We start from the raw sequence: 122479 nt of genomic DNA, 5'->3' as shown, positions 1-122479 counted from the left end.
TTTTTACAATAAATGTGTTAATTATGGCATCACTTCATCAGTTGCAAGAAATTTCACACACACACACACACACACACACACACACACTTGTATATTACGGAATTATTAGCTGTAGCAAGAATACAGTGATAATTGCATTAAAGCCAAATAGTGAATCCAGTTCTGGCCCAATCAAATAAAATTGTGCTAATTCATAAACTACTTCAATAATTGCAAACTGAAGATCCCTTCTCAAATTGATTTATATCAAAATAACAAAATCACCATTACATATGGGAAGACTTGCCAATTTTAGTGTGGTTATTTCTGATCTCAGATTTTGTCCTTCTACAATCTACACTAGGGGTCTCCAACCTTAGCAACTTTAAGACTTCTGGACTTCAACTCCCAGAATTCCTCAGCCAGCAAATCTGGCTGAGGAGCTCTAGGAGTTGAAGTCCAGAAGTCTTAAAGTTGCTAAGGTTGGAGACCCCTGATCTACACTGTATGCAGCATGCAGAAGATAAGCTAATAAATGAGCCCCTAATGTCTATGGAGATTCTCAAATCATCCAGGTCACAGTTGTCCAAAAGGTGCTTTTCCAAAAGGCAATTGGACTTCCTTGGCTTTTTTTGAAAACGTTTTACCTCTCATCCCAAAAGCTCCTTCAGTTCTTCAGTCCAGTTGTCTTTTGGAAAAGCACATTTGGGACAGCCCATAAAAGTATGTCATAATTCAAGTTCTGTATGACACATTTTTTTGTTTGTTTGAAATGGTAATGAGCAACATGTATAGGCATGCTGCAGCCCACTGTAAAGTATGGTGTAAAATAAATGCATATATTTCTGCACTATGTATTCAGACAAAGTTGATAAAGCCATAAGAATGACTGTTTAAATGCTCTTTCACAGTTCATTCTGCTCATGGCATCTTCAACTTAATTGTTTCATGGTCTAATAATTTAACCTTGTGAATTCACAAATCATGATTTGGGCAAGCTAGCCAATAAAATTGTATAACAGGTTAAATCCCGCTTTTATACAAAATAACCAGTGGTGGGATTCAGCCAGTTCGCACCACTTCGGGAGAACTGGTTGTTAACTTTCTGAGTAGTTTGGTGAACGGATTGTTGGAAGAAATCATTACAGCAGAAAACCGGTTGTTAAATTATTTGAATCCCACCACTGAAAATAACACCAAAAGTCAATCACAGGATTGCAATTTGGGTAGTTGATAACCAGCTTGCATTTACAAAGATTGAAGCCTTCTGTAGTCACATGATCGTGATTTGTGTCTTCCCAGCTGGCTTCTGACAAGTAAAGTCAATTCGAGAAGCTGGCTTTGCTTAATAACTATGTTATTTGGTTAACAATCATATAATTTACTTAATGGCTAAACCACTTAGTGACCAAAATTCCAGTTCTGTTTGTGGCTGTGAGTCAAGGACTACCTATAGATCACAGAAACTGTTGGAAGGAATGGAATGAAATGAATAATTGCAGAAAGAGAAAGTGCAAGTTCTGAATGAAAAAATACTCAAAAAATTATCAATCTTCCCTTGAAATGAACGGCATACAGATCTAGGAAAAAGATAATATGGGAACATACTTGAACATAGTAATAGTAATTATATCCACAGAAATATGAAAATTGGAAATATGAAAAAATATGCTTGGTGGATTGATGAGGATCTACATGAGGAGAAATACATTTAAAAGAATGTTCTAAATTTAGAAAAAGATATTGCATCATAGCAAAAAATAATTGCAAAAATATAGTTAAAAGATAATGCAGAGAAATTTTGATGGAAATTTCAAATGAACAAATAAATATATTAATTGAAAACAGCTTAACTAGGTTCCCAAAGCAGAGTGAATGGAATTAAAGATAAAAATCTGATTTAAAATGAAACAAGTGGATAAAACCTGAATTTATTCTTTCTGATAAATTCAGAACGTTATATAAGAATACAAGTAATCCTACCTTTACAGGTAGTTCTCTCTGCAGGTCCCAACAAGTTATTCACACAACATTCAAGGTGCCTTCACAAGTTCTTCCCGTGCTGTGATATATGCTCTCCTTTGCAAGCAATACCCCTCTGGATTCCGCCCAAGACAAATGAGACAAGCTTTACGAAAAGACTTAATCAACAAAAGTCAAGGACTCGAAACAAGGATAAAATAACATCAGGGTATTTCAGTCTTCTGAGACAATCTATTGTAGATTTCAATAATATGGGAACTTTTAACAGCACCAGGGAATGAAAGTTGAACTCATCTACAGTAGGTCAAAAGGTTTTCATGCTATCTCAAAGGTTTCAACAGACAAGAAGGGTTTTTCACATATTGCAATTATTAAATAGGAACATGATTGTACATGATCTACATTATGTATCATATCTCCACCACTCTTTCCCTTTCCTCTTCATCCCAGTTTAAATCCTACATCAGTCCAACTGTTCTATGATGCATATGATGAATCTTAAATCTAACCTATCAAGACCAAGGGAGTTATGCTTGACAGAAGAGCACAGTGAATGAATAGAGAGTATAGATATTAAAAAAAAGAATAAGCAGATTAAATTTGTGTACCCTGTGGAATATTTACTGAAGATAGAAAAATTAATGGAGAGCTATTAAGGCATGTGCCATGCTGGTAGAAAGGTTTGGGTAGTGTGCTGTTTTATTTTATTTATTTATTTTTGTCACAACAATATACATAAGCATCACACAAAATGGTTATATAGTATATAAACATATATATGAGGAAATATGAGGAAGTATAAGCATATATGTATAAGAATAAAAAATGTTTGTTGTCAGAAATGAATGCTTATCGAACCTAGAATGGCTGTGTATAAGAATGCTATATGGAAGTGATAATTTAGGAAAATCATAAAAGTAACTTGAAGGTATGCTAAGCAAGTTTAGTGTAGAGGTTAAAGTCTCAGATTAGAACTCAGGAGACTGGTATTCTAAACCCACCATAGGCATGAAACTAGCTATGTGACCTTGGGCCAGGCATTCTTTCTTAATCCTAGGAAGCAAACAATGGCAAACCACTTCCAATATCTTGCCAAGAAAGCTGCACTGACATGTCCAGAGTGGGAGTCAAGATTATTCAAAGGAACAAGCGACCCCCTCCACCCAAATAAGTTGAATGGGATAGGAATAGAGCACCTGAAAAGCATGTGTGGTTAAAAGAATAAAAAGCAGGATCGGGAATGAATAGGTACTGAATGAGTGTGAATTGAATACAAAGAGATTGATTGGCAAGAAAGTGAGGCTTTGAAGTATCTTGGTCACACAGAGAGAATGTATGTGAATTGCCAAGCAAATCTATAAAGCAAGGGCGAATAGGTTGAGAGGAAGAAGAAACTGAGAAAGATGTTAAAATGGAAGAAGAGTGTGTGAAAAAAAACATGATTGTATAGGCAAATTTTTTTGGGTATACCATAGAATTAGACAATTGGCAAAAATTGTGGGAAAGAAATTACAAATTAACAATGTCAACAGCATACAAAGAAAGCCTGTACAAAATGTTCTATAAATGGCACTTGCCACCAGCAAGAATGGCAAAAATGTTCCAAAATATGTCACCAGAGTGCTGGAAATGTAAATAGGTACCAGGATCCTATTACTATATGTGATGGACCTGTCCAATGACAAAAAAATATTGGTCGAAGATAAAAAGATGGTTAAAAGAGATGACAGCACAACAAATAGATCCAAAACCAGAACTGTTCTTACCAGGTATACTACCAAGGAAATACAACAAAAAAATTACATACTTAATGTTACATGTAATAAAAGCAGAGAGAATCACATATGCACAGTGCTCCTGGGGGCTGTAGAAGGCAAAAACAGGATGCGTTTGGGAGGCCAAAAACGGGCCCGTTTTTCACAAAAATGGAACACGAAGAGGGTTTGGGAGGCCTGCAGAGAGCTTCGGGGGCTGGGGAGGGCAAAAATGGGACACAAGTGGGATCTGGGAAGCCAAAAACAATCCCATTTTTTTGCAAAAACAGGAGGCGCAGGGGGTTTGGGAGGCCTGCAAAGTGCTCCTGGGGGCCGGGGAGGGCAAAAACCGGATGTGTAGAGGCCAAAAACTAAAATTTTTTGTTTGTTTTCCTCTTCGAAATCTTGGTGCGTCTTATAGTCCAAAAAATACGGTAGTTAATGCAATAATTTTTCAAATTGCTACTTATGACTGCGAAACTTGGATTCTGAAAAAAGCAGATAGGAGAAGGGTAGACGCCTTCGAACTGTGATGCTGGAGTTGAGTATTACACATCCCATGGATTTCAAAAATAACAACGAAAGAAGTCCTAAGACTGAACCTCACTTGAAGCCAAGATCAGCGAACAGAGGCTACCATGCTTTGGTCATGTCATGAGAGCTGACTCACTCGAAAAGTCAATCATGCCGGGAGTGATCAGGGGAAAAAGGAGAAGGGATCACCCTAGCACCCACTGCCTGGACAACAGACCTGATGACTATAGCAGGTCTGAAGGAGGCAGTACAAGACAGAGGGGCATGGAGAGTGCTGAGCCAAGGGTCAGTCATGACTGAATGGCTGACGATAACAACGGATTCCTTTCTCCTAGGATTGTAGAAAACATGGTCTGTGCAAAACTTCGCGAAAAATGCTCCACTTCAATGGGGCTTTAATAAAACTCCTCTTACATGCAGCATCACAAAGTGAAGTGCGCCTGTTGTTAAAAATTATTATTCACCATACCACGTATTCTCTTCTAAATGATAAGCAAAATAAATCCTCCCTAGAGGGACAGTTCTCTTCATATTTTGAATTATCATTGCTGACATTGGTTCAGGGAAATGCAACACGTTCCAAGTCAGAGTTTTGTCTATGCCCTCAATTTGACATATGTATCCCATCCTGTAAATCAACTTTGGGATAAGCAAAATGCAAAACATAGGAAAGCAAAATAAGTAGAAAGTCAAAGAAAGTAAAGACCAGAAATGAACAAAAAATGAAATCTAACTTAATCTGCTTTATACCAATATCATTCACTGTGCCTCCCTGAGTTCTAGAGCTCAGATAAAACAAAATAGCAATTTGGTACAACTGTATTTTTGATAAAAGAAGATAGCATGAAAAGCCTATGGTCAACAGTTATTTGGAAATCCTGGCTTTCATCCAGTTCTCAAGGTATCTCCAGATAAATTAAGGTATTCTTTTCTATAGCGTGGGAAGATAACACTTAAATCTCAAGATAACCCTGATAGAAAAACAATCATGAAATATGACTGAGTAGTATTTGGCTTGATTATGTAATTCATCACTCATTGCAATTCATGGCACACCCAGGGAAGCTGTAAGTGGTAGGGCTTACCCAAGTAACTTTTGATTCCCAGCTATTTTCATGTTATGTTCTTGGTTTTAGTTTTTATTTTATGATGCCAGGATCATGAATAGAATAAATGACATAAACCAATAAAATCAATGCAATAAAATGTCTCTTAAAGATGTTTAACTTGAAATTTTATTCACTTTGATCCTGTTATGAAATATTACATATATTTCATAAGTATTATGTAAATACAGTGTTGGAAGAAATATCCATCTGGGTTCAGTTCCAAGTGGGGACAAAGACACTGGAAACATGGAGGCTGCTTGGAAAGATGGTTTAATGGTGGTCAGGATCACATGGCTTGAGACCCTGAACAGAAAAAGGGCTGAGATCCTGTGTGCTCCCTGGCTTTATGCTTTTTCTGAGCTTTGAACTTTCTGGGGCACAGGAAGAGTATCCTGATTGGTTGTCAAACTCCCAGGTGGTCTAGGGGTCTTAGTTAACATTGTAGGTTGTCCCTCAAGCTTGCCTGAGCCTTGCCATGTGGTGAGTTTCTGTTCTATTATGTTGCAAATGATGGAGGGATTGAGTGAGCGTGGTTGAGACTTTAATGGCCCATTGACAAAGGTGGGGGGGAGTCAGGAAGCTGCTTTGTCTTTAAAACATGTTGCTCCATTTCTCATCCAGGGAAATATATTCTGCCTTTTAAGTATTTTCTAAAATATTTCATTCTTCTAGGAGGGGGGTGGGTGCTAAATTCCTACAATCCCTACTTTTTTTTTTTTTTCAAAATGTTTTGAAACATGCTCTTGGCAAAAAATAAAATCAGGGAGGCTTGATGGGTGCTTTTCTGATGCAAAGGAAGCCATTGATAGAGACAACAGAAAAAAGATTCCTTCAGTGGCTCCCAAAAGCTTTCAACCATGAAGGTCTAGCAGCCAGGGGAAAAGTTCTGGTAAGAATTTTACAGTATCCAATTTTCTATGCCAATTATTTCAGCTGTTAGATATCACTTTTTCTGTGACCTTCCAGTCAGGTTTCAAGCAAGCACACATCCCAAAATTTTCACAGCCATGGTTTTCCTTTAAATTACAGGCTGCCCATTTCCAAGGGTTGGTTACTGAACCTGCCCTAGCTCTTACTTTAGTCTATCCAAGATTTTTTTTTTCCCCAGTCCAAATTGAGGTTAATCAGTGTGCAATCCAGGCTTTTTCCTTTCTTTTTTTTTTTAAATTACACACAATGAGCCCTGGGACTTCTACTCATGAGACCACCAGTGCAACATATCTTGCTTTACTGGGCAACTGGGCAGCATCATTTGTGAGTCATAGTCAGGGCTTGGGTTTTGGATATCACTTTTTCTGCTATCTCTTCAAGTGAGGAATTGCCTGAGGGGGATGCCCTCCCCTATGGAATTAGCAGGGAGATCTGACTCCTTGGGCTTTTAGTGCCACAGAGCAAAAATCAACCTAGGAGAAGCCTTGTGTGGAGGTAAGTGAAGGGAATAGTTTCAGTCTAATTCTGAATGGTGTGTCTCTCTGTGTGTGCCTGTGTATGCAGCTACCTTTACAATTCAGGCAATACAAACATTTTGGACATATTTCCCTCCCACCAGACAGAAATCTAAGGTGTTCAGAACTTGCTGTGGTAGCCACTCAAATACAATCCTTACATGAGTACTTTAGACTGATTACAATGTAAATGAGACAAGAAAGAAAACCTTACAATGAATTTTCCACCTCCCCCATAGTCTTTCCAGCTGTCTTCTGGGAATTGAAAAGAGTCTTTTAGTCTTTACTTGTACATCTCAGGGTCCTTTCTTTCATATCTTTTGGGTGGCATGCTTGTTGGTCAGTCAGGTTTGGAAAGGTCTGCTCCAATCTGGTTGCTGTAATGACTTTCAGTGGGGGCTGGATTCAAACTCAATTCCTGGCTTCAACAAATGGAAGGTCTCCTCTGGGGGCAGCATCTGGAACCATGTGCTCTGCTTCCACAGTTGCAGAGTCATCTTTTCAGGGCTGAAAGACATTAGAACAGAATCTCCTCCCCACTTTTGTGGGTAATCTTCTCAGGAAAGGCATTGTAACAGGATTTTAAAAAAAGGGGGGGGGTAGATATCTTGCAGGCAGAGTTTGAAAAGAAACAACACATCAGTATTACAGTTACTAAAAGATAATGCAGTTTCAACAAAATGGAGACACAACTGATGAGAAAGAAAAAAACTGCTTCAGGAAGAGGATGAACAGGTAAAATCATTTAAACACAGTAAATGCAAGACTGAATTTTTTTTTTCTCTTGTAAGTGAACTTAAAACGTTTCCTCATAAACTTATCTTGTAAGTGAACTTAAAATGTTTCCTTATAAACTTGAGTTGTTACTTTAAGATAGAGAGGAGAAAAAAAACAGAAATAGGATGAAAAGTCCTTTTTCCTGTGTTTTGTTGGCCGGACAAAGACAGGGCAAAGGCTGTTTCCCTTTTTTTTCCTCTCTCTTCCCCATTTTCATTGCTTCAACCTTTTGTTTTTCTTTTTCCCTAACAATTTAAAATTCTTGTCTCTAGAGATCAGATACATTTTACAGTTACAATTACCTCAAGGGCCCACAAAGACAGACATACACACATAAAAAACAAGGAGGACGAAGAGAGGAAAACAAAACTCTGAGATTTACACACACACACTGATCATTCCCGCCATAAATCTCAGTTAAATTAGGGAAGGCACAAATCTTAACAGACAGACCACGTGGTTCAATAGAAGACAGAGAAAGAGAAAAACAAACAAACAAAACAAACAAAAACCCAAACATTCCTATTTACATATTTCCCTTTTCTTTTAAGTACCTTTATTTAGCCAAATTTGTCTTCCTGGTGTTATCTCTTAGCAAAGCCCATTTTTTTTTACACAATTTCTTCAATTTCTTTTCTCGCATGCCAGTCAACACTGGCACCTGCCTGGCGTCCCAGGCCCCAAGCATGTCTCTCAGGGGATTTCCCTCTACCCTCGAGCTTACGCTTCCCATGATCCTCGGAATGTGAGGCTCACTTTGTCATAGCCGGGTACTCCCGCAGTTTCGGAAAAAAAGGTATCCGCGAAGGACTCCGACTCCCTTCTGTCGAAGTATGGGCCCCTTCCTTAAGGGAACTCTTATTTAAAGATCACCAATAAAAAAAATAGTGATCCCGGAGGATCTTGCTGCCCCTACAGCAGGTACGAGCACCTCCTCTCACTCTACATGCACCACTTTAGGCTTTGCTTTCTTTTTTAGATACACCAATAGTTCCTATATATTTCTTTTTTTTCCCCTTCACACTTCTTTTCCTTTCACTCAGCTTCCGTTCCTTGAAAACACAAAGTTCCATGTTTGGCTTCCCCCCCTTGCTTTCTCTAGCCTACCGGTCACGGCTTGGTGGAGCTAGCAGTAGGCAGAGGTGCGGCTAGAGGTTGCTCAAAGAGGTGGAATCAGACTGTTTCCTTAGGTGGAATCCCACACACACACTTCTTCCTTCCCTAACAGAAGGTCCTGTGCTCTGGCAAAATACCCATGCTCTCCAGACTTTTGATCTTTCTGCAGTTAGGAAATGCACAGAGGAAGCAAGATCCAGCTGTGATTGGGAGAAGGGCTCTCTTACTCACACACATGCAGGCATACACATATTTCTCATGCTTTTCCATGCTTTAAAATTAAAATTTAGAGGTACTCACCTTCTTTCCAAGCAGTCTTTGAGCTCAACACTCAAAACCCCTTTAAAACCTAGTTCCAAATGGCCAAGGTCCAGGAAAACTTACCCACAGACTCAATGGGTCTGCTGCTAGCAAGGGAGGCTTACCTGGGCCAGGTCCATTGGTTAGGTTAGCTTGGAGTCCCATCTGTGGGTGCCAATTGTTGGAAGAAATATCCATCTGGGTTCAGTTCCAAGTGGGGACAAAGACACTGGAAACATGGAGGCTGCTTGGAAAGATGGTTTAATGGTGGTCAGGATCACATGGCTTGAGTTCCTGAACAGAAAAGGGCTGAGATCCTGTGTGCTCCCTGGTTTTATGCTTTTTCTGAGCTTTGAACTTTCTGGGGCACAGGAAGAGTATCCTGATTGGTTGTCAAACTCCCAGGTGGTCTAGGGGTCTTAGTTAACATTGTAGGTTGTCCCTCAAGTTTGCCTGAGCCTTGCCATGTGGTGAGTTTCTGTTCTATTATGTTGCAAATGATGGAGGGATTGAGTGAGCTTGGTTGAGACTTTAATGGCCCATTGACAAAGGTGGGGGGGAGTCAGGAAGCTGCTTTGTCTTTAAAACATGTTTCTCCATTTCTCATCCAGGGAAATATATTCTGCCTTTTAAGTATTTTCTAAAATATTTCATTCTTCTAGGAGGGGGGTGGGTGCTAAATTCCTACAACAGTATTATAATTTTATTATGAAATAATAGGCCACTTTTGAAAGTTGTAATTTTTGGGGAATGAGAAAATGTAAGTATAATTTCAGTGAAAGAAACTGTATATAGTAAGTGTACTATATATATAGTATTTGTAAGAGAAAGAGAAAGAAGAAAAAAAATGGTGATAAGAATATGTAGGATTGTTTCTGAAGTATGGTAAGAAAAATATATCTGATTTCATGATAAATAAAGCAATTACACAAATGGATCCTTGTTACTTCTCTACCATGAAATTGGCATAGGAATAGCTAAGCAGTTATGTTAAAGTGCTACCTAGCAGTCTTTATATTGACAGAAATGTATGCTGGCATAACCCAACTACTGAGTCCTTCTCTATCCCAGCTACAAGCTAATGAATAATGTTGTCCTTTCTATTTTAATGCAAGCCAAGTTAAGCAAAACAATCCATGGATTATCCTGACTCCATTTCTCTCCCAGGAGGTGCACCTGCAATGAGCATCAGAACTAAGTCAAGAAGCCAGCCACAGCTTTGTGACTTACTCCTTGAAGACCTACTCCTTTTTACTTGAATTGCTTGTGCAATATATGGAAAAAGAAACAGGCTTCAGTTGTGGGCTTGTGGTCATTCTTAACCATTTTTAACCCTCCCTGCATATCTCCCTGGACACCAAAAGCCCTTTTTAGTATGAAGTGGCATGGGACTGGAAGACTGGGACAATCATAGATGACTTCAAGAGGTTTCAGCTCTGGGCTGGGGATGTGACAGAGCAATGCCATCTATAGTTACCTTGACATGTTCATGCCTAACTCAGGAGCAACTGAGGAGGCACCCAAAGAAATTTCTTTTGGCTTCATTGATGCCTTAAACAAGAACCAATAGAAAGCCAAGTGTGTAGTTTACTTCATTTATAGATTTAGACAAAGTGTTTTCTCAGCCGCAGTAACTTTAAGATACTGAGTTGAAGTCCACACATCATAAAGTTACCAAAGTTGAAAAACGTTAGACAACTAGAAAAATAGTTTATCACTAATATCACTGGATTTTGCTTCCTGAACACTTATGAGTGTAACTTATTGATTTTGGCTGCTTATCATAAAAATAATTTAACCTATCGCATATCATTTCAAAAAAAAAGCTTCTGTTCTTGCAATGCACACCCTTCAGTATCTGTTGGCTATGCTGTACATATGAAACATACAAAAACATGTAACTGTTGTTGAAGCACATCCAGTACACCAACTACAACTGGAATATCTGCGGAGCGGGCTCTGCTGCTTGGAATGTAGACAGATATACCAATTACTGTTGCAATAGGATCCACAGTGCAAGAAAGCTGCAGTATATTAAAAATAATTGACCACTCCGAATTTGGTTCCAGGAAAGATATCTGACACATGAGCCACTTGTTGACCCAACACAGGTATTTTTTGTCTCCACTTTACATCAAACTCAGACTGAAGGAATTTTTTGTGAAAATGATCAACAAGGAAGGTGAAGATTTTTGTTATTCGAGATAGATGTTTTCAAGAATAACTGATGCTGAGTTTAAGGAAATCATTTTTGTTGGTCCACAGGATCAGAAAAGTCATCATTGGCAACCAGTTTGAAGATCTGTCAGTGGGACTGGAGAAAATCACCTGAAAACATTCAAGCATTAATTGGGAATTTTCTTGGCAACTACGGAGAACCAAAGTACATTCAGCTAGATGACAAACTTCTTACAACATGCAAATCACGAAGTGCAATATGTCACTGAAGATTTATGTTCTGCATTCATACTTGGGACTTCTTTCTCAAAAATCTTAGGTGCAGTCAATGACATACTTTCACGAGGACATTGACACAATGGAAAAATGGTACCAGGGCAAATGGAATCCATCAATGCTGGCTATTTAATTATTGGATAATATATGTAAGTATAGGCATGAATTGAATACATAAAATGAATACAATTAAAGGGACAGAGTGAAGTGGACAGGGATAGTAGGCATGCTGGTGCTCTTATGCACGCCCCTTACAGACCTCTTAGGAATGGGGTAAGATCATTTAAACACACAGTAAATGCAAGACTGAATTTTTTTTTTCTTGTAAGTGAACTTAAAACGTTTCCTTATAAACTTATCTTGTAAGTGAACTTAAAATGTTTCCTTATAAACTTGAGTTGTTACTTTAAGATAGAGAGGAGAAAAAAAACAGAAATAGGATGAAAAGTCCTTTTTCCTGTGTTTTGTTGGCCGGACAAAGACAGGGCAAAGGCTGTTTCCCTTTTTTTTCCTCTCTCTTCCCCATTTTCATTGCTTCAACCTTTTGTTTTTCTTTTTCCCTAACAATTTAAAATTCTTGTCTCTAGAGATCAGATACATTTTACAGTTACAATTACCTCAAGGGCCCACAAAGACAGACATACACACATAAAAACAAGGAGGACAAAGAGGAAAACAAACGCTTGTTGCGTTAAATCCAGCTTACTCGCAGGAGAGCGGATCCAAGTTCGAAAGCTCGTTTTGCCACCCATCCTAGTTCCGCTTCCCCCTTCTCCACCCAACGGCGTCTCCTCGCGCCTCTTCCAGCCCGGGAAGTGGGTTTAAACACCAGTTATGGTGACACGGACGAAGGCCTACAAGACCCGAGATGCACTGCGCGCCGTACAGTTAGGCGCTGCTTCCCAGTTTTAGTTGTCGCTGCTTTGCTGGTGGCCGGACGATCTTCGCGGGAATAATGGAGGGCAGGGAGTGAAACCTGGAGGTGGGCTCGACTGGCTGATGATAGAAACGCCCAGGTATGCATCGGCTCTGCAAGCTCTTTCGGAGCCCTATATGCCTCTTGCACCCTAAATCGGGAGCTTTTCCTCTGTTCCTTCCTCTTTCTCTGGCTGTCACAAGCGGCAATTGTAGTAGTTGCTTGAAAGCTGCTCCGAAGCTGGGGTACTTCTTGCTTTCGCCCCCCTGGCTGATTTCCTCCCTCCCTCAATATGTTGAAATGGGAGATTGATACCTGTTAAGATAGAATACTTGGCAGCTTTTCTGTTTTAAAATCGATCAGGACTGAAGTCGAAGACGCTCTGAGCTCCGACTGCTATAGCTCTCTTTTTTAAAAAAAAATCTCTTGGGCAAAATACAGTGCTAGCATGCTAATATTGTCGTGCCTTGAGCGCAGATAGAAAAAAAAGAGGCTTAAAGTGAATTCAGTGTGGCCGGATAGCTCAGGCTGGTAATAGCCTGTTATTAAGAACACCGAAGCCTGCAATTATTGCAGGTTCGAGCCCGGCCCAAGGTTGACTCAGCCTTCCATCCTTTATAAGGTAGGTAAAATGAGGACCCAGATTGTTGGGGGCAATAAGTTGACTTTGTAAAATATACAAATAGAATGAGACTATTGCCCTATTCACTGTAAGCCGCCCTGAGTCCTTCTCTATCCCAGCTACAAGCTAATGAATAATGTTGTCCTTTCTATTTTAACGCAAGCCAAGTTAAGCAAAACAATCCATGGATTCTCCTGACTCCATTTCTCTCCCAGGAGGTGCACCTGCAATGAGCATCAGAACTAAATCAAGAAGCCAGCCACAGCTTTGTGACTTACTCCTTGAAGACCTACTCCTTTTTACTTGAATTGCTTGTGCAACATATGGAAAAAGAAACAGGCTTCAGTTGTGGGCTTGTGGTCATTCTTAACCATTTTTAACCCTCCCTGCATATCTCCCTGGACACCAAAAGCCCTTTTTAGTATGAATGGCATGGGACTGGAACACTGGGACAATCATAGATGACTTCAAGAGGTTTCAGCTCTGGGCTGGGGATGTGACAGAGCAATGCCATCTATAGTTACCTTGACATGTTCATGCCTAACTCAGGAGCAACTGAGGAGGCACCCAAAGAAATTTATTTTGGCTTCATTGATGCCTTAAACAAGAACCAATAGAAAGCCAAGTGTGTAGTTTACTTCATTTATAGATTTAGACAAAGTGTTTTCTCAGCCGCAGTAACTTTAAGATACTGAGTTGAAGTCCACACATCATAAAGTTACCAAAGTTGAAAAACGTTAGACAACTAGAAAAATAGTTTATCACTAATATCACTGGATTTTGCTTCCTGAACACTTATGAGTGTAACTTATTGATTTTGGCTGCTTATCATAAAAATAATTTAACCTATCACATACCATTTCAAAAAAAAAGCTTCTGTTCTTGCAATGCACACCCTTCAGTATCTGTTGGCTATGCTGTACATATGAAACATACAAAAACATGTAACTGTTGTTGAAGCACATCCAGTACACCAAGTACAACTGGAATATCTGCGGAGCGGGCTCTACTGCTTGGAATGTAGACAGATATACCAATTACTGTTGCAATAGGATCCACAGTGCAAGAAAGCTGCAGTATATTAAAAATAATTGACCACTCCGAATTTGGTTCCAGGAAAGATATCTGACACATGAACCACTTGTTGACCCAACACAGGTATTTTGTTGTTACAACTCTTAGTGCATTTTTGGCGATGTTGTTATAGTGGGTTCTGGCACTTAGATCATTTGATATGAGTACTCCAAGTTCCTTGACAGAGTCAGTTTAAAATGATCTATCATAATCATCATAAGTTTTTCAGGAAGCAACGCTTTTGAAAAAAAAATTGTTGTGCAGTGTATTTTTTCTAAGGCCAAAAACAAAAGCAAAAATCTAAATAATGTGTTAGATTCTCAGTTGGGTTAACTCAGGGATTGCGTTCATGAGAAAGGCAAAAACCAGCTTTTCGAGTTTAATTTTTCTATGCCGCAACAGTCCTTAAATCATTAACTATGCCAAAACCCTTCAGCACTTCTAATTCGCACTGCAAGTACCTTCCTTTTCTCGAGAGGGGAAAACAAACGCTTGTTGCGTTAAATCCAGCTTACTCGCAGGAGAGCGGATCCAAGTTCGAAAGCTCGTTTTGCCACCCATCCTAGTTCCGCTTCCCCCTTCTCCACCCAACGGCGTCTCCTCGCGCCTCTTCCAGCCCGGGAAGTGGGTTTAAACACCAGTTATGGTGACACGGACGAAGGCCTACAAGACCCGAGATGCACTGCGCGCCGTACAGTTAGGCGCTGCTTCCCAGTTTTAGTTGTCGCTGCTTTGCTGGTGGCCGGACGATCTTCGCGGGAATAATGGAGGGCAGGGAGTGAAACCTGGAGGTGGGCTCGACTGGCTGATGATAGAAACGCCCAGGTATGCATCGGCTCTGCAAGCTCTTTCGGAGCCCTATATGCCTCTTGCACCCTAAATCGGGAGCTTTTTCTCTGTTCCTTCCTCTTTCTCTCGCTGTCACAAGCGGCAATTGTAGTAGTTGCTTGAAAGCTGCTCCGAAGCTGGGGTACTTCTTGCTTTCGCCCCCCTGGCTGATTTCCTCCCTCCCTCAATATGTTGAAATGGGAGATTGATACCTGTTAAGATAGAATACTTGGCAGCTTTTCTGTTTTAAAATCGATCAGGACTGAAGTCGAAGACGCTCTGAGCTCCGACTGCTATAGCTCTCTTTTTTAAAAAAAAATCTCTTGGGCAAAATACAGTGCTAGCATGCTAATATTGTCGTGCCTTGAGCGCAGATAGAAAAAAAAGAGGCTTAAAGTGAATTCAGTGTGGCCGAATTGGTTTAATCTGATTTAGCGACTAAGCAACCTCTTCCAGCAAAAAGAGGACACACGCGGCTCCTTTCCGGGTAACTGTTTTGTTAATGTCTTTGGAAATGTTCAGTGACTCGAATGGGGTGGGAAATGAGCTTCTCTGTTCTGCAGTATCCCCAACCTCCTCCCCAAATTTCCTCAGAATGGATGTTAACGCTTCCTACGCAATGCAGAACAAAGGACTTGGATTTTTGCCTCAAGAATTCCAAAAAGTTATTTGAGCCAATAGTTTAACTGATGCACAAAATGCCATCATGATGCAGAAGATAAAGGTCCATTAGATTTGGATAGCAAAAAGCAAAAGAACCCCAGTAAAGTTCATTCTTGTTCTGTCTGTGCATACCTTTATTAAACAGAGGAGCAAACGTTGGTGAGTTTATAGAGTGCATTTTTAAATCTGTGGTGCTTTTAGTTCAACATTTAGAATTTATCTTCCCCATCCCTGATTGACCAAGACTTCTAGCCTGTTTTGACTTGAAGGGAGATCTGTGCTAGAAGGCTAGAAGTCTTGGTCAATCAGGGATGGGGAAGATAAATTCTAAATGTTGAACTAAAAGCATCATCCAGAATGGTTGATGCTGGAAGTAAGTTGTTCAGCAACATTTACTAAAGTGAAGCTGTATAGTTCTATTCTTGAATTGTAATTAGGGGACTTCATTTTGCAATCTGTTTTTAAAGCTTTGCTTCAGAGGGGCCACTTCAGGATCAATGGCAAAATTGTCTTGGCTGGCTAAAATATCCTCCCCCTCCCCACCCCAGTGATTTTGGAATGTTGCCTCTTCTGATATTTGATTTCTGGCATTGATGAGATATCTAACACATGAGGATAAAAATGTTGAGAACTCATGAAATTAGGTGACATTGTTAAATGCTGTGAAAATCTGCATTATGACACATTTGTTTCTGCCGGATACTTTGAAAAGGAATAACAGTTACTTCCTGTATTTTGTATTCTGTATTTTGAATGTATTATTGCTATATAGTTCTTTGTTGTGTCTGTAGAACTTGAGCCCAAGTCTATTTTTTCACAGATTGGCAGTCATAGATTTGAATTCTTGTATTTTGCTGGCATTGTCATCACACCATAATACCAAACGATTGGAAGAAAGGAAGAATTGCTTTTTTACCTGAGGGCAAATTTAAGAAAAGCTAATACTGAATCTATAAACACAATGGTGCTCAAAGAATGTCGCTCCCACTGAATACGGGACAAAGCAATTGCTATAAAAGCAGTGGTAATTTTATAGTAAGCATTTGATCGTTTTGTAATTTACTTTCTTAATGTTCCATTTATTTTGTTATGATTTGTGCTGCAAGGCTAATTTCCTGTAAGACATGTAGGAGATTACATAAATAACCTATATAGCAAGCATACCACAGTAACCTATGTATGAAAATGGAGTATGCTACACAGCAGCTAAGCTAGCTTCCTAGCACGTGTGCATGTTGTAGAATGTGTTTGATCACTTTCTGATTTCCTATTCAATATTCACTATGTCAAATTGTATTTTAGCAATATCATAATCCTTCAATGGTATATATTAATATCACTATGTAGTAAATTTCAATCTTGTTGCTATATAATGAAGAGATCACGATAATAAAATGTATCCAGGTAGCAATGCCAAGCTCCATAAAATATGTAATTTTTTCACGAAATAAAGAGTAATGTTAAAGTTAAATTGTAAGTCTTTGTTAGAAAGAGACAAGATAGTGACTAACAGATTTGTTCATTAGTTGTATAGGAAACTGTCAAATCATAATGTTTTAATGTGAGAATCATTCAGCTATTTTTAGTGTTGTGCACTGTATTTGCCATAAACAAGCACATCCTGTTATAGGTTTGCGCAGTATGTAAACCCAACCCAAAGCTGAGAACATTTGTCACCCAAACTGATGCACATGTCTACATTACAACATTTGTGTGCTTCCTAAGAAAATTGGAATAAATGTCTCACTATCAATCAATGGGAGAAAGCCTTCCAAACATAGAAATGGTCATTATAGCAAATTTAGGATAGAGTTCAGAAATTTCTGACCCAAAACAACTAGGAAGCAAAATGCCAATTAAAAAAAAACAAGTCTAGTAGTAGGAAACACATGATGGCCAAAACTGCAGAACTATCACAAATTATACAAAAATGAAGATCTGCACATACTCAAAATGAAGTTGCTATTTCCTGTTTAAAACTCATACAGTTTAACCTTTACCACTACCATTTTGTGTGGCTCTGACAGTGAACTCAAAAATGCTAACCCCAGAAGTCAGAAAAAATGCTGAGCACAGTGAGCAGATGTAATATCTTGAACAACTTTCCATAATCTGTTGACTGCTATTGGCCATTTATCTAGGAATTATGGGAATCTATATCTACCATATCTAAGGGGCATCAAGTAAAAGGGAGGATGACTTTGATCTCCTTCACTTTGATAGTTGTACCATAGTTGGGCATTTCCTTTATCTGGACCCACTAAAATGTCACAACAGTGTGCAAGCTTTCGAGTTCTCTTCCATAATGAATAGTCCTGGAGAACTTGAAATCTTGCATATTTTCATTGGTGGTTAAAGTGTATTGCGCAGCTGTGGATTTCAAAAGCTTTTCTAATTGCTTTTCCTAACTAAAGAGACAGAAATATTCAAGCGATGAGAAGAGGTTTATTACAGAGGCTTCCTCTGCCCTTGTACACCAAATTTTAGGTTCCTGGCTGAATCAGTTCCTCCAACTGCCCCACCCCAACTTTATTAAAAGTCTCAAAACCATAGTTCTTCGTTACAATTCCTGTTCTTCTGGCACAGAGGGAAAAAAGGTCAAGCTTAAGTCCCAGCTTGCTCAAAAAATTGAAACAGTACTTCTCATTGTGTTAAGTGTTGATTGGAATTCACCTGTACCTTGTCTTGCATCCACAGCAATGGAGGATTCTGTAGTCCAGCTTCGCATCTTTGACCTCAATTGCTGGTGAGTTTATCTTTTTTAATTTGTTTGGGGCAGCTTTGATCAGAACAGCTTTTTTCATTGTGATTTATTTCTAAGATATTATCAAGAGTTCTGAATTGTACTCATTACTTTAAAAACTGTGGGTTTTGATTCCACCCTCCTCTTTGGGGTTTATAGTTATTTATCCCAACTCAGGCTATCAGGTGCCCTGTCTTTGTGCTTTGGGATTTTAGTGTGTGATATTGGTATTAATTATTCCTTGATGCTGTCAGTTTGCCTTTTCTTCCTCTCCTGCTCTTTGGACCACAACTTCTTAGTTGTAATTTTACAATAGTTACAATAGAGTTTTGGCTCTATCTGTGGGCAGCTTTGCCAAAATGATGGAGGTGTGGATTAAAATTTAGCTACAACAATGCATATCTGAAAAGGTCTTCAAACACAATTCTCCTGATATTGATTATTAGCTGTAGTTGTAATAGTTCAACTTTATTTTTTCATTAAACAGCTAAACTGCTTTAAATAATATAATTCTCATAAGTTTTTGCTAGTTTGATTTTTCTTTACGTTTTAAGTAGTGTACATTCTATCATCTGACATCATTTCTGTTCTAGGTGCAGAAGTCACTTGCTTGGAAAATGATTATTACATTTTCCAAATTGAGATGGGTTAACTGATCCATGTTGTATTAGTAACTCCAGCCTCTGAATCCCATTTTTATTACTTACAAAACAAAAATAATAATATTCAGACAGGCTTTTTTTTAAAGAGTTCCCACTGTTGGGGAAAGTTCAAATTCCTGTGCTGATCTAGGTCTAGCTTGCAAATATAGCTGAGTGGTAAAAATATAATTGCTCATCATGGGTTTGGGGCAGGATTCTGTTTTTGTTCCTGTCTCCTGTAATATTTGCAAGTACAAAAATATGCTTGTGTATTACAGAGAACAATTCTTATTCCAATCAATTATTTTCAATGTTAGTTCTCTGACTTCTAAAGTATTTTTTCATAAAACACTGCGTTTTAAGAAGTTATCAGTTTCTTAGCTCTACATTAAAAATTCAAAATCTCTTTTACCGTAGCAAGATTCTTGGGCTTCCTGCTAATGCAAATATAGACCAGGTCTCATTCTTCAGATTGTTGTTCCATTTCACCCTATGGTTTGCTTTTTTCTAGATATTTTTTTTAAATCCTACCATTATTACTTTATAACTAACTCAAGAACAAGAACATGCATAATACGCCTTCTTCCTTCCATTTTCCCCACAATAACCCTGGGAGGTGAGTTGGCCTGAGAGAGAAGGACTAGCCCAAAGTCACCCAGTTAGCTTTCATGCCTAAAGTGGCACTAGAACTCAGCCTCCTGGTTTTAAGCCAGCACATTAACCATTACTCCAAGCTGGCTCAACATGCTGGCTTTCTAATATATAGGAGATTTTATTTGCTATTATGCATCTAAACGTATAGTATTTGGAGGCAAGGATAGAAGTGGGCTTTTAGAAAATGCATGAGCATCAGCACATCTTTAGCACATATAGCACATCTGTAGATTGTGGTGGTAAAAGTTAGCCCCCCCTCCCACCCACAATTTGAGCTGCATTCACTATCAAATCTATAAGATGCCCCTTCCTCCCACATACGTTAACTGCTTCAACTGCATTTACATCAACCTGAATTGACCCTGAATGGCGAAAAGGGGAAGAGCCAGTCAGGAACCTGTGGCCCAATAAACCAAACCATTTATAGTCACTGGCCATCTCTCAAAGATTGTATAGCTAGTGTTCTCTAATAGGAACAGATAGATAATACTAAGGTCACATGGATGAGTTTTATCAAAAACATTCTAACATCCTGCTGTAATTTTCATTATGTCTGTCTTTATTTCTTTATCTTGCCTGTGCAGTGTTGTAGGCCAAGGGTACAACATTTTGGTTCTCCTTTGATCATTACTGCTTAGCAAAGTGTAAAGGATTTTCTGGGAGCCCAGTATATATTGTATGCTAAAATTGTACTGCTTTGTCAAAGTGATTTGCTTGCTTTAGGTGAGCCAAGGTTTTGGCCATATCAAGATTAATCCTTTTTGAACTTGAGTTTAGGGAGACTGTATATTTAACAGAACTGCTCCCATTTTTAGGTATGTCTCTGTGTTTCATAATTCTGAGAAGACACACTGAATCTGCGAGAAGACACATAGATCATCCAGATCATGGTTGTCCCAAAGGTGCTTTCTTTCAAAAGACAACTGGACTTTCTTATTTTGCTAGAAGACATTTCACTTCTCATCCTTCAGTTCTGACTGAATGGTGGACAATGGAAGGATTTGTATTCTTGCAGTCACACAGGTTTTAATGATCTATTTCTAGGAGCTGTCCTTTATTTTCTGAAAGGACCCAAATTTTCTGTTTTGTTGGTGGAACTTAGTCCTGAAGTAAGGTTCACTGGGCTTTTTTTATTCAATGCTTCTAGACATTTTAATGTGTCTTAAAAAGAATTGGTCTTAAGTGAATATGCATAAATTGGTGACACTGGTGGTATATAGACATATATTTATATATAAAGGGGTTACAATGGATAATGGCTATAATTATCTCCTTTACTATGGTCCAGGTAAAAATAACTCCGTCTGATGTTGAGGCGTTGGGAGTGAATTGAGATGGCTTCGGGCCATCTGCTAGTATCAGTTCAATTTATTTCATTGGGGAGATAAAAGTAGGTTATACCTTCATAGACACTCACAAAAATGTTCTGGTAACAAATGCCACAAATAAATAAAATTCTTTGGGGCTAAGATTGGCCCTTAATATGATGCTTTTTTCTTCACCATTTGTAAAAAATGAAGTATTTGGAATAAGCTATGTCATGGTAAAAATCGCTTAAAAACCAACAAACTGGAGAAGACTCACACATTAGTGATATTAGTACTAGGTTGGGGGTTATAGTGAGTCACTTGTCTATTGTATCCAGAAGTGCCAAGAACAAGAGCCAGAAGGTTACATTAATCTTATTTAGTAAGATGACTAAAAATAATTTTGAGTATGTACACATACTAGTAGAAGATAACCACAAGCATACAATCCTTGGTTGTCAATACATTACAGGCACATTTCTTTTTTTAAAAAAATATTTTTATTAAACATTTTTTTTAAAACAAAAAGAAATTTTAACACTTTTCTTTTCAACAGTTTCACGTCGGTAACCAATGCTTAAACATTTTTTCTCCCTAATCCTAATGTATCTTTTATACATATATTTCTAATATTAATTATTTGATTTACATGTATACATAGACATAAACGTGTATACAATTTCCTTTCAACAAGTTTGTTTCCTCCTATTTGTTCTTATATTTCTACTCCTATTTCAACCATTATTTAACCTTTCCTTGTCTTTTTTCTTTTTCTTCCAACCGTTTATACCATTTCTCCCATTCTAGGTAATATTCTGTTTCCTCTTTTTATTTATTTATTTATTTATTTTATTTTATTTTATTTATTTATTTTATTTTATTTATTTATTTATTTATTTATTTTATTTATTTGATTTTTATACCGCCCTTCTCCCGAAGGACTCAGGGCGGTGTTTCTTGTATCTCCTTCGTAAGCTTATCCATTTCCGCACATTTCAAAACTTCTAATTACATTATCTCCAGTTGATATATTATTATAGGCACATTTCTAAAAAATGCAGTATAATAGCTTTGATATGTTCAGTCACATATCAAGCCAACCTGCATTTTACAGCAGGAAGGTATAAGTATCTTTGGTAGCCCATGTCTCTTGAGTCCTGTGTCTCCACCGGCACACGTTCTGTGACCAGGTAGTCCCTGACAGACACAGAAGGATGTTACATGAGTTGAACAGAGGGAGACACATATGAAATTAAAGGAACATGCAGTAATACTAATGTTATATAAGTAAACATACAAATCGATTCAATGCAAATTCATATTCCAATCCACCACAATGGTGATCCTCACTGCTTTCCCTTTCCTTTTCATTTGTCTAGGGCTATTCGTTACCTGAGCAAATTGCGGCGAGAGCGTGTTGCATTGATTGGGGATGTCCTTAACCAGGAGAGATTTGACCTGGCACTCTTACAGGAGGTGAAGATTTCACATGCTAGAATGGATCTGGTTGGAACAAAAAGTGGAGTTTTAATCCTACTTCAACTGATGACATATTACATTTTCATACATGATGTTAAAGGCATGGTTTGTTTTGTTGAAGAAAGCATCATGACCTGTTTCATACAGGATCTAGTCACAAGCCCAAACGCAACAAATGATATTACGGCTTAGTGTTATGGGTAAATTCAGTCACTGGAAAACTGTGCCAATTTTTGTGACACAGATCAGCAGAGGCCTCCTTGCTATGCTCTGGAGAAATCTTAAAGGATTATGCACAGAAAAACATAACAAATGAAAGAGAGTTATTTTGGGACTGGCAATTAATTGAAGATAAGCTTAGGGACCTTGGTCCCCAGATCATCATGCCATTTTGTTACTTTTTTCACAGTCACTGTGATGATAGCATTTTGCTTTTCAGGTGTGGAGTGAAAAAGATTACCTCATGCTGCAAAAGAAACTGTGTATCCACTACCCTTCTTCCCACTATTTCAAAAGGTAAAAATGGAGTTCAGTTAACAAGTTTTCTTTTGTTTAACTCCGGAATGGCATAGATATCCATTTGATACTATTTAATAAGGCAGAAAAAGCCTTCCTAGTTCAGAATCAAGAGCCCTGGTGGTGCACTGATTAGAATGCAGTATTGCAGGCAAACTCTGCCCACTGCCAAGGGTTTGATCCTGACTGGCTCAAGGTTGACTCAGCCTTCCATCCTGGTTCCAGCCTTCCATCCAGATTGTTGGGGGCAATATGCTGACTTTGTAAACTGCTTAGAGAGTGCTGTAAAGCACTATGAAGCAGTCTATAACTCAAATTGTGTTTGTTTGCCTTCTACCATCTCTACAAAGCAGTTTATAATCATTGTTCTGTTTGGGGTGTATCACTAAAGTTTTTGCAAGATTTTAATTTTGAGAAGAATACACAACAGCTTCAATTTGTGTCCATGGCTGAAGAATAACACAAGCTTTTATTTTGTTGTTGTTGTTCTATCTTACAATTAGCTGGATTTTTCTGTCTGACTAGACAAAGTGTGATTAGACTTAAAAGTAGTTAAACACAAGAGTTTGCACATTGGGTCTTGAAGATTCTAGAGCCTCCATTGATCATAGCACTTAACGACACGGGTATGATTTTATGGCAATCATACACAACTCTAGTCTAAATCTTAAAATTAAAAAATCTTAACACAGTTTTTTTTAAACTGATCTAACTCTACTTCTCCTAAACAAGGGCAGGGAAAAGTAGATCTATTGCATTTATGCAGTTTCCCCCACTGGCCAGTTGTTCAGACTTATTTCAGATTTCCAGTAATTATGCTACAGATCAATGGTTTTCTGCTATTATTAGAAATCTGGAACAAGATTTCTGGAAAGGTGGAAGGTTGAAGATATATATATATATATATATATATTTGTTTTCTGAGGTTTTCACGGGTGTTTGTATGTAGGTCTTTGGTTGTTTAGGTTTTCTCCCGTGTAAAATTAGAAGTGTCTTGGCGACGTTTCGACGAAGTCTCATTCGTCATCTTCAGGCTTCAGCTTCGTGCTTCTGGGAGCAATGTGTGATTGCAGCTGTTTCTTCATTTTTAACTGCTAGTGGGGGTTTGAACTGATTGGGTGGGAGCTTGGCTGTGCTCTGATTGGCTGGGGGTTTTTTTGTGCTCTGATTGGCTGGGGGTGTGTCCTGTTTGGGTGGGGGCTTGGTTGTGCTCAGATTAGTCTGAGTTGCAGGGGGATTTGCAGGGGGATGCAGCTCACCAGCTCAAATCCCTCTGCAACTCAGACTAATCTGAGCACAACCAAGCCCCCACCTAAACAGGACACACCCCCAGCCAATCAGAGCACAAAAAAAACCCAGCCAATCAGAGCACAGCCAAGCTCCCACCCAATCAGTTCAAACCCCCACTAGCAGTTAAAAAGGAAGAAACAGCTGCAATCACACATTGCTCCCAGAAGCACGAAGCTGAAGCCTGAAGATGACGAATGAGACTTCGTCGAAACGTCGCCAAGACACTTCTAATTTTACACGGGAGAAAACCCGAACAACCAAAGACCTACATATATATATATATTGTTCATCTTTACTGAAAATATATAAATGTAAACTATTGAGTGTAATGGGTGAGGTACATGTCTACAAGCCAGGAAACTGAGTTCTAGTCCCACCTTAGTCATGAAGGCAGCTGGTTGACCTTGGGCCAGTCGCTATCTCTAAGCTGAAAGATGCCAGTTGGGAGAGGTGTGTTGGGTTGCCACAGACGTTTCTTGACATTTTTTGCAAAAATATATGTTCTTAACTATATCTAAACTTTGTTGGACTTACCTTCCTAACAATGATTGGACAACTTAATATGATAAACAACTTTGCTTATCAACTGAGTTTAGTTGAGGTGCCAAGCGTGGCAGCTTAATTGAAAGGCCTGAAATTTTATTTTAATGGGATGTGTCTCAATTGGGACCTGTTATGCTACTTGCTCTTGAAAAGGACACAAATGAACTTTGAGTTATTGCTGGTTACTAAGGATGTTTAGATAGCTTGCATGCACATGCAGCATACTCACATCACACTGGGAGACCGGTTGAGTTTCCTGTACTATTTTGAGCCCTATTCACTCTTGAGTAACTAAACCCCCAGATCTGCTATGGTATAAAACAAAAGGAATGATACATATATATATAATGTATAACTTATATGCAATTGATCATGGAGCCACTTAGTGTTTTTGTACAAATTTTGACACGTGGATCAGATAAATTGTCCTGCAATTGCAGATGCTGATCAGAAAATGTAGTTGTAATGTGACTTAATGTATATACAGTACAGGAAGTCCTTAATTAAGCCCATAATTTCTGTTGCTAAGCGAGGCACTTGTGAAGTGAGATTTGCCCCATTTTACATTTTTCTTGCTAGTCATTAATTGAACCACTGCAGTTGTTAAGTTAATAACACAGTTGTTAAGTAAATCTGGCTTCCAATAACTTTGTTTGTCAGAACGTCACAAATGGTGACCATTTGATCCCGGGATGCTGCAACTATCATGAGATCATAGAGATGCTGAAACAGTTGTAATTGTGAAAAACGGTCATAAATCCCTTGTTTCAGTGCCATTATAATTTTAAACGGTCACTAAACAAACTGTTGTAACTCAAACACACTTGTACATCTAATATATATGTAGCTGTTGAAACTGCAGTTCATGGCAAGCTTCAATTTCTGGTGGTTTTGTAAAATGTTATTTCATTCTCAGAAAGCCAGGAATAATTCCAAACGTTCTAAATGCTGTTTTTCTCTGGGAACCTTTACCTGTGTTTCTCACAGAGTTATATTCCAGAAAGCTCAGCTTTAGGTTTATATGGTGGGTAGGAATGGAGTCCTGTTCTCAGTCAGAGATATGAAAACTCATTTTTACTTTCAATCCTGAGACTCAACTATACCTGCCAAAATTTGGTGGCAAACTGACGAATAATGGTACAATTGTTTGCAAAAGGCAGATAAATTAAACGCATACAGCTTCCAGTAGTCTCAGTGCTCCTATTTAATTTTGAAAAAACCAAGAAACGAGAGAGAAAGAAGTGGGGATTCTTGCCTCACCTCTTCCAGTGACATTGTCACCCCCCAGAACTTTGGTAACTGACAAGAAGTCTGATCCCAAACATTGCCCACCATAGGGGAAATAATAATTTGGCGCCTATTCTTCTGCAGTGGAGTGATCGGCAGCGGTCTCTGCATCTTCTCCAAACATCAGATCCTGGACACCTTCTTGTACCAATATTCTGTGAATGGTTACCCATACATGGTGAGTAACATGCTTGGGAAAGAGTCCAAGGCACACCTATTTCTACTGGTGAACTCATTGTTTCAGTTTTGCCCCTGAGTTTTATATGTGCTGTATTCTTTCTCAGTTCCAGCATGGAGACTGGTTCGGTGGCAAATCTGTGGGTCTCATAGTGCTAAAGATCCAGGGCATTATTTTCAACGTCTATGTGACTCACGTGAGCATTTTTATTTGTTTTATTTTGTTGCACTTTAAAATGATGAAAGCTTTTCTCAAATCCCTCATTGAGTACTTAGAGAAAGCTATCAAAATAACTAAATTATTTGGAAAGGGGTGAAGAGTCTAGACTTTCCATCTTTTGCCTTCAGTTAGGCAGATGCCATCTTTATGAGTTCACACTCTCAGTAATACCTTGCTGTTGGGTTCCACATCTTTCTGCAGACGTGGTGGTTTTGCATCTTGACATCTGGGTGGACAAAATCAGGGCTTTTCTGTCTGCCTAGACAAAGTGTGGTGAGTCTTTAGTGCTGCAGATCAATGGTTTTGTACTGCCGTTAGAAAATTGGAGCAAGATTTCTGAAAAGGAGGAAGATTGAACGAATACATCTTGTTCACTGTGTTGGGTGTATATGAATGGAACCAGTTTGGTATAGTAGTTAAGGTACCAGGCTAAAAACCAGGAGGCTGAGTTCTAGTCCTGCCTTAGGCATGAAACCAGGTTTGGGCCAGCCACTGTCTCTCAGTCCTATAAAGAAGGTGGTAGCCAACCACTTCTGAAAAATCTTGCCAAGAAAACTTCTGGGACTAGTCTAGTGGTTACCAGGAATCAACACTGACTCAAAGGCTATCCTCCACCCCACCCCACCCCAAAAAAACCCACACAAGATATCAGGTATTTGTTTCTGGGGCGTATAAATATTCACTTTTACATTCTTTCTGATTCAGGAGACAAAGCAGTCATTAATACTAAGATTATCTACCTGTGATCTAAGCTTAATCAAGCAATTCTATGCTATACCTATCAAAAAGTCCATTTTATTGTGAGACTTTTGGGAAGAAGATCATGATGTAAATTAAATTCTTTCCACCTTTCTCTCATAACCATGAACCAATTTATATTATATTATATTATATTATATTGTATTGTATTGTATTGTATTGTATTGTATTGTATTGTACTGTACTGTACTGTACTATACTATACTATACTATACTATACTATACTAATATTATGTTATTATATCATATTATTAATTGTTATTTATTAATTAGCAGCTAAAATGAATGTGGGAATAATGGTTGTGTAATTTCATAGATAATGCACATGTATAATGTTTATATATTCATTCCCACCCACCCCCCAGCTCCATGCTGAATATTGCCGAGAGAAGGATACATACCTGCCCCATCGAGTGGTTCAAGCCTGGGAACTTGGCCAATTCATACAGTAAGAACTATAGATGTAAGATTCAAAAAATCTTCGTGCTGCATTGGAATCCAATGACAGGAGCTGTGCCACCTGTTGTGCCCCCCTGTGTCCCCTTAAAGTTAACTTCAGTTAGCTTTAAGTTAAAAGCTTTAGCTGAGGGGATGCTTAGTTTATTTCATGCCAGTCTCTCCAGTGGCAGAGAGATTGAAAAGGATGTTTATTCATTAGAGATACATTTCATATGACACCATTCATATCACTCCTCTCTTGTTTTGTGATGCTCTCCCACCCTTCCAGGCATACCTCCAAAGGAGCTGATGTGGTGCTGCTTGGCGGGGATCTGAATATGCACCCAGAAGATGTTGGCATTCGGCTATTGAAAGGATGGACAGGGCTGCAAGATTCCTTCATAGCCGCAGAGAAAATTAAAGTGAGCCTCTTTGCATGCATATTAAGTACATTAATATGTCCATGTCTGATATTGTCATCGAGACTCAGAAATAATTATGTTCACTCGTTCAAAAGCTTGATGTACAGTGACCTGTTTTATCCATTTCACTGTCTCCCTTTTTGTGCCTCCAAATTTAGATTTCTGCGATGGAAATCCAGTTCACCTCTTGCATTCTTGCAACTACTCTAAATGTTGTGTTAAGAGTCTCTGTTGTCTCTGATCTTCTTCTCAGGGCTGTGAAGATGGCTGTACCCTTGTGCCGGCCAACTGCTACATCAACAAGAAAGAACTGCAGTATTATCCCCAGGGGATTCGTATTGACTACATTCTTTATAAAGTACGTGCAAGTTAATATTCTAGAAAACAGAGACTGAGCAAAGTGTTGTAGAGAGAGCTTTGGAAGCAGGTGAGAATGAAAGTTCTCATTTGAAAAACACTTCCCACTGAACAAGGCAGCTGCTCCATGTTTTCATCTTTATCCTTTGGTTCAGCTACCTGTTGTTTACTGATGTGTTCATTTGACAGTTGCTCTCAGGAGAGTGGCTTTTCAGGCAAAGAAGGCCAAGGCAGTGTTAGTATGTGCAAAGCTAAGAGCAGAAGGGTTGTGTGGCACTTCAGCATCAAGGCCAGAATCAAAAGCACCTGACTGAAGTGCTTAAATTGAATGCGCGCACACAAACACACACACACACCCTTTTTTTTTTTTACCAGGGCATGTAATGGTTGTGTGTGTGTGTGTGTGTGTGTGTGTGTGTGTGTGTGTGTGTGTGGAGCAGCTCCCTGATCCCAGGGAAAAACTGACTTAGGAAGCTGCAGAGAAACGCTACCTGAGCACCCATGTCTGTTCTGAAGCATTGTGCAGCCTTAAAATGTAGGTCTGTGCATTGCTATCCTGAAGCATTGAAACAACCTGATTGAACCCAGAGCAACAATACTTGGCCCACAGCTGTTGTTCCTTCCTATTTCAATCCAATTTGCTTATGATGGAAAGATCACCTTTCACCTGCTAACCTGTTTTTCCAGCGGGAAGGGAAATACAATTACAGCTGCTTTCTTGGTCAGAAGAGAAGAGAAGAGAAGAGAACAGAACAGGACAGAATAGAATTTTTTATTGGCCAATGTGTGATTGGACACACAAGGAATTTGTCTTTGGTGCATACGCTCTCAGTGTACACAAAAGAAAAGATACCTTCATCAAGGTACAACACTTACAACACTTAATGATGAATCTGAACACTTCTAAGTAGCCTCTTGAAACACATTCAGGAGACTAAAGTGACATTTGTCAGAACAGAAAGACTGAAAATCCTTTTTAAGTTCTCCTTTCATTTGCTGTTCTCGGATTTAACTGATTTTTATCGTTAAAATGGAGGGTCATCTTAGATTTGTTCAGAAAATTCTCAGCTGTTTACTATCTAATCTTTTTGGGGCAAGATAGGATTACCTTAAATCAGAGCTGTCTTCCTTTCAGAGGCAAGAAGCTACGCATTGCCTAAATCTGAATATATCCTAGGGGATTTTAAATAGCAATTGTTGACATTTAAGATTAATTACAGTAGATAAAGGTGGTTCAGTGGCTAAGACGCTGAGCTTGTTGATCAGAAGGTCGGCAGTTCAGCGGTTCGAATCCCTAGTGCCGCGTAACAGGGTGAGCTCCTGTGACTTGTCCCAGCTTCTGCCAACCTGGCAGTTCGAAAGCTGGTAAAAAATGCAAGTAGAAAAATAGGGACCACCTTTGGTGGGAAGGTAACAGCGTTCTGTGCGCCTTTGGGGTTGAGTCATGCCGGCCACATGACCACGGACATGTCATCGGATAGCGCTGGCTCTTCGGCTTTGAAATGGAGATGAGCACCGCCCCTTAGAGTCGGGAACAATTGGCACATATGTGCAAGGGAAACCTTTACCTTTACCTTACAGTAGATAAAAAATTAGCCAAAGGAACAAACTACCAGGAGATGCTGTAGAATCACATACCTTGGTGATACTTACCTTTGTGGACAGATTATATGGCAACAAGTAGGGTGAAATTTCTCCTAGGGTAAATTTAGTTCCTTTTTGGACATTTCAAACTGCTTCTGTTTTTCTAAGAAAATAACATTCCATTTTTTTCTGCTCATAATCTAGCTATAACATTTTGGGGGCGTGTTTCTTTAGTCATGCTGTCTGCAGATAACAAAGAGTTTGCCATCTTGTCTGTCCTTTCTTACAGGGCTCATCTCAATATGATATTAGATGCAACATTCATGAAACTACTACAGGAACCGCTCCTGGCAAGGATTTCCCTTACTCTGACCATGAAGCTGTCAAAGTGACACTCTCTGCAGTCCGATCAAATAAAAGTGAAAACAATCTTCCGGTTGGTGAGTGTTCAGATTTCACTGGTTTCCCACAAGTGGAGCAAAAGCAGCAGGAACAGAGAATGTGTGGCCTGCCAGTTAATGCTGAACCACAATGAGCATCCTTCCTAGAGAGGGAGGCTATTACTGAGAGATTCTTGGAGCATTAAGCAACATCTGGAATCTCCAGATTCCTTATGCTTCTGTGAGAGGGTTCTTAGGATCAGTCAGACAAAAGACAGCATGCAACGACATTCTTGTGAACTAATTCACTTTTTTTTTTTATTCGCAGCATAACAAATACCCACATTTATCTTCAGCAGCTTCATCTTCTCTCCTTTTGGTTTCTGTCTTCAGGGGAATATAGTGAATTGCTTTATGGCCTAATTGCTCTAACATTCTGGGATTAACTAGCTCTCTGCCTGCCGTAGCAGTGCTTCTGCTAAAATTGACTATGCCTCCTTTAAAATGTAATTGTTACTAAATTCCCCAGAGAGTTAATCAAAGACTTTAATTAAAACTTTAGCTGGCGATCTCTTACGATCAACACAGACTTGATTTTTTCTTTGGTTTCTTTTTACTCTGGATGTCTCTGCTGAATATACCAGTGCTTGGTTACATAATTTCCTTTTTCGGTGATCATCATTAGCCCTGAGCCTGCCTGGGGCTGTTAAATCTTTGCTTGCTGACCGATTGTCTTCTTCTCTTGCTTGGAATCCAACCAGAGCACTATTAGTCTCTGCCAGCTTTTTCAGCTCATTCAACTCTGTGCAAGTTTGTGTATGAAAAGCTTCTTACCATATCCGCTGTTTAGTTTGAAGTGATCCCTCTCTTATACAGTTAGACAATCTAGGACAATCTAGGATCTCCAACTTTTCTGGCTCGGCAGACCGGTAGAAGCGGTGGTGGGGAGAGGGGATGGTTTGCATGTGTGCGCGTGCACCACTTTCACAAATGCAGTTTTGCACACACATGCCCACCACTTCGCCTGGTTCTGGTTGCAAATGAGCTGCATTCCAGCACTGGGCCATCAACCAGGGGTTGGGGACCCCCTGAATCTAAATTGTTCAAAATTTAGATTCAAAATTTAAATTATTCATCATTAATTTTCTGCCCAGGCACTTATATAAAGCTAATTTCCCATTCTGTTAATTTCAGAAAGAAAACTATCCACTGGAGTAGCCAAATAACTCTCTCCCTCTCTCAATAAAATAGCAATCAGTCCAGGATAGCTGGATCTCACTGTGTAGAATTAATAGCTTTGTGTGGTTGAAGCTCACTATTCTCTTTGCTTTTAGAGCCAGTTCTGGTAGATGTCTTGAACGAAGCCCGTCTGGAAGTGCAAGTGGGGTTACATTCGGCAAAACGGCAGCAGTACTTCTGTGGCCGCATGGCTGTCCTGTCTCTTCTCCTGCTGGTCATCCAAGGAGCCATGGCAATGAGTTCCATGTTTGGTGGAACTCTGCAGCAGCCCTTCCCCAAGTTCTCCTTCTCTTTGCTCAGTCTACTCTCTGTGTCAATCCTGCTTATCTCAGCTGTGCTGTATCTCTTCCACATCATTGAAGTGAAGGTGCTGCGGGGAACAGAGGAACAGATGCGGGTGGGGCTGCAGACGCTCCAGGAGAAATTCAATAGCAGGTGAAACATTGGATGGTTGGATAGATGTTATGGACCAAGAGGCTGGGCAGAGGTGGGAATAGCAAGTCCCTCTGTAATTCTCAGCAATAACAGTTCCCTGGTTTTTAAATAAGGAATGGTAATTAACCTTTGATACTGTAAAGTGGGTGGGTGGGTGTTAAAAGGCTGGATTTTTTTAGCAGTAATGTTTTTTTAGATCTTTTTGTGCTGATTTTGATGGGTGAATTTTGAAACTAACCTGGCTATTTAAAAAAAAAGTTTGTATCATAAAATACTGTTTTAATAGAATTAAACACATACTGGTCTGTTAAATTTGTACTGAAAAAGCAGGTAAGAACAGTTGCATAAAATAAAATATTACTAATTGTACACAGCTGCTTTTCCTACAATAATGTTTTCAGCTGTACTAGGTAAATGGCAACAATTATTGATGGAAATCTGTTTTTCGTATGTACCTTGCTGTGTAACACTTTAGCATACAATTATCTTGGACCACTGTAGCTCCCATTCAATGACAGGAAAACAGAAATTGAAGAACTGGGGTAGCAAAACTAAAGCTGAATTATCAACCGAATAAGTTTTACAAGTAGTCTTTGAATTACAGTCACAACTGGAACTGGAACTTCCATCCCTAAGCAATGTAGACATTAAGTGAGTCACTATGTGGCCAACCATTTTTACTTCTGCCATGATCATTAAGCAGACCACATGGTCTTAAACAAATCCTCAGATTTGCTTATTGGAAGCTGTCTGGGAAGGTCAGAAGTGGCAATCACATGAATATGTGCCGGTTGCCTAGTGCCTCCATTATGATCGTGTGGCCGTGGGGATGCTATGAAAGTCATAAGTATGAGGACCAATTGTAAACAACTTTTTTCAGGGTTGTTGTAATTTCCAACTATCATTAACCTAATGGTAAGTCAAGGACTACCTGTATATAAATTTGTTGTATAACAAATCAGTCTGTTTATGTTAATATTTGTTCACACTGTCCAGATTCTAGAGCAGATGGCTGTTCTCTAGCACTATTAACTGAGTTACTTTAATAAGAGATGTACGAGATTCTATCTCAACTTACACATGAAGCTTTCTTCTGCCTTTCTCAGTCTCTAAGTTCATGTATGAATGCCACTGCAATTGGGATATGAATCTTTTATAATTATAAAATTGCAACTAGTAATCCTTATGAATAGATCGGGGGCATGCTTCAGGGATTAGGTGCTATCTTTAAAATCTGGGATGAGTTTAAGGGATGCAATGGGTGGGTCTAGTTTTCTTTTTCTTTTGGGGTAGGAAGAAATTCTTTGACTCTATTTTTCATAGTGTCACCTTGCCTGAGGAATTTCAATAGTCAGGCTCCAGGAGGCATAAGTTGCTCCACCTGCCCTTGTGAGAAAGAAGAGCTGCTATATCCAAGAGAGATGTGTTTGGCTAGTTTTCTTCCTATTACAACCCTGAGGCATTGCATGACAGTTTTGGCTTTACCACGACTCTTCACAGGTAGTCACAGGTAGTCAGATGTTATTCTGTGTGATTCAAACATTTTACTGGAATTGAACACACAAGTCTTTACACTTTAGATCTGGGGTCACCAACTTTTCAGACCTCAGGGACCACTACATTCATAATTTTAAATCCCACGGACCACTAATATGATCTGCCTAATGACCGGCTGGGTGGGTATGACTAGGTGGTCATGTGACTAGGTGGGTGTGGCCAGCTTGATGTCACTCACGTTGAGGGGTGCCTCACCAGTCTCTACTCGCCCCTCCCCTCCTAGCCACTCCTCGCCTCCCCACCCGGGCTCCTTAGGGCCCCAACAGGAAGCAGTTGTTGGAGCTAAGCAGCCACCACAAGAAAGAATTGGCAAAACAGCTGGCTCAGTGTAAATTGAATCTGACTGAGAAGGAGGCTCAGCAGAAGTACCTCACTGAGGACTACGAGTATAGGATTTCCAAGCAGAGGGAAGACTTGCGGAAGTGCAAGGCCAGGTACTGGCCCCTGGAGGCTCAGCGGGCTGAGATGATCAGCCAGTTCCAGGCCATGATGCAGTCCCACTGGAACATGGCCCTCCAGCTCTTCGCCACCAGCAGCACTTCCCTCCAGCCTTCGCCCAAAGCCCTGCACCAGGAGGCCAAAGTGGCCAAGTCAGAATTTCTGCCCCCCTCCGACACACACAAAAAGACCCCGAAGGGGGAGACTCTGCAGTAACACAAACGTTCATTGCACGTATCTGGCCCAGAGGCCGTAGTCTGAAGACCCCTGATTTAGTGTAATATAAAAAATGCAAATAATTCTTCTGCGGACTACCAAAATTTTCTCATGGACCACCAGTGGTCCACCAGTTGGTGACCGCTGCTTTAGATGATTGTGTACAGTGCATTAGCTTTAGAAGCTGTCCAGTTCCTAGTACTTAATTGTTGTAGGAAGGGATATCTTCAGAATATCATATATAGTCCACCTTTCCCTAAATTCACAGAGAAAAGCAATATATGTTACCTTAGGTCATAACTTCTCTTCTTTCAAGAGTTCTGAGTCCAGTGTAACCAAAATATGAAACATTTGGGTTTTGGCCAAGGCAAATTTGGTGGAGTCTTATTCAATATGTAGAGTAAAGCTGATATACCTCTTCCCTCCCTCCTGTCTCCTCCTTATGGCACATGCACACAGCCCTTCCCTGATCTTTCTGTTTTTTCCTCCCTTTTGTCATTGCTGCCCTCCCTATTTTTGCCCTGATAACATATGCATATTTTGTACTGGGCACAGACCGGTCAGACCTGGATCTGGTGCACAGAACAATCAATGACTGAAACATTTGCAAACCCCTATGATACTTATGTTACAGTGGAGTTAATCAGAACCAACCAAGACAAGAGAGGGACTTGATCGATTGAGTCAAAAAGGGATTTCAGACACAAAGCTGTGATACCCAAACCTAGATTATACTACTGAAAATATAATAGAAATTAGTTTATAAATCATCCAGTGTCTGTAAAGAAGTAGGAACGCAGCTGTGCCTAGAACAGCATCTTTGGTACATGTATTTCTTTCATCTACTAAATTTCTCTTATTCAAAAATACTTGAAGTGTAATCTTACTTAAAGCCAAACAACATAATCCTGGCCACTTCCTGGAGGAAATTGGGCCAAGACCAAGAAAATTTTGAAAAGGTTTGATGGATATTTCCTCTATTGTGAAATTAGTTTGGATGACAAAAGACAGAAGAGCGGTTTTTTTTCACTCCATTATGTTTATTGGAGCAAGTCTGTGAAAAACCAGTTGGCTTATATCCATCTAGAAGTAGCAGCTTTCAGATTGTAAATTGACTTTAGTTACCAAATAACATCTGTTCACTAGAAGTTTTTCTTCAGGAGCAGTGTATTGTGATCTGCACCCACAATCATTGTTTATTTTGCAGGAAGAGCATACATTTTCCAACCGTACTGGTCCAGCTTCAAGATCTTGCCCTGTAGCTCCTGTTACGCTTGTAGGCACATGGAAAAAAATGTGCAAGAGATGTATATTTCTCCTTGCACATTTATTATAACAGAAGGCCTTTGATGAAAGCATTTTTAATTTTTATTATAGGGTATCTATTTCTTTCCTCTGAAATACTCTGTTGATTCTGTGTATCCTTTAAGAGATTTTAACTAATTGTCTTCCTCTAGAATACAACCCTGGACAGTTTGAAGGCTCCTCCAAACTTCATGAAGGGATAATGCTTTTTTGCTTTTAGAATACTTCTCTATTTAAACAATATAGCCCCTCCTAATTTACCACATCTAGATTACAAACATGGGTCACCAGTAGCAGCAGGTGAAATAAATCTTTTTTGTTGGATGAGGTCCTGTGTCAAAGTGGAGCATGCTAACTGCAAATATATACAACAATAGCTAAATAATATATACATCTTCTGAATATTATTTTTCCTCCAAATGCTGCAAATAGACTGCTTTCTTAAAACCTTCAGCAGTTGTATCTGCAAACAATGAAAAGCAGTTCTACATAGTTTCCTTATTATTCCTTAAAATACTTTTTTAAAACGTAGTTGCATCAGATGCAGCAAGTTGCATCAGTTGCAAAAGATCAGGCTTGTTCATCGGAGTCTAGAATGGAACAGCATGCCAAATATGAAGGGCATTCAGCGAATTTATCCACTAGATAAACCTGAACTCAAATATTCTAGGCATTTTCCATCATTGGAGCATGCTCAGAAAGCTCACTGAGTCGCTTCCTCTCTTGCATCTCGATGAGAGCACTGCGCTGATTCACTATTGCAACCAGTTGGGATAGGATCATCTTCTCTGACTCATAGTCCTCAGAAGTTTTCAAAGAATCTTTAAAATAAAAATCACATGCTCAGAACAAGGAACCATCATAATCAATTACATAATAAAGGAGAAAAAGAACTGGTGGAACTGCAAATATCTGGATTACACCTCCAAACCTCTTTGGTTATGTTGAGGCTGACGGTTTTTGGAAAGAGGCAACATCTGAAGAGCTGCAATTATCCTTTACTATTTTGTCAAAGTGAAAATATATCAACATGGAAACCCGGAAGTTAAAAGTTCATTATAATTTCGTAACCCGGATGAATGAATAAAATGAACGTAAACTTTCGTAGTTTGTCGGCCCCAATATGACATCATTCCATGCACGCAGAGTGAACATAACACAATGCTTTTTTTTCCCCCATTCAAAGAATGAATGCATGTTGTTTTTAGCTGTACAGAAGCTCTTGCTGAATGGGCTATTGACTATTCTCAACCAAATTCTTTTATTATTTAAAAAGAAAAATCTAAGACCAGAAGGTAAACATATACTACCTTTCCTTATTTACATTTCCTATCCTGAGAACACCAGACTGCAAATGACCATACTAAATATGCTGTCAAAGCCAAACTTTGACAAAACATGCATATTTGTCCACAGAAGGCAAATGGGAAACTCCTCTTGGCAAACAAACCTTTTCTTTCGACTGTGAGAGTATATTTGTTACCCAATGGACATGTCCATTGTTTAGAACTTTCACAACGTTGGGTCTTTCAGGGTTGTGTGAGTTATGACCACCAGATTCCTGGCTTTTCACAATCACAGCAGGGCTGCTACATTGGTAAATTTTTTGGTTATCTAAAACCATTCGAAAACAATTCTGAGTATAAATTAATTGAGCTGATTAAATAGCAGCTATTTTCAGGGCAAAAGGGATTATTGTTCATCTCATCATAAGCTTGGGCAGCTCTTTATTTATTTATTCATTTGTATCCTACCTTTATTATTTTACAAATAACTCTAGGTGGAGAACATATCCAACACACCTTCCTCTTCCTCTTTCCACACAACAACCTATTGTGTTCTTTCTTACCATCCAGATTATAGTAGCGCCGTAGCTCTTGATCCAGCTGGCACTGCTGCTCCTCCAGCTTCAGCTCTTGCACACTAAAAAACATGGTCATTGTTACTATCCACAATTAAGAAAAAGCTCCTGATAACATAAGAAATTCCCTTCCCTGGAGCTTTTGTACTGATTCTCTCATTGCAAAGTACTGTCCTCCGTGTGTGTTTGTGTGTGTGTGTGTGTGTGTGTATTCATACGTATACACATACATACATACACATTCATCTAAAAAACTCCATACTAAATGAGGAAGAGCATGCAGTAGATGACATCAGTATACCTGAGTCATATTTGCCTTGCTAACAGAAGTATCCTAGTAAGGTAGTAAGTATTTCCAAGTTATATTTCTAACTACTGGTCATGTTACCAGTAGAATATTTATTTTATATTCTTCTTGCAGATCTTCCACCCTAAGGGATCCTCTAGTGTAGATTGCCTGTCCACGAGTTTCCAGGGATTCACGCTCAGAATTTTCATTTTAATCTAAATCCCATTCTGTGATTGAGTCATGTTGCAATAGGTCATTATGTAATTGTTACATCTTGTCCAAAATATAGTTGATAAATCTGGGCTTAATATTCAGCCACTGTGGTTTGGAAGTTACCATTTATGAATTCGCATGGTATGCAAATCTCGTCACCATTACAAATGACAGAACTTACTTGAATTCATTCTTTGACTTACAGGTGGTAGCCTTTGAGTGCTATTGTAGTGCAGCTCTTCTTTTGTTTTTGATTTTGTTTTGAGTTAATAGAATGAAAAGCTGGTACCTATTTCCTTTTTTTTGATTCGGATTGTCATAATTCCTAATCATAGGTTGTGTTCTGGTATTTATTATTTATCACATTTGTGGATCAGCCAACTCCAAAACGATACTGGATGACTTCACAATGTTAGAAGAAACAGTATTATAAAATATTATAGGAGCTATTAATCCAAAACATTACGAAGGCTGTTTGAAACTAGGTAAAAGGTAACAAGAAATAATAAAAGACAATGAGTTGATGTCAATTATATTTTTGCTCTTTTGGGCAGAATGCTTTTATTCATACTCCCATGTCAAACAGATTACCTTCTTTGGGGTGTGAAATTACATTTCTAACACTTTTCTGGGACACAACTGGAGTGATAATACTGTTCATGCTATCTAGGAGTCATTCTGACCATATTTTATATAAACTGAGAAGCTAGTCGACTTGCTTGCTTGAAGGTTATGTTAGTGGGAGGAGAAATCACAAATGACTTGTGGTCTCCATTATAATTCCTATGGCATATGAAAATTGGATCAATTTTCTATGGTCAAAATGAGTTATAGATTTTAACTAATATAATTTGCAGAGTTCCTTACTCAATCATGAGGTCAGACTCTTCAGACATCAGGCTGTTCTTCTTTTGGATCAATGCGAGCAACTGGTTCATCCACTGTTTCTTCAGTTCAGACTCTGTTCCTAAAGAATTTGATGTGCGGGGGTGTCAGAAGTTAAATCTGACATGTTAGCTTCAAGAAGAACCATTGCACCACTTTGTTGGCACCGGTTCTTTATACGTGGCCATCTCCAAACGCCATTCCTGTTCAAGGAAGCTTCAGATTCTTACCTGCCTCTTCTCGCAGAGATTGTTCCACCTTTATGCCCTGTTTCTCAAGCTCCCGAAAAGTCACTTCAATCTCTTCTAACCGCCTCTGGATGGCCTTCAAAAATGTTGGTCAAAATAAACATTGATTAAAACAAAGGTTTTGAAATGCAAGAAGAGGAACCTGCAACCAGATTCTATAGGAGGGGAGGGAATTTCAGGAAAAGGACAGGTCAGTGATGACATCACATTTAAGTCTTTACTAGGATCCAGGTAGCTTCAAGGCTAAAGCATTAATGATGTCACAGAAGAATTTTTGCAAAATTAACACAAAAAGCATGGATAATACAGAAACTTCCCTATACATTTTCAAACACAGTATACTGGGAATACTGGTCTCTGGGAATATCACATTCAGAAGTTATGTCTTCCTTATTACAAGAGCTATGGTAGCGCAGTGGTTAGAATGCAGTATTGCAGGCTAATTCTGCTGACTGCCAGAAATTCAGTCCTCACCAGCTCAAGGTGGACTCAGGCTTCCATCCTTCCAAGGTGGGTAAAATGAGGACCCAGATTATTGGAGGCAATATGCTGACTCTGTAAACCACCCAGAGAGTGCTATGAAGTGGTATATAAATCTTAAGTGCTATTGCTATACTTGTAAGAGAGAAAGTTTTACATGCCAGTCATGCCCCTTCTTCCTTTCCCACCTCCCCATGCACAGTTCTAATGACACAAAGCAGCCAAACAAGGTTGCTGTCCAAGGTAATGAGTATCACGTTTGTGGAAGATGCTGCTACACATGTTTGCAGTATTGCACATAGTATTCTTGGTAGCTGCAGAGAGCAGGAAGTGGACCTGCAGATCACTTGGTGCCTCGACTTCTCTATTTTTTTTTATAATCTATTCCCTTATTTGAATAAATTCTGCATAAATTTCTTGACAAAGAAAATCACCTGAGCTTTGCAAAACCTCTTCATTTCAGCCTCTTTGGCTCGTCGCAACAGTGTCTTCTTCCAAGTTGGATACTGTCTGTCTTCAGTAAAGCTGAGGAAATGCTGCAAACCACAATATCCACAGGTAAAAACAAGAGAAGGTCATGCGGGAAGACTTAAAAGCTACTGTCTATCTGTAGTGATTGACTCAGACTAGTCATCGCAGCTTACGTGACTGCTAAAATCAATGACTCCTGCATCCCAAATATAAAATACTCTTTATGGGACATGCTCAAAATTTTTCCCAAAATCTAGATGCCTGGTGAACAAGCTGAAGTTGAGTTCCCAACCTCTGCAATACAACCTCCCTCCCACTGATGACCGAATAGATACAATGCCTGTTAGTCCCACAAATAAGACTTGAACAAGAAATAAATGTACTGATATGATGATACAACTTATCATGCTTTTATGATTTAAGCTTATTTTATTTCTTACCTCCTCACAAAATTTTTCCCATTTTGAAAGACCAAAAATTGAAAATAATGAATAAATATAGCGAACTTCACTAATACTCCAAAAACTACAGATATACTACACAGCAGGCCACAAATAGGAACAATGCCACTTGCTTTGCCTGCACAAGGATCAGCTTTTCAAACAGTTGCTCACAACCAAATTGTAAACCATGAGTTGAGACCTCCTGGTCTGGATCAAGGGGCAAAAGATGAAAGACCTATCAAAGTTTCAAGAATAACCAACGAAGTTCCATTCTACACCTTTTTAAGTTACACCTTTTAAAGAGTCTGTTAACTACACCTTCTTAACTTGTAAAGTGCATGGAGACATTCCCTGTTTTCACTGTAGATGCCTGATGAACTTTGTAAGAGTCTTACGAATCAATATTTTAGTACAGAAACATTTGCTTTTGTTTCAGAGACCTAAAAACTGATTCTAAATTACCTGTGGCCATTATCTAAGCCTTACTTCCCTGTTAGGGAAAATTAAAGATTGGTATCACCAGCTAATGGGATGTCAAACTCTGAGTAACTGCTCCTCACATTACTCCTATCCCCCGTGGATTCAAAGAAGTGTGTTGAGACTTGTGCCAGCCTGCATTTATGCACTTTGTGAGTCTTTTATTGAAAGGAGTTGCTGGGCGTTTCAAAGCCTTGATAACAGTTGTAAAGAGAAGACAGTAAAAGAACGCCAGGGTGACCACAACAAAACAGCAATCATATGTAAAAAGATACATGGTATAGAAATGGGTCTTCTAAGAACCTTGTGTGTAAGGAAGAAAAAGAGTAGGTGATGTATATAGGGAAAACAGCATTCTGGGATCACAGAATGATGCAGACATTTAGGAGAAAAAGTAGTGAAAGGATGTGTCCTCCCAATGCAGATGTTCCCCAGAATTCAGTACTGCTGGAGCTGAGAATTCTGCAAGCCAGAATCCAGTCACATGGAAAGTGAGAAAAGTTGTACATGATAAAGAGGAAAGAAAGGCAACCAAGAAGCTGATAGAAAAATCAGAAAAAGAAAATAATTAGAAAAAGAAGAAACTTAAAACCTTTGATGGCATACAGAAGAAAAAGCATGCATAGTATTTTTTTATAAAAGTGAAAAATAACACTAAGAAAACATGACAAATGCTTTTTACCTACTAATCTAGTGACAATATAATTCTCCTGGATTACTAATACATAAAAGTAACTCTGAGAAATATTTGAACTACGCATCCAAACATTGTTTTGTTAGAATTCAGGTGTCTTGACTCACCATGTTTGTCCCAGGATCTAAGTTCCCTTCTTCTTCTTCTTCCTCCTCCTCCTCCTCCTCACTGTCACTGACATCCTCCAGAAAATCTGCAAAGAAAAACAGCTATGATGACAAAAAATACTGTATTCACTTTGCATGTAACAGAGCCACAGGGGCTCTTTAGGCTAAACTTGTAAGCCTGAACCTAGGGCAGTACTATTTTCTCTGTCACAATTTGAAAGAAGGCTTGCTTTGATAAAATTAAATTAGGCAAATGCTTTGGCATTTCTGCACCATTCAAAATCAGAACCTAATTCTACAAAGGGAAAAACTCTTCAATAGTAAATTTTTGGGGGCAAACTTTAGATTCAAAGGATGAAATCCATCAAACTTTAATGAAGGATTAATGGTTCATTGTCTGAAGTGATCGTTTCTGCTTTCTAAAGTTGAAGTAGTGCAGGAGGTGGGGGAATTTTTAGTTACAGATAAAGAGATGAAATCTATCTTCAATATAGGCTGCATTCAACAAATCACATACAGAAATACAGTACATGCATAGACCTCTGTACTTCATCTAACAAAAATCAATATGCAGCCAAGTACAATAATGCATAGCCTGTGTTTATGAACAATGCAAAGATTATGTGAAGTGGGATATGAATGAGGCATATCCAGATAATGACAGAAAAAAACCAGAAAAATGTGGCTGGAGATGAGGGGAAGTCATTCTAGGGAAAGAGAAATTGGAACTATAGTCCCAGTCTTTCTTTCTAGTCCCATGTCACATCTAGAGCCAGGTAGCTCAATTGCTGAATATATCATATTTTGACTGCTGCTTTGGAATCCCAGGCCTATCCTCATTCATGGCTTCATTGAGAAAGAGAAGGTAGACCTAAGATGTGCCACCGAGACCCATCTGGGTGAGGGGGGGAAACACACCCCCTCCCCACTGAAATCCATCCATGAGGCTATGTTTGAGAGGTTGGGCTAAAAAGACTAGCTGCAGTTGTACCGTCTTCCCAGCCGCATGACTGCACCTCTTCCCATTTCCATTGTGTGACAGCTTGACTCCATTTGCTGTGGTGGTTGTGGATTTACCCAGATTGTGGTGCTGAGTGATTTTAATCTTGGAGGCAGTTTAGGAATACATGAGCACCCTGAATTTGTGCCAAGTCATTCCTGGCCTATAACCCTTAATGTATGAGTAACCCTGGTTAGTCATACATTAGATCTGGATTGTATCTCAAAACTGATGAAAGTCCATCTAGTTCTGGACAAGTCTCTTCCTGCTAATCATAGGGTTAACTACACCCATAGCCTTCACAGGGAGGAAAGGCCAATGAACATGGCTCATTCAGGCACCTGATGGATCTGGAAAATTTCTAATCAATGCTAGAGGATTTCACCAGCCTGGAATGCAGAGGCAATCACATCACTGGCTAGGATTGGTCCTGAACAGTTTCCTCTCAAGGGGCATTTTGGTTTTCTGAGGAGCTCCAAGAAATGAAGTGGGTAAAGAGATGCTGCAGGATGCAGGAAATGGGAAAATTGCCTAGTAAAAAATAAATACATCAAAGAGTGAAGAGAAGAGCATGGTAAGCTGCTTGAACTGATACAGGCAAACTGGAAACTGCCTCAAACATCAACGCCTATTATAGTTTTCAAAGAGAGCCAATGTCATGGAAAAGAGCTAGAGAACAACTTTCTTTGGTTAATGATGAGGGACCTTTTTGTTTGCAAGGAACACAGAGTTCATAATCTTTTTAAATGGTAGCAAAGAAAAAAAAAGTTCCATAGGATGAATGCCATGACAGAATTTGCCTTGCATTATGGAAAATTCCACACAAAATCGAGGCGGGGGGAAGTATGTAAATCACAGACATCTGATTTTTATTCATTCTCTTTTGTTGAGTCTTTACTCCTTCTCCCTTTCAACATCTGTTTGGAACATAATGAGATATAATAATTATAAAAAAATAAGCAAGGAAAATAACCTGATTCTCTGCTGAAGCTGGGTTCTTCCAGCCCCGTATTTGAAACATCAAGCGGGTTTGAAATTGGACTCAGTCTGGATAATTCAAGCTTTTCCAATTCTGACAAGCAAATCTTCTTCTTCTGGATGATTTCACATTGCATTTGCTCTAGTGTGGGGCTTGAACTTTCTCCAGAACTAGTAAGACCTGGTCCTAGTGAAAGGAGATTTAGACAAGGCTCTCCCTTAGAGTGACCACTCCGAATTGCTTGGTCCTGTGCCATGTTTTCAGGTGATCTTCTGCTTCCATCAATCTGAAAAGCTGAATCAGCCTTGGGAACAGAGTCACTCAGCTTCTCATCTCCCACAAGAGAGGACAATCGATGTGGACGCTGCCCTGAGGAGCTTATTGTCTCGGCACCTTCCTTTTCTGATGGGAATAGGCTGGGGCCTTCACTACCTTGTTTCTGAAGTGGTTCAGGCTGGCGTTCTGGCAACTGATCTACAAAGGGAGATATAATCTCATCCAGGCTTTGCCAATGTGGATTTTTTACCATCCTCTCTTCTTCAGTAGTCAGGTCTAAAATGTTTTTGTCTGGTGGACTGTCCAGATAGGATGAATCCTGCAGCAACAAAACACAACAAGTTTGTAAACGAGTTGCAAGTATATAAAAACATCTAAAGAGTCTATCAAATTGATTGTTCTCAAAGTAGTCAAGCAGGTTCTGAATAGAAAGCCTTTAAGATACCACTGCCCATTAATGCAACATGTATTCAGCAACTAAAGTAACTGTGGTGTTGTGATTTAGATGTTGACCTAGGCCTGAGGAGAGCCTGGTCATTCTTCTTGATCCAGAGTTAAAGCCATATGGAAAAATAGAAGGAGGGAGTGTTATTGATGCTGTTTGAGGCTCTTGAATTAAAAGGGAGGTATAACTCAAAGAAACAATATGGAGAGACAGACTCCTTCCCAAACTATTGCGAATAAATAAATAGAAATAAATAATATGATAAACAACATACATAATGATAAATAAAACTACTGAGAACATTAATTTCCAGGCATCTGTTAATCTCTTTTTGTTATAACCACTATGGTACAGCACTCAAAATGCTTTGTGTAGAATATGATCCATCTTACATGACCAGAATCAGCCACTGATCAGATTTATTGAAAATCTACAGGTGCTAGCAACAATGGCAGAAAGATATATCTAAGCTTGTATATAAAAGGAAGAGTATTATGAGGTAACTTTAGAAAGAGAGAGAAGGCAAAAAATAAATATATTTATAACTGCTACCAAGATCAGAAGCTGCTTCTTTACTAATCTTTTTCATTCCCAATTCAATTCTCCCTCCTCCCCACACTATTTATTATTTTTCTTTATTATCTTTATTTTCTTTTAGGCTATTTACTTTGTTAAAAAGTTCTTCAATACAATAAATAAAAATTATTTAAAAATATAAAAACTCTGCATTTGAAGCCAGTGTCCTATCATTCTGATTGTTCTTTCTTGCACCTTTTCCAGAGGAAGAGAAAGCAGTGTTATAATTGTTCCCTCTCAGCTCTGAATGAAAGTAGGAGCAGCGTCTTGCAAAACAGGATTCAACTCTGCATGCAAATAAAGAAGTATGATGGTTTGTTTTTACAGATGAGAGTCATATGCTACGTTTTGTTCTTGCGTTGATTCCAGCTTAGGAAGTGAAGCCACTGTTCACAGTTCTTATATAATGTTATGTTTGCTGTCCAAGTTTGTTTAATCACACCCACAAGAAAGTAGAACCAAGCATGGGCAAACAAGCAGCATCAGCCGCAAAATGCTTGTCACAATAAATTAACATTCAACTCTTACAATGGTGTTCAAACACAATCTGTTGGCAGGTGGGAGAGAGAGACACAATGTTCAGAAGTATAGTAGAGTTCTGTAAAAATGCCAGCTGATTTGCTTTTGATTTCTTCTTTACAGAATTCCTTTTTTTCACGTAGCCACACCCTCAAACCATCAGTTTTACTTTGCTACCCACACAACATAATCAATTTCCTGGTCAGTGACTCCCAACTGAGATTCTGTTCAGAATATGTGGGAAATTAGGTTTGTGTTGCCCAAGATGCAAATGACATACACCTGCTTATATTATATCATATTTTCCATTGCATGTCTGAATCTATTGTTCTAAAGCACTTTGTTTTGTCAACTCACATGTCTCGGCACTGTCAGCAATCTGGACAAAACATTGGTCATCCCTAACTCAACATCCACATAAAAGATCCTTCTCACATACTCCAATCCTTTCAAGATTGTTCCTGCTCTGCTCTAACACTCAGCCAGGTTCTGAAAAGGCAGCCATCCTACCTACCTCATATGCTTCTTTGAAGGAAGCTTTGCTGGGGGTAGTCATGTCTGATGAGGAATGCAACATGCAATAGAAGTTGCCTAGGAAAAAACAATCAGATTAGTATGTGATCACAATTCATTTGGCCCAACCAGAAATGCTATTGGGGTGCAGATTTAATCTTCAGGATTAAATAAAAGGAGGATGTGGCAACGGCAGAATCTGAAACAAGGGTGTGTATTTTCCAGCCTGAGGGCCACACTTGGCCTTTGAGTAGGGTAGCAAGGATAACATGCTAAAGAATGTATGGCACCAGAAAAGGATTAATTTTGATTTGATTACATATATCGTGCATGAAAAATAATCAACATTATCCCTTTTCAGTCAATTATTTAATACACACACACACACACACACACTGTCAACTATTGGGAGTCTCTGGGGATGTAATGGTATGTGGGAATGATCTTAGCAGATGAAAGAGATACTGCCTAGGGAGCAATCAGATAAGAAGGTACAGCCCATAGCTGCATAATGGGCAGAGAAATTAAAAAAGGAACCTCCCTTATTTCTCAGACTGTAAAAAAGATGGTAGGGGATTTGTACTATCAGACTTATAAGATTATGTTAATGTGGCCTTAGAATAAAATGCAATTGGCTTGCAAGATTGATGTCAACCTACCCAGGTTGACCAGACAGGAAATGCAACTAGTTAAGCTAATTCTACATTATTGTAAAACTAGATTAACATAATCTTGAAAATCTTATACATAGTATACATTTGCTGTAGTCTTTTTCACAGACTGAGAAGGAAGGGGAATTCCTTTTTGAATTGCGGACTTAACCTCTCTTAGCATTGTTCCCTAAGCAGCATCTCTTCTTTCTCCTAAGGTCATTCCCATTACAGGGTGCCACTTCTAAGGCTGCTGGGCATAGCACCCCGAACTTTTCTGCTCTGCTCAAACTCTGTCTGGAGACAAAACAAAACAGGAAACCATACAACCAGTCAGAATCCAGCCAACTCAAACCTTTTTTGCTTCACCTGTATGGCTGTGTCTGTCAGGCTTGCCCATTTTTGGCTCTAAGCTGTTCTCTCTACTTACCATCATCTTCATTGAAGACAAAATCTCCTAGTCGCAATGTTATTTTGCAGTAATGGCATCTGAAGCAGCCTCGATGGAAGAAGCGCCCTTCAGCACTGACCCGTTCCAGGATGTAGACGTGATCTCCACAGAAATAGCAGGCATCACTGCTCCTCATCGGAGAGACAGGCAATGTCTATCAGAAGTTTGATAGTTTCCTTTAGGGGCATGAATTCTGAGCAGTCTTAAACCTCAAGCAGACTCCCTTCTGAGACCAGATCAGTGCTGATCTGTGCTATCAGGTTTCATGGATCACCCAGGTCAGAAAACCAACAAAGAATGAGGGTGTGGCAATCAATTGGGTCTAAGAGATGGTAGAAGCCAGAGCAATGTGCAAAATGGGTAATTGCAATCAGTTGCAAAGTGAACAACTCAGGTGCTAATAATATGAAAAGTACAATAGTTGCTCTGTCTACTACCCAGAAATCCCAGTGCTGTTATCCAGAGAACAGAGGTCATAGCACAACTGTTCTCCAAGTGAACACTTAGTAAAGGATACCAATTATAAAAGATATCTGATAGAGGTGTATGAGAGAGAAATGACCTCTGGATTTTTTAATCTGACAGCTAACCATAAACTTGCTCATTTTGAATGTGATAAGGAAGAATGAAATCTGAAGGAAGTCTCACATTTAATTCTTAGCATTTATGGAAAGGACTGAAAAAATAACAATGTCTGAAAATCCTAAAAAGCTGCTATCAGTCACTATAGCAATTCCAGATTAGATGAATCTATGGTCAGATTTATGGGGTAGAGACATATTTCAGACAGCCTTATATGTTAAACTCCAGTAACTTAGCTCAAGATAAGGCAGCAAAATCCTTAGGGAGACAGATCCATTAGAGAGCCCCTGAAAAATCCATCAAGGTAATCCTTTCCTGGAAATATCTGAACCTGAACAATGCTGTTGAGCTTCCTGACAGCATGTAACTGTACTAGTGGGATGTAATAGCAACTCCATTCATTGTTTGGTTAATCCAGCTCCTTCCCTCATCACCTGGCTCAACAGCTGTTTCAGAGAGCCTCTTGCTAAACAGGGAAACAAGTGTCTTGACCTCTGGTGGAAAAACTAATAGTTTGGGCACCATCCAAACCTTCGGCAGCTGTTCTGTGCAATCACATAAGCACATCTCAGCCACAAGAATTTCCCACAAGCCAAAATTTTACTGTAAGAGTTTTGTGTAGGGAAACAAGTCTCAGTTGAGTTTTGAAAATGAATCTCTTACTGGCCTTGCCAAATTCATTTGGAGTTGAGTGACCAGCAAGCTGGAGGATGGAATTAGTCAAATGATATATGAATTCCAATTTTTACAGGTGGCGTTTAACCACTGGGATTCGAATTTGAATGCAGGGTTTAATTTATTAGTCACACAAAAGCTGTAGTTCATAAATTATGTGCACTGGGGCTTCCATCTTTGTGTTCCAAAGTCAGAAAACTTATACCATTCACTACAGTGATTTATACAACAAGGAATCATGTTTTCCATAAATTATCTACTAGATATACTTATTCCATCATTGGCTTATAACAGAAGCCATCTTCCTTCCTTCCTTCCTTCCTTCCTTCCTTCCTTCCTTCCTTCCTTCCTTCCTTCCTTCCTTCCCTCCCTCCCTCCCTCCCTCCCTCCCTCCCTCCCTCCTTCCTTCCTTCCTTCCTTCTCTATTCTAGATCTGATATATTACTTAAAACCAAACATCAGAAGGATTTTCAGGATATACTGTAACAAAATTTACATGAAATCACAATATTCTTCCCTGTAATAAATTCTACAGCTGATTATGAAGAATTGTTGAAAGGTGATTGCACAACTGACAGCATAATCCCTTTCACACAGAAATAACCACAAATGAAATAAACTTAGTTCAATATGTTGGATGTCAATTCCATGACCTCAGGTCATTCCAACTAGAAATAATGTGAATTGGCATGACAGGGCCATAGATTCTCCATCCCTATTCTAGCTGACTGGTTTTAGGGTAGAATCAGCATGGCGTAGTGGTTAAGGCTCTAAACTAGGACCAGAGAAACCAAAGTTCAGGCCCTCCCTCAACCATGAAGACTTACTCCATGGCTGACTAATTTGGGACCAATCCTTCTTTCTCAGCCCAATTCACCTCACAAAAGCATTGTGGTAGGGATAATAGGAGTCAGGAGCATTCTGTATACCTCCTTGAGTTGTACAAAACAAAGGTGTGATATAGCAATTACGGATCCTTGGGAAGGTGGCTAAAAATGCTAAATGCCAATATTTGGCTGACTGTGTGACCAAACATAATATAATTATTATATCACGAATTTCCTGTTGTGGGGAAAAAACACTTCTGTGGGGAAGAGAGACTCCTATGCACGAATGGCAGGATATAAATATACACATAAATGGTTTATATAATGATACTGAATATTTACTGTTCTACTAATCTTATCTCTTTTCGAGAGGAAGGATGACACTAAAAAATGAAACAAACACAATGATGGGAGAACTTACCCCAGCCTCTTGCTTTAACTTCTTGGATTCTGCATCCCAGGTAGACGTTTCCTACAATCAAAAATTGTATCTTTGAAATGTCAATAAATAGAGAAGGTTCAGGACTCTTCCAGAACATACTTAAACCCCCATGCTCCTTTTCGCTAATGAAATGGCAGGAATAGAAGAAACTCAGAAAGTTTGGTTACAGTCTCGCAATCTCTGATGAGAAATACTCACCAAGTTCCGTTTACGTGAGAGAGATAAAGTCTTCTGTAGCTTGCTAAGAAAGAGGATAGCACTTTTGGTGCCACATGGGACAAGAGGTTTCTCTGTTTTCTCCTTCCATTCTACAAGAGAGAATATGGTACTTTTTGGTACTGAATCAAGCTTGAGGGATATAGTTTCATTATTAAACCTATTAAAGTGGAGAGTACTCTGAACGAGAATGTCTCTATTTTTACTGTAGGGGCAACATGAAGATAACAGGCCTAGGAGCAGAAATTCAATGAATGAACCCTTGTAAACTTCCATTGTTCGTTTATCTGACCTTCCAATAATACTGATCCCTCAACTACTGTGGAATTCACAACCACACAGTATGGTAATGGCCACCAACTAGAACTTTAAAAGGTAGTAGACAAATTCATGGAGGATGAGGCCACCAAGGGCTACCAGTTAGGATAGTTGGGTGTTATTTCCTAGATCAGGATTTGCAGTTTTCAATGATAGCTGTTATAACAGCACATTATGGAGCAAAATGACATGTCAACATGTGATGCCCCCATAAAAATCTGATTGATTATTGAGGAAGGGGAAGGATGCTGGATTATATAGGCTTCTATTTTGATCTAGTCCTGTTCATTCCCATCTAATGCACATTACAAGCCGTTATCTAAGAGAAGGGCCAATTCTCTGCAAAGGTTTACCAAATTGTTTATGCTAAATATTCATTGGCTACACTCAGAACTGGATTCTTTGGGGCATTCTACCTGGAGCAGTCCTGAAGGCATCATAAAATTGGCTCAAATAAGTGATCAAGCCAAGCTGTTCATCATCAGACAGCAAAGCCATTTCAGTGCTGGAGAGGACTGGAGAAATGCCTAGCTCCTGCTCAGCCACATCTAAAGCCAGTTGGTTGTTCCCAATAGGGTCATTTGGGTCCAATGAATTGAAGTCCCTACAGTTGGAAGAAACAAATGACAATGACTAATCTCAGCCCAGCTGTAAAAGATTATGTGTTCATAATCAGGATGTTTTCTCCATCAATATTCCATTTCTGTGGACTCCGTTGAAGAGAGAAAAAGGAAGCATAATTCATTCCCGATTGCCTCCTATATTATAAACCTGAGTGAAAAAAAGTGCTTTGTTTTAAACAGATGTGCCTTTCAGTGAACTTTTGTTTTAACAACACAAGATACTGCTATAAATAAAGTCAACCGATAATTGTAACTAGCAAAAGACGTCTGCAAATTTTGTAAACCTGTAAAGGTTTCTTTAGAACTGCTTCTACAGTTATTGCCAGCTCCCAACAACTTGTGTGATGAGTGGGCCACACACCAGCAAGGAATCTTGGAAGCTGCTTTTCTTTTTCTTTCTCCTTAGATATGTAGGATAGGTTTCAGTAACTGAACACCAACCAGCCCTCCTTCCTGTAACAGAATTATGACCAGATGAAAAGGAAAAGTTGATGGCTACAGTCATTTGAGTACCAAATATGGTGAGAGAAATGCTGTAGTCATCCTATCAAGATCTGGCAGACAGGTTGAGAAGGGAGTGTTTGCTTTGAAGTCTCAGGCTCTGCAGTTATTAATCCCATCATCTCCCTGCAACAGAGGAACATTCGGAGGGGAAAAAAATATTTGTGATACAAATATATAATTGCCTATATTAAAGTTTATGTCCAAATTTTGTACTTAAGATCACATTTGTATCCATTTTGACTTTAATAAGCAGTATTTTATGAAATAAATTTTATTCTAGGGAAGAAGCTCGGACCTAGTAGCTTTTAGTTATCAAAGCAAAAGTTACTCACAGTCTAAATTTGTGCATATATGGCCTAGTTATCCCTCATGTATGATACATTTTGTGAGATCTAAATTGCAATCTTAAAAAAAAAATTACCCAAGGCATTTGGTTCTGTAAAATCTTTTAGGAGAAAACCTTTTACAAATTAAAAAGAAGTAAAGGATGGAAGCTTTTCAAAGGGAGATCCAACGTAGAACTAAGGAAAAAATTCCTGATGATGAAAACAATTAATCAGTGGAATAGCTTGCCTCCTGGAGTTGTGGGTGCTCCATTGCTGCAGGTTTTCAAAAATAGACTGGACAATCATTTGACCAGAACCTTGAGCAGGTGTCTTGAAGAACACCAAGACTCCTTTTAGTTCTATGATTCTATATTGTAAAAATAACTAAATCTGTATTGGAATAATAGCAATAGGAAATTGTAAACCTAGAAATCCAATATAAAAGAAAAACAAAAAGTTGGTACAGATCTGTATTGAATGTCTCAGAACTGAGAAAAATCAGTAGGGAATGGAGATTATTTAAGGCAACTAGTTCATTGGCTCATGTACAGAGCTTCTGAGCCTGATTCTTACGTACACATTCAGCAGTTGCTGACTGCAGAATAAAGTTGTATAAATGAATAAACTATCATAGACGAAACCCCACAAGAGGTCACATTCATAACTGCATATCACCTCATACATATATACAGTATCTACGGTAATGGCCAAATGCTTAAACAACTAGATTAATGCTTGGAGAACTAAAGTTTTGTTATCATAGAATTTACGAAGGATCCTTATAGATCATTTAGTCTAATGTCTATTTGAGGGGGGAGGAAATCCCTAAAAATGCTTTTGGGAGGTAATTAAAGAGAGATGGTAGCGAAAATGAACATACATGTGAAAACCTAAGTGTATAAAGTGATCTAACTCCAATGTTTGAATATATTTAAAAGAAAGCTTTATTCCAGCCCATTTTAGCCTTTCCCAATATTAGTGGATATTCTGTCCCTTCAGTTTTCCCACAAAGGAAACTCACAGAACATCTGGGCGAAAGTGATGTATGAGGGCACAAAGAGCCAATCCACTTTTCCAGGAGTGTGTGAAGTCTTCCACCTTGATGCCATGGTAACTGGCGGTGTTTGATTGACACCAGTTAAGAAGCTCCTCATAGGCTCTACTGGTATCTAGAGTAGGAGTATGGTATTGCAGAGAAAAAAGAGAATTAATATTTACTTATAAGAATGTCCAATTCCCATTATGTCTTCAGATACAAATTTTATTTATTCCTTCATTCATCCAATTTATAAAGGAAAAGCTTCTCAACATACCAACATTTTTCTTCTTTTGTCAATTGCTGTTGAAAAGCAAACCACTATGGTTACTAGCAGAAATCATACCATTTTATGTAACTGATACCCCTGAGTAGGTTACAGTGTGACTGTATTCGTATTGAAATGTATAGGACAGTGGTTCAACCAGTCAGATGAAGATCTGTGCAACTTCATTGCCTATAGGAAAGCCAACAAAAGTATATACAAAAATTCTCTACATTCACCTGATATTCCCCTAAAACAACATACACCCAAAACTATTCTACCTAGTTGCAAGTCCTAAGGAAGAAACTGCAAGCAGGATGATAAGGCAGATTAAAAAGTACTAGAGATAGCAGTGGCAAGAAAGCAAATATCAGTAGATTCAGATATTTGATGATGAAACACATCTATTTGGAAGTCTGAGCAGCCATCTAGCAGATTCGTTACTGTATCCTACATTACAGAATCTGCACTAAGTGGAAATTGGAAGGCTGGAACCAATGAATCTCAAGGTTATTTCCAATTCTACAGTTCAACCATTCATATGCAAGAATCTGCATGGCTGCAGATGCCATTTTGTTAAAGCAAGAAAAAAAGTGAGCATGAACGATGGGATCCTTGCAGCTGGAAGGTAGGAAGAAAGTTACCAAAACTTGCCTTTGCAGACTAACTCTGGGCTGGCACGACTTCTCTTGTTCTGCTCCATTTCTATATCTCCCTTAATGTATAGTTTATGAACCTGAAAACAAAGGTACCTATTATTTGCTATCATCAACATGACTTAGACCATGAACAGAACTCCAGCTAATCTTATACTTCCCAAAGCCACTCAACTCCTGAAACCTTTATCTTCCCTGTTCAGAAAATGCACCAAAACCCATTATCCAACTGACCAAACCTTAAATGTCAGAACAGCTAGCAAAAACATCTTGCAGGGAAGACTATTGCGGAGGTCCTGTCATCATAAATAACATCACTTTATAGTTTCTATTATGTTTCTGGCTGCAACCAGCGCCAAAGTGATCAAAACTGCTGTATTGTGTTAAGTTGCAAAGGGGAAGGTGGGCTTTACAAAGCCAACGATCAGGTAGACAAAGGAACTACACCTTCTCCTCCATCCCTGCTTGTGGCAAAAGTACCTGAGAGGTCTTGATTGCCTGAAGGTTGATGTTTGGGTATCGTGTGGTGGGATCAATGCTGTACTGATTAACATTCTTGTTCATGTTGTCAGGTGAAGTCTGTGACAGCTGCTGATATATACTTTCTCTGGGTGAGGATTGAGCAGAAAAATATTCCATTTGAGTTCATGAATGAAGAGGCATATTTTATACTTGGAAATCAGAATCAGCCTGGAGACAACTCAGGCATAACTATACAAGCAATATTCCTTGTCCTTTGCTTCTTTTCACAAGAGTCATTCCTAACTCATTTTGGATGCTCTTGCAGCCCTTATGAATATCAATACATTACCTATGTTTTGGGGAACATTCATTTGTTTTCCTCATGTAATCTTAAACTGCCCCCATGTAATTTTAAATGTCCCCCATTAACCTTGCCTGCCCTTCAGTCTATCCCACAGGCCCCTAGACCAGGGGTCTCCCACCTTGGTCCCTTTAAGACTTGTGGACTTCAACTCCCAGAGTTCCGCAGCCAGCTTTGCTGGCTGAGGGATTCTGGGAGTTGAACTCCACAAGTCTTAAAGGGACCAAGGTTGGAGACCCCTGCCCTAGGCAACACACTCATGATTTCCTTCATAGGGCTGCAAGCTTTCAAATGGTTGTGTCTGGAGAGAGAAACAAGAAGCTACTGTTTAACCATTTTGATTCTTTTCGTCCACTTTTCTACTGAAAATGTTCACTGTCTCCAAGCAGCTATTTTCCTTTCACAGGTTAAAAAAAAATAGAGCTTTTTCCTCAAGCCAGGCCAAAAAACAGTTGATTGGGGATTGTATTACACAAGTAAAAGTTGATAAGCAGGATTTTATTTTTTTAAAAAAAACCTCCTTCCTTTCTTCTGTGATTTTTCCTGCCTGTTAAAATCTACAGCAGTCAAAGATGCTCTTTTAAAAAAAAAAAAATTGGAAAATGGTTTAGCTGTGGATAATACAGCCACAAAAGGTAGTTAATATCCCCTATACAATTGCACAGAATAACTGTGACCTCTAATGAGACTACAAAAGAATTCCACAGTTAAACATCCTTTTATGGATGGCTGGGGAATTGTGGGAGTTGAAGTCCATGCATCTTAACATTGCCAAGGATGAGAAACACACTCTCTCTCCTTTTCTCTCTCTCTCCCGCTCTCCCTCCCTCCACCCCCCACCATCTCGAATCCTAACTCTGGAAATACTGTACCCCATTTCAATACGCTTACCTCTCAGCCAACACATCCAGTGGGGATACTTCTGAGGCCCATCTTTTTACCATCCAAGCAGCATCGAAAGCTGCCAAGAAACCTCTGCCCACACCAGTGCCCAAGGGCCAGAATGGCTGGAAAACAAAACAAAACAAACAAACAAACAAGAGTTCAAGTAGTCTGGCTCCTCAGCAACATGGGATACCTCACAATGACTCAAAGACATTGAAACCGGACAAATGCAGGAAAAATCAGATCTGGGTGTGAATCTTGATCCTGCAATTGGTGTACAACTGTCTCACTGTGCAGTGTATGAGTTTGGGAATTGCTTGCTTTCCATGGGACTCCTTCCCATTGAGCTTGTTAGCTGGCAAGTCGAGTTCTGGGGGTTAAACCAAGCTAGTAAAGGCAAACAAATGAAGATGCAAAATTGAAAATCATCTGCATTCTGTCCAGGAAAAGGAGACACTCTGGCCTCAAAAGTACAAAAGCAAAACTATATTTATATACAAACCACCAAATGATATGGCTCGTGTCAAGCACTAGTGAAGAAATGTCTGAGAAAAGTGCACAGCGGTGGGGAGGGAGGGGGGAGAAGTCCCTGCATTCTGCTTGATCTGGATTTTCATAATCCTTTCAAAAACAACCATTTTGCTTGCTAGAAGCTTTTTATAATAGTTCCCATTATAACACAGCTGACATTCAGCAGATTTTTTTCCAAGCAGCTTCGCTTTATTTACAAGTTTCCATATGATGACCTTTGAGTAGCTTTCAGTAACAATAGAAATGGGAGAACAACCGTTGATAAAAAGTAAAAACCCTTCCGAGGAAATCATTGCATTAAAAAGTATGCAAAATCTCCCCTATGTAAAACAATGGGGACAGCAAACTTGTAATGGAAAACTGGCTGTAGCCTTGGTTTCTCAATTAACCTAGAAAATTCTTAGCAGATGAGAATTCAGTAATGCAAACTTCCTCTGCCTGTATATTCTGAAGTAACACACATTGATTGTCTCTAACCAGCTGCTTTCCAGGTGTGTTGAATTTCAACTCCCAAACTAGGACTAAAATTGTAAACTAATACAAGGTTGGGAAAGACTGTCTCCAACTGAATGGAACTTTCAGTCAGATAGGTCTGAAATATACATTTCTCCCATTGTGGAGAGGCCCTTCCAGATGTTAATTTTGATCATACTAAAGCCACACTTACCTCCACCAAGCAGTCTCCCACCAACCCGATGAGCAGCTTAGCGCCATTGTAGTCACGCACCAAAGCTGCATTTTCTGCACGGTTCATGCAGGTGAAGTCAAACATGTCGACATCAGGACGGTGGCGATGGTTTAGGGCAAATTGCAAAGTGGGCAACTGGTAGTTGGTGGAGAAGTTGGCAGCCTCTTTGGCATAAGCGAGAAGGGCTTGCTGGTTCACATTTTCTGGAGAGAGTAAGCTCTCTATGTCAAGCTTATCCTAGAAAGCAGGAGGCATAACGTTTAGAACTCCCAAGATATCAAGTTTCATCATGAATTTAATACAATTAATACATTAAATATTTATTTTTGTGTCCCCGTCAAAATTTAGAAATTTTAAATTAATTTTAATCTCAACTGATTGTCAAAAGCATTTATTATTAAGGAAATTTATTAAAGTCAATCTAAGGAACCAACTTACACCAACAGTGAAGGTTTAATTACATTGCACTATGAGTGTAGCTATACCTGGACATAGCTAAAGATTTCTGGAATAGTTCATCTGCAGATGGGAATTACCATGGAACTAGCATGGAGAATCCTTTGTTATACATCTACATGTCAGTTTTATATCTCAAGGACTGTAAATCTTAATTATGTTGAATTTACATTTCAGATTTATGAAGACGTTTTTCTTCTGCATTAAGTGAAACGTAGCTAAAAGCTCAGTTCAAATGTGCTTTCAAAAGTCACCAAGTTAAGGCATGATTTATTATTGGATCCACCACTCCCAATGATTAAAAGTAAGTTTCAAAATGACAAAGATACTACAGGACTTTGGCAATTTTAAAATGAGTACTTATTAAAACACGGGTGAAACTCGGAAAATTAGAATATCGTGCAAAAGTTCATTTATTTCAGTAATGCAACTTAAAAGGTGAAACTAATATATGAGATAGACTCATTACATGCAAAGCGAGATAGTTCAAGCCTTGATTTGTCATAATTTTGATAATTATGTCTTACAGCTCATGAAAACCCCAAATTCACAATCTTAGAATATTACATGAAATCAATAAAACAAGGATTGTACATAGAATCAATCTATGTATCAATCTTTTCAGAAGTATCTGAAAAGTATAAGCATGCATATGTACTCAGTACTTGGTTTGGGCTTCTTTTGCATCAATTACTGCCTCAATGCAGCGTAGCATGAATGCTATCAGTCTATGGCACTGCTGAGGTGTTATGGAAGACCAGGATGCTTCAATAGCGGCCTTCAGCTCTTCTGCATTGTTCTATTGAAGCATCCTGGTCTTCCATTATACCTCAGCAGTGCCATAGGCTGATAGCATCCATGCCACGCCGCATTGAGGCAGAAATTGATGCAAAAGGGGCCCAAACCAAGTACCGAGTACATATGCATGCTTATACTTTTCAGAGGTCCGATATTGTTCTATGTACAATCCTTGTTTTATTGATTTCATGTAATATTCTAAATTTCCGAGATTGTGAATTTGGAGTTTTCATGAGCTGGAAGCCATAATCATCAAAATTATAACAAATCAAGGCTTGAACTATCTCGCTTTGCATGTAATGAGTCTATCTCATATATTAGTTTCACCTTTTAAGTTGCATTACTGAAATAAATGAACTTTTGCATGATATTCTAATTTTCTGAGTTTCACCTGTATTAATTCAATCACGGCATCTGCATCATCACTCAGAATGATGCAATGGGCCCCTGAAAAGGTTTCCAAGCCTTGTCATACATACATTTAAGATTACTCCTTTCTTTAGCAAGCTATGCTTCTTGGCTGTCATGACGAAGTAGTGAGTGTCATCCTTATAGTAGACAATGTTTTCCAAATCAATACCTGATATCGTTCAAACACAAGGAGAAAGTTATAGATAGACATGTTCAAAAGAAGACAGTCACATTCATAAAGAGAAGGCTACCACTGGGCAACAGCCACACAGGCTCTGAATTGCCTCTAGGATCAGAATTAGTCTACAGCTCAATATAATTGCTGGTAAATAATAGTGGGTGGCTATTGTCTTCATAACCTGATTGCAGAATTCCTTGTATTTTTGGCTATCTGTTGCAGGAAACAGGTTGCTTAACAAGATAAGAAAATCCCTGTGGGATCATATGTATTTATGTCTTTCTTTTCTAACTGGCATTAAAAACACAGGTAGTCCTTGACTTACAAGAGTTCATTTAGTGAATGTTTAAAGTTACAGCAGCACTGAAAAAAGTGACTTATGACCATTTTTCACACTTACGAATCCCCATGTTCATGTGATCAAAATTCAGCTGCTTGGCAACTGACTTGTATTTATGTCCGTTGCACTGTTCCGGGGTTATGTGATCACCTTTTGCAATCTTCTGAGAAGCAAAGTTAATGGGGAAGCCAGATTCACTTAATAACCATATTACTAACTTAACAATTGCAGTGATTCAGTTAACAACTGCAGCAAGAAAAGTCACAGAATGGGGTAAAACTCATTTAACAACTGTGTTGCTTAACAACAGAAATGTTGGGCTCAATTGTGGTCATAAGTCGAGGACTACCTATATTCCACTGTAATGTGATATAAAGCAACATAAATTATAGGATTAAAAAAAACCCAACCTGACTTATTTCCCCAAACAACATAGGTGCATATATTGTTGTACATTTTATTTTACATCATTGAAATTCATGGAAAAATGGAGGGATCCTAAATACTGTTCCAAAAGATACAAGAAACGGTTTGATCTATTTGCTGACTCACCTTCTCTGTTTCTGCTCGTCAAAAACAATGGAACACCACAGATTTCAATGCATGATGAAAAACCACGCAGGCTAAAAGTTAAATGTAACCTCTCACCTGTTTTGTTACAGAGATTTTGGAAGAACTTCTGGTTGTATATGCGAGCCACTCCACTTATCTCAGCCACCTCCAACTCAGTTCTGCTATGGTTATTTATAAAATTGGTGGTAATGCCAATAGCCAATTTGCCTCGTGTCTCCTTCCTCTTAAAGCCTGTGAGAAAACATGAAAGAGAGCCTTCCATCAACTGCGAAAGAGGAGTCAACCATACAGGAAATGGTCAGGGTAAGAATCAAAAAGAGCAACATAAACCATATAGAGCAAACCATGCTCGATATGTACCCAAAATATAATAAGTCCAAATTTGTTACCATATTTTCGACAGTGAAAGGACACTCAGAGGACAGTAAATGTTTTTGGTGTCCCTGCACCTCCAGAATAATCTCTCTTAATTCCTTTTGGTTTTAAAATGGTCCCTAAAAATATTACTCTGGTCACCATTTAATTAACTACACACAGCTCCGTTTTAGCAAACATTTCCTGGTTTTATTATAACAGGTAGTCCTTGACTTACTACCACAACTGGGATCAGACCCCGTGCTAAGCAATCTGGTTGTTAAGTGAGCCCTGCCTGATTTTTTGATATTTTGTGCTGTAAATCATTAAGCAAATCCAGTTTCCCCATTGACCATTTACTGAAAGCCCCCTGGGAAGATTGCCAATGATGACTAGGGGACCCAGGACACTGTAACCGTCGTAAATCCATGCTGGTTGGCAACTTCTTGAATTACTAACATGGGACCATGGGATGCTGCAACAGTCATAATTGTGAAGACTGATTGTAGGTCAGGTTTTTTTTAGCACCATCATGTTTTGACTGGTCATAAGTCGAGGACTACCTATAAACTAATGCAAGTATTTAATACAATACTAGTAACTGAGAATTTTGTTTAGGATTAACAAAGATCTGAGCTACATAAAGTTCAATGAGTAAGAGTTAGAGTTTCTTTGCTTCTTTGATGTTAAAGTAAAGGTAAAGTGCCAGTCGTTCCCATATGTGCCAGTCGTTCCCAACTCTAGGGGGCGGTACTCATCTCCGTTTCAAAGCCAAAGAGCCAGCGCTGTCCGAAGACATCTCCGTGGTCATGTGGCCGGCATGATTAAACGCCAAAGGCACGCCAAAGGTGGTCCCTATTTTTCTACTTGAATTTTTTACATGCTTTCGAACTGCTAAGTTGGCAGAAGCTGGGACAAGTAACGGGAACTCACCCAGTTACGCGGCACTAGAGTTTTGAGCTGCTGAACTGCCAACCTTTTGACTGACAAGCTGAACGTCTTAGCCACTGAGCCACAGCATCCCCACCTTTGATATCTTTAATGTTAGATAGTGGTTATTCAGGTATTTGCAATCTCAATTTATAAGCTTTATAGTTATTGCTTCCTTTTCTTACTGTATGCATTAACTGTCTTCGTGTCCCTTCAAAGTAGAGTCAAAAGATAGATAACAATAAAATACACTGATGTTAAAAACTGGACTCATCATAGGAGGATTATATAATTATGAGGAGGCCTTTGGAGAAGATGCAGCATCTTGGTATATAGGACTTATTTTTGCTTCTTATGGCTAGCATTCAACAAAATGAGTCTGAGAGAAGAGAACAATTTACTATTGAAAAAAATAAGTGTGGAAAATGAACAATTCCAGGCAAGGAATTATTATAAATTTGGGCCATTACTGGAAATGCTCAACGTAAATGAATTAAAAAGAAAACAAAATAAATAAATAAATAAATTCAAAGGGCAGAATTGAATTGGGACCCCCAGGTCTTTTTCTGCTGTCAGTTTTCTATGTTTCTATGGATGAAAACAAAACTAGCTCACATGTGCAGAAGCATCTACAAAGTATTTTCCTTTTTATTTCATTTTTAATTTACTTTCCAGCTGAAGGCAAAATGCCTTTTGGAATCTTTTGAAATGATATCTACTATTGAGAGTGATTGGAGCATAGATACTAGACAGGGGGGAAAAACAGCCAACCAAAGCTAGACAACCCCTTTTATCTTCATACTTAAAATTTCACAGAATCTGCTGGTGTAATTGAGCAAAATTAAGAAGAGATGCTAAAAAAACAAAAAGAAACTGAAATTTCTCTCTAAAGTCATATGCTGCTTAATGTTTTACTCCTTAGGCACTGTTAGTTTACAATACTCCACATAATTTATATTTAATTAAAAATTAAATTTAAATTAAATTAAATTTTAAAAAAAGCAATACTCTTAAATATACCCGGTTGCAGGAACTGGGTATGTCTAGTTTAATGAAAAGAAGGACTAGGGGAGACATGATAGCAGTGTTCCAATATCTCAGGGGCTGTCACAAAGAAGACAGAGTCAAACTATTCTCTAAAGCACCTGAACGCAGGACAAGAGGCAATGGGTGGAAACTAATCAAGGAGAGAAGCAACTTAGAACTAAGGAGAAATTTCCTGACAGTTAGAACAATTAATCAATGGAACAACTTGCCTCCAGAAGTTGTGAATGCTCAAACATTGGAAGTTTTTAAGAAGATGTCGGATAGCCCTTTGTCTGAAGTGGTGTAAGGTTTCCTGAATAAGCAGGGGGTTGGACTAGAAGACCTCCATGGTCCCTTCCAACTCTGTTATTCTATGCTATTCTAAATAGGCAATTTCAATTTACTGTCACCATTTCATAAACTTTTATATTCCAATGCTAAGTTTAATACAAATATTGGAGTTTCTTTTGTCATCTGAAAGGCTGGAAAAATGTTTCCCCAAACAATATTTATAATGACAAAAAATGAGATTTGGGGAAATCTCCATAATCACGGGCATCTGTGTCTTTTTTATACCCCGAATTCTCCTGACTAATCTCAGCTAAATTATATCATTCACCTTCAGTTTTTGGTACCAATAAGCATTCAGCTTTGAACCTATTTTTTACAAGCTAGAGTTGCAGGTTCTGATTCAGCTGGAGCCCTAGTTTTTTCAAATAATGAAATAATAATATCTCTAAGAAGTCTCTAAATCTGGAGCTGTTTCAATAATGTTCCCCCAATTCTGTCCATCTATTGACTTGTGAATGTTCACACAACACTTATGAAAAGAGGATGCAAAGAGTGATAGGCCATATGTGACTGCTTACCTTACCTTCTGGCACAAACCTTCCACCACCAGCAGAAATGAGAACATCAAACTCATACTGGTTCAAGGGAGATGAGCCAGGCTGCAGGTTAGCTCTCCATCCACTGACTGCAATAGAAAAATGAAATCAAAACTCTGGCCATGACGGCAACAAATTAACTCCTTTTCACAGACATGTGTGCATATAGAAAAAATCAGAGGCACATTTTACTGGCTCAAAGACCTGTGGCTGGCTGAAAAATAAGTAATAGTCCAACCTGTCTTGGCCCTTGCTAAGAATTAATGACCCAAATTAAAATTAATTTACAGAACTGCGGTAGCGCAGTGGATAGAATGCAGTACTGCAGGCTACTTTTGCTGACTGCCAGCTGATTACAATTTGGCAGATTGAATCCCACCAGGCTCAAGGTTGACTCAGCCTTTCATCCTTCTGAGGTCGGTAAAATGAGGACCCAGATTATTGGGGGCAATATGCTGACTCTGTAAACCGCTTAGAGAGGGCTGTAAAGCAACTATGAAGCAGTATATAAGTCTAAGTGCTATTGCTACACATTTGCTTAGAAACGTGTAATTTTGCTTGCAGAGGGACCTTTAGCTATAGTTTAAAATTTCAGGGGGAAAAAATCATGAAACTAGAAATGTTTTACAGGTTAACACTTTAGAGCCATAAGTAATTAAAAAGATCAGAAATTGTTGGGGAGAAGCAAACAGTGCTGATTTCTTTCTGGTTTTATTTATATGGAAAGTCTGAACATCTTTAAACCAAACAGAATATAATCATGGAAGTCTTCCACGATGAGGGACCATCCCAAGTATACATTTGTAAACCTGAGTTCTTTTTGTCCTTTCACAGTACTATCAGCATCTGATAAATGTTAGAATTATATCTGGGCCCAAATGCAACTGAACACTTTTAAGCCCCAAGTGTTCCAATGGCATTGCTTCTCTGCATTTTATCTTAATACAGCAGAAAAGCAATTCAGTTTTAACAAGACGGCAGAAAAATCTATTATTTATGAAGAAAAGCCAATTCTCAGCACAAATAATAGAGTTTAATAAATCTCAGCAGTTTTTCTCTTCTTCACCATAATTCATAGGTAGGATAATACTTTCCCAAATGCTCTCCTGAAAAGTTATGCTTTCATAGTTCTTCAGAAACATAACAAGGAGTAAGGCTGATCCATTTGCTGTATAAGTGATGGAGAACAAGGTTAAGTAAGATACGCTGCCTTCAAATACTTAGAAGAACTGAGTATTATTGATATTCTTACCCTGTCCACGAGAGTTCACTACTGGTAGAATGAGCCCCTTAAATTGTACACCGATGTGAACATGAACACCTAATAACAAGGCTACTTTCAGCAGGATCAACTGCAGCTGACGGATACCTACAGATACAATAGTAGCATACAAAAGAAAAGATGACCTATATATATATATTGATGTGTAAATTCTCATTGCTACAAATGGAGCAGGAGGCTTTAGCCACCTCCTTTTTTATTTCAGGGGGTGGGGGAAGGCAAAATTATTCTTCAAAATTATTCAAAAGTAATTCAGAAAAGGTGCTTTCAACTCTATGCAAGACCAGCATCTATCTGTTGATTGATTACATGCCATCAAATTAGTGTCACCTCTTAGCAACCACATAGACAGACTTTTTTTTAGGATGATCTATCCTAACCTGGCCCTTCACAGCCTGCAGTAGTGCACCATTGCTGATGTAACTGAGTCCATCAACTTTGCTGTTGCTCACCCCCTTCTCTTTCCTTCCCTCTCTTCCCATGTTACAGGCATCTCCAAAAAGCTAGATTTTCACAAAACGTGTTCAAAATATGATTTAAGTCTGGTCATTTGGCCACAAATGAGCGCTTGAGGTTTGATTATAGTTTGTTTATCCATTTGTTTGTTTCTTAGAGTATTCTCAGGAGCCTTTGCCAATCGCAAAGTTTGACCGTTTCAATAGTCTTTCCATCCAGCTTCTTCAAAATTCAACTTTTGCTTTCATTGTATGTCACAGGGAAAACAATTACCTGCAAGATTCTGATCTTTGAAGATATAGATATGCCATGGCATCAGAATATGTTTTCCAAGGCCTTCATTGCTATGTATCATTAGTCTACAATGTATTTCTTGACTGCAGTTTCATTTTCTGTTGAGAGCTGATGCTAACATGCAGAAATATCCATCACTTCAACATCTGTATTGGATATTCTAAGGTGGGTAGCTGTACCTACTAGCACTAGTTTTATCTTTTTTATATTTATTCTTAATTCCATTTTTTCCACTTTGTGCTCAACTTTATTAAAATTTTCAGCTCATTTGCATACTCAGTTAGACTGGTATTATCAGCATAACATAGCTAAACAAACTTTCAAGTACCTTTTCCTGCCCCTATTGAAATCTATCCTGTCCCCAAGACCTCTGCAAATCCTTTGTGCTGATATTGCTGGCTCTTGCTTAACAGCGATCCTGTGATATTACAGGCATTCCTCTGTCCTTGACAATTCTCCCTAACATACTTACTGATGTGATCCAGGGAGCCAGTGCAGAAACGGCCATAGAATTTCTTGGCTCCAAGTGCCCGCAGGTCCTGGATAGTGAAAGGCCAAAGGTGCAGCACATTGTTTCGGGAAAAGATCTCTCTCTTCTCTACCACCACAACGTGTGCTCCAAGGAAAGCCAATTCAATAGCTGAGCGGAGACCACAGGGTCCTGCCCCGATGATTAGGCACTGAAAAACATTGTCACAATGAACCGCCAGACATAAAAGAATTTGGCAAGACAATGCATACTCAACGGCACTAAAGCTGGACAGGAACTTTACACAAGACTGAGTGCTATTACATCAAACTAGGAGCCACAATATGGCCTGTGGGATAGAAAGAGACACTACAGAGTCCTCCATGGGTTCCACATTTTTCCTTTCCTTTGGTATGGACAATGGAATGTTAGCTAATGTGTTATAGTGGAACTTCCCTGTTAATAAATTACACTTTATAATAATTACTCACTAGTTGCAGGACTTCTGCCAACAGTTAAATGAAGCATTGGTTTCTCCTATTCAGTCAGGTATTGTTGTGTCTGCGCCCCCTGAGCCGGGCCCCCTGCCAGAAAGTGACTTGGAAAGTGAGGGGGAAGGGCCATCAGGACTTACCTCGGGAGCACCGGCTTCCCTGGCTCAGCTCCAGGAGTCAGAGGCAGGCCAGGTGGAGGAGATAACGAGGCCTCCGTCCCCTGACTCTTTTCCCCCCCAGGCCACGCCTCCAGACCCAGCTGATGGCAATCAGGCCTGGCTGGACCCTAGGTTTCGTAGGCAGGAGAGGCGGGAACAACAGAAGCAGGGGTGGGACAGGCCTAGGAAGTGCTGAGTCATGGAGCCACACCCCACAGGATATAAAAGCAGCGAGGGCTGCTATGCCTCTTCATAGCAGGCAAATCAACTGCTTGACTAGCTGAAGTACTGTTTGTTGACTCATCGGCATCAAGGGAGATAACAGAGACACTTGGCAGACGCTCGCTAGTTTACTGCCAGAGCTCATAGTGCTGGCTAATTAAGTCATCGCTCAGACTGAGGCAAGGAGGACAGAACAGGTATCCTCTTCTGCTCAAAGTAGAGAAAAGGTCCTACTTTAATCTTAGTGAAAGTTGGAATATAGCAACATTAGAAGTAACTGAAAGGTAATATTTTTAATGTGCAAGCATTGAAAAATGCTTGGTTGCTTGAAAAACTGGACCACCATTTTTTAAAAAAAAATATAAGATATTTCCAGCCTCCAGGCAATTAAACATCCAAGTCCTGTTATGTCTCTTGACAAGTCACTGCAGATCCAGATGAGACTGCTACAAACTGTTCCCAAGCCCAGAATATGTATTTAAGGCTTATCTTGACTATTAGACACACAAGCCTGCTGATCCGTGTTCAAAGAATCCATGATGCAATTGATGGGAATAAACCTGCAAGTTCTTATCAGTAATGATGATAGCCAGAATTCAAACAGTATTTCCCACTTACTTTGTTGAAATACAATTTCAACTTTATACACTATCAAATTCTTAGAAAGTTCCAAAGTACCTTCCCAGCAACAAAACAAAATGACAATATTTCTGAAATACAAATGAACATTATGGTTTTAAAAAATGTAAAGGCCAGGATAGCTTGACCTCAGATAGACCCAACTTGCTTTGTGGCTAATATTCCTTTATGTCACAAAGTGGATGGAACAGCTAATTAATCCTTTGTTCTAATTTTGTAATTTCAATTAATGTTCATAGTTTTAAAGATTAAAATATTTGCAATTTTCCTCGGATATTTGTTTCTTTTAAAAATGTAAAATACTTGCAGTTTTCTTGAGATGCCTGTTTCTTTTTATTTTTGTTATGTCTCTGTTTTTTTTTTTTTTTTGTCTCCTGAGAAACTATAATTTTGTTGCTAAAAATAATGCTTATTCATGTACTGTGTAAAAAAGAATCAGCAGTTATATTAGTGCAATTCTATTTTGATAATTTTTATATGTAGAAATACACTTTTGAGGGAGTTCAGTTTTTTCATTTTACAGAATTATGCATAGTTTTAAAGGAATTTTTTTTCTTTGAAAATATAGACTTAGAAAGTGCAATCATTATGGAGGTGGGGTTTTGATAAGAGTATAGGAATGAAGAAAACCATCTGTAAATAAGGAATCAGAAACTTCCTGAAAGGCAGACCCAAACTAATCTCTTCATACTAAACAGCAAGAAAATTAGTAACACTAATCAGGCATCAAGTATGAAACTAGCTATCATACTGTCTAGACTTATAATTATGGCGCATATAGACATATACCTTTGCATGTAGAAGAACTAAATATGTTATACTACTAAACTATAAAGTATCTTCATAATTTAGCCAAAGGAAAGTTAGTACTAGTAATCAGACACCAGTCATGAAGCCAGTTATTACAATGTCTAGATCCTAGTGTCTTAGCATCTCATATGGAAACCTATCAAAAAGAATCTTCTTAGATTGTCATTTTGCAACTATGATGTGGCTTTTTACCTTGGTGTTTGAACATGCTCTTCCCTGGTCATAGTCTCTGTGTCCAGCCTTCTTGTCCAATTTGGTCCACAAAGCTTTAGCACTCCAATAATTGAGAGACGACTTGAGCTTGTGATAGAAATGGATCTGGCCAGCGTGTTCCAGATTCAGATAACTGCACAGCTCTTCAAATCTGCTCAAGACCTCTTTGCACTGCTTGGCATGCAGAAAGGCATCAAAGAGAGAATGAGACTGATTTGGTTGCTCTCCATCTTGCCGATTCATTCTCCTGGGACTTCAGGGACAAGAATGAAGCCTGGAAAAGAAAGCAGAACATTACAGATGCAAATCAACGTTCCTGTGCCCAGAAGTGATGGAGAAACTAAAGGCAAAGTACAACTCTGTGCCTCCATTTGTGGCTGACACTTAGGAAGAGGAATGTGGAGTCCCACCACTCTTTTTCTTTTAGAGGCAGGTCTTTTTCAGGCAGTGCCTCTATTTGAGCTCTAGATGTACTCAACCTTAGCATAAGGTGTTGAGGATCCTGGAGTATTCTGCCATTATACATGTTTAAGACTCTTCAGAGTTGCACGGCAGCCAAAAGAAGAGACCCAATAAACCAAACCCAGAAAAGCACATAATATTATTCACAGCTGTTCTACAGCAGATGCCAATTATTTTCATAATGAGAGAAAAACCAACCATGACTGTCAAAATTGATTCAAATGAAGAATCTTCACTTTTTTCTGCTGAGAATCATTCCTAATTGGGGTGGGTTTTGTTTTGTTTTTTTTGCTCCACACATTAATATGTTAGTGCAATTTAAAACAATTTTTATTACTGTTAGCTGTATATTATCTACTGAATCTAAAAGATATGACAATCTAAGACAAGGGTCTCCAACCTTGGCAACTTTAAGACTTGTGGACTTCAACTCCCAGAGTCCCTCAGCCAGCAAAGCTGGCTGAGGAACTCTGGGAGTTGAAGTCCACAAGTCTTAAAGTTGCCAAGGTTGGAGACCCCTGATCTAAGAGATGTGTGAAACATTTCATCAAGTTCCAAATATCCTCTTTCCATGTGTGAAACAGATGTTTAAGCGCAAAACATGCCATTTTGAAAATGTTTTGAGCTTGAAATATTTCCCAAAATGTTCCATCCCTAGTTCAGGAGGCTTTGGAGCTCAAAGCAAAGTTTTTCTAGTCTAAAAGTGTTCAGATTCAAATTATCTGTTTAATGCCATCTAGTGAAGCAAATTCTAACCATAGAGCTTCTGGTACAGGCTTAGTGTCTTAACTACCAGGTTATTGACACCAGTGTCAAGCTCAAACAAGCCATCGGAATTATTATAATATGGAGGGGGTTAAACATGGAGCAAGATGATGAATTAGCTAAGCAAAGACACAGAACCATACCATATCCTCAATAACTAATGTTTCTGTGTTTTTATTTTTCCTAATTAGAGCCATAAAGAAGGGAAGGTTGATTTTAGTTAAAATGCACAGAGGTAAAAAGTTAACTTTTTATCCTTTTATTGTTTCACAAATCTGAGTTGTCTATTTCACAGCTGAAGTTTGTTTCACATGGGAAGAAAATACAGGTAAGATAGCATTAAACCAACACCCCCTCCCAGTTTACGATATTTCTCTGATCAAATTAGCAATCATCTTTTTTACAGCAGGGCAAGTAACTTAGAAGGAGGTTTTCTCCAAACAGGAATAGTGTGAGACGTTCCTTCCCACACATTATCTAGGAATCATGTACAAAGGGTGTACATTTCAGTCACACTTCTTCTTTTTTCAGTTTTGGTTAATGACTGCAATTATTTGCATAATTTGCCAGACTTGCTGCTTACAGTCAAAACTACTCATACAGTTCTGATTTCGAATTACCAATGATCACATTCGTGACTTCCGTCCCACTTCTTCATTCTCTTTCTTCCTACACAACTCTGAAGTTAATAGCCACAAAACATTTTTCTTCCCCACCCCACTTAGAAGGTTCTGACATCTACGTCTGTTTTAAATATATTTTTTTTGGCGAAACTTGTTTTTGTGCAAATGTTAGTATTGTATAATACTAAAGGCTGTTTTAAAATATAGAATAGAATAGAATAGAATAGAATAGAATAGAATAGAATAGAATAGAACAGAACAGAACAGAACAGAACAGAACAGAATAGAATTTTTATTGGCCAAGGGTGATTGGACACACAAGGAATTTGTCTTGATGCATACGCTCTCAGTGTATAGGAGCTAGCTGCTAGATCTGACAAAACCAGGTGCTATTCATCCTACTTCTATTCCAGAAGCATTTTCACAGACTCAGTACTGCCATACACTATGTCGTAAATTCATATTTCTGCTTTGTTTTCCAACATGATACAGACCATCTCTTGATAGCAAAGTGTTATAATTCTGCAAGAAAAATACACTATTAAAAGGAACACTTTAACTTTTTAGAACATCATAGACCTTAGGATGGTCTTTCTCAACTAATCATTTATACTGAAAGGCAGGTTTTGACAGGAAATTTCTTAACCGCTTTTCTTCAAGAAATTCAGTGTTTAGCTGCTGTCACTTGCGCAAAGATAAAGGTTTTTCTTTTTTTAAAAAAAAAAATCACATTGCATGCATAAATTAGCTCATTGGTTCATGGAAAGTTTCCGCTGTCACCCATCAGCTGCTTCTGAACGGCTGTGGTTGACCCAGAACATTAACACAGTATTTTTTGCATTTCATTGCCTTGACTTGTTTACAATTTCATTCCTCCACGTATGTTTATGCCGCCTCAACTCAGTTTAACGCATCGGTGATTTTATGAAACTGCTCACAAAAATCTATGGCGCATTACAAAAGTTTTTATAGTGATTCTTAAAGTGATAGGATTCTTTATAATTTTGATATAAAATAACAGTGGTTTATTTTATTTAAAATTGATATTCAAAATTTCTATCTAGGATAAGCCAGTCTACACTCTTATCAACTAAAATGAGTCATTTTTTTTCTCCCTAACTACTACTCCAGACAATATCCTGTAATCATACCCTCCTCTCTTCAATCTTCCATGCAGGAGTCATGTGAGGCAGAAAACTAGTTGGGTTCATCTGATGTGTAAATTATACAAACATGTAACAAAAGGAACAAGATCACAAAACTGATTAACTGCTGGATCCAAACTAGGAGTCAAAAAGATCTGAGGATCCAGTGTCTACCCCTGTTCTTGCACTTCTTGAAGTTTTTTTAAAAAGTATCCTCCATTGCTGTTTGCAGCTAGGTTGACTTTTACTACATATACTCTGTTTACAAAGCTTTTCAGCAGGAGAGAGTTGTTAGTATAAGCATGACGTGGTCAACATAGCATGTGACCTAAGCTTGAAGCAAAATCCTTTGGCAGTGATGAGAATTTTACTTCCTGGGAAAGAAATCTGTTTCTAAATGGAAAAATTAAAAAATCAGATGAGACATTTATGATTAACCAATTCTTCCATGAAATTATTTATGTTATATACTAAACAATCAGTCACCCTCCTCAGTCAAGGAAGGGATGTTTCTGACTAGCTATATATTAGTTTAATAGGTATTAAAGCTCCATAGCACTAGAGGGCTTTATATAGCTATCATTTACATTTATTGTACTCATCTATACAACTGATTCATTAATCAAAAGTCCAGTTGGAAGTAGGGACTCTAGGAGTAGCTGTGGGAAGCAACCTGAGAAGAACCTCCTGCTCAATACTGCATTGAAGAGAGAATGCTATGCTACCATGATGTTGTCTTTCTCTAATCATTATTAATTAAATTCTCTACAACCCTAGACCACTTATATTTCCACTGGCTCCCTTATCTGTCTTTGTTTTGGACTTATAGGTACTTAACATCTGTCAATGCGGTGGCTCAGTGGCTAAGACGCTGAGCTTGTTGATCGAAAGGTCGGCAGTTCAGCAGTTCAAATCCCTAGTGCCACATAATAGAGTGAGCTCCTGTTACTTGTCCCAGCTTTTGCCAACCTAGCAGTTCAAAAGCACATAAAAAATGCAAGTAGAAAAATAGGGACCACCTTTGGTGGGAAGGTAACAGCGTTTTGTGCGCCTTTGGTGTTTAGTCATGCCGGCCACATGACCACAGAGACGTCTTTGGACAGCACTGGCTCTTCAGCTTTGAAAAGATGAGCACCACCCCCTAGAGTCGGGAATGACTAGCACATATGTGCGAGGGGAGCCTTTACCTTTAACACCTGTGAAAACAACATCTCTATGATTTGATAATTCCAATTATTGAGAAACTGGCATCATATCTACACCATATGCATTCTTACTTTTTGTCTGTATCTTTTTTCACAAGTGATTCTGGAAGGTCTACCAACCCCAGATAGCAGAGACAGTGCTTGCAATTTCTCACTGAGGACAACTCAGAGAGCTTGTAAACAAGATCACCAGATCCAGAGACATACAGTATACATGCAGATTTTCCCTAACAATACAGGCTTTTAAAGAAACAGCACCCTGAATTAATTATGTAATCCACTTGATCTAAAGATGACTTGACCAAAGTCCTTGGCTGGTATACAAAATGCTAAAAATCTAAAAAGAAATCAAAAGATATAAAACATAAATATTGAAAATCTAATTAAAATAAAGTTATTTTATCACTTTGGCAAGAGGCTTAACCTTTTAAAATGAAAAAAAAAATAATGTAGCCCAACTGAAAATGATATTTTACAAACTTTATGTGTCATTTGGAAAGTAAAAGAATGGCATTAAATGGCAGATCAGTCAAATATCAAGCAATCCTTCCAGAGCAAAACCATTAATTGAACTGGACGAATCATTCATAAACAAGAACTGTATTATTTAAATTACTGTTTGTATCCACTCAGCTCTTCTTTCATTGCCTTAACTTTCTGTCCATTAAATGCACCTTCCATATTTTGTAAAGAATGTGACCATTGAATTTTCTTGAAATTCAGAATTGTTATTCTGACCTTTTAAATTGGAATGGGACAACTCACCATAGCCAACTAGTCACAACCATCTTGTTGCAGCCACCTCGCCACAGGATAACTCACCACAGCCAATTTGCCATGGGACAATTCTATGCAGGACAACTTAACACAATAAATGTTATCCACCACTGTTTCTTCAACATTATTTCTATTTTTGTGGAAATGGACCAAAAAAAAAAAATAATGTCAAAGAAAGAGTGATGGATAACATTTAATGTGTTGAGTTATCCCATGTGGAATTGTCCTGCGGCAAGTTGTCCCACAGCAAATTAACTGCGGCAAATTGTCCCGAGGCAAATTGGCCATGGCGAGATGGCCATGGCAAGTTGGCTAAATATATGGAACATCCTGTGTGAAGCCCTACTCTCAGTTTCAAACGTTAGCTGCCACTGCCCATCTCACAAAGGTGTAGGCAACTCTGTTTTACATCTGGAAAATTGCCAGAAAAATCTGAAACAAAAGGTTTTTGCTAAGAATATATAAGAAGCTGGTGGATGAGGTAAAGTGATAGCTCAAACTATCATTTTTGCATTAAAATCGTTATCTAGATCTTGATGGGAGATCAGTTCCACATTGCAAAACAAATCCAATACTCCTCCCTATTCTCACTTAGAAATGTAGCATCCAAACTTGTTTACCAGGTTGTCCAAGTTTCTAACAGCCTCATCCACAGGTTATAAACTTGTTCTTGAACTGTACTGCAAAGTATTTAAATTCCTTCAGATATGAATCTTGGATTCTAAAGATCAGATTGAACATTCTTATGGAAACCAGACATGATTGGATGAAGGGAATATTTTTCACTTCTATCCAATTCCCAATGTTAGAATTTTCCGAAAGAAAAAAAAGCAACAGTTAAATTGCAATAGTTATCTAGAGCCTCCAAAACTTACTTTCTTGCTTATTACAAACCTGACAAACCTGGTTATTTGAGGAGCTGCGTCTCCCAGGTTATATCTACCTGTCCTGTTGGGAGAGGCAAGTTAAAAGTCCCATCTATGAAAGAGTGTTTTATGGAAATAATCTAGTTATCTAAGGAGTGGAGGAGAGAAAATAAGGAAAGAGGATGTGCCAGCATTACAAAATTACTGGATATATGCAATACAGGAATGGCCTTCCCATATTGGAAAATGGGATGAAATAACAAGTCATCATTGTTAAAAAAAACCTATTAGTTGAGTAAGTTCAACTTTTTCCTGTACATGAGGGCTGGTAATCCATCATAGAAACTAATTAAATGGGACATCAAGTCATCTTCCGGCCACTTCTTGATCAATACTATTGCTCGTAGAAAATGCCTGGGTGCAGCTCTGCAACCTGAATTATAAAGAGCCTGCAGGAGTGATAGAGGTGACATCCAGAGCACTGATGCAGCAAGTCAAGAAGTGTTGTGGCTCCAGCCCCCGAACCTGGCCCCATGCCCAAAAGTGACTCTGAGAGTGAGGGGCCGGGATAGCTCAGGCAGTAGAGAAGCCTGTTATTAGAACACAGAGCCTGCAATTACTGCAGGTTCGAGCCCGGCCCAAGGTTGACTCAGCCTTCCACCCTTTATAAGGTAGGTAAAATGAGGACCCAGACTGTTGGGGGGGCAATAAGTTGACTTTGTAAAAAATATACAAATAGAATGAGACTATTGCCTTAAACATTGTAAGCCGCCCTGAGTCTTCGGAGAAGGGCGGGGTATAAATGTAAAAAAAAAAAAAATGGAGGGAGGAAGGGCCAGTAAGGCTTACCTCAGAAGCACCGATTCCTTTGGCCTGGCTCCAGGAGCCAGAACCAGGCCAGTCGGAGGACGTAATGAGGCCGACATCCCCCGATTCCTCCCTTCCTCAGGCTATGCCTTCAGACGCAGCTGATAATAATACTAATCAAGCCTGGATCGACCCGCGCTTCAGAAGATTAGAGAGGCAGCGTCATCAAAGGGAATATATAAGGAGCTTTGGGACTGCTCTCAGTTCCATGGGAAGCAAATTAGCTGAACCGTGTCGAAGTGAGCTGAAGTCTTAATCTGTTTGAACTTTTTGGCAGGCAGCTGCATTTTCTCAGCCAGGACTGATAGGAGCCGTGAACCCACTGGCTGTAGGCCAGCTCGTTACTCCAAAGTGAGGACGGAGACAGAACAAGAAGTGAATTTGACCAGTAGTGGGTTTCACTTACCTTCGCTACCGGTTTCGGTACTGTGAGCAAGTGCGCGGCGCTTCTGCGCATGTGCAGAACTTTCTGCGCATGCACAGAGCATCCATGATGACATCCAGATGGGTGGGCGAAGCTTCCATTACCACCACTACCGGTTTGCCTGAACCAGGGCAAACCAGTAGAAACCCACCAATGAATTTGACTGAGCATAAGTACATGCCCTTGTGTGTGATAAGAGAGGCGAAACACCACTATTTCTTCTCTCTTATTGCCTCAGCATGTTACGGCCTTGCTTTCCAAACAATTTCCTGTTTGGAAAGAACCAACGTCAAGGGCTCTAACCCAGATAATGTAATCAATTGCAAGATTTTGCTGAGAGTCATCCAGATTGGTTTGAGTCTTAACTCCACATAGACAGGATCCAGGATGATGATAACATCTTGCTTGGTTACCTGGGATTCCTTTTGCCCTCTGATCATCAGTTAACTGGCTAGGGTACTCTCTCAGGTATCTTCTGCCACCTGCAGACTGAATCCCTGCTCCTACTGCTTCTAAGGGGGAGGCAGTTCTCTGGATCTGGTAAACACATTGACACTTCATTGTGGAAGGACTTGCTACTAGTGGTCTTGAAAGAGGCTCTGGTGGATCCCCTTCCTTAAGCCCTCTTACTTAAGGTACTAGACAATTATCACCTGATCTCCAAATTTCCATTTTGGGGAAAGGTGAGGCAGTGATGGGGAAGCAGCTATGGAGTAACTTAGAAGAAAAGGGTAGCCATGATTGTCTAGAATCAAGATTCAGGACTGGATGTAGAAGAAATGGCATTGGTTGCACTAATTGATTACTTTTATTGGGAAATGGGGTCTCTACTCTTTTTCTGATCTCTCAGCTGCATTTGATACTATTAATCATAGCATCATTCTGGAATCCCTGTAGGAGGAAGGGATTGGAGGCACCATGTTGCAGAGGTTCCACTCCATCCCTTGTAGATGGTTCCTATTTGGGGGGGGAGTGAAGACGGGTCCAATAGCTATTTCCTTGTATGGTGCCCAAGGGTTGGTTCTCTCTCCTCTCCAAACTAATATTTACAGAAAAGCACTGGATGAGGTCGCTGAAGATTTGGTATAATCAACATGCTACTTATTGATTATGTGCCATCAAGTCATTTTCAACTCCTAGTGATCACATATATAAATTTTCTCTATGCTGATGATATCCAGTTTTATATAACTCCCCCAGACCACACTGGTGATGTCACTGAAGTCCTGCTTGAGTGCCTGGAAGTTGTAAGAATCTAAGTAGATGAGAAGAGGCTTAAGCTGAATTTTAGTAAGGGGGAATTACTGTTCGTTCACTAGAATTTCCAGTCCAATGGTATCTCTTTACCAGATAGCACTAGCACTGAAAATCAGGTCCATGATCTAGAGCAGTGGTCACCAACTGGTGGTCCATGGACCACTGGTGGTCCGCGAGAAAATGTTGGTGGTCCATAGAAAAATTATTTGCATTTCTTATATGGAACTAAATACTATTAATCTTTTTTAAAAATTCATATTAGTGGTCCATGGGATTTAAAATTATGAATTTAGTGGTCCCTGAGGTCTGAAAGGTTGGTGACCCCTGATCTAGAGGGTCTTCTGCACTCATGGCTCCTACTAGACTCTAGAGCAGGGGTCAGCAACCCACGGCTCTGGAGCCGCAGTGGCCCTTTCATCCCTCTGCTGCAGTTCCTTGTTGCCAGTTGGCTCCACAATTGATAGGGCTTTCAGTTAGGATAGGTAGAAGAAAAAGGTTGCTGCACTAGGAGGAGACTATGGTGGAGGAACCAGACTTCCAGTCAGTAGAGGAAAAAGGACGCCACACTAGGAGGAGACTCTATGGTGAGGGAACCAGATTTCTGGACAGCTCCAGAATTGAACAGGGGGCTTCCGGTTAGGACCTTTGTGGCTCTTTGAGTATTTAAGGTTGCCTACCCCTGCTTTAGAGCAAAGTAAGATTTTTGCTTAGTTTGGGTGGTGGGTCAGTTAAGACTCAACCTAGAGCAGGGAATCCTGCTACAGTCACTCCTGCCCTTATCATCTCTCGCTTAGACTTTTGAAATATGCTGTTGATGGGCCTTTGAAGATCATCCAGCAGTGAGCAGCAAATCTGCTGATAGGCATAGGAGCACCCTGTACCAATGTTGCACTCTCTTCACTGATTGCCAGTACAACTCTATGTAGTTATCAGGAGTTAAGAGCGACTCCTTGGCGTCAAACCAACCAACCATAGAACCCTTTATCTGCAAACCTTTTTACAGGTAGTTCTCAACCTACAACTATTCATTTAGTGACCATTTGAAGTTACAAGGGCACTGAAAAAAAATGACATGATCGCCTTTTGCAACCTTCTGACAAGCGAAGTCTATGAGAAAGTCAAATTCAGTTAACAACTGTGTTAATAAAGGTTGTAAAACGGGGTAAAACTCACTGAACAACGGTCTTGCTTAGCAACAGAAATTTTGGGGTTAATTGTGGTCACAAGTCAAGGACTACCTGTGCTCACAAAATAAATTATGGATAACCATTGAAGGAAACGAAAATGCTTCCATGTGTCCCAAATTCTATCCAGGAGATCTTCAGGGCAGAAATTCAAGTTTCTGATCTTTTTCCTCATATTTTCTTGAAGTAATTATTCCTTGTCATCATTAGATCATTGATACTGAGCCTTCACTGTGTTTCCTCTTCATTTATCTAGGGATGATGGCACAGATACAAGATCGCCTGGAGTTTTTCCCTCCTATACTCTTTCAAAGTGCAAAAAGAAAGGAGAAAGATCAAGGCACAGCCAACACTTCTAGTTTACTTGGAGGCAAGTTAAGTTTAGAAATAAAAATAAACTGTAGCACATAATCAGACTGTTGAAACCCTAGGATAAAAAAAAAATCAAGTTAATCTAGAATGCAACTTTTACAACAGTTGGCTCAACTTAATACCTTCCCAATACATTGATATCCAGGTATACAAAATTTCAAGTTAGCACAGAAGTTATAATCTCAATACAACCCAATGCAGTTTTAGAAATCTGTTGTCTTATCAAACCTTATAAGATAGAAGGCAACGCTTCCCATAACCTTTTATTTTCTGTAGAAGATCCCAAAGGGCATCTACAGAAAAGAAAGAATTCATACGATCATTCACTTGGTCCTAATGCTATCAATTTGGCCCAGTGTAATTAAAAGTGAGTTCAAGGGATCTGAGCTTTACCCTTTGCATTGCAACTGGCCATATCAAGGACTCAGCAGAGGTACTCTCTAATTGAATTTAATTGTTTTTCCATAACACTTCTGGGAAAATCTAACACAAGTTAATAGGTGCAGACTGTGAAGCAAGACCTGCTGTAAGCCTTGCAGCCTTGCCTTTTGAGACCACCCTTTAGCTGCACTATTAAAAAGTGTGCACTTGCCAAGATGGTTAAGTGGGAACTAGAGTCACACACAAACACACACACACACCAGTTTATGAGGAAGCAGAAATGCCCATACTAGATGGGGGATGATGAGAAGTTTAAATCCAGCTAGCTTCAGGAAGGTGACAACAGGGATTATGTCTTTACGACCAAGTCTCTTTCCTTCTGGGGTTATTTACAAGAGCTAAAGAGCAGCAGATGAAAGATAAGCTTCACCTCAGTTCAGTATCTGAGTTTCCAGAACCCAAGAGGAAGGAAGTGTATGTGTCAACTTTCTTAAGCTTTTGCTGCCAAAGGGTGCAGAAGGTGTTGCTGCTCACTGATCGAGTTCCTTACAAGGCAAAGTGTATTTTCTCAGCTTGGCGTATCAAATAAAACCAGTCAGGGATTTGCAAATACTGGTTTATGCCTTAGTATATCATGTCAATCAGCGCACTTAGTGTATTCAGTAAATCATGATTAAACAGACCATATTTTACATAAGTTAGCCTAATGTAAATTCAGATACAAATAATATACAGGTTGTCCTCAACTTACAACCACAATCAAGCCCAAAATGTATGTTGCTAGGTGAGAAATTCATTAAGTGACTTTTGGCCCATTTTACGACTTTTCTCACCACATTTGTTAAGTGAATCACTACAGTTCTTAAATTAGTCACAGTTGTTAAGTGACTCTGGTTTCCCCAATGCTTGTCAGAAACTTGCAAAAGGGAATCACATGACCCCGGGACACTGCAACGGTCATAAATGTGAGTCAGTTGTCAAGCATCCGAATGTAAATCACATGACCATCAAGATGCTGCAATGGTCATAAGTGTGGAAAATGGTCATTAGTTACTTTTTTCAGTGCTGTTGTAACTTTGAACGGTCACTAAATGAACTGTTGTAAGTCGAGAACTACTCGTAGTGCAAAAGAAGGTAGCAGGACCAACAAATGAATAAATCTGGAAGTACATCTTAATAATAATAATAATAATAATAATAATAATAATAATAATAATAATAATAATAATAATAATAATAATAATAATATTTTAATTTGTATACCGCCCTTCTCCCGAAGGACTCAGGGCGGTGAACAACCAAATAAAATACAAAAAACAAACACATACAATATTAAGAACAACCCTTAAAAAACTTATTCAATTGGCCAAAAATTTAAAATACAATTACAGCCTATAAAATTACAAAAATTTAAAACCCATTAACCCATTAATTAATTAACCCATTAATTAATTTAAAACCTATCTTTTCTCTCTCATTGTCTAGCTTTACTGAAAATTGAGCATTGTGAGCCATTTTTTTGTGTTATAAGTCAGGCAGCCACACAAATCTTTAAAATAAAATAAAATGTAAAACTGAAATGAATTTTAAAAGAAAAGGGCTTTCTGTTGAAAGCTGTCAACAGGATTTAGTACCTTGATTATCTCTGTACATTGAGGACAGAAAATCACATTTCTCCAGGCACAGAAATTCAGCAGCAGTGTCAAACTCTCAACCAGAATTTTTGTGCCAGATCCAAATGCTTGGAAGAATTGGCCAATGGTCGATTGGAAGCCTAAAGCGGCAAAGGGAAGATCTGCCAAGGCTGAACCCTGGCATGAGTTCCAGATAAATAACAGCTTGAAGAGAAGGTTTTTATAGCTGTCCAGAGAGCCATAGATTCTACAATCAATTACTGTAGTAATGACAAAGGAGTACTGACAAAGGAGGAAACACAAGAGGAGTCAGACGGCAGATCTAACTTCTCTTTAAAACCAGTGTTGGCCAACTCTTCCCATCCTTACCCCAGGAGGGCTGGTAACCGCTAATAAAACAGAACATCAAGTTGTTTTTCCCTTTCTGCTTAATCAAATATCCTGCTATAACAGAAACCGCCCGGGTGCGATCACAAGTCTGTGCTTTATCAACCAGCAGCCAACCGTCCCCACCCACGAATTTAGTAAGAAGGGGGAGTCCACTATGCCTATAAAGTCCTTCATCTTTAATTCAATTCTTAAGAGCCCTTCCAGTCCTTCAGATTCCCCTCCTCGTGGCCAACCTCCCGTCCCCTGGAAGGAAAAGGGTTTGCCCCTGCCTTTTTTTTTAGTGTGGGAAGGCGAAGGGTGGGGGGGGAGAGAAAGAGAGAGAGAAGAGCCAAGCACTCTGCCTATGCTTAGCGATACCCTGTTTTATTGCCGATTCATATTCCAGGCTACCCCACTCCACGTTAAGACCTACCCGCGGTCGTTCCGGCGAGGCAGAAGCGCAACAAAGACGCGGCCCTTCCTCGCCAGACGGGCTGGGGAGTGGGTGGGGGGAACGACGGAAAAGCCCCCTCTTCTTCCCGCCGGTTCGCCTTTGGGCGTTGGGAGTAGCGCGGGGACTCGACTGAGAGGAGCTGCTGGGCGGGAGGCTGTTCGGGGAGCCCCCGCGCATCCGAGGTGCCCCTTGCCCTTCTGGGGCAGGGAAGGGGAAAAAAAAAAAAGGAGCGGTTCCGTCCCGAGCTCCGCAAGAAACAGACGGAAGGAGAGCATCGGGCACGGACTGAGAGAGAGGACGGGAGCCACATCGCCGCGAAGGCGGGGCTTCCCGACCGGCCGGGCGTTTCAAAAGTCCCTGAACGACGTGGGCTGGACGTCCCTGAGAGCTTATTGGTGTCGTGGGTCGGAGTGGGTTTCTCCCGCGCTCTCGCGGAGCGGACTGAGCCCGGAAGGCGTCCGATTCTCAAGAACCCAGGGGTGAAATCCAGCAGGTTCTGGAGAAACGGCAGCGGAAATTTTGAGCAGTTTGGGGAACTGGCAAAATACCACCTCTGGCTGGCCCCAGAGTGGGGAGGGAATGGAGATTTTGCAGTATCCTTCCCTTGGAGTGGGGAGGGAATGGAGATAGTAAAAAAAAGTGGATTTCACCACTGCAAGAACCCCTTTTTTTTTTGTGGGGGTTGGGGTGGGCGGCTGGCCTGCTTTTAACAACGTGAGGGACTTACCTGTGTGATGCCTCCCAGAAAAACGTGCTTCGGTGCTTAAAAGAGACCCAGAGATCGCTACTACCTACATTTCATTTTAACCAATCAATTAAAGAATAATTCCAAGACTTAAGACAATATTTCAGGTTTCCTCCTTCCTTCAATACAGTACATTGAAAACGACAAGGAGAGGAGGGGAAAAATGCACGGACATAAAAGATATTTTAACTTCAGAAGTTGTGGGAGCTTCAACGCTGGAAGCTTTCAAGAAGAGACTGCCCATCTGTCAGAAATGGTGTAGGAGTCTCCCGCTTGGGCGAGGGGTTGGGGGGTTGGACTAGATGACCTACAAGATCCCTTCCAACTCTGTTATTCTGTTTTGTTCTACATACTGAAGTGGGGAGCAGGGAGGATTCAAATGAACATTTGCCTCCCTCCTCCCCAGTTTCTCAAATTTCTTAGAAAACTCTGGGGATTGGATTTCTGACTTGAGAAAAAGAAATGAGATCTTCCTCTTTTGAATAAGATTAATCCGTTTAACCGGTTTATGGTTTAGTTTTACCGGGCTCCATCTGGCGATCTGTAAGGGGAAAAGATGAAGTATAAACGAAAAAAGAAGTGGTTTTAAAGAACTGATCACGTGTGGAACAAATAATAAACAGTTGCACTTCCTGCTCGTGCAGAGCGACAAAATGCAACCACACATTCCTCTTCCTTGCCCAATACTGAGAAGGGAGCAATAGATATTACAAACTATTTCCTGTACATGTGTACATTCTGCAGGCATTGTTAGAACTTGATAAGATCCTTGGTGCTCTCTGAGTTTGTTTGTTTTCTTGCAGACGTTTCATTATTGGAACTAGGTAATATCATCAGTGCTAGTCACTGTTAGAATTTAGGTCCCATTTTGATGCAAGGCACTGACATCATTTTTCCTCAAAAAGAATTAAGGCACTAGCCAGAAATAGTTCAGCTTAATCTTAGAATGCATGTGGTCATTGTGAAGGACTGCAGTACAATATAGGAAATTCAAAATCAATATAAGAAAGAGAAAAAGAGAAGAAAGCAGAATTAGTTTGCATCTTTACTAGCCTAAGAAACAACATTCCTTTTTTTTAGCCTCAAGCACTTAAACTTGTTTGAGAGTCCTATAGGGGGGGAAAAAAAGAAACCGCTAACCAAAGATAGCACTGTACATACTGAATTTTATAGCATGTGCAAAATAAGCACAAGTTCTGTATGGTTTTTTATATATTATTTAAGCTAATCAAGAAATGAAACACAATCATGCAAGTAAAATCAACATTCAAATCCAAATCAAAACCTTGATTTTGGGCAATATCTAACTTCTGAGATCTTATTATGTTTTCAAGAGTCAAAAGTTTGTTTCTAAATCTCCAAAGTGATAGTCAAAAGATACTCGAGCTATATGAATAATATCCATTTATGCTTTTATAAAATACATCTATAGCACTACAGAATATTTCTGCCAGAAGACAGACAGGCAAAATCATGAAAAGAAAGGAAGAACGTTCAATGGTAGAGTTGGAGAAGTGTATTAGTTAGGCTACCTTGTTCCAAAACATATAGTATATGTACAGTAAATCACCACTGTATCTCCTGCTCTCTTCAATATTACCCTTTTTGTTGCTTTAGTTATAAATAATCAAGAGGCTCAGACACCATTCTTATGCAGAAAAGTTAGAATATTTGGGGTTGGATTCTTTAGCCTGGAAAAATGTGACTGACAGAGAGAGCATGGGATGGTGTAGCATACAATCATACAACATTTTTCTTCCTCTGTCAAAACATCAACATCATGAATCAAAGATCATCCAACAAAGCTGAATGGAAGGAGATTCAGAAAAAGCAAAACTATTTCCTCCAGCACAATTAATCTTTTTAATTCACTATTTCAAGGCAGAGGTGATGACCACTATGTTCAATGGCTTTAGAAGAGGACTTGATAAATGAAAGGATGTCAGTGTTGAAGATTCAGTATTACCTCTGTGTTGGGGTGCAACATGCTTGCTTTGACATATTTTTGTGTCCACAATTTTCAATGTCCTTTTTGACAAAATGTTGTAATATGATGGTAGGCAATATAACACCATAAAATATATGTTAACAATAATTTAATTTTGGAGAGATGTAATAGTTTCTATGTTGTTTCTTAATCAGTTAAACAGTCCTCCAGAAGAGCTCTGTTTTGACTTATTTCTGGAAATTCAACAGGTTTGGGACAAGGCCTATCCTCTTTGGAGGACTCTTCCATTAAATAAGCCAAAAAGGAAACACTTCTTCCTAACCTCAGCACTCCCACCCCAGTAGTGGGTTTCAAAAAATTTTAGTACCACTTCTATGGATGTGGCTTGGTGGGCATGGCTTGGTGGGCGTGGCAGGGGAAGGATACTGTAAAATCTGCATTCTCACCCTACTCCCGGGGAAGGATACTAAAATATAAAATATTAGTTTTATATATTTTAAAGTTTTTAGGCCAACTATGTAATAAGTTTTTTAATTTACATTTTAATTGTATATTGTACTGTTTGTTTTACCTTGGCTGTACACTGCCCTGAGTCCTTTGGGAGAAGGGCGGTATAAAAATCGAATAAATAATAATAATAATAATAATAAAACTGCAAAATCCCCATTTCCTCCCGATCAGCTGGGACTTGGAAGGCAGAGAAAAGATGGGGGGGGCAGGGCCAGTCAGAATTTTTACTACCGGTTCTCTGAACTACTCAAAATTTCCGCTACCGTTTCTTCATAACTGGTCAGAACCTGCTGAAACCCAACTCTGCCCCACCCCCACCCTAATTTCATGGTTTTACCAACAATTTCCCCCATGTAGTGCATTTCAGATAAATTGATTTTGGTTTAAGAAGATGGTCTGTAGGTGCCTTGCTTCCTAGGCATATAAGGCTTTATAGATTATAGCCAGCCCTTTAAGTCGCATCCAAGATCCTAATGGCAATCAGCACAGGAACAAAAATAGAGATGTAATATGTTTGCAGTGTCTAGTTCTCGTTAGCAAACAAAAATGATGTACCAACTTTTTTCCAGAGTGGTCTTTAAAAAAAGACCCTTGTAGAGTGCACTGCTGTAGTTCAATCAAATAGTCCTAAAAGCAAAGCTGATTGTTGATGGGGTCTTTTGCTCCAGGTAAGGTTTCAACTAGCACATCTGCAGCTATGTTCCAAGTTATGAATCTGCTTCCCCAGCTGCCACTTTGAGAGACGTTAGTGGAATTGACCAAGAACCTCAATGGGCAGATAGCAGTTCTGTCTTGGGGTTAGCTTCAAAAAGTTTCTTCCAGCCCAGATGGCTTCTGCAGATTGGAATAGGACTTCAGTTGTATATGTTTCCATCTCATATTTCCATGTACCCAAAGATTGGTCATCTGCATCTGCAGCCATGTTCCAAATTATGAATCTGCTCCCCCAACTACCACTTCCATTCTTATATTCTCCTAATTCTTGGAGACCACATTTAAACAACAGCATTTATGACATCTGATTTAGTAGATTTGAGATTACAGGAGAGGAAGGGGTTAGAAAGTGGTATATTTTTGCTTCTATGGTTTGTTTTTTGTTTTTTGTTTTTGATAACACATCACATTTTTAACAAGGATGAAAGCCACAATTTTCTTAGCAGCAATCGCAGAAGTCAGGTTTTCCAAGCCTGATACTCTCCAACCATGCTGGGACAATTCCTGAAATTTGCAGAGACCAGATAAGTTGTTTATATCTCAGCACATCTGGAGGCAGGTTCAGCCACAATCGGAATAAAATAAAACATAGCTATTCTAACTGCCTTGGCTTCTTGTTTTGTAATAAAAATAAAAATGGTCAATCTGGTTTCCAACTAGGCTTAGAAATAGCTGTACCTTAGGAGTATGCTATTAACATTAACATTTCAACATAACCCAAACCCACTGCTTAGTTCCAGTTCTGGAAAGTGTGCTTGGTTTACAGGCGATATGTCAGTCAGTGCCTCTGATAAGCTTTGTTGACTCTCAGTGGTTTTTCATCCATTCCTCAGGTAAATAAGACATGGTTCCAAATTCTTAACAGCATAAATGTTATGGCACTAGAACATCCACTAGGCACTAGAACAACAACTAGGGCATCCATTCCCAGTCCCACACTGTTACATTCAGGGTTTTGTCAGGTGAGACAAAACTCTCTGCCATTTTTGAAAACCAATCCTATACATGTATCTTTGCTTCAGTCTCATGCAGTTTTCCAACTATGAAAGGGTCATAAACCTTTGGTTTGCAAATAATGAAGCAGTTTATTTTTCTCCTTCTCAAATATTGTTATTGCAATTATATGCTGGGTGAGCCTCATTGCCACGCAATGACATTTCTCATTGCTCATCACATTTCCCCATCTGTGACTTTGATAAGTATCACTCTCACATTGACTTTCCATTTCAAAGATTGTTTTAATCCCAGGACTGTAATGTATGCAATTACATATTTCTACCATCTTGAATATGAAAAACCTCTCCATTAAAAACCTAAGAACATTGCCTTTTTAGGCAATGACAATTATTCACATTATATATTAATATATTAATAAAGAGTTGTAAGCATTACAACCCCATTATTATAGTATCTCTTGAACTGCAATGGCACAGTGGTTAGAATGCAGTACTGCAGGCTACTTCTGCTGACTGCCAGCTGCCTGCAATTTGGCAGTTCGATTCTTACCAGCTCAAGGTTGACTCAGCCTTCCATCCTTCTGAGGTCAGTAAAATGAGGAACCAGATGGTTGGGGGCAATATGCTGACTCTGTAAAACCGCTTAGAGAGGGCTGCAAAGCACTGTGAAGTGGTATATAAGTCTAAGTGATATTGCTATTGCTTAGCAAAGATATTATACTTACCAAGCTAAAACCATATCACCTTCAGAAGAGTTCATACTTGAATTGATTCAAATACATAACTATCATATTTGTGAAGTTTTCCAGGACATATCAGCAGGGTGGACCATATCTTAGGGCCTGGTCGGACTATGAGTAGGACTAAAGTCTAGTATGGTTTCCAGGCCTGACACTCAGGCCCTTAGGGCATAGTGATCACAAACAGACATTCATATCGTTTTCCTTTTTTTATTTTTCCATAAGTCTGATGATGCAAAGTTATGTGCTTTCTGTGTCTAACAATCAGAGGCTGTAAATGAACATTGCTTCTGCAGCTCCAAGATCCAGATTAGAACAAGGCAAGCAATCCCCAAGACAAACATCCATAATGAAACCCAGTAGTATATGGGTATAGAAAACCAGGCTCTGCAAATCTCCAATTTAGATTTTTTGACCCTGCCAAGAATACATTTTAAAACAATCATTTAGTGCAACTAAATATTAAAGCTGCTATCTTGTCTCAAAATGAAAGTTCAGACCTGTAGCTCAAACCCCAAATTATATTCCTATGTGGAGTTCTTGGTGTTCTATGAGCTTGGCTGTTTGCTGGCAGATATTTCATTACCCAACTAGCTAATATTATCAGTGCTACAGAGTTTGGGTTTGCTTCCTGTTTATACACAGTAGCTTCCCTTGTCAATTTTGGTGGGGTGGGGTGGGGAGTATGGTTTTCTCCTTGGTAGTTCCTTGATTAGGGTATTCGTTTGTGTTTGATTGTTTGATATTCATCCCTGATTATATGGGTGATAGCTGCTGAAAAGAATCTTTCTGTCTTTCTTTCTGTTTTCCTTCCTTCCTTTTCTTCCATTTTGAATGGTTTGCAAATATAGTTTATTTTTATATGTCTATTGGTGGTTGATTTGTCTGAATGCCAAACTTGCAGGAATTCCTTAGCATTTTTGGATTTAGCTTGGTCTAGGATGCTCACAATTTTCCAGTTAAAGCTATAGTTGAGTATATGGTTGACCATTTTTGTGACATTAAAGAGTTTTCATGATATATTTTAAATGTTAGTTGGTGTTCATGGATGCACTCTGCTAGTCTTCCGCCTGTCTGTCATACATAGTAGCTGTTAGAGTCTTATATTCTATGTTAAATTATTTTTAAAAAATCTATAAATTTTAGGAATTCTTGGAAGCTCAACATTCAGACAAATCAGCTGTCAATAAACACATAGAAATAATTATATTTACATATCAAAAGACAGAACAAAAAGCTAAGAAGGTTAAAAAAAGAGACCAGAACACATCCCCCCCAGTAACCAAAACTCAGATAAGCAGGGATTAACACCAGACAAACATGTATAAAATGATACTCTAATGAAAGAACTACCAAGAAGAAAACCACATGTTGTCCAACACTAGTAGGGCAAGCTACTGTATACAAGCAGGAAGCAAACCCCACACTCACTACTACTGATTATGTATCTAGTTGGATAAATGAAATGTCTGCAAGCAAACATCCAAGCTCAGCGAACACCAAGGACACCATAGTGCAAGCCTGAGCTACATTTATTCTCTTCTGTTGGATACTCATATGCACTTCCCAGATATATAGACTCTAAAATATTATGCCTAAGAAACTCAAGTTCTGTATCTCTTGGAAGAAATAAAAAATTACACAACAATCCATTCATTGCTTAATTCCATATTTGTACTTTTTCTGTTGACATTTTTGTTGCCATAAGGGCAAGAATCGTGGTATTAAAATATAAAACAAGGATATTATCAGCAAGTAAAACCCTGAACCTGATCCCAGTTTCCTTGTTACACAGAAGCATAAGTGGATTCTGCTGAATCAGATGAGTACTTTAGTTCAGCATCCTACAGGAACCACTCAGATGTCTCAGAGAAGGTTACAAGTAGGACATGGACAACACTTGCTTTCTGGCACTCATTGGCCAAGTGTTGCCATCGTGACTACTACAATAAACATTGATGGACCTACTTTCACTCATGGGCCCGTTCTTCCCTTCATTCCTACGTTAAATCCATCTGAACTAGTATCTATTCTCATCCTGGCAAACCTTCAAAATCCTTGCTAAGAGGCCACCACAGGTGATAAGAATAAAAGACAATATTCACTCACAGCAGAGTATTTTCTTCCAATTCTTCACATTCCTTGTTTGCCACTTCAGTACTCAATCCTTCCTTGAGATTTTCTAGACTTTTGCTAGTGTGGCTTCTACTCCTAAATTCTGAATCTCTCCTGGGAAAGACAAGAGCAGGCATCCTTTACTATCAGCTCCAAAGAAAGAAACTTATAGCACAGTTGGGTTCCGACAACGTCACTAAAAAGGCCAAGGAAGCCAAAAGGAAATGCTTAAATCAGCAGTTTTGTTGAGCGTGACTTCTGAACACTGAATCCCATTGCAGAGTTAATCAAGAGACAGACAGTGATTAATTTTATTTTCTTTATGGTCTCAAACAGCTGCCTTTGCTTTACACAGCAATCATTATGGATGGAGCTGCATATATGTCTGAATGGGCTTCTGCTCCCCTGCTTTTCAATAGAACAAGAAATGTTTTTTTAAAACAAATGTCTGTGCTGAAATGAAAATACCTGTCTCACATTTTAAAATAATTGGAGCAGCATCATGATTTTAGGAGTAATAAAATGAATATCTGTAACTTTCACCACTTGTCTCTGAACCTGACTGAAGGATGTTTTTTAACAATAAAGAGGTAATATTGGCTTTTGCTAATCCAGGGCTAGGTTGCCAGTGTCCCCATCACTTGCTGATCCAGCATTGCATCTCAGCTCAATGCACTGGCAAGAATTCTTTGTTTGCCACATCAGAAAAGTAATACACCAGTGATCAATGGTATAAAAAACAACTTTGTATAAACACTTAGAGCTGGAGACCAATCAGAGCTCTAAGATGTACACAGGACGGGATATCTATGCTTTGAAAATGATTTGGGGCACCTTAATTGCTAAACTAACATTTTTCTGACAGAGAATCTGTCACAGAAATCAACTCGACAGGGAAACTATTTTGGACCAGAATGATACATTACACAGGTGACTGCCGCATCTGAAATATGGGTTTCTTTAATATAATGTCTTTTTTGCCCTGACTGAAATTCTTAATATTTTAGGCTTTATACTGGGTTAAGGATTGCTATTGACATATGATTTCAATTTTTATGGTTAGTAGGTTTGAAAATGAAAGCGGACCCTGCACTTGCGGGATACACTAGGAAGAAGAAAAAGTAGGTTTGAAAATGATACAGTATATTCAGCTACTTGAACAAAATATTGAGTCATTAATGTTTTATTTTTCCTTTTTGCTTCTCCATTTCCTGTTTGCTCCTCTATTTCTCCTTGAAATGATTAATAAAACGTATCTAATAGAAAATAATTAGAGGTGCTTCAGAATGTAAGGAATCGCGCAGTACCTTTAAAGTAGCTGCATCCTTTTTTCAACTGCCTTAATAAATAATGTCTTTTATGAGATTCTACATACAGCTAATTTGATGTGGCTAAAGCATCAGGCTAGAAACTGGGAGACGGTGAGTTCTAGTCCTGCCTTAAGCACAAAGTCAACTGGATGACTTTAGGCCAGTCATTCTCCCACAATCCTAGGAAGGAAGCAATGATAAACCCACTTCAGAAAAATCTTGACAAGGAAACTGCAGGGACTTGTACAGGCAGTCTCTGAGAATCAGACTCAATGGAATGAAAGGGGGGGGGGGCAAAAGTGTCTACATCATTTTTTAGGCTTATGCACATGATGTTTTTTAAAAAAAGATGTATGCTTTAAAAAAAAGCTTTACTCACACTCTCAATGTTCCAAAAATCTCTTTTGGTTAATCTTTGAAGGCCTAATTAAAGGCCTTCACACTGAAACCATTTTACCCATAGCAAAAATAAGCATGCAACAAATCCATATCTCCATTTACTTACAGGGAGCTAGTGCATTATAGTGGAAAAAGTACTGGACAAGATATGGGAGTTGACTTGGCTCCCAGTCTTTCAGTCCAACCTATACCAGTTGAGAGCCAAACTAAAAAAGAGAGCGCTTCTGGGCCTTCTTGAGTGCTTGGGATAACAGGACCGTAATTTAACAAATTTAAGATGGAAATATTTCTTATAGCTACATCTGGTAAACAAAAAGATATATTTTAAAAGGAGCGGCTATCCCTCAAAAAAAACCCAAAAAAACCCAACTACCTCAGCATGACGTCCTTGAACTACATTTCTTACCTTTGAAACCTTGAAGGCAACCCTGGAGACCCACGAGAGTTGCAAAGAAATCAAGGTAGTTAAAATTTCAGAAAAGGAAAAATCATTACTTATTTGGGATTACATTTTTATATTTAAAAAATAATGCATTTTTAGCTTTCTGCCTTCATTTATTTCTTGGCCCCGAGCTGCTTCCTTCTGGAACATGTCCACCCACCCCAGCATTCATAGGCCAAATGCAGCCCATTTTTAGCAGAAAGGATGCCGGGATGATGCCTTACCCTTCTGCACAATGGCTTCTTTCTCTAATACAATGGCTGCTATTTGCTCTTTGCAGGCTTTGCTGTGAAAAGCTGGAAGGGCTTGGATGCAGGATCAGGTGATTCTCTGCAGGGTCTTCTTGGGAGAAATGGGACTGTCTGCGGTAGGAAAACAAAGAGAAACCATCAAACCGAAGGCTAAGCCAAGCCAAAACAATTCTCAGTGAGCGAAGTTCCTTGTGCTAGATGATCCCTACCGTTGTGGGCTTTCATCTTTGTCTACAGATGGCTTAATCACTTCTCCCTCAAGGCCTTCCTCATTTTCAGAGCTATGGAACTGATGCAGAGATAATTAGATAACAGAATAACAGAACAGAACAGAACAGAATAACAGAGTTAGAAAGGACCTTGGAGGTCTTCTAGTCCAACCCCCTGCTCAGGCAGAAAACCCTATACCATTTCAGACAAATGATTATCCAATCTCTTCTTTAAAATCTCCAGTGCTGGAACACCTACAACCTCTGGAGGCAAGCCGGTCCACTGCTTAATTGTTCTCACTGTTAGGAAATTTCTCCTTAGTTCTAGGTTGCTTCTCTCCTTGATTACCTTCCATCTATTGCTCGTGAATACAAGCAGAAGTGTGGGAAAGAAATTGTGACTGGTTTGCCATTCTGTAGAACTCCCATCATAGTATCGTCTCTTGTATGATTTAAAGCAATTTCAAGAATGAGCATTTCAATGTAAGTTTCTTATCCCCATGGGGTAAAGCTGGAAAATATGAGCAACTAAAAGCCGTCCCAGTTCCCTAGGCCAGTGGTTCTCAAATATATTTGTCTCGGGACCCCTTTTTATATTATTAAAAATGATTGAGAGCCCCAAGCTCTTTGGTTTATGTGTAAAATATATATTGATATTTGCTGTATTAGAAATTAAAACTGAGAAAATTTAGAATACTTGTTTTACTTCATGCCTAATACTAATAACTAAATAGAGCAGTAAGGCTACATAAAGGGAACTGAAGCGTTCAGCATCATATTATACTAACTTTATGTAGGCATTCCCTGGCTTCCATGGAATATTAGGATATAAAAAGTATAACCTATCCAATTTGCCCAAATGAAAGCATTTAATCACATAAATATAGATCCTGGGGGGGGGGGGAATGGGAAAAAAAAAACCCATCTAGACTGAAAGGAAATAGAAAGGTGCTTCTTCTTGTAGTTTCTTTTTTCACTGATTTGTATTACTTTTGCAGATGCTGAGGCCTTTATCTTTGAGTTACTTAACTAAAAAAAAAAATGACGCTATCTGAAGTTTAATAAGGTTGGGAAGAGAAGAAACTTAATAGCTGCAGTTCCAATACAGGAAACCATTCTTGAACAGTGCATCACCGGTCCCTTGGAATAACGAAAAGCATGCTTATCATCTAGAACACAGGCGTCAAACTCGACATATCATGTTGCTGTCACATGACGTATTGCGATGTGTTTTCCTTTCGCAGAGCTGGGGTGGGCGTGGCCTGCACATGACACATCCGGCCCGCGGGCCACCAGTTTGACACCCCTGATTCTAGAAAACCACTTTGAAACCTTTAATGAAGGTCATCTTGATTAGGGATGGGGGCATCCAGTAGGAGGCACGATACCTGAAGAAAGCATACAGTCAAAAGATAATACCACCTATCAAATTTTCCCAGCCTGGTGCCTTCAAGTGTGCTGGACTTGATTTCACCAGTATGGCAATTTCAAAATTGAAATGCCTAACGTTTAGGGATACCAAATTGGAGAAATCTGACCTACTTAGTTTAACATTACTCTCAGATTGGAACAAGAATATTCTGGAGGCAATGAGATTATGTTATTAGCAAATTTTCTAACTTTGGGCTACACTGTAAATGTATTCAGAACTGGCTTACAAAGGGCGAATGATAGTCAAATAGTAATGGAAATACAGTGCACTCAGCAAGTTATATTCTTGCAAAAGAACCATAGTAATAGAAAGGATTCCTTACCGTTAGCTGCCTGGATACGACTGCAATGCTGACTCGACGCCGGGCTGAGCCCTGGAATGCAAAGAAGTTTGATTAGCATGCCTAAAGTTCGGGATTGGCTGTTATAGGGATCATGTTTCCCTTAAGGCTATACCTGTCTCCTTTCCTCAATCTGTAACAGTTCATTTTCCAGGGACAATATGATAGAGTTCACATACCATGCTAGCTACGGTATTTACTGCTTAATCATAGTTTAGTACAAACATGGACGTATCTGAATCTCTCTAAACTTTGGTTAACCAAATCACAGTGCATGGTTTCACCCAATACCCAGAACTAAGCAACCAATGTGGAAATGAAATAAAATGAGCTCATCAAGAGTTGAAAGACCAAGCTTGGTCCTGCCGAACTACAGGATAAGACAATAATTTCAGCTTTACTTCTCTGGAGGTGATGAAGCTCAGTGCCTGGGCTAGCTGCCTTCTGTAACCCTGCCACCATCTATTCTAAAGCAATGAAGCAGCTGAGAACTACTCCCCACTCACAACCCTAATCTTCCTTACCTGCTGAAAAAATCGCGCTAAGGGATATTTCAATCTCTGCTCACCATCATCTATGAGATAAAAATATTTTTTATTAATGGGAAGGACCATAATTCAGAGCTCAAGTACATGTTTTTCAATTCAAACTTGCTGGATTCCACCTATGGCATCCCCAGGAAGAGTTGGGAAAGTTCAGTATATAAAATCCTAGAAAATCAAGTAGATTGAATATGATTTGATATTCAATTTTCCTCAGTAGATTATGTTCTGGTTGGGTCATTAAGGGACATATAATATGCCGCGCAACTGATTCATAGCAACCTAGTATCTTAATGCAACTTAAAAAAACTGGCTTTTTATGAAATTGATAATCTTGATTACTGAATCTGGATAATTAGAAAATGCTTATTTTATAGTGAGAGACAAAGGGAGGTTTTGTATGTTGAACAGACTGTTATTTGGTAATGTTAAGAATGGGTCTTATGGAAAACATGGAAGGAATATCAGTATCTAGAGTCCTCATTAGTCTAACTAAAGGGCAAGTCCAAGACAAGAATCTTGAAAAGCTTGGTTTGGGAATCTCTCCCAGAGTAGCTTGCCACTGTAGTTTGCCAGTAAAATTATTTGAAAACTAACTTTTGTATGATTTTGTGTGTGTGAGAGAAATTTTAATTACACTGGGGATTACTTAATTACACCAAAGTTGCATGTTTCTTGTCTTTTCTTGCTCCTCATTGAGATTTATATAAAAGCAATTCTAGATGTAAAATTACATGTAACACATTCAAAAAATGTAATTGTATCAGCTTGGGAAAGAGGAAGAGAAAAATCAAATGGTTAGGATTTATTTAGCCCTTTCCTCTCTTGCTGCATTCCTGTAGAAAATCGTAATTAAATTAAAGGGAAAATTATCAATCAACCAAAGGGAGAAATTATTGCCAAAGCGAATACTGCATTCATTTTGTAGCAGACACCAAAAAGTGAAACTCTGCTCTAATTGCTAGAGCTCTTTCTTGATGCTTAAGTTTTGATCCTTTATATGTTTCATTGATGGAAGACACATATTTATTTTCATTATTAAATTTCTATGCAGCCCATTTCCCCTGCAAGGTGAAATATGGGCATATGTCAGGGCTTGGTTTCAAAATCCTTTAATCAGCTTGCATAACCTTAAGAGGCAGGAAAGCTTCTTTCCAAGAGAAAACAGGTCAGAGCTAAACAAACCTTCTTAATATTTTCCCTATCAGATGGACCACCATGTTAAAGAGAGCTTCAAGTCAATTAAGAAACAGCTTTGCTTCTGCAGATAATGCATAGATTTTCTGCACAGATCTCTGTGAGGTTGTGGGGGGGGGTTGTTTCCACAAAGTCAAAATGGCAACCATGACCCCATAAAAGCCATGAATTAGCAAAGAGGCAGAACTTCTAGTGAACAGTCTTCAATGATGTTTTGATCTACTGGACACACTTCGCTCATTGACACCTCTAATTTTCAGTTGTGAGAGCAGAACTAGAAAAGGGCTGGACTTTAAAAAATAACCTCCCACATATTTAAAATACAGCTGGTTCAATAGAAGGCTTTTCACCATTGTGGAACCTGTTGATATATGATCAAGAAACAAGGGTCCTTCTAACTCAGGGGTCTCCAACCTTGGCAACTTTGAGCCTGACAGACAGCAAAGCTGGCTGGGGGATTCTGGGAGTTAAGGTCCGCCTGGCTTAAAGTTGCCAAGATTGGAGACCCCTGTTCTAACACATCTGGTATTTTTTAAAGATATGACGCCTCAGACAGATTGATCTGTCCCCCTCCGCAGTCTGGGAGACACGAGCGATGACTTAATTAGCTGGCAACTATCAGCTCTGGCAGCAAACTAGCGAGCGTCTGCCAAGTGTCTCTGTTATCTCTCTTGATGCCGATGAGTCAGCCAGGAAACCAGGAACAAACAGGACTTCAGCTCTAATTCTCCCTCTAAGCAGTTGATTTGCTTGCCACGAAGTGGTATAGCAGCCCTTGCTGCTTTTATATCCTGTGGGGTGTGGCTCCATGACTCAGCACTTCCTAGGCCTGCCCCACCCCTGCTTCTGTTGTTCCCGCCTCTCCTGCCTACGAAACCTAGGGTCCAGCCAGGCCTGATTGCCATCAGCCGGGTCTGGAGGTGTGGCCTGGGGGGAAAAAAAGTCAGGGGACGGAGGCCTCATTATCTCTTTCACCTGGCCTGCCTCTGGCTCCTGGAGCTGAGCCAGGGAAGCCGGTGTTCCAGAGGTAAGTCCTGATGGCCCTTCCCCCTCACTTTCCGAGTCACTTTCTGGCAGGGGGCCCGGCTTGGGGGGCGCAGACACAACACAGATAAAAACAAATCTTTTCCACACTTCTCCTGGGAATTCAAGCAAGTGTTAGTAAATGCTACTCTTACACCCAAAGTTTCTTCCTCTATGCACGGCAGCTGTTTCACTGTCTTATATTTCCATCCCAGGCTTTTTTCTAAAGAGCCAGGAGAACAATTCCTAGCCCCAAAGTGGGCAACTTTGCAGCAACTGAGGATAGACACAGTGGATGCTTAATAATGAAAGACAGTAGGCTTTGTATTAAACCATTTCATGCTTCAAAATAGGGGGGACTCTAGGGCTCCAAGAAAGAGATTGGGGGCCTCATGTGGGCCTGGGGGCCTCAGGCTGCCCAGAGAGCCAATCTTACCTTTGTTTTCAGTTAACTGCCAGTTTCGGGAGTTCTGCTGGATCAGTCTCTTCATATCCTCTAACTCTGCATGCTCCCTCAGGTGATGCCGTTTCAGGTTCTCCACATGTTGCACCATCAGTTCTGCAGCTCGACTCATGCGAGCCTCCTGCAGGAAGGACAGGAAGGTATGAATGAATCCAAGGAGTGGAGTAATAAAGGAAACTATGACCAAGCCAGCCCAACCTTCTTCAAGGAGATCGGTGAACAGGTTCTCCTGCTTCAACCCTAAATTTTTTGAATTGTGCAGATCCTTCATTGAGTAATGACCATCACCGTAGGATAGTCAATGATTAATTGAGCCCATGAACCTTATGACTAATATTTGGAATTGGGATAGATTTCCATGCCCTGCTGGATGGCTGCTATTTAGACTTTAAGGGAAATCAAACCTGGTTATAGTGGAAGACAACAGCAGCAAAGCTCTTTTATACTGATATAAATCACATAGCAATTGAGCTTCTCAAAGGATATTTTTACCTTTTATAGTATTTCCAGAGGCTCAGGATGCTACATTTTGGTAAGTCTGCCATATTAACCCATATTGCAGGAAGCAGAGTGATGGCGAGTTGCCTAAAATCATTTAAGGAGAATGAATACAGGACCAAGTTTTGAATTGGAGACTTCCTAGTCCTGGGAGAGCATTAGCTTCTCTGTTCAATTTTATTTCATCTGATTTAATTTCAAATGTGACCTAGTCATATAAAACTATCCAGTAGCTAAATTAAATGCAAATTGGGTGATTATTTGCCTACATGTAAACCATTACATAAAAATACATTACCAGGATTCTTAAGATTCTAACATTCTACAAATGTTGCTCCTTATTACCATATATATAAAAACTGTGTAAACACACAATTAAAGCCAATTATTTCACTTCCTTTCTCAAAACCCTGAACTGTTCCATGTGCTACTAACATACTAGAACAGATTCCATGATTTTGCAAATTCTTAAAGAAAAAAAACTTTCTACTGGGCCTTTTCCATACAGTTATGCTGTTTCTGACAAAGGGAGGGAGGAATATGTATTTTAGCTTTCCATCTACAATGTCTGGAATAAAACTACAGTTGAATGGATTGTGGGACATTAAAATAGGGAATTTAATATCAGGGCCGCATGACTTTTATTCAGGAAGTTACAGTCTCCTCAGCTCTTCAAAGAAGCTTAGTGGTGATGTCTGAAGTAGAAATACACCACCAATGATGGCACTGCAAATATGCAACTGGAATATTATCTTTCTGTCCTGTGATACCTGAAGATGGGGATAAATAATCTTAAAAGCTTGCAACATGGATTCCATGGAGTCAACAATGACGCTGCTTCCTTCTTCCCAGGCACCAAAAAGATAACAAGTTGTGGCATTTTTTAATCTGGTTTCAATGTGGTTTTCAGGAGAAGAGAGAGGAATGGGAGGTAGAAGTAGAAAAGATTCATTGTACTGATAAAACGTGAAAAACATGCATTGTTTGTAAGTAATCCCTAGCAATACAACTTGCAAGCAGGCTTTCACTTGAGTTATTTTTTGGTAGGTAAATGCCAATGAATTTTGTATGTGATTTTTATCTTATTTTTTACTAAATATCAGAGCATTTGTAAATTACCCTCAGGAAATCCTGAGTGAAATGTATAGAGTTTGTCAACTAACGCCATTTTTTAACTTGTTTTATCTTAAGCTCACCCTAATATTTCCAATTTTGTACCAGGAGATCTCTCCCCCCTTTTTTTGGGTTTATTATATGCCATCAAGTTATTTACAACTGCTAGTAACTTTCTAAACAGAATTTCTCCATCATTAATTACAGATGGTCCTCGACTTACAACCATTTTTAGTTACAAAATTCAAAGTTACAATGGCAGCGAAAAAGTGAACTACAACCAGTCCTTGCACTTATGACCATTGCAGCATCCCTATGGTCAAGCGATCAAAATTCGGGTACTCGGCAACCAGCATGAATTTACAATGCTTTCAGTGACCCAGCATCATGTGATAGCCATCTGTGATTTTCCCATCTAGCTTCCAACAGGCAAAGTAAATGGGGGGAGCTTGATTCACTCAACAACCACATAATTTACATAACAATAAAACTAGCGACTCGCTTAAGACCATGGCAAAAAAAAGTCAAAACCAGGCATGACTCACTTAATAAGTGCCTTGTTCAGCAATGAAAATTGTGGTCATGAGTCAAGGACTACACATATCCCTAACCTAATGTCAAATACAAAGGCTCAAGACCATATGTTAAATTGTCAGACTAGCCAAAGTTTAGTATCCCATAAGATGGCAGTTGTTGAGATCAGTAGCAATCTACTCACCTTTCCAATAATTCAGAGTTTAAATGACAGAAATAATAAACTTACAGTCTCACCTGATGGACAGCTCCTAATTTCTCTGCTGCACTTGTTGCTCTTTCAATTGTTCTTGTCAGAATTGCTAAACTGTTCTGCAAATGTTCAACCAGTTCCTTATGCCTGGGATCCAAACAGGCCTGATCCAATTTCTGGAAGGATAAAACAGAAATTCTTGAATGAACTGAAATAATGACTACTAGGACTTCTTCACTAGACTTCACAAATAAGACAATTCTCAGGACTGAATCAATGCAATTCATTATCAATGCAACGCAAGAAAAATTGGCCCCATTTCCTTCAGAAATCTTCATGTGCAACCTGCTCAATGGTAGTACACACATTGTTTTTAGCCAAACTGTCTTAACTCCACATGGGTCACGATAAACTCAGAAAGGCAATCTATTTATGGTTTAGCCATTAATGAAAAGGATAGGAAAAGTGAGTGTTTGAATCCATCTCAATCTCTGCTGGTCCTCTCCCTTTTGAGATTTTAGAAGCTCAATGCTATTGATGGCTCTAGACTACCATCCTTTGGAATGCAAAAGAAATGGTCAAAAGACTCAAGAAAATCACTTCACTTGCCTGCAACACTGCCTGACATTCTGCCAACTCCTCTTGAATATTCTCTTCCGCTGTGTTCCGGGCTCGTTCTTCTATCTGTACTCGCTGTCTCAGGGTAAACATATCACAGCGTAACGCCAAGGCTAAGTGCGCAAAAGCTGCCTGCCAAAAAAGGAAGATCACCCAAATTGTACTACTGATGGAACTCAATCATATTCCGCACTTTTCAAAATCAAAACATTTGGGGGAAACTGTTAATGAACAGACCCCAAGTCAAATGTTCTAATTTTCTCTAGGAAACAGAAAAGATAGTGTAAATTTTTAGGACTCGATGACCTACAAGGTCCCTTCCAACTCTGTTAATCTGTTAAAAAGACAGAAACCCAGTTGCTATAATGGTCAAAGGTTCTCGGCTTTAAGATGGGAGGTCCAGTTCTGTCTTGGGCACAAAATCCAGTTGTGGGTCAGTAATTCTTTCTCGATCTTAGGAAGAAGGCAATGCAAATCATTTCTGAAAATGTTGCCCCAAAACCCAAAGTGCTTTTTTTCCCCCTTACAAGACAACTGGACTTCCTTGGTTTTTCTCCTTTGAAAATGTTTAGCTTCTCATCCAAGAAGATTGTTCAGCTCTTGGTTGTGAAACGAAATGTTTTCAAAAGAAAAGAACCAAGAAAGTCCAGTTACCTTTTGAGGGGAAAAAAAAAACACCTTTGGGGCAACCATGACCTGAATGTCCATAGATGTTGCCCAGAAAACTGCATGAACCTGTCTGGGCAGTTTGCCAGGAGCTTTGACTGACTAAAAGACACTGAAATGAAATGTCACCTTTCACAATGACCTAGTCATCTTAAATTATTGTTTCAGACACTTTCCCAGGACTCATACCCTTTAACTAAGAAAACAGTGGTGCCTCCCAAGCAATAATGTATTATTGTTTCATTGTTGGGAAGTTGAAATACAAATGTTTTGTTTCCCTGCTGAAAAACGTCTGGTGTCACAGCAAATTACATGCATTTATTCATTGTATGCTTTCTAATGACACTGTAATGTAATGAAAAAGGAATTTAAATCGAGTCCTCTGGTACTAATGCTATTATGGAAACTGAACTTAATGCTAAAATTATGCAAACATCTTTGATGAAGGGAGATGTCCTTCACTAAGGACAATACTGTAATACATATATGTAGTTGGGCCTCAGAACAAATAATATTCTGCAGGTCAGAAAAAGAGGTCTCTAAGCTAGCCAAGAAACCAATTATTTTAGAACATCTGTCTCAATAAGCCTCAGAATAGCTTCTGAAAAAGCTAAAATGCTATGAATTAGAAAAAATGCAGCTGCATGGACAACAACACTTACCTCCACATCTTGCTCTGTCAGAGATGCCCTGCAAGGAAAATACAAAATCATACAGAATAGATATTACTAATATCTGATATTAGTGATCTAGCAAAGCTAAAACAACTTAGCAGAGAAGAGGTTCTGTAGCTTCCAACCTGAATAACTTCACCCATGAAGCTGAAAAGAATGCAGAGAAACATCCCCCACTATTGCAGCCTTGATCTCTGATTTACAGAACCTGTGAGCAAACATATTCAAATTGGTACAGTTCAGAGGGATGTTAAGTGCAAGAAGTAACTCAAATTTACAAGGGGAAATATCTTGTAAATGATATGGAAAGATTATTTATAATAATTGATAATGATTTCAGAAATGCTGTTGCTAAGGTTGGTAGAAGCAATTATTGGAGTTCAATTGTATTCATTTGGATTTTAAGACCATTTTGAAGCCATCTTCTAGGAATAGATGCCTTATTTTACAGAGCCTTTCCCGCTCACAAAAAAAACAACAACAGACAAGCAAGAAGGCCTATGAAAGAATCCTGTCAGACATGTGATGGCTCTTACCTATGCAGGCCCAACCTCTGAAGCACAGAAACCTCCACCTGTGAAGTGTTCAATTCGTCTTCAGAGGAATCTGATTCTAGATAAGAAAAGTTGCACTTGAAATGTAAGTTACATTCCTGATAAAACAATTTGCCCTAGCAGTTCCCGGGCATTTGTTTTTACACAGACTACGGTAGAAATCATTCAGATAGGACATTAATCTGGATCCTTTTTTCTAGACTAAATAGCCATTCTACACAGTCTAAGAACATGACTGTCGGGTTTGCTTATTTTAATGGAAATTTCAATATATGGTTAACTTGCAGCACTCGAGGAGCACACTTGAAGAAAATTCCTGATGAATATACAAATGGAGATGATGCTAATCTTTTGGAGATGGAAAAATTGGAATTGGGGAAAAAAAGAAAGTAAACTAGTCATTCCTGAAAGGTTAGGAACAGTGGTGGGATTCAAATAATTTAACAACTGGTTCTCTGCCCTAATGATTTCTTCCAACAACCAGTTCACTAAACTGCTCAGAAAGTTAACAACCGGTTCTCCCGAAGTGGCGCGAACTGGCTGAATCCCACCTCTGGTTAGGATTATAAATTAAAAGGAGAAACAAAATTGGAAGAAACGAAATGAAAGATAGAGAACTGTAGAAAACAAATGGCAGGTGGAAGACGTTTGAATATAAAATAAAAATAAGGAGGGGAGAGAAAAATTGGAACATATGGAAGGGCAACAATGCAAAGAAAGGAGAACACAAGATAAATCCAGCACTCATTCACCAACCTTCGTCACTGTCACCACTATCTTTGAAGCACACTGCATGGACTCTGCTCCTCCTTGCTGGCTCATGGGATCCCACCACAGAAAGCTGCAAAGGAACAAGCGTAGTTACAACCAAGCAACAGAAATATACATGCACATTTGTTCCTCAACATGGATTAGATCCTCTTAGGGAAATGGAGTTAACTTGGAAAGAAGGACCATGATACCACCCCAATTATACTCAGCAGAGTGGGCTGTTATGAATAACACCAGCTGAAGAGAAAACCTTCCTTCATACTTTTTTCATTTAGAACATTGGTATATTTGTTTCAAGCCCCACATCATGTTACAATAAAGGAAAAGAGATTCCAATTGAATATTATGCTCCAATGAAGTTTCCAATCTGGTATTCTCTATACATCTTGGATTAAAACTCTCAGAATGCCCAGTCAATCCATCTCCAAGATACCAAAGTGAAGGAACATGTTTTGGAAAATACTCTGAGGATATACATACAGTTCTAAAGCCAAAGCTAAGCCATTTGGGGCCTGATCAATACCTAGAAATAAAAGCTGGGAATCCCTTCTTGAAAATAAGGCAGCAATTGTCCATTCCAGTCTTACTTACTTTGGCTTTGCCATCAGCGCTTTGGCTTCTTTCATTCACCATTCTTTCTGATTCTCCTTCTGAAGTGGCCATTGTTTCTGAAGGAACAAATACAGAAACATACTCTTCTCTTCTTGCATCTGTTGTGTTCAGGAGAAAATTTCCCATTCAACCTAAACCTAAAACCTGACAACAGGATTGGCATCATCCATATATTTTGGGCATCTTAGGGAGAAGAGCGAATGCTAGAGGACTCAGAATAGAAAATGAGAGATCTAGCAGGTCCTCACATTTCTCCTTGCCATGTAGGTTCCTTCCTGAAGGAACAATATAAGTTCTAATATGCAGGTCAAAGATGAGTTATCAGAGTACTTTAGGCCTTTATTCAGAGAACTGACAATGAGGATGGGAGATTGGGCTGCCAGTACATGCATTGTAAACAAGTAGAAAATCTTAGGTCAGCTATCTCCAATCTAATGTTCTTCAAACATTTTTTGAAGATGGGGTCTAAGCTCCCAGAAATTCCACCTGGTGTAGGGATGGCAGCAAAGTACTCTTGAGACTTGATTAAAGAAGAGTGATCACACAACTGACAGATAAATATACTGAATCCACAAAATATTTTTATTTGAAGCAAAGTCATATTGAAATAGCAGTAACTTCGTAGCACCACTTGTGAAACTCTATTTGCAGGGGTGACCAGCCCTGGCAATTTTAAAACTGGGGAATTCTGGGAGTTGAGGTCCACAGGTCTTAAAGTTGGCATGATTGGATACCCCTACTGTAGAATACAGAAATGACCTTGGAGAAGGAACAGATGAGCCTTGAAGGGAAGACAAATTACAATTTAGTTCTGATAAAGTAGAAAGCATAAGAAAGAAACTCACAATAACCCTCTCTTAGTTTTATTTGGTATAAGATGGGGCAGAGAGAAACTCTAACAAGTTTTCAAGGTTCTGTTATTACATCCTACCGTGATAAAGTAGCATTCCTGGAATCCTTTTGGTGTCAGTTTCCTGACTTAGCCTACCTCAAAGGAATAACCTGCCATCTAGCATAGAGAATGTCCAAACCAGCATTAGCCAAGTGATCAGAGCAAGGCCTTCTGGTGTGAATATGCTATACACGGGGCAGAGGAATAAACAAGGAGTGGTGCTGATGTTAAAGTGGCAGAGAAAAAGCGGCCGCTGCATCCAGAATAAATTGTGGCAGGATACTGGATCTGTTGCAACTGAGAAATGATCCAGTGGTAGGCCAGAATAGAAGAAAATAAGAATGAAAAGAAAATGTGGGAGCCAGAGAGGGTTGTATTCTTTCTCCCTTTTCATAGGAGAGTTCACCAAGTACTAGACTTGTGATTGTTCCATTAGATGCAGGGGCATCTGTTGAAAACTGCTAACTTTGTGCAATGAAGACCCATCAGCCACTAACGATACCAAGCTCTAATTAATCTTAATAAATATCATATAAGGCTAGCACCCCATAAAATTAGGAGACAGCCCCCCATCCCTAACCAAAGGCTGGTTGTTACTCCATCGAATCCATATCCAAGCTGCTTACCGGCATCCAAAGGCAGCCCAAGTCCATCCGGATCTCCCAAATGCTGTATCTGCATTTCTTTGCTGAAAGGATAATTAGGCTTGATTAATTACTATGAAGCTCCACCGGCAATGAGACAAGCTCCTTAATGAAGTGGGCGACTACTCCTCCAGTTGAGTGTGGAAGTGAAAATTGTATGAAAATTTGTCACTCCAGGAGAGATAACCGTGGAATATCTGGCAGGGTGTGCGGTCAGAGGGGCTGCTCCAGGCTGAACCCTCTTCTGCAGTGTGATCTAATCATATGGAGTGCAGTAGGCATCCTTCAATCTTTCTTTCCCGCCTAAGCCTCACCATCTCCACAGGCACCCCTTGGCATGGAATCAGCTATCTTACCTCTGCAGTAGCCTGCCATTCTCTTTGCTGGATCAGGCTGACAGCCAATGCTGCAGTCTGCTGTGCCTTTTGCCTCCCTGGTAAAAAAAACTGAAGGGAACTCCCTGTAAATATATTTCCCCAAAATCTGTGAGTCACAGAATCTGTGAGTCACAGAAAAATAATCACATTTTAACCCACCTAACAGCTTCCAGACTCCCAAGCTGACTCTCTTGTCTAATACAGGAAGTAGGGAAAAAGAATTTTTAAAAAATCTACAAGGCCATCTGCTGGGGAAGGCTCAGAACTGAGTGGAAAGAATAAGCAAAGAATTGAGTGCAGTGGAATACTAATTTTGTCAGCAAATAGTAAAATTTAGCAATTACAACAAAACATGCCACTAAGCATGTTTATTGCTCAGTACAGTTACCTATGATTTGGAAATCAAATGTTTTTGACTCTATTCTTGGTTCAACTGGAGGGGGACTACAAATCCCAACATGCTAAGAATTTTGGGAATTGTAGTTTATACATATCCAGAAGCTACCAACCTGAGGAAGAAAAGTATTACGAGTTTGCATCGTGGATCTGCCACAGGATTCTTCAATTCTCTTTCTCACATAACTATCCAAGCATGACACCATGTAAACTACAGTGAACTCGGCACAATTGGACAAACTGTCTACTATTGACCTCACCCCATTCCTAAGAGGTCCGTAAGGGGCGTGCATAAGAGCACAAATGTGCCTACCGTTCCTGTCCTATTGTTTTCTTTCATTATATCCAATTAATATAATGCTTATAAAGCATGCTTATGCTTATATATATATATATATATATATGCTTATATATTATATAGTTACTTTCATGCTTATGCTTATATATACTGTTGTGACAAAATAAATAAATAAATAAAAATAAAATAAATAAACTCACAGTGTAATGTGCCATACAAACTCAGAATAGAACTAATTCACATATAAATAAATGATCAATAAAGTCTTCGTGTGACTAGAATTTCTGATGTTGCATCTCCAGATTAATCTTGAAGCCATCTTCGTACAGGTTCGAGTGAAAAAAAAAAAGAAACTGGTGTTTGTTGTTATCTAAGAGAGTACTCCAGAACAGAATAGGACAACTCACTGCATGGCCAACTCGCCATTTGGCAACTTGCTGCAGGACAATTCAACGATCCAATTTAATTATTTAAAATAGTTTAAAAATTATTTAAATTTTTGTCATTCACATTTCATTTTGTCCCTCCTTTGGCATCCTTTCTTTAATGATTTAAGGAGCCGTGGCGGCACAATGATTAGAATGATGTATTGCAGGCTAAGCAGTTCGAATCTCACCGGCTCAAGCATGGGATGCAGCTTCCCATCCTTCTGAGGTCAGTAAAATGAGGACCCAGATTGTTGGAGGCAATATGCTGACTGGTTAGAGAGACCTTTAAAGCACCATGAAGTGGTATCTAAGTCTAAGTGCTATTGCAATTCTATTCCACTATTTCTTCAATATTAGTATAACTCTTGTCCCGCAGCGAGTTGTCCCATAGTGAGTTGGCCATGGCAAGTTGGCCTGTAGCGAGTTGGCCACAGCTAGTTGGCTACCGCAAGTTGTGCAGATTTTGTTTGCCCTTTTATCAGCAGCCTCTTTTGACATTCTGCATCATTCTCCCCCGCTGCCCTTGCAAAACTATAAAATTTAATATTTATATTTGGTAATAAAGCGAACAGGGGACAGAATCAAAATCAAACTTCCCGAACAAAATTGGAGGAAGAACTGTGGAAAAGAGTGATCCTCTGTCTAGCACTTCTACAGTCTACACAGCTCATGCCATTACCAAGATTTTTACACCAAACAGCTCTTGAAATCCAGAAAGAAACAGAGTATAGTAAAAGGGTCTGATACCGCTCATCTTATTAACACAGAGTCATTGGAGCCATTGGAGGTAAAGCTGCTCCACCTCAGCACAATTTCTGGGAGAACAATGGGTATCCCTCGAGTGGTTATATCCCCCCCCCCTTCTGCAACTCCATTGACATGGGTCCTCTACAAAATCCACCTATATCACAGGCCAGAGAAGTTAGGATTCCTTTTCATATCAGCACATTATTTGAAAAGACATTATTTAGGATTACTTTTTATCTACCCATTATTTGAAAAGACGTTATTCTTTTCAAAGAGGGCAACTTTATCTTAGTAGTGGAAGATACTTCCACTTTATATGTGGAAGCTCCCAGGCTGGCATCTCCAGGCAGGGTTGCCAATAAGTACAGGTAATCCTCAATTTACAGCAGTTCATTTAGTGACTGAAGTTACAACAGCATTGAAAAAAAAGTGACTTATTACCATTTTTCCCACACTTAAGACACCTGCAGCCTTTCCCTTCACTTAACTACAATGATTCATTTAAAAGCTATGGCAAGAAAGGACATAAAATGGGGCAAAACTGACTTAACTGTCTAGCTTATTATATTGCAATATGTATTATATTGCCATAGGAACAGAAATGTGGGGCTGCGTTGTGGTCATAAGTTGAGGACTTAATGTATATAAGTAAATAAGACAAATGATAGACGAGATGAAATGAATAGTCTACACAGAATGTAGTTTCCTAATAGGCAGTAAATTTGCACCTATTACAAGTGCACAAAGCTTGTATAATAGACTTGTTTTGTTTAGGAGAAGAATAGGCAAAAGAACTAGACAGGAACGTATGTGAAGACATTATTTCTTTATGTATTCAAGTATTTTTTGTTAAATACTTCCAGGTGGAGGAATATCAGCAAGCCTAACATCATTTTGCAGAAACTGATGGTGCGATGGATTCAGTGAGCTACATTGACAAACTGCTCTGCAGGCTACATTCAGTTCAGTGCTGATCCACGGAGAAAAGAGAAGTATTCAGGGCCTCCCAACAGAAAACTGCCATCACCTGGAAGCTGTCCAAAACCGCTTCAACATCAGAGCTTCCCTACATGGCAATTTATTACAGGGCAGCAGCTTGACATGCAAATCAGGTCATCATGCGCAGACAATTTTGGAGCTTTGAAAATGCAGAAGAAATGCTGTAGGGCTTAAGCAACTAGATAAACACAGAAGCCAGATGAAACAAGAGTTGAAATATAAGAATGCAGAGGCAGAAAGAGATACATGGAAATGGGAAAAATGCTTTAAGACTAAATGAAAGGGCTGGGAGCAAATACATTAAAAGGAGTCAGGAGCAAATACATTTTTTAAAAAAGCCAGTACGGTTGGTATGCAATGAAAAGTCATGTTTATTTCATAATAGGAAAATATTTTCATTCCATTCTTCCCATGTACTCCATATTTTAACAACTCATAAACTATAAGACGCAACAGAAACAGCCATCACCATCTTAATTTGCTCTCCTATTTTGGGGCCAAATAGTCCTAGTATCCGATGCAGCATGGAGGAGAGACCAACAGGAACTCCTTTAGCTTCAGATTAAATTGAGAAGTAAAATAAAAATATTCTGGAAAAAGACAATGGTAAATTATTTCCATATTGTTGCTGCAACACCGAGGCATCCATGAAGTCACACAGTCAAGCTCACCTGCAAGAAGACTCTCTCATCAATTTATACCGTTGTCCTACTCAGCACATAACTCAGGGAGCTGTACATAATCAGTATAGGTAGTCCTTGGGTTACAATGGCAATTGGGATGGGAATTGCTAAGAGACTTTATAGAGTGCAATGTCACATGTCTGCACCAATTAGCGATGGCAGATTTGGCAGTCCCAACTTGCTGTTGTTAAGGATGAGCGAGAACCTCATGTGATGGTGACTTCCAAGTTGCTGCTGGCTTCCCCATTAACCTTCCTTGTGGGAAGCTGGCAAGGAACATTAGAAACCACAATTACATGACTGCAGGGGCCCTGCAGTGGCTGGAACTCTGAGGACTGATTGAAAGTGCTAAAGCACTGTTGCGAATTAGAATGGTTGTTGAATCAATGAACACAGGCGGAGGACTATCTGTGTCAGTAAAATCAATAGAAAACACATAATGGAGCAAAATATAAAGAATAATTCAAACTTTAAAAGCCAAATCCAGAGTGCTGGAGAAAAAAAAGTCATGCGATGGGTTGTACATTCAGATACCAGGAGGAGAAGAACCAGGTCTTTAATGCCTCTCAAAAGTCACACATAATCGAAAACTAAACATGTTGGAATAGATAAAGCAATAGCACATAGACTGCTTCACAGTGCTTTACAGCCTTCTCTAAGCGGTTTACAGAGTCAGCATATGGCCCCCAACAATCTGGGTCTTTATTTTACCAACCCTCAGAAGGATGGAAGGCTGAGTCAACCTTGAGCTGGTCAAAATCGAACTGCTGGCAGTCGGCAGAATTAGCCTGCAATACTCCATTTCTAACCACTGCACCAACACAGCTCTTATACCTGATGTCAGTGCATTTTTATAATAATATGCAAATTCAGACTTGTCTTTTTTTGCAGGATTGGTTGAAAGGGTCCTGAAAGCCAATAGGAGCCTTGTACCAGTGCTGCAGTGGTGGAGCTGAATTAATAAAATCCAATTTCAGCCATGCATTCACAAAAACAGAAGCCATGTAAGAGCGACTGTGTGCTGTGAATACTGTAACACTAGTATCAACCCACTCACGGGATCCATGCAGTATCTCTAGTGTTTCATTCAACATTTTCACTTCTTTCCTCAAAACCATTTTCAGAATCCCTGAAAGTACCATTTCAGGGTGGCTGACCTGTCATTGACTTACCTTTGGGCGGTCTTTTTTTTCCAAGATCCTAAGAGGGCTTGGAAGAAAGGGAAAAAGAAAGACGAGGGGGCATGAAGGTATTTCTGAGCTGCATTACCACCACCATTGCATTCTTGTTTGCTGAGGGTACAAAGTACCTGTTAAAGTTTGCTCCTTCACAGCCTGTTTATTATCACTGTAATGAAGAAGCTCCTGGCTCTGTTGTTCCTTTTAAACCTGTCCCATAAAAAGCAGTGGTAATCCAGACCAGTTATAATCCAGTCTGCATGAAGCAAACCAGAAGCACCAGGAAAGGAGGGGCCACTAAATACTGTAGAACCTCTTTTATCTCACTCTTGCTATCTGACTGTTAGTCATGCCAGGCTCCCAAGTGCCAACTCCTTAAAGTAAGGAATACGATAATGAGGCGGAGGCTTAGTTCAGGGAATTCTTATTACCACCCTCAAATTATGCTTTTCAGTTCCCAGACAAGATCTCTTCCTCTAGAGTCTAGACTCACTCAAGTTTCTCCCATGTCAACCCAAGTCTGGAAGAATTCCGACTCCCTTTTGACTTCAGAACACAATCTGCATTTGTATATCATCGTACAAGTTCAATAAAGTGGCAAAAAGTGATTCGAACAGATTGAATGACATCAATCTATTTTTCCCCGGAAGTTATGCACAGAGATTTCTTCTAAGTCTCAAACAGATACTTGCTATTGAAAATAATTATACCATACAGTTCAGAAAGGGACATACAACGTGCCATTTTAAATCCATAGTGCATAAAATACACTCACCAATATAAGCAAATAAATCACAAGAAAGGAAGGAAAGCAGAACAGGAACTGTTAAATACGGTATCTACTCACGGTTACTTTTTCCCCTCAGGCCCCGTCATGTACATAGTTAGCTAGCATATTTAAAAGTATTCTTTAATGATATTAAGGACAACTTTTATTTGGGATAACACAGCGTTGCTTGGAGAAAGATATTCTTTATTTCAAAACTCCTTTAAATGAACCACGAGAGAGCAAAAGAGGCAGAGTTTGTTGATCTTCCTTTGTGCATTACTTTCCCTATTTGTATATCAAATATTTAAATAACTGACTTACCCTAAACAGGATTTTGAGTGTCATCAAGCAAAGAGAGCCTAAAGTATGATGAGCCAAGAGGAATGAATGCTCTCAGAAAAGGTCTTCCTCTTAAATCTGGAGGTACCCAAGGTGAGAAGCCACAGCAACTCCTGTCACAGCTCTGCCCCTAAGCAAAGCTGCCGACTTCTGAAGATCAGGTTCCTGGGCTGCCCCTCCTGCTCTAAGGCAGATGCTTTACTAACCAGGCTCTGCTTCTCTGGAATGCACTTTTTCTGCTGCTGGAGAAGCCCCTTGTTTATAGGAGGGATGACGGCTGTCTCGTAAACACTGCCTGCTTGTGATGGTTTAGCTCTTTCTGGTTGTATGCTAACAGAGGTTAACCTGGAACGAAGAGTTAACCCTCTCTCGTGCTGCAGGAGGGAAATTCCCCTCGGCTGCTCAAGGAACAAGAGAATATTTTGCCAAGGATGGGAATACCATGAAAGGAGACCTGTAAAGAACATTACTGTTATTCCTCAAAGCTTATCATTTTTGGAATCACATCAACATGTTTGAGACATCGCAACTGCTGCGATTTACCCCCAGCCAGGGCTTAATAGAGCTCCAATTTAATCATTCTCAACACCCATTGCAAAGGCAAGAGCTTATTCCTAAAATATGTAAGTATGCCTCGGAGCACTAATTGAATGAGACTACAAAGTTTAGTTGATGAATAATAATGTGATCTCCATTAAAAGGCCATCAATTTTTTTAAAAAAATCAAATGCAGAACTAGCAAAGACTGAGATGGAAAAATGCATTTTTCTTTTCTTTTTATCATTCGCGCAGATGAGAATGCTTCTTCTAATGCTTTTGTGATGTATGTGTGCTGAATCCAAACAATATATATATATATATTGCTGGAACTTTTAAAATCAGTAGTATTGCTGCCAATGATATGCACATTTATGCAGATTGCTCTCCCGACCAGTCCTCTCAAAATTGGTTAGAAGTGTATTTATTCATCACATTTACATGGCTGCTCATCGCACAAAAAAGTGATTTTGGATGACATTCATCAATCAATAATACAGCAAATATAGTTAAAAATCCATAAACAAATATAAGGTCATTAAAAGTTTTAGAAAACATCAATAAAACCAATATATAACCATACAGAAAGTAAAAATCACAGTGGAGCCCTCTAAGACTATCTCAGAGACCCCAGGCCTCAAGGGACAACTAGGCCTCGATAAACTTCCAGAATGGTAACAGGGATAGAGCTAACCTAACTGGGGGATAGAATACTTGTAGGAATGTGTGTTTGGCCCTGGGTAAAAAGCATGAGGTAAATTTTTGCACTTTCTGCACAGTTCCTAAAGTCCCAGTAGATTTTATGAGCATTTCAAGTGTGATAAATTTAAATCAAACTACTGTGCATGATTACAAAGAACTACAGAAAGCTTCCAGTTTGTTATCCTGATGGGGTACCAGAGCAGGGGTCTCCAACCTTGGCAACTTTAAGCCTGGAGGACTTCAGCTTTGCTGGCTGGAAATTCTGGGAGTTGAAGTCTTCCAGGCTTAAAGTTGCCAAGGTTGGAGACCCCTGTTCCAGAGGACATTGTATAATGGGGTTCATGTCACATTGCGATGATCAATGCATACAGTTAAAAGGTTCATGCTGTACTTACAACCTAAGCACAAAGTGGTAAGCTTCATTCCTGCAACAGAAATGGCAGCAGCGTGAGTAAATTTCAGGATTCTTTAAGAAAGCTAGATTACTCATCCCAAACTGCTGAGATGATTCTGCAAGGCTTCAACTCTTCACCTGAAGAGCCTAAAATGTTAAGTGGGTGACATCTGGGAACCAGTGAAGGTCCTTGTGCCCAGATATCACTGCAGCTTAAGTCTGATTAGAAGTAGCAAAGCTGCTTTAAGGGAAGATTGAAATAGTACAAGGAAATTTGTTGAAAGCAATATAGATGCTTTGTGGCTATAGCTCAGTGCCAGTGAAATTAGGTCAGGAAGTGGGCATTTGATATTTGGTTCCTGATGTCAACATATCATAAAGGCTATATAATTTCCTTTCTATTGGAACCGCCTGTGGATTGTCACAAGAAAAGAGGAAAGCTGCCTGTCTATCAATTATATATTGTACAGTTTTGGAAACATCTCCAATTATTCTTAGCTACTATGCCTGGGAGTTTTATTTTCTCTCTTAAGCATTTCCTCAGGAATCATCTCTGGGGATGCTGGGTAGGCAAGAACCAAATTTAAATCAATGAGTTAAAAACATTATATACCACCGGTATTTCAGCTAAACTGTTACTGAGGAAAATGATTCAAAGCTGGCTCTCTTTATCTAGCTTTAGGACTTGTATGGAGAATAGATCACATTTTAAGTCACATCTAAGCAAAAACGTTGAAAATCCAAAAGGGGTCACAAAGATTTAAACATCAATGTATCTTTCTAGTGTTTGCTCTCCCCTCTTTTCCTTCACAACTTATTTTCCTTTCTCTTTTTTCTGAGATACCTGTGGAACAGATGACTGCAGGAAAATTATATCACTTATCATGATTTTGAAATGACTCTCACAATGGCTTTGGAATTAAGAATTAGTAGACACTAATACTCAGGAGCTGCTGTGCCAATTCATTTTCAAGATATAAGACATTTTGTTCCATCATCACAAAATAAGGGAACTTTCAAATTAACTAACTTGATCTTTGCTAAATTATGAAATACCAGTATCAAGCTTTATTATCAATGATTTTGTCAACCAACCTATGCATGTAATTTTCTTACTGTCTTTTGCCAGTATCTCTTCCCCACATTTGGAGTTATTTCTTCAGCTCCCCAATCTAGCCTACACTGGTGAGCTTCCTTATGGCTTCTCATCCAACTTCTAACCTGATTTGAACTTGTTTCTTCACTATCAGCTGAGATCAGCTAGATGTTGCCACCTGCTGTCATTAAAATACAGTAGATCCTGCAAATTGAAGTGCAGCTCTTTACACTGAGCAGAATACAGCAGGCCCAAAATGAGTAAAAGTAGTACTTATAGCTTGTTAATTTCTCAGTACATTCTGTGCCCTAGCAGTATAATTTGCAATTTTACAAGGTCTTCAAGTTAAAATGACACACCTGAACTCTGAAGACTATGTTTCCCTCAAAGTTTTCTTTGTATTTATGATTCAGTGCTTTTGGAATGTTTCTTTTCTAATGTTTGTATCTGTAAATGTCAGTTCCATTTATAAAAAAACATTTTAAGATGTTTTTTATATAACAACTATAAGCACTGTAGAATCCCATTTTGTTGTAACAATTCAAATCTCAAGATATATGCAGAAAGTAAAGTTTTTACTTGAGTGATTGTTAGAATCACGCAAGTAATTGTGAAAACATTCAATCTGGGTTGGGTTCTCTAGTACAAATACATTCATATAATATGGATAGGAGACTTAGGAGGTGTTTAGGAAATTTGGAATCAGTTTTACTAAAGTTGCTCCCCCATATTACTTACAATATCTAGGGGTTTCACTAAAAACATACCATTTCCTTTTTAGGACATTCAAGCCCTTGCAAAAGCCACAATATTCCAAATAAATTTGAAATGGCTCAAGTACAACTAGCTCAGAAGACCCAGAGATGTTTTGATTTGAACACAACGGAGCTGTTTCATACTCAGGATGCCTTTTACTCCCCAGCTTCACCCACATAAAGGGCAGGATTCTTTTCCTCTTAACAAGGAGAGTCAACGTCATTCAATAAGATATGATAAATTGTAGCCTGGAGCATCCAAGTAGCCCTGCAATATAATCTCTGCATATAGGAAACTGTCAAGTATAATGTACTAAATAACATACCAGAACAACTAGACACAAGAACAGTTTTTTCCCGAAGGCCATCACTCTGCTAAACAAATAACTCCCTCAACACTGTCAGACTATTTACTGAATCTGCACTACTATTAATCGTTTCATAGTTCCCATCACCAATCTCTTTCCACTTATGACTGTATGACTATAACTTGTTGCTGGCAATCCTTATGATTTATATTGATATATTGATCATCAATTGTGTTGTAAATGTTGTACCTTGATGAACGTATCTTTTCTTTTATGTACAGAGAGCATATGCACCAAGACAAATTCCTTGTGTGTCCAATCACACTTGGCCAATAAAAATTCTATTCTATTCTATTCTATTCTATTCTATTCTACTCATTTTTTCACATATTTGCCCATTGCATATTTTTTATGTGCAAAGCTTCCAAATCAAAGAATGGTCTAATAAGGTAAGGTGATGCTAATGACTTGAAATTTTATTCCTGCTAATGTAAATATCAAGATAAAGTTTATCTCCTTTTCCAGCAAACTGCCTCCTGGAGTAGGCAGAACCAAAAACCTAAATTACTGTTTACTGCAACAATAAAAGCAAACTGGTCGGTCCCCAAGCACCATCTCAAGCTATAATAAAAAAAATAGTAACGGTAATAATTTAGTAAATCAGCATATGGTTTGTTATGTAAAATTACCTCTGGAAATCAAAAACTATATTTCAGGCCTGATTCAATTTGTGCTCACACCTCATAAAAGTTTTCCATCAGCTGTGAATTGCTTTGTGTATCATGCTAAACAAAAGGTAGGCAACTTGAAGACCAGGATTATATGAGCCTCCCAATCCCTTTCTGCGGTTCTTACTGCCGAGATCAGTTTTCTATTACTTTGGAATGAGAAGTGGTGAAATATTAACTCTCCATCCAACGTATACTTCTACGTACTTTCCAACCTGTTCATTTTGTCCCTTCCAACATTAAGTATTGATTATGGCCATCAAAAGATTGCCTATCTATCCCCTGCAAACAAGACTGCTTACAATAAAACAACCCCCTATTCTTGCACTTCAGGTTTGGGAAAATTGCTCACTATCATTGTGCAGGCTTTGGGTTTACACAATTCATGTTATCACTTATTTGTACCCCGCATTTATTTATTTTTACAAATAATTCAAGGCAGTGAATATCTCCAACACATCTTTTTCCTCCCGTTTTCCCCACCACAACCCTGTGAGATGTGTTGGACTGAGAGTGAATTTCTGATAACAAAATATTAAATAAGTCAGACATTTTTTACCATATTGTTCCAACAAAGGAGCTATGCTTGTTCTAATCTACTATGTTTTTCTGCTCACAGCCAACACAATTTTCACAATTTCTAGTTTGGACACGTGAAGGCAAACGTTCTTTCACTTAGGAGAAAGCAAAATACCAGTAGTTCTTGACTTACGACCACAATAGATTCCAAAATTCCCATTGCTAAGCAAGACAGTTAAGTGAGTTTTACCCCATTTTACAAACTTTTTTTGCCAGTTAAGTGAATATCTGCAGTTAAGTTAGCAAGTTAAGTGAATTAGGCTTCCCCATTGACTTTGCTCATCAAGTCACAAAGATAATCACATGACCTGGAACACTGCAACTGTCATATATACCTGCCAGTTGCCAGGCATCTGAATTTTGATCATGTGACCACAGGGGTGCTAAAATGGCCTTATTTGTGAAAAATAGCACTTAAAAGTTTTCAGTGCCGTTTTAACTTCGAATGGTCACTAGAAAAATAGTTTTTAAGTCAATGCATGCTTTCATAAATATTGAATTCCAGTTCACGATATGCCAGGGTTTTCTGAAGTCTAATTTAACATATCTCAGATTAAGAGGAGTTAAATGTTCTGTGATTCCATGTAATGTAATTTTATAAAAATCAAAACTCACACACTAGTAAGTTATCTTAAAAGAACTGTATTGTTAGTTGAAATATATGTATCGATATTGCCATCAGTACAGGCGCTGGGGTTTCCCCATGGTGCTCTTGATGTACAAGGCACGCACATTTTGCCAATTTTTCTTCAGCAGAGATACAAGGAAATTGACTGCCAAATGAATGTTGTAGACCAACTCATCCTCAGTCATCTTCACATGACCAACTGCCACAGCAAGACACAATACCTAGAAGAACACAAGAAAACACTCAAATGTGTTACAATTGAATAGGAATAGAAACGATTTGTTCAAAAAACAAATCAATCTCAAGTTGGTTCCACAAAACAAGATAGATGCAAATAGCTGAAGCCTTCAGGAAAATAACTGCGGTGTTTCTGGGAATCTTGTAACTATTTGTAATAAAGAACACAGTATTGTTCTTCTAATAAAAACTATGGTTACCATTGTGCAAGTTAGAAGGGATAAATCAACTTTAGGTGCTTTTACATTCTTCCTACACTTCACTGATATTGAAGAGAAAACCTAATTCAGTAGATGCATTTTTTTTTATTTTTTTCATTAAATTTCATTGGTGCCATCTCACTCTACAAAGTGATTTTCTCTAGATATTTGTTAAAATATTCTTTCCCTCTTCAGCTAGATAATTTTCTGTGGGCCTGCTTTACTAGTTTAGACAATACTAGAAATTACTTTCCCCCCCAATAAAAATACATGCTGCCAAATGTAAGGAGTTAAAAAAAATACCTTTTTCATTTGAAACTTGATTGTGGATTTCACTTCATCTACTTTGCCCACCATGTTCTCATTGTGAGTGAGAAGAGAAGGGAACTTGCCAGCCTTGTTCAGTCCTGGCCCCAGGATTCGAGGAATTTGCTTAATTAAGGATTCAGAGGCCAGGAAAGCATCATATTTTTTGGCTGGATAAAATAAAAATACACAATATTGAAAATACCCAAGACTCATGTCAAATATCTGCAAACAGGTATACATGCTAACAATATGGAATGTAACAATCTAGACTCATCTCAGTGCTTGTGTGTGTATGGTCTCTATACACTTCTTTCAAAAATAGAAACAAAAATGTATTCTGCATACCCAGCAACATTTCAGATGTGCTTTTCTCAGGCACAAGATCTCCAATCTGCCCCTAGAATTACCAAATTTTGTTTAGTTGGGGGCCAACATAAACATTCCAATGTTTGCTTACAAGTTCAGGTATGTTCTTACATGATCTAGAACAGTGGTTCTTACACTGTTTGACCCAGGTATTCCTTTTCCTGGTCTTGATAATATCATTACCCCACACACAGAGACTGTTGTTTTAGCTCAGTAGTAGTTCCAAACTGGGTCCTTGACTGAGCAAAACTAAACAATTACAAATTACCCTCAGGATATGCCAAATACTGACTTAGGAGTAACCCTCCTCACTTTGTACAGAATCTTGGCTATCAGACAGAACAGGAGCCTGTCATAGTAGATTTTCCACAACAACTGTTGCAGAAACAGATATGTAAACAGTTCCAAACCCATCAACATATAGGACAAAATAAATTTATATTAGTGGATACAAGTTGCACTATGTTAGAAGGTGTACGTTTATACTAAGAGGTGCTTTTATATTTCAGAGTAGAAGATATGGATGTTGTTCATGTACCAATTCAAACTGTATTCCAATAAAATATTTTAAAAGCCAATTAATATTTATTGGGTTCATATCCCACAGCAATCAAGCATCTCTTAATGGCTTAAAATGAACAAAACAATTTAAAACTTTTTATGGCCTACCAGCGTAAATGTAAACAAATAAAATGAATTAATAAAAATGCCATAATAGATTAGGTTGTCCAAATCAGAAAAATATTTGCATAATTTGGTTTTAAACAGCTTCCTTAAGGTCAGTATCAAACTATTTATTGAGGCTACTAAAATAAGGACCAGGTGCTAGACTGCTGGAAATAGTTAACAAATATTTACAGAAAAACTTCCTTACAGCATAACGTAATTGGAAAGCAATTAAAAGCACAATTTTTAGGGTACAAATGAGACAGGGCTGCAACAAACCACAATATTAATATGCTTCCCTTTTTGCCACATTACAATACAGAGACCTCTGGCTCCATCCCTTTTCAGTCCCAGGAACTCAAATTATATACCTCTGCTTCACATTCTTTATTTGCAGTTGGAGAGGGATGGGTGGGAATGAATATCCATATTGTTTTTACTATTAGCCACAAGAATATTAAACCAAAGTGAATGTAACATGGTTCAAAAAAAAGATAATTCAATTTTATCCAATGTTTATCTTGGGATATTCTTTTTTATTTTGCTCACCTAGTTTCTTCACTAGTTTTTTGTTCTTATTCAGTTTTTTAAGGGCCTCTATATCCATGTGTGGGATGTCAACGGCTTTGGCTTCATCACAATGCTGCTGATCACCCAGGACACAGACAGAGAATTTAGGTCTTGGAGCTGACTTGAGCCTGAGAGAACAAAAAGATCATCACAATAGCCACCTCCTCTCAATAAAAGTTATACAAAATGGCAAAAGAACATTCAAAACTGGTGCTGACAAATCTTACCGGACAGCTAGTACTTCTCTGTGCACCAGGATCTACCTCTTGCTTCTTAAAAATGATCGGCAGGATCAGCATAAGAGCCTCACCATACCTCCCCTGATGTTTTAAGACCCAGGGTAAGGGTCCGTCCAGCCACACCTGCTGCATACAGTGAGGTGAACTGAACTACCCTGGCAATTCAGCATTGCACCCAGCTACAACAGATTTTACAAGCCTGTAAAACAAGGCTGTCTGAATGTAAATTAAATTCAAAGACTTCTAACAGGGAGAAAGTTAGAAGACTTCTAAAGGGTGCAAGCAGAAGGCTGGGTTGTACAAGAAGAGTGCCAAACCTGACAGTGCCAGAAAAACGCTTGTCCTTTTGTGGGTCATAGTTTTTCAGACTGATCTGCAACTCCACAGTCTCCAAGAACCTAGGTAAAGAAAACAGAATACATATTTGAGCAAAAACTGAGGACAACTGAATACAGTAGGAGAAAGCAATCAGATGGCCTTCAGTAGTTTTGGATTACAGTCTCTACTCAGATTACATGCTTATGACTGTATTTAATTGGGATTTTGAAACATCTAGAGGCCACTGAATACATGAAATGGTAATTTCATTTAAGATGAACTTTACTTTCTAAAGGAAAGCATTCGACACAAACGTATCAGTACTGAATAAATTACCCCTTCTATGAATTTTATTTATATACTTTTTATAAATAGCTCAAGGTGGCAAACAACTTATTCTTCCTCCTATATGTCCCACATCCCTGTGAGATGGGTAGAACTGACAGAGAATGACTGGCCCAGTCACACAGCTGATTTTTCATACCTAAAATTGGACTAGAACTCAAGTCTCTTGATTTCTAGCCTAATGCCTTAACTACTAGAGCAAATTACTCCAAACAACCTGTTTTTATCTTGCAAGCTTATAAAAACTTTTCACTAAAAACTAATAAAAAACCAGCTTTCTGTTCAATGTCGACTCTATTTTATTCTCCTATAGGAAAACCAAGTGGAATATTTGTAATGCTTACAATAATTTACAGCTGCAATTTTAATACTATCCAAGAGAAATGTAATTGAACTACTGCCTTATATTGTTACAGAGAACCTTCTAATATGAGCTGACAATAAGCTTCTTGGAGAACTAAGTAAGATCTATTATTTTTTCCAAAAGTTTCAGGATTTCACAGTGGCCATGCTGATTCCAGCTCTTGCTAATCTGGTGCAAACACACCAATCCCCCATCAGATGCAGCTCCTTTGTCCTTCCAATTAGAGAGAAATTCTGTCAAATGCTAATCTCATTCTGTTATACACGAAGGCAGTGACCTGCTCTCTGCAGCTATAGCAAACTCTGGTGTTTGGTTTACTCAAATTAACTTTATTTAGTAGGTCTTCTGAAGTTCTTACTTGCGGGGCTTTGTCTGACTCCCCTGAAGGACTTCCCTCACAGCTTCATAAAGTGTATCACGGGAGACTTTGCTGCTGTGGAAAAACATATCTTAATTTAAACTCATACAGACTTTCAGATTCGTGTCAATGTCTCTTTCTGGAGAACAAACAGAAGCAACCCCACCCACCCACCATGCTATTTAGACAGGAGCTTCCCTTGATATGGCTCTTGACGTTCATTCATATTGAAAGAGAGTAAGTGAATGAAGACAAATTATGCTGTTATGCATCAAGGACCAGTAACAACCACTACTGTGCAATTCTTTATCGAGAAGAACAATGTCGCCCAAGGGAAGCTTATGCAACTTTAATACAGAACCTACTCGGATCCGATTCCATTGCAAAGAAGGGACCGCTTAAAAGCTGCTCTTTGATTGCTGAATTAATCGCATATGGAACCAGCCGGTTTCAATGGGAAGGCAGATCGACAGAAACGGTCTTGGATCGCGATCTGAATCACGCCATGCGAATACGGCCCTCGGGGCCTACTTAAACCCGCAAGACCATCGGTTAAGACCGGCATCTAGAAGAACGACTGTCCCTTTCCGTCCCAGGCTCCTTGCCCCAGGCCTGCCCAACTGGCTCACCATCCGCGATCCCTATTCAACGCCACTCAACTCGATCCCAAGAGCAAGGATGGCGGCGGATTCTAGAACAGATTCACACCTACCTCATCTTGGCGTCTCTCTTTGCCGGAAAAAGGACCAGGCTCTCACTTCCGGCGGTATTACAGCGCCCAGTCTCGCGGGATGAGAGATCAGGCGAGCCACGTGAATTAGCCGCTTCAGGTTGGGGGCGGGTTTCTTCTAATCGAGGCCGTCAGGAGGCGGGGCTTATGGAGTGACATATTATACCCCCACCCCCGATTGAAAGAGGATTCGTAGCTAAATAGGCTCGCGATCGGGTTCGGAGCTTGCGGTGCTTTGGAGCAGGGGTCTCCAACCTTGGCAACTTCAAGATTTGTGGACTTCAACTCCCAGAATTCCTCCGCCAGCTTTGCTAGCTGAGGAATTCTGGGAATTGAAGTCCACAAATCTTAAAGTTGCCAAGGTTGGAGATCTCTGCTTTGAAGGATAGTTTTGGATCTTTGAGCTTGAAGCGTGGCAAAGGCTCTCAATGAAATGCCCTTAACTGGAGAGTTTGAGTTATCCCTTGAATGGATTCTGGAATAGCTCCCGGAGTTCAGTCCCCAGAACAGCAGCTCATCACATCCATCTATCGATGATCACTCCTGCAACAATTGTTTGTGACTGCCGAGTTTAAGATGACATATAAGCGATCTTCGACCAGCATCTGTTCAGATTGTATCATTGGTGAAACGGAAGACTTGTTTTGGTTTACAGGTAGTTCTTGACTTAACAACAGTTCATTTAGTGACTGTTCCAAAGTTACAAAAGCAGTGAAAAAAGTGACATGACCATTTTTGATAGTTACCACTTTTTTAAATTCACCATAATCATGTGATCAAAATTCAGATGCTTGGCAACTGGTTCATACTTACAATTTGTCCCAGGATCAGGTGATCACCTTTTATGACCTTCTGGCAAGGAAAGTTAACAGGGAAGCCAGATTCACTTAACAACTGGGTTACTAATTTATCAATGGCAGTGATATACTTAACTGTGGCAAGAAAAGTCGTAAGATGGGGCAAAATTCACTTAAATGTTTCACTTAACAACAGAATTTTTGGGCTCAATTTTCGTGAGTCAAGGACTAGCTGTATTGGTTATAAGCTTCTAGTTCTATCTGGCTTTCTACTGCAATTACGAAGGCTTGATTCTCTGCCAGGTGTCTTCTATTACATCAATATGTAATATGATTTATATTGATATATTGACCATCAATTGTGTTGTAAATGTTGTACCTTGATGAACGTATCTTTTCTTTTATGTACGCTGAGAGCATATGCACCAAGACAAATTCCTTGTGTGTCCAATCACACTTGGCCAATAAAAATTCTATTCTATTCTATTCTATTCTATTCTATTCTATTCTATTCTATTCTATTCTATTCTAATATCTAGTTCTCAATGGTGCCTCAGTGTAAAATAATTGTGGTTCTGGGTATCATGCTATTATTCTCGCTAGTTGCCTGCCTTCTTCTGGCAACATTACATTTTGTGCCTAAAATACTGCCCATAATTTTGCTGTCTGATTGTAATCCTTATTTTGCTTGCCTGAAAGCAACTCCAATCCCTAACACAATCCTGAGAGAAATTTGGGCTATAAAACTAGGTAGAGAGCAGTTTTATATCTGGAGTTTATTTCAAACCAGTCTATTCTGAAATTTATTTATTTATTTATTTTATTTATTTATTTTATTCGATTTTTATACCGCCCTTCTCCCGAAGGACTCGGGGCGGTGTACAGCCATTTAAAATACACAAAATACACATTAAAAACAAGATTAAAACAAGACATATTATAGGGTGGCCGAAAATTTAAAACAATTAACAAACCTTAAAATATAAATAACCCCAATTAAAATTTAATAAAACTTTTAAGCCAGTCCCGCTTGAATAAATAGGTGTGTTTTCAGCTCACGGCGAAAAGTCTGAAGATCAGACACTTGACGTAAACCAGGGGGAAGTTCGTTCCAGAGCGTAGGAGCTCCAACAGAGAAGGCCCTGCCCCTGGGGGCCGCCAGCCGACATTGTTTGGCGGACGGCACCCTGAGAAGGCCCTCTCTGTGTGAGCGTACGGGTCGGTGGGAGCCATGAGGTAACAGCAGGCGGTCCCGTAAGTACCTGGGCCCTAAGCCATGGAGCGCTTTAAAGGTGGTAACCAAAATCTTAAAGCGCACCCGAAAGACCACAGGAAGCCAGTGCAGTCTGCGCAGGAGTGGTGTTACATGGGAGCAACGAGTGGCTCCCGTTACTACCCGCGCAGGTGCATTCTGGACTAGCTGCAGCCTCCGGGTGCACTTCAAGGGCAGCCCCATGTAGAGAGCATTGCAATAATCCAAACGGGAAGTGACAAGAGCATGAGTGACCGTGCATAAATTCTTAATCTGCTGCAATGACTACTTAAAATATTGATTTAATAGTTTGAATTTTTGCTCTGCCATTCCACTTGATTGGGGATAGTCTGGATTAAAGTGTCTTAATTTTAATTCCAAGCTCTTCCAAA

At 39.1% G+C, this 122479-nt stretch overlaps 4 protein-coding genes across 11 annotated transcripts; 1 reads left to right on the top strand and 3 right to left on the bottom strand.

Annotated features, from left to right (window-relative positions):
• Positions 1–14538: 14538 nt before the first annotated feature.
• Positions 14539–45496, top strand: SMPD2 (sphingomyelin phosphodiesterase 2). Of its 2 annotated transcripts, XM_058175375.1 has the most exons (13): positions 14540–14888; positions 16375–16589; positions 18252–18300; positions 22279–22375; positions 22818–22894; positions 26099–26192; positions 26299–26388; positions 27536–27618; positions 27898–28030; positions 28284–28388; positions 30261–30411; positions 31686–32025; positions 45190–45491. In XM_058175375.1, exons 3-13 carry the CDS (start codon positions 18254–18256, stop codon positions 45230–45232), a joined length of 1260 nt encoding a protein of 419 aa, XP_058031358.1. In that variant the 5' UTR covers positions 14540–14888; positions 16375–16589; positions 18252–18253; the 3' UTR covers positions 45233–45491. The 2 variants fall into 2 exon arrangements, with proteins under 2 accessions (XP_058031359.1, XP_058031358.1); XM_058175376.1 differs by lacking the exon at positions 16375–16589 and having other exon boundaries at positions 14539–14888; positions 45190–45496.
• LOC131194414 (F-actin-monooxygenase MICAL1-like) lies at positions 22286–80614 on the bottom strand. Of its 2 annotated transcripts, none has more exons than XM_058175373.1 (24): positions 80270–80614; positions 67485–67779; positions 64973–65180; positions 63721–63837; positions 62456–62557; positions 59347–59502; positions 58249–58349; positions 56495–56752; positions 55303–55418; positions 54069–54195; positions 53587–53668; positions 52653–52800; positions 50595–50782; positions 49843–49952; positions 49624–49674; positions 47098–47272; positions 46019–46095; positions 43683–44283; positions 41710–41795; positions 39952–40053; positions 39020–39113; positions 38772–38871; positions 37391–37464; positions 22286–22402 (listed from the first exon to the last, which is right to left on the bottom strand). In XM_058175373.1, the coding sequence occupies exons 2-24, from the start codon at positions 67746–67748 to the stop codon at positions 22392–22394; spliced, it is 3348 nt and encodes a 1115-aa protein (XP_058031356.1). In that variant the 5' UTR covers positions 67749–67779; positions 80270–80614; the 3' UTR covers positions 22286–22391. The 2 variants fall into 2 exon arrangements, with proteins under 2 accessions (XP_058031356.1, XP_058031355.1); XM_058175372.1 differs by lacking the exon at positions 22286–22402 and adding an exon at positions 35838–36362 and having other exon boundaries at positions 80270–80613.
• Positions 80615–86099: 5485 nt separating this feature from the next.
• LOC131194913 (inositol 1,4,5-triphosphate receptor associated 2-like) lies at positions 86100–109723 on the bottom strand. Of its 4 annotated transcripts, none has more exons than XM_058176498.1 (15): positions 109592–109723; positions 103378–103439; positions 101839–101915; positions 101233–101317; positions 100459–100534; positions 99911–99938; positions 98574–98714; positions 98009–98140; positions 95600–95747; positions 92926–92975; positions 92384–92434; positions 90630–90709; positions 90394–90531; positions 88013–88132; positions 86100–86320 (listed from the first exon to the last, which is right to left on the bottom strand). In XM_058176498.1, the coding sequence occupies exons 2-15, from the start codon at positions 103430–103432 to the stop codon at positions 86161–86163; spliced, it is 1341 nt and encodes a 446-aa protein (XP_058032481.1). In that variant the 5' UTR covers positions 103433–103439; positions 109592–109723; the 3' UTR covers positions 86100–86160. The 4 variants fall into 4 exon arrangements, with proteins under 4 accessions (XP_058032481.1, XP_058032478.1, XP_058032480.1 ...); XM_058176495.1 differs by lacking the exon at positions 109592–109723 and adding an exon at positions 107312–108433; XM_058176497.1 differs by lacking the exon at positions 109592–109723 and adding an exon at positions 104667–104772.
• A 5611-nt stretch (positions 109724–115334) lies between these two features.
• On the bottom strand, positions 115335–120096 carry RPL10A (ribosomal protein L10a). Of its 3 annotated transcripts, none has more exons than XM_058176501.1 (6): positions 120021–120096; positions 119309–119380; positions 118241–118321; positions 117664–117812; positions 116077–116249; positions 115335–115557 (listed from the first exon to the last, which is right to left on the bottom strand). In XM_058176501.1, the coding sequence occupies exons 1-6, from the start codon at positions 120023–120025 to the stop codon at positions 115387–115389; spliced, it is 651 nt and encodes a 216-aa protein (XP_058032484.1). In that variant the 5' UTR covers positions 120026–120096; the 3' UTR covers positions 115335–115386. The 3 variants fall into 3 exon arrangements, with proteins under 3 accessions (XP_058032484.1, XP_058032483.1, XP_058032482.1); XM_058176500.1 differs by having other exon boundaries at positions 119309–119383; positions 120021–120090; XM_058176499.1 differs by lacking the exon at positions 120021–120096 and having other exon boundaries at positions 119309–119397.
• Positions 120097–122479: the final 2383 nt, after the last annotated feature.

This window comes from Ahaetulla prasina, chromosome 3, assembly GCF_028640845.1.
Source record: "Ahaetulla prasina isolate Xishuangbanna chromosome 3, ASM2864084v1, whole genome shotgun sequence".
NCBI lineage: Eukaryota > Metazoa > Chordata > Lepidosauria > Squamata > Colubridae > Ahaetulla > Ahaetulla prasina.
The sequence above is the reverse complement of the archived record's forward strand: the minus strand, read 5'-3'. Positions and strand labels throughout refer to the sequence as shown.

Coding starts and splice junctions, on each gene's coding strand:
- RPL10A (XM_058176499.1), bottom strand. CDS start 119,397: ATGTTTTTCCACAGCAGCAAAGTCTCCCGTGATACACTTTATGAAGCT. Junction 118,322..119,308: donor AGTCAGACAAAGCCCCGCAA/GTAAGAACTTCA, acceptor TTCTTTACCTAG/GTTCTTGGAGACTGTGGAGT. Junction 117,813..118,240: donor CGTTTTTCTGGCACTGTCAG/GTTTGGCACTCT, acceptor TTGTTCTCTCAG/GCTCAAGTCAGCTCCAAGAC.
- LOC131194414 (XM_058175372.1), bottom strand. CDS start 67,748: ATGAATCGGCAAGATGGAGAGCAACCAAATCAGTCTCATTCTCTCTTT. Junction 63,838..64,972: donor TGGCTCCCTGGATCACATCA/GTAAGTATGTTA, acceptor TTGTATCTGTAG/GTATCCGTCAGCTGCAGTTG. Junction 59,503..62,455: donor TGGAAGGTTTGTGCCAGAAG/GTAAGGTAAGCA, acceptor GTTTTCTCACAG/GCTTTAAGAGGAAGGAGACA.
- LOC131194913 (XM_058176495.1), bottom strand. CDS start 107,331: ATGAGAGAGTCTTCTTGCAG. Junction 92,976..95,599: donor GCAGTTAACTGAAAACAAAG/GTAAGATTGGCT, acceptor TTTATCTCATAG/ATGATGGTGAGCAGAGATTG. Junction 86,321..88,012: donor TTGGAAGAAAATACTCTGCT/GTGAGTGAATAT, acceptor TATTCTTGGCAG/GGTCAAAAAATCTAAATTGG.
- SMPD2 (XM_058175376.1), top strand. CDS start 18,254: ATGGAGGATTCTGTAGTCCAGCTTCGCATCTTTGACCTCAATTGCTG. Junction 27,619..27,897: donor GAACTTGGCCAATTCATACA/GTAAGAACTATA, acceptor CCACCCTTCCAG/GCATACCTCCAAAGGAGCTG. Junction 28,031..28,283: donor TAGCCGCAGAGAAAATTAAA/GTGAGCCTCTTT, acceptor TCTTCTTCTCAG/GGCTGTGAAGATGGCTGTAC.